This window comes from Beta vulgaris, chromosome 4, assembly GCF_026745355.1.
Source record: "Beta vulgaris subsp. vulgaris cultivar EL10 chromosome 4, EL10.2, whole genome shotgun sequence".
NCBI lineage: Eukaryota > Viridiplantae > Streptophyta > Magnoliopsida > Caryophyllales > Amaranthaceae > Beta > Beta vulgaris.
The window spans coordinates 64,569,795-64,713,973 of record NC_079205.1 but is presented as its reverse complement, the minus strand read 5'-3'; the positions used below and the strand labels follow the sequence as shown (position 1 = coordinate 64,713,973).

The 144,179-nt window shown below is 33.3% G+C and overlaps 9 protein-coding genes and 1 long non-coding RNA gene across 13 annotated transcripts; 2 read left to right on the top strand and 8 right to left on the bottom strand.

Annotated features, from left to right (window-relative positions):
- Positions 1-5,673: 5,673 nt before the first annotated feature.
- On the bottom strand, positions 5,674-7,370 carry LOC104889955 (serine/threonine-protein kinase UCNL). The gene has a single exon (XM_010675297.4). The coding sequence runs from the start codon at positions 7,151-7,153 to the stop codon at positions 5,930-5,932; it is 1,224 nt and encodes a 407-aa protein (XP_010673599.1). The 5' UTR covers positions 7,154-7,370; the 3' UTR covers positions 5,674-5,929.
- Positions 7,371-40,026: 32,656 nt separating this feature from the next.
- Positions 40,027-41,180, bottom strand: LOC130591317 (zinc finger A20 and AN1 domain-containing stress-associated protein 5). Its single transcript, XM_057394566.1, has one exon. The coding sequence runs from the start codon at positions 40,898-40,900 to the stop codon at positions 40,394-40,396; it is 507 nt and encodes a 168-aa protein (XP_057250549.1). The 5' UTR covers positions 40,901-41,180; the 3' UTR covers positions 40,027-40,393.
- A 17,074-nt stretch (positions 41,181-58,254) lies between these two features.
- Positions 58,255-62,860, bottom strand: LOC104889956 (AP2-like ethylene-responsive transcription factor PLT2). Its single transcript, XM_048643827.2, has 9 exons — positions 62,727-62,860; positions 62,153-62,400; positions 61,175-61,655; positions 60,760-60,842; positions 60,492-60,500; positions 60,098-60,186; positions 59,910-59,983; positions 59,358-59,485; positions 58,255-59,242 (listed from the first exon to the last, which is right to left on the bottom strand). The coding sequence occupies exons 2-9, from the start codon at positions 62,310-62,312 to the stop codon at positions 58,449-58,451; spliced, it is 1,818 nt and encodes a 605-aa protein (XP_048499784.2). The 5' UTR covers positions 62,313-62,400; positions 62,727-62,860; the 3' UTR covers positions 58,255-58,448.
- Positions 62,861-77,104: 14,244 nt separating this feature from the next.
- On the bottom strand, positions 77,105-80,803 carry LOC130589340 (uncharacterized). Its single transcript, XM_057394564.1, has 2 exons — positions 77,718-80,803; positions 77,105-77,388 (listed from the first exon to the last, which is right to left on the bottom strand). Exons 1-2 carry the CDS (start codon positions 78,835-78,837, stop codon positions 77,378-77,380), a joined length of 1,131 nt encoding a protein of 376 aa, XP_057250547.1. The 5' UTR covers positions 78,838-80,803; the 3' UTR covers positions 77,105-77,377.
- Positions 80,804-83,023: 2,220 nt separating this feature from the next.
- On the bottom strand, positions 83,024-85,580 carry LOC125497127 (uncharacterized). 3 transcript variants are annotated; one of them, XR_008969211.1, is made up of 3 exons: positions 85,432-85,580; positions 83,842-83,958; positions 83,024-83,723 (listed from the first exon to the last, which is right to left on the bottom strand). It is a non-coding gene; the product is annotated as an uncharacterized LOC125497127 (long non-coding RNA). The 3 variants fall into 3 exon arrangements; XR_008969210.1 differs by lacking the exon at positions 85,432-85,580 and having other exon boundaries at positions 83,842-85,420; XR_007273757.2 differs by lacking the exon at positions 85,432-85,580 and having other exon boundaries at positions 83,024-83,680; positions 83,842-85,420.
- Positions 85,581-86,734: 1,154 nt separating this feature from the next.
- LOC104889957 (uncharacterized) lies at positions 86,735-89,285 on the top strand. Its single transcript, XM_010675299.4, has 2 exons — positions 86,735-86,925; positions 88,514-89,285. The coding sequence occupies exon 2, from the start codon at positions 88,527-88,529 to the stop codon at positions 89,082-89,084; it is 558 nt and encodes a 185-aa protein (XP_010673601.1). The 5' UTR covers positions 86,735-86,925; positions 88,514-88,526; the 3' UTR covers positions 89,085-89,285.
- Positions 89,286-91,103: 1,818 nt separating this feature from the next.
- Positions 91,104-93,486, bottom strand: LOC104889958 (zinc finger A20 and AN1 domain-containing stress-associated protein 8). 2 transcript variants are annotated; one of them, XM_010675300.4, is made up of 2 exons: positions 93,324-93,486; positions 91,104-92,000 (listed from the first exon to the last, which is right to left on the bottom strand). In XM_010675300.4, exon 2 carries the CDS (start codon positions 91,988-91,990, stop codon positions 91,466-91,468), a length of 525 nt encoding a protein of 174 aa, XP_010673602.3. In that variant the 5' UTR covers positions 91,991-92,000; positions 93,324-93,486; the 3' UTR covers positions 91,104-91,465. The 2 variants fall into 2 exon arrangements, with proteins under 2 accessions (XP_010673602.3, XP_048499781.2); XM_048643824.2 differs by lacking the exon at positions 93,324-93,486 and adding an exon at positions 92,598-92,621.
- A 3,506-nt stretch (positions 93,487-96,992) lies between these two features.
- On the bottom strand, positions 96,993-101,651 carry LOC104889959 (serine/threonine-protein kinase Nek6). Its single transcript, XM_010675302.4, has 13 exons — positions 101,499-101,651; positions 101,060-101,206; positions 100,904-100,970; positions 100,740-100,805; positions 99,921-99,967; positions 99,562-99,607; positions 99,376-99,456; positions 99,238-99,280; positions 98,895-98,944; positions 98,668-98,799; positions 98,515-98,588; positions 98,354-98,405; positions 96,993-97,944 (listed from the first exon to the last, which is right to left on the bottom strand). The coding sequence occupies exons 2-13, from the start codon at positions 101,188-101,190 to the stop codon at positions 97,156-97,158; spliced, it is 1,578 nt and encodes a 525-aa protein (XP_010673604.3). The 5' UTR covers positions 101,191-101,206; positions 101,499-101,651; the 3' UTR covers positions 96,993-97,155.
- Positions 101,652-106,863: 5,212 nt separating this feature from the next.
- LOC104889960 (zinc transporter ZTP29) lies at positions 106,864-116,082 on the top strand. Its single transcript, XM_010675303.4, has 12 exons — positions 106,864-107,307; positions 108,552-108,610; positions 108,848-108,940; positions 109,044-109,133; positions 109,253-109,337; positions 109,861-109,916; positions 111,963-112,019; positions 112,177-112,217; positions 112,811-112,878; positions 112,999-113,055; positions 113,138-113,255; positions 115,753-116,082. Exons 1-12 carry the CDS (start codon positions 107,244-107,246, stop codon positions 115,796-115,798), a joined length of 834 nt encoding a protein of 277 aa, XP_010673605.1. The 5' UTR covers positions 106,864-107,243; the 3' UTR covers positions 115,799-116,082.
- Positions 116,083-123,175: 7,093 nt separating this feature from the next.
- On the bottom strand, positions 123,176-128,324 carry LOC104889961 (zinc finger protein WIP2). Its single transcript, XM_010675304.4, has 2 exons — positions 127,209-128,324; positions 123,176-123,893 (listed from the first exon to the last, which is right to left on the bottom strand). Exons 1-2 carry the CDS (start codon positions 128,124-128,126, stop codon positions 123,450-123,452), a joined length of 1,362 nt encoding a protein of 453 aa, XP_010673606.4. The 5' UTR covers positions 128,127-128,324; the 3' UTR covers positions 123,176-123,449.
- Between the last annotated feature and the right edge of the window lie 15,855 nt (positions 128,325-144,179).

Sequence of the window (144,179 nt, the reverse complement as noted above, 5' to 3'; positions counted from 1 at the left end):
TTCAAAATAGTTGCACCATTTGGCATTTGACCACACTATTCATGAACCAACTTTAACAAGCCTTCCTTCACCATTCTATAAGAAAAAACATAATCAAGTGGGATCTGGTTGAATTCGACTCAATACGAGGATTTTAAATATCAACTTTTATATTTTTTACTTATACACAATTAAAAATATTAACGTTCAAAAGAGCGTCTTAGCAAACGCAAACAGTGCAGCTATTTTGAAACGGATGAAGTATATTATAATACTTCAAACAAGACTTTGTCTATTTTGTTAAAAGATGTACAAAAATAGATAAGCATTAGAGTCGCTTAGCAGCTTGTCCATATATATGCTAGAAATGGGAGCATTGTAAGTTTTGGTTATGCACATATCACATGGGATGGTTTAAAGCATGGTGGTGGTTAGCACCACAAGCTAATGAAGGGAATAGCCATGGCGGGCTCCATGCATGACAAGGAGTTGAAAGAGTCTTAGTCATAAATTGTTAGGTTACAAACAAATTAAAAAGAGAAAAGGAAAGTTATAATAGAACCATGGTCATTGTTTCCACTGTACTAAACCCTATGATTGATGGGACCCTTATATTTATGGGGTATGATCTAAGATGTTAGATCTAGAGTTAGAAATGAAAATGACTAAATTCTTGATTTTATGAAATCAATTAATTTGGAGCCATTTGTGGTCTCTCTCTACTCCTACAATGCTGAAATTTTGGGGCTCGTTCGATATTATTGTGGTGTTCTGTTTTTGGTTTTTTGATTTTCAATGTCATATGATATAATATATATGTCTTATAATGAATAAAAAAATTAATCAGATTTATTGGGAACATGATGATTTTGAAAACTCACAACTAAAAAGTGAAAACCACTTTATCTGGTTTCCTATTTTTGGTTTTCAGTTTAAAAAAAAAAACTGAAAAATGAAAAAAAAAACGATAACGAACGGACCCTTAGTAGTTGCATTCATTGCACCAAATTTAATTATGAATAATATTTCCTTCGTTTAAAATTAATTATGATTTTTTAACATTGGTGAAACAATTATATGATTATTACTAGTCAATTATGAATACTCCCATTGTCTGAGCTTAGTTGTCATATATAGCAATACTGTTTAAAAGTGTGTGGAAAAAATGCTACATTTAAAATAGTAATGAATTATATAGTAGTAATTGTCATAGTGAGTATTATTCAGAAATAATTGGTAAGTAATTTCATTTATTGCGAGGTAGCTAGAGTTGTTGGAATCTTATATAATGAATTTTAATTTGTTTTCCTTTTCATAAAGTTAAATATATCTATAAACATAGAATATCATAAAGATTTCGACAAAAAAAAAAAGCTTCTACACATGAGTAGGGGTGGCACCATGGCAATGATGCGAGACGAGTTCGAGTTCGAGTTCGAGCTAGCTTGACTCGTTAGCCTTTCGAGGTGAGTTTCAGTTGAGTCGAGCTCACTCGAGTCAAGTTTTGACCAGGTTTTTTCCGAGCTTTGACTGAGTCGAGCTTTGATTGAGTAGATTTCGAGTAGCTTGCAAGTGTCTCATGTTAAAAGCAACAATAAGGTACAAAAATGTTGAATTAAAGTATTTTGCTATTAATAATTGGGTATTCGAGTTTCTCACGAGTTTTTGAGTCGAGTATCAAGTTGCTCAATTCGTCTTACCAACATCTCGAGTCGAGCTCGAGTTCGATTCGAGCTCACACGAGTCGAGTATCGAGTTGCTCAATTCGACGTACCAACATCTCGAGTCGAGTTTTAACCAAGTCGATCTCGAATTGCTCGCGAGTTGTCTCGTCTCACTCCTCCTATTTATGGCGGTCCCAAACCAAAGGAAAACCACATCACCAAGTCCAAATTAAAGTAACCTAAGCCATTTGTAATTACCTATGTTATGTATTACTAAATCCTTGTTTGCCATTATTTCAATTTTGGCTAAATTTCTAAAACATATTATAAATACATCATTCCATACCCCCCAAAATATGAAGAAAAAAAAACAAGATTTACATTCCAAAGTTGCAAGCAAAAAGGAACAATTTCCTATACTTTCTTCCTCTAGTCCTCTTGGAAGAAGATTATAAGGATATTTGACATGTCCCAACTGAATAAAAATTAAACAAAAAGGTGACCTCATTTGTATCATATTATGACATAATAACCCATATAATACCATTCCACATTATAAAATAGTATTTCCCTGCCTAAAAAGTAGTAAAAAAAATCTTTATGAGCAAATTTGTTGCCCTAGGAATCTAAGTAGTAAGTACAAAGCGTAGTTGGAACTATGAATGGTCACTAACACACACACCCCAAAAAACACTAAAATTATAAACAAATTAACAAAAGAAAAGACAAATTAAGCAGAAAACAAAATTGGGTGAATTTTGATAAAGAAAGAGACAGTTCCTTTGAAAAAAATAAAATAATAGTAGTACTAGTTTATGAAAATATATGTGGATGTATTTACCCTCACATTGCCGTAAAAGCTAGGTAACATAAAAACACTATATTATCTTCTCTTTTTTAAAAAAGAACAGAATTTGTTTTGCACGAGGCAAGTATATGTGGAATTTATTATATTCAATAATACATCTATTTGTGCTAGAGAAAGCCTTGGTAACCAACTGTTTGAGTCCAAAAAAGACTCAAACACTCAAAAAGTTACACATTGGTACCATTATAACCTGGTATTGGTATCACATTGTTATCAGGATTGGTACCAAGCAACCTTACTTTACTTTGGTATCAAAATTTTCGGACAATGGTACCAATCTAACCTAGCATTGGTACTAAACAACACGCGCGTGAAATTTCCAAGGCTTAAAATGAAATTTCCTAAGAGACTCAAACGGTTGGTTGCCTAGACAAACTCATTTGTGCTACGTATACAAATGATAGATAAATGAGGATTTATGGCCGTCGAATGTTTCATCACATCCTAGGCTAGCTAGCATAAAGTTGTTAATACTTCACCGCCAACCTATAACACTTAGGATTTCAGCTTTCAATCGTACTATATTGTACTAGCCTACTAGGGTTTTGGATTTTTTGAAAAGATTTTCTAGTATAAATATATTTCTTCTTTGAGAGAAGGGTTTTTTGATTTTTCTTATAATTTTCCAAAAAAAAAATGTTGTGCATATTAATGAGCTATTTTTTTAAAAAAAAACTACTTATTAGGACTTGTTCTTTTCGACATAAAACAACTGAAATAAATAGTGATATATGAAAGTAAAAGTATTATATAGAGCTAAACTGAACTGAATTGAACTGAAAATAAGTTGGGGAGAACAGACCCTTATTACAAAAATAAATAATATTAAAAGAGATGGTCTAATTTTAATATAAAAATAGACCTAAATAGATTAAATTTAGTTACTGAAAGAAATTAACCTAGTCATGCTCATTATTCTCTTTTTAATATTGGGCTTACCATTGCCTAATTTTAATTTAAAAGTAGGTAATTTCGTACAAGACAAACTCTTACAAATAAATATGACACTTAATTTTTAGGTCTATATTTGTGTGTCTTGTACCTTTCATACATACGTATAACTATGAATTAGTGAAATTCAAAATCTATATTTTGAAGTTATCTGTTGACACAAATTTAACTAACTTTTACGTGATAATGTTTATTTTAGTTTATACACCAATTAATATTAATCAAAACTTATATACTAACATATATTTCGATTTTGTAGATAGGCATAAAAGAATTAAAGGTGCAGCATTTTTTAATTTCTTCGGAAGAGAAGAATATTTTAGGGGGACCATGCCTATTCTATTGCACCCCCTTAATTTTCGAAGCCCCCTAAATATTTTGTCCTGCAATCTTGTGGGATTTTCGTACTGAACTTTTGCATGGAAGCAGCCATATTATGCGAGGGACCATTATAGAAATACAAATTAAAATCTAGTGAAATTAAAAAAGAAAAACATCTTATGCTTGTAAGATTTGAGCCGTCTATAAATAGTTAGTTGTTGGGTCCGAGCAATATCCCGAGTTATTTAACAAAACTCTATGATATAATGGTTTGGCTTTGGGTTAGCAATTGGCATTTTGTTACAAGTAGGATTTGTCTCTTGATGGATAATGACTTGCAAACCTCTTACAAATATTACGTTTTGTCACAAGCATGGAAAAAATAAAGTATGGGACAACGACGATTAAAGTATTATACTTCCTCCGTTTCAAAATAAGTGCAACATTTGCATAGTGTTTACTATTCACAGTTTAAAATTTAATTAGCTTTGGTGATTTACATTTTAGGAAAAACATAGTCATGTGGGATCTTGTTAGATTCGTCTGAATGTGAATTTTTTTAATATCAACTTTTTATAATATTTTACTTATTGATAATTGAAGATATTAACGGTTAAAATAATGCATTGGCAAACGTGAAAACAAGAAGTGTTGCACTTATTTAGAAACAGAGGAAGTATATCTTTTGTCATAAGAGGAATAAAGCACAGTGAATACTTGTTTATAATTAGAATATAGTCTGAAATAGTAAATGGAGTTACTTGTTCATGAAACAAAGTAAAATCTAGCTAATGTAGCTCATTTGGCGGGATTTAAATTTATAGAAAGAGTATATGAGAGATAACTGTAAAGAAATTGAATGAAGCAAAACAAATGCGAAATTTATAGATTGAACTGAAATGAAAACAAGTAAGATATGTTGTGCTATTAGTAAGTTTTTTTTTTACTGTTTTTCTAGCTCTAACATATACGTACGAGTAATAAAATACATTATTGTTTCGAATGATGGCCTTTGAATATCTTTTTCTATTTTGAATGATACTTTACTACTCCTTTGTGTAAAAGGAGAACCAAAACCCCCAAAGCAAGGTGACTTTAGCCTTGTAACTACAACAATCTTAAAGTTGATTACCTTGACTTGAAAGCTAAAATCAACCAAGACCAGTACTACCAATAAAAGTTGAGTTACTATTAGAGTTGAAAATTTACTCTTACCTTAGTTAACATCAAAACAATAACCTTCTTTTAATTTTTTTGGGAAGGGTTGTTTTAGTTCATTTTAAACCCAAGGCCATGCAACATTCATCTAGATAAGAAAATCAACTAACCCTCAAAATTTCCTGCTCACATAATGGATTGAACATGGCAAACTAAAAGAAACTCAACCTAAATACAAAAGGTGAGTCACTAGGGTTCTGAATCCGAATATGTAATTGTTTTTAGAAAATTTATTTTATTGTTCAAAATTATCAGGTTTCTTTATCAGTCCTATAATAATCATGTCCAATAATGATTCTATCTTATAAAACCATGTCCAATAAAAGTTCTTTAAATTTAACCCGGCCTAACCCTTTAATCATTGTCGCAAAGTGTAATAGTTCAATTTTCAAGATATAGACGAGATCTAATCCATTCATGTCTTACTAGCCAATATTTACACGCTCGGCTACAAATTCTTTTAAAACTGTAATTGATTCTTACATTTGAATAATTTGTGCCTCACTTGAGAAAATACTAAAATGCCCACAATTGAAATCAAAGAACACCATAATTTGTCCTAAACCTTCATGATGACTTAACACGAGGGATATCTCAAAAGAAGAGTAGTATAATTAACAACAATTATTCTACTCCATTTTTTTGAACCAAATTACCACTGATTCTCATCAATGCCCAACTAAAAAAGGGCAAATTAAAATTCTTTTGTTGCCTCATAATCATATTCCATGAGATAGAAAAAGATAATGGTATGTGCACCTCACGTGACAAAGAACCCATTAACAAAATTACTATATACCCCTTAATATTATCAACACCTATCATTACAATCCCTAAACTACCCCTACTCTTATTTTTTTCTAATCCTATATACACTAAAAACTCCCTAGAAAAACAAAAAAAAATTAACTAACTCTGACAAATTTAATCAGAATTCCGTTAATGAGACGTCCACGTCATCTTCCGACGACGACATCGACCGCCCGGGCGAAGGCGGCAATGACGGCGGTGCCCTTAATTTAAGAAAAAATTCCCTAACATCAAACGTTACGCCCGTTACAAAATCAACGTCCACGGATGGTGGTACTATTGGCGGACGTTCAACTTCTGTTAATAGGTCCCACCTCAACCCATTAAAAAATACATGTTCTTTAATTTCCTCCGCTCCTTTAAAATGACCCAATCTCTTATTTGGATCCTTCTCTAATAACCGTTCGATTAAATCAATCAAGTCGGTCCGTGACCCGACGAACTCGGGCCGTTTCATTAACACATTTCGAAACGTTTCTTTTCGATTCTTCCCACGAAACGGTGTCCTACCATACAACATCTCATACGCTAAAATCCCAAGAGCCCACCAATCCACACCAAATTCATGACCTTCCCCTCTAACAACCTCAGGCGAAACGTATTCCTCCGTCCCAACAAACGAATTCGAACGTTTCCCACAAGCGAAACTCGCTCTCCGTGGCGAAACGCGTGCCGATTTAGTCTTCCTCAACCCCGTTTCGAAACCCGACCCGTATGTCAAAATACGGGTCAAGTTATTCCTCCTAGGTGGTGGCGGAGGTGGTGGAGGTTTAAGTTCACGAAACGTTGCATCCGTTTCGAAACTCCCATGTTTTTTTTTACGAAACGCGAGTTTTCTAGAAAGATCAAAGTCCGTGAGAGTCACGTGACCTGACCCTTGAATAAGAACATTCTCAGGTTTTAAATCACGATAAGCAATACCCATACTATGAAGATGAGCTAAAGCACAAACAATTTGAGCCAAATAAAATTTAATAGCAGAGTAGCTAAAAACGCGGTCGTTTTGATTGTAACGAAGAACATTAAGATCACCACCGGAGCAAAAAGGTACGGCCCAGCCCAATAAATCATGGGTTTCAAATGAGCCCAATAAAGTAGGGAGAAAAGGGTGGTTGTTAATGGAGGCTAAAACTGACATTTCCCAACGTGCACGACGTTCAGCGTCGTTGCGTTTAAGGTGAAGGAGAGATTTCTCGATTACTTTGAGGGCAAAAGGGTAATTTCCTTCTGGGTCGGAAATATGATTATGGGCTAAAAATACGGTGCCCATTGCACCCTTTCCGAGGACTTTTAGAGCACGTAGGTGTTCTATGTGGAGTTTTTTTGGGTTGTGTTCTTCCATTTATATATTATTTTGTTTGGTGGTGTTTTTGGTGGAGAGAGAAAGAAAGAGATGAAGATGGAGAGAGAAAATGAAGGAGAGAGAATTATGAGGAGGGAAGAAGATGATGATGAGATATAAATAGTATGGATGTTTTTTTTTTTTTGTTTTTTTTTTTTGTATGAAAGAAAGATAAAATGTGGTCATGTTGTGCGTGAGTATGTGAGACTGTAAGTTTGTTATACTGTGATGTATCATGTGTGAGAATTGAAGATGTGTATTTTTTATTTTTGAAGGGGAGATGTTCCTTATCTCAACAAAAAAAAAAAAAAGAAGGGAGATGTTGATTATTTTTGGATCTGGGTAAGGTTGGTAAATGGGTCTTGTCGTGTTAAATTTGTATCGGTTTTATTGATAAAGGGGTTTAATACACTTAATTTTACCCCGATTTGGTTATTACATGGGCTAGTAACTTTACTTTTTTTATTAAACCGGTCATGTGCGGTCAACCCTTGACCTAATCCTGTTATTTTTTGTGTCCGATTCAAGACGAATTAACTATGTTGTCTATTTTTGTCACCTCTAGTTGGGTGGGATATTGATACATTTAATTGAATTTAATGGTTATTATCTATAGTTGGTTTTATATATAAGGTATTTCCTCCACCTTTTTTTTTACTAGCTAGTTACATTTTTTAAATGGGTGTTTTTTTATTTGCTGCATTTTCATATTTGAAAACTCTGAGTCTATGACTGACTTTAAAATGCTAATATTTCTCTTTAATTTGTCTTATTCCTACCTATATTTTCTAAATATTTGTTAGTTTATTCTCTTCAAAATTCTTGTGCAAAAACAAACGTAGCAAGTAGTATGCACAACACCACAGAGGGAGTATTTATGATATGTTATATGTATATATAAGGTGGAGTTTAAATTACCGACGGAAATTGAGACCACCTAAGTCGAGAAAACTCGCAAGAAGATCAGACATGGGTGCGTGTTTTGAGTTGGCTATTTGTGTTCTGTTAAATTCTGCAGCGTGTTTTGGTAAGAAGAATGAATTTGAGAATGTAGGCCGGATTTGTTCAATTATATTGGAATTTGAACCAAGTAACCTAAAAGCTTTATTTAGAAGAGCATTGGCTGCTTTAGAGTTAGGGAGGAGCATTTGGGCATATTGGGATTTGTTATTGGCAGTCGAGGTTGACCCTAACAATCGAGAGGTTGCCTCTAAGCTTGAAGAGGTTAAAAGCTCTTTGCGCAAGGAAAAATCAATAAAACGCTCACAAAGTGTTGGTCCCATTAGGTTTAGGATCAAGCCTTTCTCCTCCACGAAAGAATACAAAAGGGAGTCTAAAGCAGGAGGCTGGAATTGAACACAAAGATATGCAAAGGAAGGTTTCTTCTTCAGGTGCGACTGATAAGCGCAATCATGATGGCCTACTAGCATAGTGGACTCAGGACCAAAAGGATGTTCAAGTTTAAAGGGTGAAAAGACTCTAAACGAGATAAAGAAGACGGTGAACGGAAAGAATGAAGTTAAGAAATCTAATCTGATGGAGCCCAAGTATCGGTTTGCTAACCGACGAAGGTCGGGCTCCTTGATGTCCATTTCGAAGAAAGATTATAATCTGCTATCTACGGGAAAATCTATTCAGTGCATGAAGCTGGGTTATTTGATGACTGTAAGAGTAGTGATGGGTACAAAAGAAGGTATAAAGAGAAAGGATGTATCTCAAGAAGAGATTATGGTTGCATCTTCCGATTCTGGTCAACCAAATCGCATTGGTGTAATAGGAGATACCATTATGGAGTTGGAAGATCAAACGACATGGAGTGTAACTCAGATTCCCGTCGAGTCGCAAAAGGGAGATGAGTACAAAGAGGAAGTGAAGATAATGAAGCTAAAAAAAGTGTTAAAGATAACAAGTATCATAAGGACACACTCATGTCTGAGGTTGGATCATTTTCCAGTCTGTCACGAGGTTCAAGTGGGAAGAGAAGGTTTTCTCCTACAACAAAAAGAATGAAGACAGTGAGAAGTGGTTTAAGGAAGATACGCACAAAGGGTAAGGACATTTCTTATTCAATATCTAATTGTTCCTCTGAATGCAGGTTAAGCGTTGGTAGGAAAAGGAAAGATCGGATACCCCCTTCCTCATGTTTCTGCAACCCTCCAAGCAAAAGGCGCCACTGTATTACTGGTTTTGGATCGGATAATAGCTATGCTAATATTGGTTCTCTTTGTCAAATTTGCAGTGCTTCTAATAATGTAGCTCGTGAGATGATGTATGTTGATAGTCAGGTTAAGGGTGCCCATGAACTGACAACTGTTGTCAGCGAAATGTCTGGGTCCTTTAGCTTCTCCTAAGATTTTCTATGTATGTTTGTTCTTGTCGCCAAAAAAAAAAAAAAAAAAAAATTAAAAAAAATAAGGTGGAGTTTAATTGGCTTATATTAGGTAGATTTGTAATGATAGCTATCTCATCAAGTTGGCTTAGCTAGGCTAGGCTCTAGGAGTAGTGGTTGATGTTTGAGCTGTGGTTGACGGAGAAGTGGTGATTGAGGAAGTCAAAGTGGTGGTGTTGGATCAAGGGTGCTAGAAGAGGGGGTTAAAGCGATAATAAGGGTAATAGGATGACAATATGTTTTTTTATCTATATGAGTGAAAAGTCACAAAGGCAATACAAAGTACAAAGGAGGGGAGGGAGATTCGAACCTCTAATCTATCGTTCTCAACACCTCAATCTTAACCACTAGGCCAAAACATCCTCGATATAGGATGACAAAATGTTAACTACCTCTTCCATTTGTCTTGTCATTTGAGACAAAATGCCAAGGCCCAAGCCAATATGAATTTAAGGAATAATAGGGATAAAAATAAAAGTAACTGCCAAAAATTGAAGCCATAATAAAAGATAATAGGACGACATATAACAATCTATATATCCCATTTGCCTTGTCAGTTGTCCCTCGAGACAAGGTGCTAAGCCCTAATTTACTCTAGGATGGATCAAAGAGCTTGTTCCCTCCATTTTATTTTTGTTTAATACTCCCTCCGTCCCATAATATAAGTCCTATTTCCTTATAAGGTGTCCCAAAATATAAGTCTTATTTCTATTTTCAATCAATAATTATTCCCAAAATACCCTCATGAAAATAGTTTAATTCCCAAAATGTCATCATAATTTCAGCTTCCAATGCACCATTATTAATGACAAAATGGAATTTTTTACCCATTGAACTCCTCTACACATTAAACCATGCAACATTAAATGACAGCTTTTATTTTTTGTTAAAAAGAAAAAAAACAATGCAAGTGTTTCTCAATAAAAATAATTTTTTTATTCAAATAAAACAAGATTCCATTTAACCTTAATTCCCGCGTAAAAACAGAATCAGGACTTATATTATGGGACGGAGGGAGTAGTTAATTACCAAATTTCAGTTAAGTTGATATTATATGGAATTTTTTAAACTTCGGGTAGTACTCAAAGTTTGGTGAAATTTCACGATCATGTTCACATAATTTCATTTTTGGGTATTTAAAGTTTGAACTTACTATCTAAAGTTTGGTGAAATTCCATTTTTGGCACCTCAAATTTACATATTTCCCTCTAGAGATACCCTAGGGCTTGAACTTGATTCCATTTTTGGGTACTCAAAGTTTGAAAATTATCTACTTAAATACCAAATATTGCTTCATTTCTCTCTCCTACTTTACCTACCCCATACCCCACATAAATGGATCCTCCTTAGTATCTGTAGGAACAATAAATAACAAGGAAGATCTTTAGGTTCGGATGGAGTATTTGATATTTATTTTTACCAACGTAGCAAAATTGTATTTATTAAACTAATATTAACCTACTCAATTACATTACTATATAAACAACAATTAAATTCTTGCAAAAAAGAGATGTTCAACATCAAAAGAAAAATCTCGATCAAGTGCAAAATTTGTCGAATGCATGAAAGGTAAAACGCACTGATTCCCCATCATCATATATTTGTAACAGATTTGTTTTCTTAAATCATATGCCAATTTCAACCATAAAATTCAAGTATACATTCAACAAAAGTTCAAAAACCATTATTTGAACCAATTATTTTAATAGTCGAAGGTATGTAATGTTTAATGGGTTTTTGAACACATCATGTTTGCCTTATGATCTAGAATAGTGAAAACATAAATAATTTGATCTAGAATAGTGGCACATATATAAATATATAAAAATCAATAACATAATGCGATTTGCTAATTATATAAGAATCCGTCGGAAAAAACTTCATACACCTAGTGGGTCAACAACCCGCTACCAAATAGTAGAATCCGACTCATCACTTTTAATATTTTTTAATTTTCTATTTTTATTACGTTAACTACTCACTAGGTAGATGTAACATTGTCCGAACCTGTCAGGCCGTACTCGTGTGTGAGTTGGATCAGAGGCTTTGGAGTTAGCACATACTGTTAAGACTCATTGGTTTTGAAAGACGACAATATACAATAAAGTCACACGTGTAGTCATTTATGAGACTTAATCCAATTATTAATAGCCTATTGGCCTATCCATATTGCATCTATATATATTAATATTATTGCAACAAATTGAAATTAACTAACCGAATTACTTGAAATACAAAAAAAAAATGTGGAAAAATCCAGTTAAAGAATTTCACTTTTCCCTGTTACTGTCCTAGGTGAATAGTTATAATACATTACTACTATTTTATTTTATTATATGTTTTACCATGAATACGAAGGATGTGAAATTCTTTACCTATTGCATGGTATCTTTAAATAATTTGTTGACGCTGTTATATTTTTTAGTTTTACCTTGGAGAATTCTCTTGAATATCTTCTCTTTTTCCCCTACTAGATAAATGTATTATTTTTAGAGTATGTTCTTTTCAGTATAAAACAATTGAACTAAAATGAATAGTGATGTGTAAGAGTAAAAAGTATTATTAAGAGCTGAACTGAACTGAAAATAAGTTGGGAAGAACATTTATACCTTAATTACTGATGTGTAGAAGATACTACTCGTATATAGCCACACTTAATTAAATACTGAGAATATATATAATAATGCTCAATAAACAGATCACCTTTGATATATCAAAATTATGTGGTTTAACACGTTAGAGAAAATGTGAATCGGATATGAGTTGGTCAAGGACAAGTAGGAAATAATGTGTCTAAAAGATTAATTAGTTTTAGTATTACCTTTCATGCTTTTAAACTGGCTTTCACCCTCACCCTCAAACAGATATTTCCTACCAGCTTTTCATATAAGATACCGGTGAAACTTGCCTTATATATCAAAAAAATATATAAAAGGAAGTAAGGTAATCAATACTTTCTATTACTAACCATTAATAATTTACCAATGCATTTTAAAAGAAGTATTTCGTTTTTGATGAAAATGTTCAAATCAATAATTTTTGATATTAAATTGAAATTGTTCGACATTTTAATTTTGGAAAATGATAAATACAATCCTAAGGGTTGCACTTAAGAACCTAAGAGTGTTGTTAATGGTCAACAAAAAGTTCACCAAATTTCCCTCCTTACTCATGTTATGTTCATTTCATGAACAAAAATATCACCTCCATTCCACTCATGAACAAATAAATCATCACAATACCTCATTTCATTTTTTTAAAAAAATTCCGAAATATGTTAATATGGGTATCATTTTATAGAGGGAAATAAATTATGAATTTTGGTATTTTTTTTTTGATAAAGGAATTTTTCGGGAAATTCCATGGAAATGTCCACAAAATTTTTCAAAGTTACCCAGAACATGTGGCAACTTGTCATTAGCTTATTTTGTGTAGTTTAGGATGAACAATTTGTTCATGTCATAAACAAATTATTATCACCAATGGGAGGTGTTTTTTTGTTCACTCAAAAAAATTGCAATTTCATGAACAATTATCACCATTGGCATTGCTCTAAAAGCGGAATTCTAAGTAATATTCAAATATTAATTACATTGATTGACGCGTGATTCTGACATAAATTCACAACTTAATATAATACCATTTTAAGAAATGTATTTGATGCTTATATACAACCCTAAAGGTTGTATGTATCATGTACCTTCGTCAGGAAAAAAGAGTTTCTATAGCTTTTTTAGAGAAATTCATTAACTTTATTTATAATATATAATTGATCGATATTATGCTAATTGTTAAATCTAAATTATTGGTAACATGCAACTAAAGAACCAATTAATTGAGTATATTAACTTTGTAATTAAAATATAAGACTGTACGGTTAGACCACATGGGGAGTACGAAGAGGTATCTCATGATCGTAGGGGGTACACGAGCGTGCCTCTTGGCATGTATAAATACCAGAGCTTCTGTTGGAATGTTGTTTCCATGTCATTGCTTCTCTTATCTTATCTCTTTCTTTTATAATTTATCTATTTTTTCTTTATTAATATTAATATTATTTATATTTTCCTAGGTTTTTTTTAAAGGACAATAAATAATTGTTGAGGATATTATTAATTGAAATTTCTCTTCATGTAACTAAGGTCTTTTTGTTTAATAAGGATACTTATACAATAACCATAATGATTTGCAATAATGGAGATAATTGGCATCTATTGATTATGCCAGTGTAATAAAAGCATAAATCTGAGCTATGTAAGGTCTTGATCCAGCAAAACTTTTATCACTTGATTTAATTTCTACTTTGTTTAATGTTTGGTTGTTGACGATGAATGATAAAGTTATTATAATACCATTCCAAATTTTGGGTCAAAAAATATGTATTATAAAAAGAAATCAAACTATCGAATATAATAATAATAATAATAATAATAATAATAATAATAATAATAATAATAATAATAATAATAATAATAATAATAATAATAATAATAATAATAATAATAATAATAATAATAATAATGTTATGTGCATAGCAAAGTAGAATGAGGAAGGTATTATATGAGATGGAGTAGCTCTATATATGTATAGAAGAATTTCTATGGTTTTTCTTGATATATGATTGGAAAAAGACAATAATATACACTAGCTACTTAAATTGTCATCACCAAATAATTAATATCATATGTCATTTCACAACAATAGGTCACTATTGAAATTGAACAAATTAGACCTGAACTTTTCCCTATCATTTTTACTCCTAAGTTAAATGTCGCGTATATTGATATTAGTTGTCGCATTTCATTCTATTATTTCATTCCATATATTATATTCTACTATGACTTTTCTTTGACAAGATTGTCTACAAGAATAAGCTTATAGTATTAATTTTATCTCTTACAAATTACTCAAAATTTTTAATAAATTCAAAATAAAATGAAGAGAAATTTCAATATAAGGAACTTTAATTTGTCCGAATATATTTTCAGGAGAAGTTAACTTGAGTATCCATCATATATAGAATTAATTTTGTCTCAAATAAATATTATTATCTTTATGCAAACCAATCTATCAACTTTAATTAGTATTTTTTTTTTAAAGCCAAGGTTAATCAACAACGTATATTAGCCTAAGAAACTATGAAAAAAAAAAAAAAAATAGCCTAAGAAACTATGAGACACCGAAGAATTTGATTATTTTTCATAATTTTTTATTTTTAAACTCATGCATGTGGGTAAGAAAAGATATTTGCATGAAGATATCTAATCTACGCATATGGCTTCATGCCTTCATGTTAGTTAAAGGACAATATTTATTTATATGAAGTACTACAAACGTATTTGATTATTATGTCCTTTCCAACTGCCTAAAATAGCATAGATAATATTGCTTCATGCCAAAAAGTCTAGAATCTAAGTGGTGGTTTAGGCTGGATTATTTTGGTATAGTTGTATAATTTTTTTTAGTGGGATTAGTTTAGAGTAGAAAAACAGTTAGAATGTGAAAATATAGATACTATATAAAAGCAAATTAAGGTGATTTGCATGCTTCATGCACTTAAGTTAGGTGAACAAATCGATATCAATAACAACGATGGTGGTTTTGCTGAGACCTACTCAGTTTCGGGTTTTGTACTAAGACGTGAAAAGACTCAAGACGGAGGAGCGGTGAATTGGTGACCTTCTCTAAACTTGGGACCCCTTCATATATTCCTATACTTGACGTGGTTCCATACTACATCAAAATTCCATTAGATTTTGACTTCTTTTGTATCTATTAACTTTCACTTAAGTAATTTACTTTTGATCCAGATCAAAAAGTTAGCGACGGATTGAATTACCAATAATAAAAGTTGCTACACCTTAACATAATGGAGTATTAAAAAAAGTTTGAGTTGATGTATAATTGCATTCATATAATATTTTTTCACTTGATAGAGAAGCTTCAGTTTGTGAATGGTTGTTGATCAACATGCATGTAACGTTTTTGAGTTTTAACAATTTTCATGGAAATGAAAGTTCACCAAATCTTTCAATGGCTAGTCATTTTATGTTGTAAGTTGCAACTACTTCTAAAACGATAACATGTATCTTCCAGCCAAAAGTCAGCTTTTTTGATTTGTACATCTTCGGTATGCATGTAGTATTGTTTTTGCAATTTAGCTTTTGATAAGCGACCAAACATGCCTAACTTGATACTTCTATTATAGTAACTTCAATATATGTGTACAAAGTTACTATAGCATGCTAACTTGATATTATAACTTTTTGTATTAATCTTTCAATCACCTAGTACCATTATTTGTTTATATATAAAGATATTCATTTAGATCGATTGATGAAGTCATTTAATGTATAAATTCAATGATGATCAAAGCCAAAAAAAAGTGCTCCAATAAAATTTCGATTTTTATTGGTAATTGAGATATGTTTTATGACCAATAAAAAGTATTCATACATTTGAATATTTGATAAATAACAATGAAATGGTTGTATTAGAGTAACATTATATGTATAAGGATAGTATATATGGTCTTTTACTAATTTATCTCGTAGGCCTGTATTGTAAACCTTATATATATGTTGAATGTTAGGGTTAACCTAATCAAGTTAACACAATTATTCTCCATACTTAATCAAGTTAACACAATTATTCTCCACACTTGTACAGATTTCCACGTCTTTCACCTATGAGATAGATATTTTTCAGGATATACTTAAGAAATAAAAGGTTTAGCTTTTACATGCCTAACTTTATTCTTCTCTAGGTAATCTTTTAAAAATATCAAAAGATCGTAAAAAAAAAGGATGACAATGCAGGGAAATTATGATAAAAGAGGACCATCAACTTATACAAACCTTTGAAATCATAATTCACAAATCTGGTAAACATCAACAAAGGTGACTAATTGAGAATTATGACGGGAAAAAAGCAAAAGAAAGAGTCTACGGAAGAAAAACAAAAGATAGATTAAAGTTTAATTTGTAAGAATGTTCTTTATACTTTGTTTTAGCTATCATCTAAAGCACCCCCTAGTCAAATAGATAATAGTCTTTTAGTATTTTATCATAGGTAACCTTTTTTTATGTCTGTATTTTATGTGACAAGGTTCCTTAAGAAAATGTTCATCAACCAATTTTCCTTTTTAACTTTTTATATATTTTAAATAGGTAAATTTATTCATCAATTAATTAACCCTACCTTAACTAAACCAATATGGTAGTCACGTGCTCTTAGTTTTTATATATCAAAGTATAATTATTACTTCAATTGGTTGATTATACTCTAAACTCTCAAAACAAGATTCAAACTAACTTGTGTGGACCCGGTTCACGTTAACATTAAAGTGCACCAGGCAAAACAAATACTGAATAATCCACTATATTATGCGAAAACCCGCTATATTATGCAGATTTCCAGTACTACTATATCATTCAAACCCACATTATATCATGCAGAAACTCACTATATATATGATTGAGACACACTTACTATATCATTCAAACACACATACTACATCATACATAATATCATTCAGACACACACTATATCATACAAAAACTCACTATATAATTCAGAAACACACTATATCATGCAGAAACTCATTATATCATTCAAACACACACTATATCAAGCAGAAATTCACTATATCCTTCAAATATATACTCATTATATCATGGAGAAACTAAATCATTCCATATGTTAGAACATGTATCATGATATATATTACGCAACTTAGATCTTCCTGTATGTTAAAACATTTTAATTAATTCCTCTATTGTATTGCATGCATATAATTTCACATTATGTTTTTCATTAATAAAATATACTATATTGTATATAAGTTTACTATATCTCTGTAGAATTCACTACATGAAATTAATATCTTACCAACCCGGTGCACACTAAGTTAGTATACGTACATACACCGGGTACATTTGAGTTTTTTAATCAAGATTTATGCAATCTATGGTTACATATTTTTTAGTTTTTCTATGAGGCATATATTTGTTTGTTGAAAATCTACATATTAGATTTTACTATCACATTGTGAACTCTCCACTCTATAAACTTTTATTTTAGCAGTAGGGTTTCATTAATATCCCTAAAAACGCTTAATTTAACTTACTTTTCCGTTAATAATTCTACACGTCAATTTTCGTTAATTTTTTCCAATTTTTTTGTAAAATTTAGATTTTATGAATGCCTTTCCGATCTAGCTTAGAACGTGAATACAATTTATTAGCAAGATTTCATCTCATGATTTAGGACTTAATTAACTAGGTCATATATATATATGTGCTATATCTAGCTTATGGAAATGGAAACTGGATTGATTAGTCTTCAATGAAAAGTAGATTACAATACATTCACTAAGCATGTTCGTATTAGGAAACAATTATACACTTTCCTATAACGATATAGATAAACAATTAACATGCAATAAAAATCTAGCTAATAACCTAAGCTCGCTTAATGGTAAGTGTAATTAAGTTACCAAGTACACTATCTTGATACGATAACTCGATCGTATCCCCAATAATTACTAACGACTATATATAAACTACAAAGAGTTTCTTAGAAATATACTCTATCCTTCATTATAAACAATTACGACAGTAATTCGATGATTAATTCGAATAAAGGGTGCTTAACATGTAGTAGTACTATCTATACAAATATATTAAAAGACGTGTGTGATAATGTATACACATCACGTGTCACCTTCGTGACTCCATTAGAATTGTCCAATGTGTACAAAAGTGATAAGTCATGTCGATTAACAAAGGTAAAATTAGCTTGCAACAAGATTTGAACCCGTGACCTCTTGCTATTATAACATGACATAATTACCATCTCAACAAACTTTTAATCATGCTTTAAGTGTCCACAATAAAAATTTAAATTACCATCTACGAAAAGACATAATACAATAAGAAACCACCAGAAAATCAACCCTCTTGATAAAAATAAACCCGGAGGCCATCGCTTTACATTATGAAAAAAAGAAAACCTCACTTACAGAACTAGAAAAGTGGAAGTAAGGATGTGTAAATCAATAAATATTAAAAAAAATCTAAAAATCTATTTAGCATGGAAACTCTCATGATGATCATGTTTTCCATTTTCGAAACTCGAGAGGACAAAATTTCTTTGAAAGACCAGCGAGTTTTCTGCCTCAATGATCTTCAGTGAAAAAAATGGTATTTTCCCAACTAAGAATCTCTTAGCTAACTGCATAGTCTATGCCCTATTATATACATCTTTTGTCGGTAATAAAAAAAACTACAAATGATTTATATGCAACAATAGTTATTTAATCCTAAATTTTGGGTTTCACAAGAAATGAACAAATGGGGTGCTTAGAGGCTTTTTCGAGGCAACACGAATGTGCCAAGCACCCGCGCAATGTTACAAGTCACATCGGCTTTCATAGGAATGTTTCGGCAGAAATATGACCAGGCCCGGAGAAGTACATAAAATGTCCCAAAAACAGCCAAAGTTGAAGGTTATAATACACGCTTTCGAATTTTCTTATTAGGGTTCGAACTCCGAACGCCACGGGATGCCTCATAGGGTCATTGGAGGTCATTGGAAAGGAGTCATGTGGCTTGGAACGAATATGTGGATGCATTTACGTTCATTTCGAGGCAAATTTGGGTTTCACGAGAAATGAACAATTAGGGTGTTCATAGGATTTTCAAGGCAATGCGAATGGTCCCAAGCCCCCGCGCAACATTACAAGTCACGTCGGCACTCCTATGAACGTTTACGGAGAAAATAAGACCAGGCCCGAAAAAGTCCAAAATGTCCCAAAAACAGCCAAAATTGAAGGTTATATTGATACACGCTTTCGGACTTTTTCGGGGCCCGAGCTCCGAACGCCGCAGGATGCCTCCTAGGGCCATGGGAGGTCGTTGGAAAGGAGTCATGTGGCTCAGAACGAATATATGGATGCATTTACGTTCATTTCGAAACAATTTTAGGTTTCACGAGATTTGAACAAATGGGGTGTTTAAAGGGTTTTTGAAGCAACACAAATGGTGCCAAGCACCCACGCAACATTGCAAGTCACGACGGCCTTCCTAGGAACGTTTTGGGAGAATATATGACCAGGGTCGGAAAAGTCCAAAAATGTCCTTAAAAACAACAAAATTGAAGGTTATAATACACGCTTTCGGACTTTCTCGGGGTCCGAGTTCCGAAAGCCACGACATTCCTCCTAGGGACATGGTAGGTCATTGGAAATGAGTCATGTGGCTAGGACCGGATATGTGGATGCATTTACGTTCCTTTCGAGTCAATTTGATTTTCACAGGAAATGAACAAATGGGGTGTTAGAGTCATTTTCGTGGTGGTGCAAATTGTGCCAAGGACCCGCGCAACGTTACAACTCACGTTGGAACTCGTAGGAATATTGGGGAAGAAAATATGACCATGCCCGGAGAAATCAAAAAATGTCCCAAAAACAGCCGAAATTGAAGGTTATAATACAGGCTTTCGGACTTTTCCGGGGCCCGAGCTCCAAACGGCACGGGATCCCTCCTAGGGCTATGGGAGGTCATTGGAAAGGAGTCATGTGGCTTTGAACAAATATGTGGATTCTTTTACGTTCATCTCGAGCCATATTGGGTTTCACGATAAATGAACAATTAGGGTGTTCATAGGATTTTCAAGGCAATGCAAATGGTCCCAAGCCCCCGCGCAACGTTACAAGTCACGTTGGCACTCCTATGAATGTTTAAGGAGAATATATGAACAGGCCTGGAGAAGTCCAAAATGTCCCAAAAACAGCCAAAATTGAAGGTTATAATACACGCTTTCGGACTTTTCCGGGGCCCGAGCTCCGAAGGCCATGGGATGCCTCCTAAGGTCATGGAAGGTCATTGGAAAAGAGTTATGTGGCTCGGAACGAATATATGGATGCATTTACATTCATTTCAAGACAATTTTAGGTTTCACGAGATTTGAAAAGATGGGGTGTATGTGTAAAGGCTTTTTGAAGCAACCACAAATGGTGCCAAGCACCCACACAACGTTGCAAGTCATGGTGGTCTTCCTATGAACGTTTCGGGAGAAAATATGACCAGACCCGTAAAAGTCTAAAAATATCCAAAAACAGCCAAAATTGAAGTTTACTCCCTCCGTCTTTTATTAGTTTACCCCTTTTGACTTTTGACATACACTATTCACATACATGACTTTGACTATATCTTGTGATTTGTATTTAAGGAAAAATATAATCATGTGAGATCTTGTTGGATTCGTCTCAATGTGTATTATCCAAATATCAACTTTTTGTAATTTTTGCTTATCGAAAATTAGAGATATTAAGGTTCAAATTAGTATTTCGGCAAATGTGCCCCAAAGAAAGGGGTAAACTAATAGAGGACGGAGGGAGTATAACACACACTTTCGGACTTTTTCGACTCCCGAGCTCCGAACGCCACGGGATGTATGTCTCCTAGGGCCATGGGAGGTTATTGGAAAGGAGTCACGTTTCTTGTATGGAATATATGAATGCATTTACATTCATTTCGAGACAATTTTAGGTTTCACGAGATTTGAACAAATGGGGTGTTCAGAGGATTTTCAAGGCAATAAAAATGGTCCCAAGCCCTCGCGCAACATTACAAGTCACGTCGACACTCTTAATTAAGATTGTTTCCGAAGAAAATATGACCATGGTCGAAAAAGTCCAAAAATGTCCCAAAAAAGGCAAAATTGAAGGTTATAATACATGCTTTTGGACTTTCCCGAGGCTGGAGTTCCGAACATCACAGGATGCCTCCTAGGGACATGGGAGGTCATTGGAAAGGAGTCATGTGGCTTGGAACGAATATGCTGATATCTTTATGTTCATTTCGAGACATTTTTTGGTTTCACGAGAAATGAACAAATGAGGTATTTAGAGGCTTTTTCAGACAACACAAATGGTGTCAAGCACCTACGCAACGCTATAAGTCACGTAGGCTTTTCTTGGAACGTTTTGGAAGAAAATGTGACCAGATCCGGAGAAGTCCGAAAATGTTCCAAAAACAACCAAAATTGAAGGTTATAATACACGCTTTCGTACTTTCCCTGGGCTCGAGATACGGACGCCACGGGATGCCTCCTAGGGACATGTGAGGTCATTGGAAAGGAGTCATGTGGCTTGGCGCGAATATGTGGATGCCTTTACGTTCCTTTCGAGGTAAATTTGGGTTTCAGGAGAAATGAACAAATGCGGTGTTTAGAGACTATTCGAGACAATGCAAATGATGTCAAGCACCCCCGCAACATTACAAGTCACGTCTGCACTCCTACGAATGTTTCGGGAGAAAATATGACCAGTCCCGGAGAAGGTAAAAAATGTCCCAAAAACAACCAAAATTGAAGATTAAGAAGTGAACATACCAATTTTCGAATTGAATACAGTGTATAGTTTAAGATATGTCGATTAACAAAAGTAAAATTAGCTTACAACAAGATTTAAACTCGTGAATAAGATGACACAATTACCATTTCAACCAACTTTTAATCATACTTTAAGTGTCCACATTATTATATTTGTATCTTTTAAATGTTGAGTTTCCTTAATATATTTTAGTGGGAACAGAAAAAATGCATATCAAATTCGAAAATACAATATCAACCCGTCCCCAAATACTAGCTATTTCAATAAAAAGTTATTCTACATGCTCATTATTGATGAATTTATGGATCTGATGTTTTTAGTACTCCACTCCCTTTGATAATTAGTCATGATTCTACTCTATACGTAAATCATACACACCAGCAACAGTTGGATAATTACATGCATGAGTCATGACCATCTAATTAAGTTGGTAAGGTGAGAACTTCAATCACTACACTTTATAAGTTTGCTGAGATTTCTTGGCCTAAAAGGCCTTCCAATAATCATCGAGCATATCCACCTTCATTTAATTTACTATCATTGCATCATCTACCGTAACCTACTTACCTTCCACATGTGGTATACCAATGTGACATTCTACTTACTTGAATAATTATGCATTAATTTAAAAACTACATTTATATAATTTTATTTTAAGGGTGTCGACATTTGTATAATTAAGTTCCTAACCATTTCTATGTTAGTAGTAGTGGTGTTAATTATTATTTCTTTTCTTTTTCTTTCTTTTTGGTGCATAGTATTGTTAATTTGTTAATTAAGAAAAGGGAAAATTTCATAAAGTTATCTTTTATAATTAATTTTTTTTCAAAAACTAATTTTTTTTAAAAATCTTTCAAAAAACTACCTTACATAGTTATTATATAACAAATTTATTTCAATATAGTACCATTTTACCATAAATGGAGTTTAATCACTAATAATTGAGTCATCGTAAATTGTTATTCTTTCCTCACCAATTGTTTCTCTCTTCTTTTCTCGTCACTCCATCGACAACAACACATAGGACGATTGTCCTTTGTTGATTAGTATTAAATATAAACTTAACATGTTAGTATGTTAAAAAGAATATGTTATATAGAGTAGTTTTTTGAAAGAAAAATTTTAAAAGATATTTTTTTTTGAAAAAAATTGATTATAAAAGATAGTTTTCTTAAGAAAATAAAGATATCACCATTTTCTCAACAGAAAAAAAAGGAATATTCCATTTGGTACCATTGTACTTTTGGCTTTTTCATTTGGTACCACTATTTTTCAGATATTCTACATGGTACCACTATAATTTGAATTTATTCTCTATTGTAGTATTCAATTAAGTAATGTGTTAATTTAAGTTAGAATAGGCTAGAGTTTTACTTCGATTTACATGTTTTAATTTGTGTTAAGGTTTTAGTAATTGTTTTAGTCGTTAAGGTCAAAGTTGAGGTCATATTTGACAATAAAAAGACATAGAATATTATGATCATTTTTATGAAAATTTTGACTAAAAAATAGAGCTTTTAAGGGTTAAAACGACACCCTAAAATCTTAATTTATTAAATTTTTGCAACTGCAAATAGAAACATGCAAACTCAAACAAAATCGTATTCTTATTCAACCATTAACTAACAATTTACTTAAAAAAATGGTATGATAAAGATTAATATTAAATTAGAGTGGTATCATGTGGAAGTTTAAAATAACAGTGGTACCAAATAAAATAGCCAAAAATTCAATGGTACCAAATGGAATATCCCAAAAAAAAACTTCAAGTAGCTTACTATTAATTAGCTACCACCCTTAGCACTAGATCACCTAACTTTGACTTGAAATAGACACATTTCAACATTAGCTTCAATTTCAGGAATGTGTGGGCCGAGAGTGTTTGAGTTTTTTTAAATTCTTATAATTAAATCTAGTATTTGTTAATTCAGAACAATTAGAATGACTAGATTCATGTACTAATTTACTATACAAGGACAGTTTCAATATGGATAAAAATATCTTGATTTAAAGTTTTAATTTCTTATATACCACTCTTTAATTAGCTCCCAAAACATATACATGATCATATATTAGGAATATAAATAAAACCCATAAGATTGATCCTTTTCCTCAATCTTTAAGAAAAATTTCACTCAAATTTTAAAGCCCGGGTCGATCAAGTGGTGGAATATAATAGAAACAATGCAGTTTTTTTCGGTTGCCCGTAGAAATTAGTATTTTCTAGGAAATAGTATTTTTCTTGAAATTTCATTTCTAGGAAAGTGATAAAAGTTGTTTGGTTGCATGAGAAGAAAAACTTTCCATAAAAAGTTCTACTTACTCCTAAATATTTACTTATATTTTGTAATTTCGGTGAAGTAATTATCAAGTGGTGAAATGTAGAAATCTCCTTGCATGAACAAATTTTGAGTAAACTCTAGCGGTATTATTAAATTATACTTCTTCTGTTCTGAAATAAGTGAAACACTTCTTTTAAAAAACCCTCACATAAAAGAGAGAACACTTATTTTAGAACGGAAAAAGTATTAATTATAAGGGATATTCCATTTGGTACCATTGAATTTTTGGCTTTTCCATTTGGTACCACTGTTATTTTAAACTTCCACATGATACCACTCTAATTTAATATTAATCTTTATCATACCTTTTTTTAAGTAAATTGTTAGTTAATGGTTGAATAAGAATACGATTTTGTTTGAGTTTGCATGTTTCTATTTGCAGTTGCAAAAATTTAATAAATTAAGATTTTAGGGTGTCGTTTTAACCCTTAAAAGCTCTATTTTTTAGTCAAAATTTTCATAAAAATGATCATAATATTCTATGTCTTTTTATTGTCAAATATGACCTCAACTTTGACCTTAACGACTAAAACAATTACTAAAACCTTAACACAAATTAAAACATGTAAATCGAAGTAAAACTCTAGCCTATTCTAACTTAAATTAACACTTTACTTAGTTGAATACTACAATAGAGAATAAATTCAAATTATAGTGGTACCATGTAGAATATCTGAAAAATAGTGGTACCAAATGGAAAAGCCAAAAATACAATGGTACCAAATGGAATATCCCTAATTATAAAAACGTTTTTATTATTCAAGGTTGTGATAATTAACTTTAATCGTGGGAAATCAATGCTGAAGGGATTCTTGACAGGGTGATCCACATGTTTGTGTGTTGGATCATCTCTATGGATTTTTAGTACGATTCGGCTAATTTTTCATCCTATCACCATTACTTTTACTCTGGCAACTTTTTCTTGTGTTAATTTTATAAAAACTACGTGCACATACAATTAAAATACATCTAATGATCTAATCACTACAACGAGTATTATTAATTTTCGTTGCATTGATACAACTAGTAACGCCAAAAAGTTGAATATGCCAACCAACTTTGTAAATTACCTTTTTTGTTGGACATGTGACATTGTCCATAAAACCTTGTGTTTCATTGCCATCTTCGTACTTCTTCAAATTTTTAATGACATTTTTATAAGTTTTCTCAAAATAAAAAAATGAAGTACTACTCTATTTATTTATTTATTATTACTATGGGCAGCAAAAGTATTGCTAGATTGCTAGTTTAATTTCATGCTAAATTTAATGAGCATCATCGAAAGATTTTTATATACCTTTCTAGGAAAGTTGGAATTTATTTTATAAATGTAACTCTATACTACTTTTTTCATTTTTTAATTAAATTATAATAGTTTGACTTTTGCATTATTTAGATACTTTGTTTTAATTATAAATGAATTTTTTTCTTAGTCTATATTTCATCCTTTTTATTGTTTTTTTTTTACTTGAATGAACTAGGGTTCGTTTGATTCAACTTATTTTATCTTATCTGATCTGATTTTATTTTATTTTTTCTTTTCTTTTCTTTTCTTTTCTTTTCTTATCTTATCTTATATAAGATGGTTTGTTGTGTGTGCCTAACATCTTATTTTATCAGATCTTATCTTATCTCTATTTTTTCTGAAATAAGTTAAAATAAGCTGATGGTTGGAGTCCCAGGAATAGTTCTATAATCTATTATGTCCCCTCATGCGAGAGCGGAGTATGAATGCAGCACATACCTCTCTCATACCTGACGCTAAATATTCCATTTAGAAATGAGGGGTGAATGAGATTTGAACCCGTGACCTTTATGTCACGCTAGCTCTAATACCATGTCAAAGAATCAACTGATCAACCAAAAACTTAAACTAATGGTTGAAGGCACGGAAATAATTTTATACTCTATCAATTTTAAGTTACCTTAGCTTATACCTAGGGTTAATTAACATTATGGATGATGTATATTTGTTTATAAATGATAGTTTTCTTAATGAGCTAGCTACCTACAAGTGAAAATTGTTTGATGAATGGGTCATTAAATCATTTATTAGAATGCCAAACCTTTTTAAGAGTCATTAATTATATACTAGTATTACTTATTCCGATCCAGAAGAAGCTAAATCTCACATGAAAATTAGTAATATTTATTGTCCCCCAACTTAGAATCACATACATTTTGTGGACTATATCTAATTGCCACTTTTGCACGCACATTAGATACCCATCAAATCTTGTGAGAGTTAAACCAATGAGATTAGTAGTTCATAACCTATATGCATGTAAACAAAAGCCTTTGAACAATTATTTTGTAACTTCTTTGGCTAGAGTTCTAATGAGTAGAGATAATCACTTGCACAGTTGCATTAACACCCGACTTAAGCCTACTACACAAGCCATAATCCGATGTAAGTTTGATTACATGCATACAAGTTCAGTGAGGTTTCATGCTATATATAATTAATTGACAATATATATAGGTGGAGTACTCCATTCTGCTTATACTTCCTCCGTTTCATAATACTCGCTACACTTTTTATTGTGAGAAGTTTTACATTACTTGCTACACTTCCTTTTTGGGCAATAAACTCTCTCTATCTCTCTATTCTCATATGAGTTCCTTCTTGTTTTTACTCTCTACCCCTTTCTTCTCCAAAAATTGCGTAGGACGGAATCCGTAAATTGAGAAGTGTAGCGAGTAATATGAAACGAAAGAAGTATATTAATTAATTATTATCTTCTCTTTCTTAATTTTCGCATAATGTAGGACAATGAATTCCAACTCATATATGCGGGTTCTCTTTGCTGCTATCAAACACAACTATCCTTCCAGCGTTCCAGGGATTTTTCTTAACTACTCCCTCCGTTTCATTTTAATCTACACACTTATACTTTTCACGCATGTCAATGGAAAACTTTTTGATGACATATATCTTTAGTTTTGTATTTGTAAAAATTATAAAAAGTACATTAATAAAATACATGTTAGGATGAATCTAACAAGATCCCACATGACTATATTTTCATCCGCGTATAAATCACAAATGATGGTCAAAGTAAAATTTGTGAATACTATAAAATATCAAAATGTGGAGATTAAAATGAAACGGAGGGAGTAAAACACTGCGAACTGTTATTAGAAGGTGTTTTCTTAAACCCTAAATAACGGTTCTCTTAAACTGAAATTGTAGTAGTGGATCAATAACAGAACTACTACTCTCAAAATATTCCAAGTCATTCCTAGTCTTCAAAATTATTTCCCCATCAATAATTCCAAGGGCTAATATTGATAATAAGTCAACCTAGATTTTTATCGATGGTAAGATTTGGCAATATACATAAAATCATACATCCACAATGTTAGTAATAGATTGCTTCCAAGACTTGTAAGGTTTGCCCCCTAGCTCATACAAAGGGCTTTAATTCTGATGCATAATCCATATTTTATCTTCATAAAAAGTAAAAAGAATATGAAAGTATGATATTGACCATGCATAATCAGAAAAATATTTAAAACGTATTTACAATAAAGATAAAGCTAATTTTCAATTCTTCAAAAATTATTAAAAGAAACGGTCTAATCTTAATACAAAAGTAGACCTAGTCACTAAATGGATTAAATTAGTCACCGAAAGAAATTAACCTAGTCATTATTGGACTAATTCTCTTTTTATATTATTGGACTCACCATTACCTAATTTTAATTTAAAAGTAGATGATCTCTTACCAGATAAATTCTTAATTCTATATTTAAAATTTATTATTTCTACTTAAAAAAATTGTTTGTCACATTACACGTTTGTGTGTTCTCTTTTTAGTCCTCTTGTGTGCTTAGTATAAGTTGGAAACATCATAGTCCCACGAGGTAACACTTTCTAAAGGTCCCCTCACAAAAGAATTGAATTTTTACTCAATTCAAACTTTCATAAATTGCGTTCCTGTCGGCCATCATTTTGTTGGAGAAAATGTAAGCTTCCACCTGAGTTAAAACTTTGAAAATAAATATTATATGAGAAAGAGGGAGCGCAGGCAAGAAGTGATTAATTTTTTTTAACTAGATCCATTGTTATCAATATATTTTTTTAAGTAATAAAATAATGGTTAGTATATACAGAAAAAAAATTATTCTTTTATCTCAAATTCCGAGTACCATTCCTAGAATAGTAATATAGCTAACATTAATATACGATATCTTATTTAACGGATTATAAGACTATGTTTATCAGTTTAATTTAAGCCGATTGCTCTAATTGTTCACCAAAAAATACTTATTTTATTTGTTTTGTTATCATTTATTTTTTTGTACATATATTTATGTGGATATTAGCTTTAAATGGTAATCCTCATTGTGCAATGTTAGTATATTTGGAAAATTATTTTTGTAAAAAAAAGTTGTAACTATGATTATGGGATAAGACAATTGACAAATTTAAAATTCATTAACTCTTTGAGTCATTAAGTTAGTTTTAAATTTACCAAATAGAAAAATATGGTAAATCAAAACCACCAAATGTCAAAAAAAAATTATAGGTCCAAATGGCAAAGTTTGAGACATTAAGTACTTTAAGAAAAAGCTATGCATAGTTTTATGATTCCTTTGTCGGCCATATATCCCTCCTATCAAAAGAAATCCCTTGTTTTTCCAATTACCAAATTGTTTTTTTGTGGCTATGTCTATCTAATCACTGAAAATGTGGAAGATTAATTTATACTAATATTTATATAGGGGTCATTAGCTCAAAAGTGGCTTGGTTAGATTAGACCCTTATCTTGATAATTAAGTTGCTTTAAATCCACAAATCAACTCCATTTAGTGTATTACTTCTTACGTAAGCAAAGAGAATAAATTACATATATGCACCACTTTCGTTCTAACAAAGCTAATGGTGTCACAGTTTTGTTTAGGAAAACTAGTATTTAGGTCCGGACAATGTCTCGGGTTTTCTCTGTGCTACAATTTAGTAGTAGTTAAACAAGTCATTTCATACTCATTTGAAAAAGTCATTTCATTCATTTTATGGATTTCAAAAGTTTTTCATTCATATTTCATCATTAATTTTGATTGAAAAAAGCAATAATGGTATGGTGGAGTAATGGTTGGATCTCTTTCTTTCATACTTGAGGTTGCGAGTATATGAGAAAGACTTGGATATAATGTTATTAAATGAGGGATGGTAGAGTAATGGTTGAATCTCTTTCACACATGACACATATACGTTCTTAGGAACACCTTTTAATATATTCATATAGATTATCAATTTAGATTCTTGTAATATATATCACATTAAAATCCGTTATTATGGAATATGTCCTTGACTTAAATATTTTATGCGTTTGATCTCACATGTTAATTGGTAAACAATTCGATAGTATAAATATTCTGAGATGATACATACCAAATTAAAAAAAATGTTGAATTAAAATACTTTCTAAGGAGATTGTAATTTATTTTAAAAGTACTACTTCCATTAACCTTTTTTTTATATACTTTGATACTTATAGTCCTGCTATATAAAAGGATGCTTACATTTTAAAATGGTCATAATTGGTATAATATTCCTCCATTTTCCACTATATAATTGTAATCAAAAGGAATAACACGGAAAATTAGGTACTAGGTTATTCAGAGACATATTAAAAATATTATAATTACATGTGAGAAGAATACCTTTTAAACTCCAAAAAAAAAAAGTACAACTATTTGACTCAAAACGATTTACTCCTACTAACGTCTACTTCGTTTGATTTGATAATGATGCATAAAAGAGTGTGGAATAATATCAGAATTACACACACATTCATGACGAGAACATATGTAAACATCTATTAAAATTAAGAGCTTAAAACTAAGATAATACTTTTTGCACGATGATCAGCTAATCACCTCAATTTAATTAAGCTATGAGCAAACTCCAAAATAATGTGTGAGTAACTTTTTTGTTGGCCTAACTAATCCTCATTTCCAACTAATAAATCATTATTAGGGTGTGAATGAAGGGTACATGACTTTGCATGGCCATATAGGGGTTAATTAATAAGAAGTACGTTAGACTCCCCATTTGCATAGAAGGTCATATGCCTTCCCACTCCATGTACGAGTCCTATGCTAATATGCTATGACTCATATAGTCATATATCCTTTCTCTTGTAAAGCCACTCACAAGTCACAACATAGAAAAGCAGCCTTCTCCTTTCTCAAGCACACGCGTGACTGAGTGGGAAAACGCACAACACCACAATATCGTCAATCTGTCATACATATCCTCATATACTTCTTCCATTCTATTCTATAATTATTGCAACATATATTTCATTGGTACATAACAAGTAAAGTTAGCTCAAGTGGTGAGTTTTTCCATCTTCCCTAGCGAGGTTTAGGGTTCAATTCCTACCCCAAGCATTTGCTTGGGATCTAAGGGGGAAGTGGGGTTGGGGGTGTCTGGCTTGTAATGGGCCTTTGGGTGGGGGCTCTGTGCGGGACAACCCAGAGGAATTTTTCTTACCAATTTTTTAAAAGAATTCATTGGTACATATTTTTTTCGAAAGAAACATTGGTAAGATATTGTTTCGAAGTTCATTTAAAAATTTGATATTTAGATGATATCTTTTTGAAAATTTGGTAAGATAAATTGCCCTATCGAACCGGAACTTCACACAAATCAAACCCAACTCAGGTTAGCAGGCTAGACACTCTAAAAATAGGAGGTGGTAGGGGAAATCCCTACACTCAAAGTATCCTTTGTGGAAATTGAACCCCCAACCTCGAAGTTGAAAGGCGCAATTCCAATCAATAGGTCAAGTTTAGCTTGGTCATTTAAATGATATATTTAATCAACCTGCTGTGGTAGTACATAGATTAAGGTTCCTCTTCTTCTACTAACTCATTATAATGGATAAAAGATGAAGAGAGTATAAATTCTTTAACCATATAACAAGTCAAATTTCAATAATACAATAAGTCACCACAAAAACAAATAGGGGTACTGAAATCAAGGTACCTTCAATCATGCAAATTTTTTCCTTTTACTAACAACATACTTTTGAATAAAATAAATAACAATCTCCTTAATTAGAAGGATAATATATGGACTCTTTGACTTAATTGTGTTTGCATAATATAATAGAAGTATACTCTAGTAACACTTGCTTATTGTTGTAGACAAAATCGCTGTATATCACTGAAATTAGCACGTAAATGACAGGACTACAGGACTATTATTTCCAATTTATATTGACTGATTCGTTGAGAATGACTCTTTTTTTCTCTCTTTGATAAGTCGTTGAGAATGACTTGTTCTGGTTTACGCGGAGATTCCTCGAGTTTTTGGCAAGTTATTCCAAAGAATTTAGGTACACCTCTTTTTCAATTATCATTAATATTAATTTCTAATGTTAATGAATAACAGGAGGAAGAAGACTTAGGTCATGGTTTTTTGCACTAAAATTCGCTTGTTTAAGGTGAACTGAATTAAACTAAATTACTATAACGAAAATTTAGAAACCAAAAACAGTAACAGTAACAGTAACAATAACAATGACAATTATAATAACAATAGTAATGACGACAACTTAGCTAGAGGACTTGCTTGCAATTTAATTAGAAGGAATATATACGGTTGTAGAAATGAAATTTGTATAATATGCACGACATAAGATTTTATTGTTTACGTATCCTCTTAATTTATCTACACAAGTATTTTACATTCATATTCTAATGAGGGGGTGTTTGCTTCATACTTGTATAGTGGTATGGGTTGGAATCAGGAATAAAACCAACGTGGTGTAGGTTTGGAACTTGATACCTGATACCATGTGTTAGGTTTTATTTGGGAATGAATTTTTTTTCTTCTATTTAAACATAGAGATCGATACCGATATGAGCTAGCCAAACCCACCTTCCCCCTTGAGTCTTAAACCCCGGCCCATACCTTATGGGTTTGAGGTATGTGTTTTAAATCTATCAAATTATTAAACAAACATTAGGTATGGGTTTTGTTTATTCTAAACTCATACCTCATATCAAAATCATATGAACCAAACGTTCACTTAGTATAGAGATTATGGACATCCTTCTAGTTCTAGCTAGGTTGTTATTAGAACAAAATTTGAGTTGATGAACCCACTAAAATTCCTGACAAAAAGAGAAAAGGTTCTAGCTTCATTATATATATGTTGTATAGTCTTAATTTGATTGATTTGATAACAGTTGTATTGATATTTCATAGTTATGCTTTTTCTTGTGTATTCTCTTATGTATCTAGTAATTGTAAACCATCGTTGTTGATGAATAAATCTGCCAAGATATCGGTGTTGCGCATCTTATGATTGATATCTTTCAAAGGAAAAACAAAAGGTTGATATGTCTATGAAGTGACCACTAGCCCATTTTGGGGCATCTAATTCTGGAGAATTAAATTCTTCATTGTGCTCCACACTTTAAGCTACTCAATGCTTCGTATAGTGGAATTGAAGGTGAAGGTATTGATTACATACACTATTTTTTTCATTTAGATGGATATGAATTTTTATAATTTACAATGAGGTATATATTTTAATGGGAAATTCTCATTGGTAACCCTTTACTATTGAAAATTATATTTGGTAACCAATCTCAAAAGTTTATTCAAAACGTGACCTCTTAGTTAGTATATTGTTACCAGACGTGACATTAATGAGGTTTTCCGTTAAATGTCATCTTTAAACACAAATTTTTTTTCTCACTCCACCCTCACCCCGCCAACCCTCTGCATCCCACCATCCCCCACAACCCCCCCTGCAACCCCCACACACCCCACCCTGCAACCCCCTACAACAACCCACCTTGCAACCCCCCTACAACAACCCACCCTTCAAACCCCCTACAACAACCCACCCTTGAAACCCCCCAACACAAGCCCTTTGCAGTTCCCCCCACCCCATTTCCCGCAAGCCGCCAGCCCCCCTTCGCATACCCCCTAACACCAGCCTCCCCCGCCTCCCTCTAGAAGCGTCGAGTTTCTGCAACCCCACTACAACAAACCACCCTTGCAACCCCCCCGGCCCTTTGCAGTTCCCCCACCCATTTCCCGTAAGCCGCCAGCCCCCTTCGCATACCCCCTAACACCAGCTCCCCCCCCCCGCCTCCCTCAGAAGTGTCGAGTTTATCGACGTCAATGTAGGTAGTAAAGAGTTCATTCTCGGCTCCGATCTCTTTAGTGGAGGATCCATTGAATGAATCCAAGGAGAGATCCATGTCGTCGGAGAAGCGAAAAGCCGAAAACTAACCTCGAAATGTGCGTGACGATGGTGCGGGCCGCGGAACGGGCTTGGGCTTGGGCTCGGAGAAGGAGTGAAGAGCGTGGAATTCGCAGAGGTGATGGTAGGATTCCATTGGAAGAAGGTTTGATAGGATTGCCATTAATGTCGGGATTAGCGATTGAGGTTGGTGGTGGTGGATCTCGCTTCATTTCCATGGTGAGAGTGGTGTCTGATTTGGAACGTTGAAAAAAGAAAGAAGGAAAAAGAGCCACCGTAAGCAGCACCGATTGTGCGGTAGTAGCAGAGGTGGCCAATAACGAAGAGAGAGAAAGACCAAGCAACCAGATCTATTTAACGGAAAATTTAACCAAAAACGTCATTAATGTCACGCCTGCTTATAAAATAGAACTATAAGGTCACTTTTTGAATAAAAATTTAAAAATGGTTACCAAATGTAATTTTCCATAGCACAAGGTTACCAATGAGAATATCCCTATTTTAATTAGACCGTCTAATAGAATCTTTTAGACGACTCATGTAAGAGGACTCCTACATGGTATTATGGTTTATAATAATCAGGGATAAGTGGACCAATTCATATGTAAGGATGAGGGTTGAGAATTGGGATTTCATATAAGCGCACTTGAGTTGGCCGCGTAATCAATAAGATGCGAGAAATAAACCTTATTAGTAGTTTGAGAAGTTATCATTTTTATTGTTCATGTCATAAGGTGTGCTTAGCATTTATTAACCCTTTTCGAGTGATAAAATTCTCTTTAATTATATTATGAAACGTGCTGATATTGTGAACCTATTATTACATATTTACAACGGTACAAGACATTCAAAATTTTGATACTACCCTCCTTTTTTTTAGTAGCAAACTCAAGGATTAGATAATTTTTTTTTATTAATTAGCATAATTTCTATTTTCAAAAAACAAAATAGCATAATTACTAATAATTTGTTTTAGGAACATATAGTCCTAATCAAATAAGGTCACATGATTTATTATAAGACATCAAAAGTGTCTTAAAAAGTCATTCTTTTAGAGAGAAAAAGCCATGACAATTTATAGTATTGTCAAAGAATAGGATAAAACTATATGCATTACACATACTTTTTTTTTCTTCTTCCTCAAAAATGTGGCTAACTTTTACTTTTTTCAGTGCTTTTTTTTCCTTTCCTCCACAAAAGTACTGCATTTTATTCTTTCTATAGTTTTTGGTTTTAATAATTATTACAGATCAATGAAGTTGCCTTATGTACTCATAGCACTTTCAGACTTCAAGTATTAGTATGATTGCAAAGGGATCCCATTATCCTTAGTAAGGCAATAGTTACTGTTATCCCACACGTACACTTATCATATTGATAATGCAATTATTTTTACTTGAGTTGTAAATTATAATGTCATCAAATTTTAAACATAGTCAAGGCAAGGATGTCTTAATCATTAACCTTGTTATAATTATTCTGTTATGTAGTATTAATTAATATGAACAACAAAGCTACTCTATGTGCTATATTTCAATTTGGTAGAGTGAATCAATGAAATTATTTTGATTTAGGGTAGTCCACTCGAATGCTAATGTTTCTTCTAATAAGTGGAGAGAATATTTATAGTACACCTGGGTGTACCATGCTCATGGTACACCCAAGACTATTTTCTCCAAATGAGCAAAATGAGCAAATGAGCAAATGAGCAAAATGAACAAATGAGCAAACATTTCTACCCATATAAGAAAATGAGCAAACATTTTTATTACAAAATGAGCAAAATACCCATATGAGCAAATTTGGTGTCAAATGAGCACCTGAAATTCTAATTTATTACTAAAATACCCCTGGGTGTACCATGCTCATGCTACACCCGGGTGTACCATTCTCATGCTACACCCGGGCGTACCATGAGTGAACTCATAAGTTTATATGTATGATATATGAAATTGTTATCACGCACAAGGATAATGCTTCAGAAATATCTCAAGCAATGTTAGAGTTGGATTTAATTAACCTATTCAAATGTGTCGATGTGTGATTGATTACATAGGAAACGGGAACTAAACATTGTCATGTCAAGTATTGTACGAATTAATGTACATGAGACTATCTGGTCACATACTTCTCCATAAAAGAATATAAAATACACGAGAGAATGGTAGCTCGATTGGGCTTTGCAACCAAGCCCTAGGCTAGCTCGATTGGTGTTATCCATTATTATGGTTGGACATCCCACACTCGTAAGAGGATTGTCTTTCAAAGTCATCGTGATGTTTCTTGGGCTTTAAAAAGAGGAAGACATGCATACACTATATATTATAGGCTCCACATATAATTTTGTAACTCTTTCTTTTTAGGCCCTCTTTCGTAAATTTCGTGGGAAAAAGAATTCTTGAGCTGTCCTTGTACAAGGTCACTCATCCCGAGATCCAACAAGCCCCAAATCTAGGCTTGTCCTTCCATAGAGATGACAATTATTTGTTACTATTCCTCAACTTTTTTATTACGTTCTATATTCGATCTCATGAGTTTGAATCAAACACGCACATAATATAGAAACTAAAAGGTTAGTCTTGTCCTTCCATAGACATTGCATGATCAAGTAAGGAAGGGAATAACCTAACTATAAACAACCTTTGTAACTAAATTTTTTCTAATGATACTACACAAATTTACATTGGCTTAGAAAAGGGTAGTTTAGTACTCCAATCATAGACTTCATCCGTTTTTTATTACTTGTATCGTTTCCTTTTGCACAAGGACCAAACTGAGGAAAGAGATAGAAAAAAGAAACCCTTATGCTAGGAGAGAGAAAGAAAGAATATAAGTTGTCAAAAACAGAAAATAATACAAGTAATAGAAAACGGAAGAAGTATATATGCATCTCTTTACCGGTATCTTATGGCTTGTTGGCTCGTTTCAAGAGATCTAAAAATTGTATATGTTGATTAACCAAGACACCAAATCTGGAGAAGTTTCGGCCCAAAACATAATGTGGTCATATTTATACAAATGAGCTCTTTATAGTTGTGGCCCAAATTACAGTAATCCACAAATTCGACGTAGAAAGCAAAGTCCAGCCCAAATAGCCCATCTGTCAAATGTAGTTGGGTCAATGTAACTTGTGCAATGTGCTGTTGTGCATTACCCATATCAATACTTGGCTTTCATGACTTTCGTTTTTGGATGAGCTCATCGAAAGAGATAGCCCCAACTTCAATTATTCGATTGTATCTTTTGTGCTTTCAACCTTTTCAACTTTTTTTTTTTTTTTTTTAATAAAAATATTACATTGGCTTTTAAATAATAAGCCACATTTATGTTTATAATTATTGTCCGGGAATATTCGACCATTGTTTATATTACTTCCTCTGTATTTTAATAGATTTTTCATTTTTAATTTGGACATTAAGTTAAATCTTAAATTACTTCATGAAATATTACTCTTACTAGTATCCTTGATCATAAGTCCAGCTTTAAAATAAAAAATACAGTATTTTGTGAAAATATAAAAATTTTAACAGTGAGAGAAAAATTAATAGTTGTTTTCACTCATTTTCTTGAATATTTAGTATACTATTTTGGGACGGATGTAAAACTTTCGTGAAATTCTTGCTATATTATATCCAAACTTGTTATAAGCTGAAATTTGTTGTAAAAAGCACGTGTCATGCTTAATATTGTATATTTTTATTAATTTCATTTATACATAACCCTTAGGACATATTTAGTGAAAAAATAAATTTGACATCTACATGGACTTAATAATTAAATCGACTCTTTTAAAGCAGGCAACATGAATACGTAATAACATCTCATCTTCAAAAATCCCTTTATTAAAATTTGATCTCATTGTTATCTTAGTAACTTATCTTAAACCTTTTTTTTTTGGTAAGAAGAAGGCTCGTCCAAGAAAGACGAAAATAAGAACGAAATCCCTCCAAGAACGAACTTGTTGAAATTTAATCTCTAACCTACCACTTAAAAATCGAAAAGCTAATCAACTACTCTACCCTCCATCACAACTTACCTTAAACAACATACAATGATACAAAGACTTAGAATGTGGGAAACATGAGATACGAAAGAGATACGACACACTAAAGTGGGTAAAGCTCCTAACATCCCACCTCCTTCTCACTCTTGGATCCCCCCACCTCCAAACTATATCAAAATAAACACTGATGCAGCTTTTGTTATTTCTTCTAAAGAGGCTTTCCTTGCGGCAGTGTGCAGGGATAATATGGGTTCTTGGATAGAGGGTCTCCAACTCTCTACCTATGCGTTAAATGCTCATGAGGCAGAACTTAGAGCGATAAAAATGACCCTCAAAAGGTTATCTAATAATCGATGGGAGAATACAATTATCTCCACTGATAGCTTGAATGCGTGTAATGAATTAAATGGGGGTCAAGCCCCGAATGCTAATATGGAATGGATTGTGAATGAGTGCAGGCTGTTGCTCCAAGGATTGCCAAACGCCACGCTAATACATGAATGCAGGGAATCAAACAAGCTTGCGGATGCTCTTGCTAAGGAAGCAAAAGGGAGAACGGATGGCTTTAATGTCGTTTGTATTTTGGATAACCCTCCCCCGGATTGTATTAATGTTTTTCTTCATGACAAACCTGGAAATTTGAACTTATGTAGCTTGCTAACACATGAGGCTACTGGTACTCATGTTATGTCTGTAACCGTACTTTAATTTTATTTATTGTCCTTCTTTCCCAAAAAAAAAAGAGATACGACACATTCAATATATATGATTAAATTATTACTTTACGACACCGTTTACAGAGGAATTAAAGGCTTTTACTACTATGTCATGAAGTTTTCCCTTTACTTCAATGTGTTTTAAATTTGAGTATTCTTTTCTTCTTTTCTTTATTTTTTTCCTCCTTTATTCTTCATCTTTTTTGTGCCGCTCGACATCCAACTACCCCATTACGATGTTGGGTTCCATTTTCCATCAAACTAATCTTAATTATTTATTTATTGTTAGGTTTCAATTTCCTCCAAAACTGCATTTTTAATAAGTTAATTTTCTCCATATACGCCAATTTCGTCCCTTTTACAAAGATTTAGATGTCATTGTTATAAGTTAGTTTATAATATACACCACCTAATTATGATAATTCATACATATCATTCATTAATAAGAATGGCATACATGATACCATCATACTAGAGATAAGAGAATTTGTCAAAAGAGAGTTGTTACCATAGAGAAAGTCTCGAATATTTTATTTTCATCTCGTTGTTTTATTTTTGTGACATCAATATAGATATTAATAACATTATGTTTTCACGTATTTTCTTATTGAGTAATTTTATATATGTTAAATGTTTTTAGTATGAGCTCTTACAAATATTCCGACGCTTTAGCTGAATATTACGTATTTTTAGATGAAGTATTTCATGTTATAGAGGGGGAAAAATATAAATTCATATATTGAAGGATTAGAATCTCATTGTAAGTCTCTCAAAAAAAAAAGAATCTCATTGTAAGTGAAAAGTTGGATAAATTGGCGAGATTGCTCCCTATTATGCCAACAAATCAATGTTAATTTAGTAGCATATCATAGAATCTATACTTCCGATTTTAAGTTTGTTGTTACAACCTCAAGCCTCTCCATTACTTTTTAGGTATTTGAATCGCATGCAAACTTGCACACTTGCAAGTCATGGTGGATTGATCATTTCTAAGGCCAAAATTGATTGCACGTAATCCTTCCTCTATTCCCATCTAAGGCGTAATTCGAATTTTATTTTATGCTCTTAATATGGATCTCTTTTTTAATCAAAACTTCATCACTTTTCTCTAATATCATTTACATCAAGATTCGAGATCGATTATACATTTTTCTAAATCCCTCTCTTTGCGACAAACACGTGTTAGCTTAACAACTATATCGATCATAGCCTCCCTCTCTTTACGACAAACACGTGTTAGCTTAACGACTTCCTTGATCATAGCCTCCCTCTCTATCCTCCTCCAACCTCGGTCTCACGACATTCATCATGTCTAGTCTCTACCTAATCAACGAGGCTAAACATCGTGGTGTTGCCAATACCATCAATCATCACAAAAAAACATTTCTCAATCTTCACTACCCTCCTATGGACTATAGTCTATAGTGACATAGTCCCCACTTTCGCAATCCAGTCATAAGGCTAAATAACACATCAATTACGTCAAACTTGATGTCCATTTGGTCCATATAAGTGGCTTATCTTATTAGTCCTCTCTTACAAGAAATCATTTGAGATTCATTCATATTCACAAATCTCAAACAAATCTAAATACATATAGAAATGATCTCATAAAAATTGGTAATCTCATATCTTCAACTTGGTTTGGTAATTGTTACGCAAAAATTGTCTTTTTCCATTTCGTTTTAAATACAATAAAAGGATATTTATTTTGTAGATATAAAATATTCATTTATTGCATTTAAAACGAAACGACGTATATATAATCAAATGGTGGAATAATAACCAAGTGAGGCACTCAATAATTTAATCATCTTTTTTTTTTTCAAATTACAATATAACAAACAATACTAATTAACCCATTGAGTTGATGGTTAAACAAAACCTACTATAGAAAAATTATTTTTTTCTCTTTTTTTTTTCTTCTTTAAAACAAAAACAAACAAATAATAATAAGAGTACAAAATAAAAGTCACAACACATTTTTGTAAAATGATAATAATACCCCTCACCATCTCAACCCATCATCCACCCACTTCACCCCAACCACCCAACCACCAACCCACCAAAACCCACCTTATCCAGCCCAAACCCGGAAAAAAACCCATCTCTAGTTTTTCTCTCTCCTTTGACTTAAACTTTGACCGATTAAAAATCCTAAACCTTCAAGATCTTAGCAGCTCTAACAACAGGATTTTCTCTAGCAATTGCTTCTCTTCCTGCAGTTTTATAATCATAACTGCAATCATGACGATCTGAATACCTGTGATCTGCACAAAACAGATCTCCACATCTACACCGAAACCCGGTCAGCCCGACCCGTTTACCGCAGCCCGAACACCTGTTGACCGCTTTTTTAACTGGGTTTGTTGAAACGGATGATAATAATAAATCAGAAGACGCTGCGTTTTGTTGGGTATCCTTCAACAACGACGTCGTTTCGTGGTGTTCTTGTTGTTGTTGATGGTCTTCTCTTTCGGATCTGGGTCGGGCTGGCTCTGAGCTGACCGGATCTATACGGGCCATGTCGGGCCGGGTGGTATTTGAGGTAGAAGATGATGAAGATGTGATTTTTTTGCAATTATCCGGGCAGGAGAGAGAAAGGGGTGTTTCAGCTGGAACTTTGAGCTCTAAAGTTTCATCTTTCTCTCTCTTCTGTGCCATAATAGTAGTTTTTTTTTCTGGGTTTGATTTTTTTTTGCAAAAATGAAGAAGATGAAGATGATGATGATGAAAACAAAAACTAATTTCTGGGTTTTGGAGAGAGAAGATGGAGAAATGGTGGGTATTTTTTCTTTTTTTGTGAAGAGCAAAAGATAGATGGAGAAATGGGATTGGAATTTTTAAGGTGTGGGTTTGTGAGGGTGTAAAATAATCAAAGGTCGGCAATTGGTAAAGGCAAAGAAAAAATTATTAATAATACCTCTTTCTCTCTCCTCTTTTTTTTAAAAAAAATTATAATTTTGTTTTTTTAAAATTATTTTTTGGAGTTTGGTTTTTTTCATTGGAAAGAGGAACACCACATTTTAGCCCATTATTTAGACCATAATGGTTATATGACTTCATTTTAATGACTCATGTATCACTTTTCCCGTTTCATATTATTCGCTATACTATTCAATTCACGGACTTTTAAACAATTTTTTAGAAAAGAGAGAGGTATAAAGTAAAAAAGAAAAGGAACTTATGTGGGAGTAAAGGGATAGAGAGAGTTTATTGCTTAAAAAAAATGTAATAAATAATGTAAAACTTCCCACAATGAAAAATATAGCGAGTATCATGAAACGGATGAATTACAAAGTGTACAATAAGCTTTTCCTTCATGTGTGGGGTTTCTCTTTTGGTAAAAGGGTGAAAAGTATAAGGGTATTTTTGGAAATTCAAGTTGGGATGTTGTGATTTTCCAACACATTCTACCAACTTGATTGGCCTTGTATATTTGAAGAAGATTAAGATAATTTATTTCCTATTATTATAATGTTGTTTTTTTTTAATAGGGAGGACTAATAGTATTTTGTTTTTCCTTTTATGAAAAGGATGGATGGTAGTATAGCTCAAAGAGATGTGGACCACAAGAGAATGGAGATGACATATAATTTTAAATAATATATTCCCAATTATACCCCTTTTTATATAAGGGGCCTTTGGCGTGCTAGTGCTCCCTGGAATCCTATATCCACATTTATTGGGAAATTTTGGTTGGCATATGATTTTCCAATCCATTTCCTCTTTTTGGGTAATTATCCATATGATGCGGTTACATTTCGTGATCTTGTAAATATAGAAGTTACCCTAAGTAAGTCGAGGTGAATGTATTTCCCTTTTTGATACGAGGGATGTGATGAGTATTGTTGAGGTGAACGTATTTCCTTTCTTGATATGAGGGATGTAGATGAGTATCGTTGAGGTGAATCGACTGCTGCTATATTTATGTTTGAACTCATTTAATTGATTAAGATATTACACTTCATGATCTTTCAAATATAGAAGTCACACTGAGTAAGTCGAGGTAAACATATTTCCCTTCTTGATACGAGGGATGTAGATGAGTATTGTTGAGGTGAATCGACTGTTACCATATTTATGTTTGAACTCATCTAATTATTTAAGCTATTACACTTCATGATCTTTCAAATATAGAAGTCACACTGAGTAAGTCGAGGTGATCAAACATATTTCCCCTCTTGATACGAGGGATGTAGATGAATATTGCTGAGGCGAATCAAATGCTACCATATTTATGTTTGAACTCATGATTTAATTACTTGAATTTGACTTTAAGGTCTATGTAATATTAAAAAGTTGTTATGTTTAAAGATAAATTATGCTTGTGTAATTGTGTTAGACTCGTCTTGATCTCCTTTTATTAATCGAGCAAAGTTCTTAAATGAGTTTTTAATTTCAAACAATATTTTTTGTTTCCATCGCTCGTTTAGCATAAAATGTTTGACAATACATGATCAAAATAAACAAAAACACACACAATAAACAGCTTGTGAAATTAATGTCAACACTAGCCATTATATTTTTTTTTTTAAAAAGAACAAAAACAAGCTTCTTCATGATCATAAATAAATAAGTATTGTTGTGTCCATGTTCATACTCGATTACAAAACGAGCATCAAAGTTTGTTTAAATTTAGACCATATCTTAAACAAAGCGTATAAAATGAGTTTGATTGAGCTCAAGCTCGAATTATTTACTGAGAGTTTCAACTCACGTACACTCATATAAAATATACATTAAATGATTTATGGCTGGAAAATTTTGAACGAATCTTTTATCCTTGAATAAATGCTTCTTTATGATATCTTTTAATTATTACAAGAATTAAGGAAAGAATGTGACGCAGTCGGAAATTATGGAGAAAAGCAAGCCCTAATCTTGATTAAGAACATACAGATTTACAAGCGATAAATCTGTAAAAACTCCAGAATCCACCAGAAAAGAGTATGAACTCTGTGATATTATTAAAAGTCAAAAACTGTCTCGAAACATTGACCTAATAATGTTTAAATACGTAAAACAAAACCCTAATACGAAATTAAGGAAACAATAAAATTCGGAAATAATTAAAAGGCTATTTCGAGTCTTAAACGAACTTGGATGGCTTAAAAAGTCTATAGGTCACAGCATAGCAGTGAGTTTGACTCGTTGGGCCGTTCCGCTTCCGAAAAGGTATCACAATAAGCAATCGGACTCCGTCGACTCGATTAGTGCAAATCATTTCAGGCTTTTTGTCACACTTCCTTATCGAACTTATCCGCCAACCTTCCTACGTCGGAATGATATATGCTAAGAACTCTTAATATCCTTAAACCCTCTAATATTACATGTATATATTATGACGATGTGTATTAGCTTAGTTGATCAAGTCTTGTAAAGGTGCGTGGTACACAAAACTTATATCGAACATCTTTAATTTGTATCATTTAACTTCTGTGATATTTCGTTAATTCTTGCTTCCATCGAAACTCAAGCAATTTTGAGAGAAAATACAGTGAACTAGCGGCATAGTTAAAGATAAACCAACACCATTATCTTCTAATTAAAAGCAGTAGCTGATGGCTTGATGTCATCATCAATGACTTCATGGAGATCATAACATGCATCTAATGCATTTGCTAATTCTTTCAATTCCAAAAAGGTATATGACGTTTTCATCACTCTGATTATCTTATTAAGCTGGTAAAGAACAAGGCACTAATAACTAAGTGCAATATATATAAAAATGAGTTTATAATAGTAATAAGATTTTTATGAATATGCTTAAGTAGTTCAACCAATATACTTCCTTTGTTTAGAAATAATTGCACCGTTTCATGTTCACTTTTGTCAATGCATGGTTTCAGACGTTAATATCTTCAATTACTAATGAGTAAAAAATATAAATGTTAATGTTACAAAATATACATTGAGACGAATCTATATGACTATGTTTTTCCTAAAATATAAATCACTAAAGATAATGAAAGGGTAAGATGTGATGAATAGTAAATACTATGCAAATGGTGCAACTATTGCTAAACGAAAAAAGTATATGGGTGGAGGAGTTACTAGTGTGGTATACTTCTATATCAACATATGTAACTACCAAATAGAGCGAACTTCATATTTACAACTCTCTTATGATTAAAAGAAAAAAAACTCAAACAACATGCATGTAGGGGGTTCGTTTGGGGTGCTTTGGATGTAACCCAACCCAAACCGCAAATAAACGGTTTGGCATTTTCCCAACCCAAACTGCACTTTTCCCCAAAACCAACCCGAGCGCGGTTTGGTGCGGTTTGTTTTGCGGTTTAACCATTTTTTCCTCGCGACATTAATTTTTTTAATCTAAGAGTAAAAAAAAAATGTTAATAAATATAAAGAGTCCAAATAAATAGGAAGTTGACTTCATAATTAAACATAAATAACAATTTATCAAAAGTATCCAAGTTATTTACCTCAAACTTTCTTTTTTTTTAGTTGTATGCCACCTTGTCAAATGTATTTTAAAAAAATAAAAATAGATAAATTTTTTTAAAAAAAAATCATATAAGATTGCGGTTTATGGTGCGGTTTCGGTTTACAAAAATTAAAACCCAACCCAAACTGCAAACCGCGGTTTGCTTGAAGTCATAACCCAAACCGCAATTTTGAAACCGCAAACCAACCCAAACCGCGAAAAAACGGTTTGGGTTGCGGTTTAGTGCGGTCCAGACCGCACTATGAACAGCCCTACATGCATGCATGATAAATTTAAGTATGCGACATCTTGCCATGAGACTATACGTAAGCCAAGAACTCATATATGAAAACCTATCCTTTAGAACGATGAATGTTGAAAATATACACACAAATTATGCACAACTTAAGTATACGGATTTCCATGGATCATTAGACGAGTACATTGCACATGCCATACGTATAGGCATCACATGAGTGGCATGTGTTGTGATATACACGCTATGTTGCATGCTTTGTACACACAGTAATTAATTATATACAAGTAAGATTTATAAGAATAATCATATAAATGATTATAACTCTTTCTAATACGGATGACAAAATATCTACAAAGAGTTTGACGAAACAACTACATAATATGTATTTACAAGGAGTTTGACGAAACAACCACATAATATGTGTTGGAGTACAAGGTGACACTCAAGAATAAAATTGAATTGAGTGACAAAAACTAATCAATTTTTACAAAAACACTCATTCCTTCAACAATCGAAATGCACAGCAACAACATTAGCATATCAACTTGTTTAAAAGTAGGTAAGAGCCCTGAGAGAGAATGTCTAGAGAGAGAGAGAGAGAGAAAAACGAAACAGAGCAAGAATACCAATGGACTACTGTAAACAGGAAGAAACCCAAACCCCATCAACCAAAAGCTTCTCGCACCTGCTTTCTTAATCATCTCCCTTCTACCTCCACCATCTCAACCATAGCCAAAATCTTCAGAAGCCACGGAGCCATAGCAAACATTCACATACCCCAAAACCAGAAAAACCCAAACCACATTTATGCCTTCGTACAATTTTACCACCCACAATCCCTCATCACTGCCATTAGAGACGAAAATGGTAGAATAATCGAAGGTAACCGAATCTCAGTTCATCCTGCAAAACATGACAAACAAATACCCCATATCCCAAGACCACTCAACCACAAAAAACCGGACATCTCAAAAACTACCCAGAAAACACCCACGCCATATTACCCAAATATGCGAGGCCCTAAATCCTACAAAGAAATCACCAAACCATCACCTAAACCAACATTAACCCACCCCAATCCAACAACACACAGAGTAATGAGTTCTAGAATGCTTGGTGAAGAAACGGAAAACATTCGTAAATCTTTGGGAGCTATCGAAATAAATGAAGACTATGATGCGGCCTTAAAAGGAACCACATGTGACGAAAACATTGAAATGTTGCAGAGGAGTGCAATAGCAATAGCGTCATCCTCACAATCATCAGAATTGATTCTAAATCATATACTCTCTGAGGGAGTTAATTGTCTTACCATAAAACCAATGGGAGGGATGCAACACCTCATCATCTTTGACACATTTGAAGACAAAAAAGCCATCATGGAAAGTAAGTGGCTCCAAAGATGGTTTACAAAGATCATCAATGTCAATAACAAAAGTGCAACATTGTGGAGAGAAACATGGCTCAATATTTATGGGGTACCCCTCGTAGCGTGGGGTTACAAAAAAATTTTCGACATTGGATGTATCTTTGGCCGTGTGATATCAGTGAATTATAAAAACTATGATCAGGCACAGATACTGGTATTCACTGACTGTCTTTTTGAAATCAATTCAAAAATATCATTTGAAGTAGATGGTGAAAAATATGATGTACATGTCTCTGAAACCAGACAAACATGAAGCCAAAATCAGGCATTACCCACTGATGCAGGAACACAAAATCAGAAAGGCTCACAATCATCCCCCTCATCATCTGGTAAGTCTCCCTCCAATGATTATAATTTTCCATGCAATGATGTGAATATCAACCTCGAACTTGAATGTGAAGAAGACCTAGCCAATGTCACCAATCCTGGAGCTCCTCAAACCAGTCCAATCACACCATCTGCCCAGAAAATCCACGTAAACAATGTCACTTCACCTCCCATCATTAACTCTACACCTCGTGAAACCAACCATCACCCTACAAAAGAATTAAAAACCTCAACCACTTCAACTCCATTGGCAGCACAAATACCAATGACCCCACCTAGACCCCCAATTACCAAGGAAATCTTTAAACACACCAGCCCCACTTCACAAATAAAAAAAGGCCAAATCCCCACGTGCAATCCTGCATCACCAGCAGAATGCTCTGCCACCTCCCCTCTCCAAATCTGCCAAGTCAGCCCGCCAAAAAAAACGGCGCAAAACCTTCCTTTATGCACATCTCCACTGCCAACAGAGAAAATGACTTCCCCATTACCTTTACAAAACAAATACGCTCCTCTCAGAAAGCCCAAAGCCAACTCCATCTCCTCCACATCTATCTCTGGACCCTTGTTTCCTCCCGGGTTCGAAAACCTAATCCCATCCCCAACCAAAAAAGCATTCACCAAAAAAAGAGAAAAAAAACACCAAAAGAAAAAAGAAAAAACAAAATCAAAATCATCCCCTCCTCTTCTCCCTTCCACCCGTCAATTTCCAATCTCGGCCTTGGAAGTACTTCAATTTGCAGATGAAGTGGGTCTGATGTTTGACGGACCTCGATATGAACTTGAAAATAGGATCAAACAAATCCTCAGTCGTCACAAGGCTGAGTAGATCCCCCCTGGACACTAATCAAAACCTCACATCCCCCCATCTCACACCCACACATAAAGATGATTATTTTGTCCTGGAATATCAGAGGACTCGGAGCTCGAGTCAAAAAATCCCTCCTCAGAAAACTCATCCGAACACACGAACCTTTCTTAGTCTTCATTCAGGAATCAAACACCGAAAACTGCACTCAAAAACTCATCAATTCCTTTTGGAATGACCCCAAAATCAGCTGGGCTGCAAGTCCATCCACTGGGCTATCCGGTGGCATTATTTCATTATGGAATAACTCCCACTTCAGCTCCAAAGAAGTCAAAATACAAAAGAACTGGGTAGCCTTAAAGGGTTTTATCAAGAACAACACGTGGGAATGCACCTTAATAAACATATACGGGCCCTGTAATGTAGAAGGTAGAAAAGAAGTATGGATGGACATAATCAACTTTGTCAACAACGAGTCGATTCCAATCCTAATCATGGGGGATTTCAATGAGACCATATCCCCCCAAGACAGAGGCAGTAAATGGATTAACACCCAGGGTTCAGCAGAATTCATAGAATTCATAAATATTCTTGGTCTGTTGGAGATCCCAGCATCAAACGGAACCTTCACTTGGTTCCACGGACAATCTAGAAGCAAGCTTGATAGGCTTCTCTTATCCACTGAATGGCTAACCCTCTTCCCCGATTTCAAAGTCTCTCTCCTCAATAGGACTCTCTCGGATCACAAGCCACTATTGGCATCATCCTTTGAACAAGACTGGGGCCCTAGACCTTTTAAGTCCATTAACTGTTGGTTCTCTCATTCCGGATGTTTACCTACAATCCGAAAATCATGGTCCGATTCAAAAAACCTCGCTCCTCATGATAGGCTCAAAAAGCTAAGATCAGACCTGTGCAAATGGAATATTGATGAATTTGGGCACATTGACACTATCATCTCGGACCTGGAGTCCAAAATCGCTGATCTTGACAATAAGGCTGAAGTGCAACAATTGGACGAATCGGAAATTCTTGAAAGAAAGAACCATCAAGTGAATCTCTGGAGATGGCTCAAAAATAAAGAATCTCTATGGGCTCAAAAATCACGAATTCAATGGCTAAAGGAGGGGGATAAGAACACCTGCTTTTTCATGCAGTTGCATCAATTCGAAAAAGGAAAAACAATTTCTCTTCTTTATTATCAAAAGAAACTAACCTTGTTTCCCCTGCAGATGTGAAAAAAGAAGCAGTTCTATTTTACAGTGAATTATTTAAAGAAGACCACAAAATCCGCCCCACATTTGATCACCTTGATTTCAACAAGCTCCTACCTTGTCAAGCTGAAAAACTTATTGAGCCCATATCTCACGAAGAATCGATTTGGCAGTGGCCTCTTGTGATAGTCAGAAATCTCCGGGGCCGGACGGTTTCAATTTCTTTTTCATAAAAAAAGCCTGGGAGATTATAAAGGGCGATATATATGAGATGGTGAAGATTTTCTGGAAATCAGGAAAATTGCCGCATGGATGCAACACTGCCCTAGTGGCACTCATCGCAAAAGTACAATCTCCCGCAAGTTTCAAAGATTATAGGCCAATCAGTATGATTGGTTGCCTATACAAGATCATATCTAAAGTTCTTGCTCGTCGACTACAATCGGTCATGAATCACCTCATTGGTCCGTTTCAATCTTCCTTTATTGAAGGTCGACAAATACTGGATGGTGCACTCATAGCATGTGAATTGCTTGATTCTCTCAAACGCTCAAATCAAAAGGCAGTGATCCTCAAACTGGATTTCCACAAGGCCTTCGATAGCGTAGCATGGAGTTTCATTGACTGGATTTTATCACAAATGAATTTTCCACCGAAATGGAGGAAGTGGATTTCAACTTGTATCTCAACAGCATCCGTTTCTATCCTCGTGAATGGCTCTCCAACAACTCCTATTAAAATGCAAAGGGGTCTCCGACAGGGGGACCCCCTCTCACCTTTCTTATTCAATCTAGTGGTAGAAGGCCTCAACTTGGTGATTAAAAAAGCAATAAGCAAGAACCTGTGGAGCGGCATTAAAATAGGAGCGGATGAAATCATGATCTCACATCTTCAATACGCGGATGATACCATACTCTTCTGTCCGCCAAGCCTGGATTATTTACTAAACATCCAAAAAGCTCTCATATTATTTCATCTAGCATCAGGACTCCATGTGAATTTTTTCAAAAGCTCGATTATGGGCGTCAATGTCCCAGATGAATGGATCAAAAACTCGGCGGAAATCTTGATGTGCCGACAAGGAAATATTCCTTTTACATATTTGGGACTTCCCATTGGAGGCTCATCTCATAAACTTGCATCTTGGGAACCGATTTTGGAAAGGCTCCGCAAAAAACTAGCAATTTGGAAAGGAAAAATTCTATCTTTGGGCGGTAGAATCACGCTAATTAAAGCATCCTTATCAAACCTACCACTCTATTTCATGTCACTCTTCCCAGTTCCCAAGGGCATTGCAGAAAAGATCAACCAGATACAACGGAATTTCCTATGGAGCGGGTCAGAAAATCGAAAATCAATGCCGCTAGTCTCGTGGCAACATCTCTGCCTTCCAAGAAAATTGGGAGGCTTGGGCCTGGGCAACCTACTTCATCGAAATATTGCTCTCCTTATGAAGTGGATCTGGAGATATTTTCAAACCCCTTCTCAGCTTTGGCGAAAAGTGATACAATCCAAGTATAAATACCCGGATTCGCTTACCATTCTTGATATCCAGCCCCCGTCAAAAGGCGGGCCTTGGCGCAACATCTGTAAGTTGATTTGTTCTAATCAGACTGCAAAAAACTTCCCTCATGATAAGATGCGGAAAAGAATCGGGAACGGTGCCTCAACCCAATTCTGGCATGAAATTTGGTTAGGATCTGATCCTCTAAAATCTATATTCCCCCGCTTGTTTACCATTGCCTCCACCCCTAATGCATCCATTGAATCCGTGGGCTTTTGGGATGGCCATAAGTGGCAATGGTCCCTAAGTTGGACTCGCTCCTTCAGGTCGAGAGACGCTGTCGAATTCTCGAAGCTCCTAATCATGCTCGAAGATGTGTCCCTCACTCCATTCAACGACGACCATCTAATCTGGACCCCCGAAAAAAGCGGACTCTTCTCGGTAAAATCGGCAACCTTTGAATTGGATAAACATAACTGTCCCATAAACATTCCTCTCATCAAGAATTTGTGGAGTGGGCTAGTCCCGCATCGAATTGAAGTCTTCACTTGGATGGCTCTCATTGGCAAAATAAACTCAAAAGAAAAGCTGGCTCGCATGGGGATCATTCCTTTATCAGAAGCATCATGCATATTCTGTCACATGGAAATTGAATCAATCAATCATCTATTTCTTCATTGTTTCTTTGCGAGACAATTATGGTCCTGGTGGATTGAATTGTGGAATCTCAAATGGATTTTTCCCTTCAATTTAAAAGATGCTTTCTCTCAATGGAGTTTTCACTGTCATGGCCCCTTCGTCAAAAAAATCTGGTGTGCAATGTTCTTCATCCTCTCTTGGTCCATATGGAAGGGAAGAAATGCGAGAATATTCTCAAACAAACATGCCTCAATCAATGAGATTCGAGATCTAGCCCTTCTTAGGCTTGGATGGTGGATTAAGGGTTGGAATGACCCCTTCCCCTACAACGCTGCCGACATTGTTCGTAACCCCCTATGCCTGAATTGGTCGCCCCTCATTCCCAAAGCTGTCTCCCTCTCATCTCTTTCATGGCAAGACCCTCCTCCTGGGTGGATTAAGTGGAATGTAGATGCTTCTTTCGACGAAAAGTTAGATCATGCTGCTGTGGGTGGGGTCCTCAGAAATGACAAGGGGCTCTTCATGGCGCTCTTCTCAAGTCCCATCCCAAAAATGGAAATAAATTCGGCTGAAGTGTATGCTATTATGCGTGCAATCAAGATCTCTCTAGGATGTGATAAAACAAAGAATGAAAGGATAATCATCGAATCAGATTCGATGAATGCGGTAAAATGGTGCCTTGATGATGTGGGTGGGCCGTGGAACATCTCCTTCCCCCTCAATTTTATCCGGAATGCTCGAAAGATGTGGCTCAATCTCAGCATCACCCATAGAGGGAGAGAATCTAACCATGTCGCAGATTGTATGGCAAAGCAAGGTCTTCGAAGAGATGCGGAGTTCCTGGCTTGGCTCTAATCCCCTCCATCCCATCCATGATGGTTGCATTTTAATTGTCAGCTTCATTCTCATTACTCTTTTTGCGGGAAGTAGGTGATTTGTAATAAGATGTAATGCATTTTAATGCGGCCTAAATCGCCTATGTATTCGAGACTAGATTGTAACAACTATATGATGAAGGTCTCCTCCTTGTTGGGTGTGCTTTGCACTATTAAAACTTCGCCCACCTAGTGGGGGGATGCCTCACTTGGAGTTTAGAGGCCGTCATCATTTTATCATCAATAAAAAGGTCTCGCAAATTATCAAAAAAATTTTTTTACAAAAACACTCTACAACATAGTGCAATGTTCGATTGCTATTAGTGACGTACTGACGTAGTTGCTATTGATTTAAGTTTGGCATCTTAATAAAGCTTCTATGGCCTTAGGCCTTTCCTCCTAGAAAAAACTATAAAAAGACAGATTCATATTGGTAAAAGAAAAGAGAATCGATTAATTAAATAAGACAATGTTCTATTTCATTTGAAACTTTCTAAAATAAAAATCACTACTGTTACTCCGAAATTTCCTAAAAACTCAAACTAAACGCGTTCCTAAATAAGTTATACCTACATTTTTCACACATGCAGATGCAATACTTGAATCTTTATGTCTCTAATTTTGTATTTGCAATGATTATAAAAAGTTGATTTTGTAAAAGTAATCGAGCCAAATTAAACAAGCCCCACATGACTATATTTTCCCTTACCCATAAATCACAAAAAATAGTCAAATTGAAATTTGTAAATAATGTCAAAAGTTAAAGTGTAACAATTATTTAGGAACGAAGATAATATAATTCATGATTTAACAAATATCCACACCAACCAAATATCCATCTATAATTACTATACACACAGTTTTAACTATACTTTATGAAGACATAAAAGCTAAGGTGCCCTTCTTTTTTCAAATAAAAAAATTATTTACTCAAATTAAACTAGTCAACCATCTACCAATGCAAGCCAAGGTGCAAAATGTGTTACGTATTACTACCTCCGATCTTTATTAGTTTACCCGTATTCTTTTTTGGACGATGTCCCTTATTAGTTTATTTACTCATTTCTTTTGTTTCTATTTTTGGAATGGGACCATTAACTTTCCATCATACATACATTCAACTTTAACATAAAATAATAGTTTCTCTTTCCTTCTATGTCCCACAACATTATTTCTCCTAAAACTTTGTACAAAAGAAACGAGTAACCTAATAAAGGCCGAAAGGATTACTATAGATTACATAACGGGTAAACTAATAAAGGCGATAGGGATTACTATAAATTACGAAATAGCAAAGCCTTCTCTTTGAAGGCAAATTGTACTTCATATTAAAGTTTCTTACACACCACGAGAAAAATAGCCTGTTTTACAACTAGTTCCATCTTGCATTAGCCACTAGCTAGTTCTAGTTGGTTATGTTGTTGGGCAACATGCATGTAACGCAATTTGCCATTAATCGACTTGTGGTAAATCAAGTAATCAAATATATTCTGTTCCTTAGCAAATTGCAGCCGATCTAAAGCGGCTATAAAATGGTCAAATTATTTGATTTGTAAAAATGACACCACTAAATGCCAAGTTGATACGTTCAATTCAAACTTCCTACTTGCTAGATATTTTTGCTTAAAATTGTTTACTTTACATGAAAGAAAGGGTGATATTTTACTGGATCTTGATATTAGTATTTTATAAACATGCTATGTTCTAGAGATATGTATGCTGATGTTGGAACTGCATAACACAATAATAATCTTAATTATAAGAGACAAACATAGAGTAACTTATATTATATGACTCAAAAGTAATTCGTAAAATAATATTAGGTCACTGTCTAAGAGTATTTTGATGAAATCATTCTTACATTAGTGTATAACAGATGAATAGTACAATCAAGAATAATTTTTGATCGTTTACTTATTGTAACTCTTCTTTTTAGTATATTGTTTATTTGGATAATTTCAGATGAGTAATAAGCAAAACAATAATGTTGGTTGTACCATGCTCATTTGCTCACTGAATAGTGAATACTCAGATGTATGATATATTCCTTCCGGTCTTTATTAGTTTATCCGTTTCTTTTGCACAAAGTTTGAGGAGAAACAATGTTGTGGGACATAGAAGGAAATAGAAACTATTATTTTATGTTAAAGTTGAATGTATGCGTGAAGGAAAGTTAGTGGTCCCATTCCAAAAATAGAAACTAAAGACCTGGGTAAACTAATAAGGAATATCCCGTAAAGGAGTACATATAAACTAATAAAGACCGGGTGTAGTAATTTGTAATAGTTATTGATATCATAATAAAGTAATTTGAGTCTGTCTCATATAAATTTTGACTATTGTGATTGTCGATATAAAAAAGGATGATGCATGACTTCTTTAAATGGTCATTAACAAATATGATCATGAAAATATAATGATTTACAATAACCAATATTATTGTTATTCTAAATCATTAAATTTCTCATGATGATATTTAGTACGACCATGTTAGAAATTTCATGGAAAAATGCATAAAACAGAAGTTTACACGTCTGGGATATTTCGTAGGAAACCCAAATTTTATCATTTTAAGGCCACCAAAATAACGCGCTTTCTACAAAGATTACTATCGGGTTATTAGCCAAGTTTGGGCCCAACCCACTAGCAAACGGACAGCACGGCCTGTGGACTGCGTTTTTTGTTTTTTTTTCAAACTCATGTTGGGACTCGGGAGTAACCAAACAACAATGAAAGATATGGGGGGAACTTGCCATTTCTCTTTTTATGTATATATATATATATATATATATATATACTATCTCTGATTTTTATTAATTCAAAAATTATTAAAACAACGGTCTAATTTTAATATAAAAGCAAACCTACTAACTAAATGAATTAAACTAATCACCGAAAGAAATTAACCTACTCATTATTGGACTAATTCTCTTTTTAATTTAATATTAGGTTTACCATTGCCTTATTTTAATTTAAAAGTAGACGGTCTCTTACAAGATAAACTCAATAATATTGTGTGACACAGAAAGAAACAAAGTTCAATGTATGTGACCCTAGAAATGTCGAGGACGATAAAATTCGTTGGGCCCAAAGAAGACAAAAATGGCTCAAAAACGAGCAAAAGTGTGGATTATAGTCCACGGCTATGGGATCCCACAAGCCATAGGGCCCGAACATCGATGCCTGTGGGGTGCACCCTAGGGATATGGGAGGCCCTGTGGAAGCAAACTCGTGCCTTGGAAGGGAAATGTGATGCCATCCGAAGCCCCTTTAGAGCCTAACGAGGGTTGTGCCAAAGGAGCTAAGGGAACGAGATGTGGGAACATAAAGAAGGTCTAAGGCACTTGGAGAAATCCTGAGGCACCTCGGGAAGCTACGGGACTATCAAAAGTTGATACGTCTGGAGAAGTCGAAAATGGCCCGAATACGGAAAAAGTGTAGATTATAGTCCACGGTTCCAGATATCCACGTGGCCCAGAGAAAGGTCCCTGTGGGTTGTACCCCAGGCGTGGAGACTTTTTGGAGGCACACTCGTGCCTAAAAAGGGGAATGAGATGCCATTTGAAAGCCTTTAGGGGCTAGCGAGGGCAGTGCCAAGCGAGTTAAGTGAAGGAAAAAGTGGGTAACGAAGGTATGAGGCACCCAGGAGCATCCTTACGCACCTCGAGGGTCCTAGGAACGTCCACACGAAAAAGTCGTAGGGCCCAGAGAAGCTGAAAAATGGTCTAAAAATGGAAAAAGTGTGTATGATAGTCCCCGTGGGATGCACCCTTGGGGCGTGGGACACCCTTTGGAAGCACATTCATGCCTTGGAAGGGGCACGCATTGCTTTCCGAAGGCCCTTTGGAGCCTAGCGAAGGTTGTGCCCAGCGAGCCAAGGGAATGTAAATGTGGGCAATAAAGTAAGGTCTGAGGCACCAGGGGGCTTCCTTAGGCACCAAGGGGCTTCCTTAGGTACCTCGGGAAGGCATAGGACGAAAAAAGTCATTTGGCTCAGAGAAGAATGTCTCGAAAACGAGGAAAAGTGTGGATTATAGTCCACGATCGCGGGAACCCATGAGGCCCGAGTACTGGTTCTTGTTGGGTACACTCCAGGGCCGTGGAGGCCCTCAGGAGGCACACTCATACCTCGAAAAGGGAATGAGATGCCATTCGAAGTCCCTTTAGAGGCTAGCGAGGATGGTGCCTAGCGAGATAAGGGAAGGCAAAAGTAGGCAGTGAAAGAAGGTTTGGAGCACCAGGGGGAATCCTTAAACACCACGGGGATCCTAGGAAGGTTCAGTATGAAACAATTCACAGGTCTCGGTGAAGTAAAAAATGGCTCGAAAACGGAAAAAAGTGTGGATTATAGTCCATGGAACCTAGCGCCCATGGGTTCGGGCACCGGTACTTGTGGGGTGAACCCTATGGACGTGGGAGGCCATTTGGAGACAAACTCGTGCTTCAGAAGGGACATGCGATGCCATCCGAAGGCCTTTGTGAGCCTAGTAAGGACAGTGCTGAGCGAGCTAAGGGAATGCATATATGGACAATGAAGGAGGGTCCGAGGCACCTCGGGAATGCTTAGACTCCTCGGGGCCCTTGAAACTTTTTTCACCCGAAATATTATTCCATTTTTTTTCCTTTTTTTACTAATTTAAATTGATGTTTTATTTGTAAAACCAAATAATACCAAATTAAGTATGTCATATAAAACCGATTCATGCAAAAAAAACTTGACACTATTATATTTTTTCAAAAATTATGGCCCATTATTATGTTATTGCAAAGAATCTATTTATTGCGCATATAAGCTTACTCAAGTAGTCAAGTTTAAGCCCATGTTTGGTTGGTGAAAAAATAGGCCCGGAAACGGATTGGGTTAAATGAATCCATTTCACATTGTTTGGTTGGGCCGGAATGGAAACCCAATCCGTTTCTTTTGTTAACCCATTCCCCTCATTTGTTACCAGTCATTTATTTGGAGTAACAAAAGAGGAAACATAACCCTAACCTAAAAAACTCAAAGCCGACCTTCTCTCTCATCTCTCCACACTCGTAACTTCAAATTCTCTTTGAAAATCAATTATTTCATTTCTAATTTTGATCTAAATCGCTCACCTCAGTCAAATAAAGTCACATAAATCATATCATTCCAAAATTATCACAATCCAAATGAGATCACTCCGATCTTTACAAAATTACATCAATTTATCATATTCGAAGCTATAAAATAGCCGTCATTTCAGACAATTTTTTTTAAAAGAAGCAGATTCGAACGAATCAAATCAAAATTCAAAGGAAGAAATGCAGAAAACAAAAATTTACAAGAAAAACGTACGTTTACCACCACCGAGAACCTTGTGAACCGGCTTATCTCTGCCAAAAAGACGATAAATCTTGGATTTCAAAGAAGAAGGTGCAGGTTTATCATCATCGGAATCAGAAGAAGAATCATCATGTTGGAGTAATATTATGTTTTATCATGGCTGATTTTTTAGTTTTACTATTATCCTTGTTATATTACAGAATTACAGTGAACCAAACAAGGGAATGGAATGGGTTAAGTTGAATCCATTCCCCTACTTTAATGGATTCCTTTCCATTTCCTTTCCTTTACTCCAACCAAACATGGGCTAAGCCTCTTTAGGAGGAAACGCAAATTGGTGATGCATGATGCTTAGTGGTGCATGATGCTTGATGCTTGATGCTTGGTGGTGCTTCTCGAAATCATTTTCAATAATCAATAGTGCAAGCAGTAAATCAAATTCAAGCAACATACTCATAGATTCAAACAAAACTTAGCTTGTTCAGTATTCAAGCTTTGTCACCTTTTTCTTTATATGCATCCAAATACACTTTCTAACTTGAACTGATGCTCATATGTAGCACCATATCTCAAGTTTAGGTTGGCATTTATACGTGTCACCTTCAACGTTTATATCAGACATGTCACTCTAATATTGTAGAGTTGAATCAAAGGATCGAACTATCATACATAATAGTGTTCCCGTACTATTATCAAAACAATAATTCAACCCGTCAATATATTTTGTCTCAATTTATTAGACTAAAAAGGATTATGTGTACAACAAACTATTTAAATTAAATATTTTTCCAACACATTATGATTACTTATTGGTGTATCGTTAATTAACGGTTACACAAAGGTTCTAAGAACAAAAGGTTTAAAGTACGTTTTTCCAAATTTAGAAAGCGGAATATTATTTTGGGATAATCTTAGATTAAAATATGATTTTTTAACTACGCGAAGAAAAGTTAGGTCATTCTTCTATATAATTAAAATACGATATAGTAGTATATATATTATTATAGGGAGAAATTAACTCGTTATCTTATTCAAGATCATCCGCCAATACAACAATTTGGACATTTCCAATATAAAAAAATCTATGTAAAGTGCTTTAGCATACTTATTATCTCTTAGAAGTAAAGGTAAGAAAGAGTAAAATGAAAGATCATATGTTGAGAGACGTTCAATTATCGAAGTAATTTATGAGTTGCAAAATTGACAATTGAACCATAATCCCTCACTTAACTTTCCCATTTAGAATGAACCTATTGATCATCCTCTTAATTCCAAGTTTAAAAACAAAAAGAAAAAGTAAAATAAAGCAACTAATTAAAGATGTAGTAATAACTCTAACTCCTTTGATATTTTCCCCTCAATCTCATGCAAAAACATCTTTTAACATGATCATTAATATAATTAGTCATTCCACATTGTAAAAACCCCATTATTAGGTCCTTGAACCGTCTCAGTTGACCACCCCTCATAACTTCCTCCACCACCACCAGCAGAAGGCATATCATAGTCCACCTTCACCAATGCAAGTGGCTCCGGTTCACCGGAAACCACCGCATTGCTCGTTGTCGAGGCGGCACCCATGGCATTGATCCCAGCCCCACCACCAAGGTACCCTCCACCACTATAACTCCCACTTGAACTTCCATTAGTATTGTTAGTATCAATAACACCACAAGAGTTTGAGCCCATGTTCATGAACCCATGAAGCAAACTAGGGTTAGTTTGGAGGTAATTGTTGTACATGCTACTAGGGTTTGAGTAACTTGATTGTTGGTACAACTGAAGGAATTGAGCCTCTTGAGAGTAATGTGATAGGGAAATATTGCTTTCTTGACCATGGTTATTTTGTAGGGTTAGCAAAGGTTGTGGTTGATGGTCTTGATGGTGGTATGGTAACAAAGGGTATGCATGATTTGTTGCTTGTTGATGGGCTCCATATCGAGTCGAGCTCGAGCTACTAGCTCCATATGGGTAGCTACTATTGCTTAGGGCAAGCATTTCTTCCCTCTTCCTAGAGGATTCTATAGCTTGAGCTTCCTTAAGGCGCTTCGCCGCCCCTCCTCCTATGGGAAGAGTGTTGCTCTCTAGGATGGCTTTAACATCATACCGGCTCATGTCAAAATTTGTCACAGCATTAAGGCCTCTAAACTTGATAGCCGCGATATCATAAGCTTCTGCAGCCTCTTCCTCTGTGCCTATGGGGCACATACCAGTTAGCTTAATTGGTAAAGTCTGATAAATATTCGTGTGCATGCATGGAAATACAATAAGTTACAAAGCAAGTTGTGGCGTTTTAAGTTATTTACTTACTAAATGTTCCTAAGTAGAGATCCTTGTTTCCTGCCACCCTTCCAATTCTTGCTTGCCATCTCCCATGTTGATGGTGTCTTGTTACACCACGATAAATTGATGCACCTCTAGAGAATCCACTACTCTTCCTAAAACAACAATAAAGTATATATATAGATAATCAATATTGAGGAAAGTTGAGTAAATGTATAATATCCAAAAGAATCAATAAAGAGAAACCTTGATAAAACAAATACTTCCTCTGTTTCGAATTAAATGCAAATTTCACTTTTTCACTATTCACACTTTTCACTTTGACTAAGATTTGTGATTTATACATAATGAAAAACATAATCAAGTGGTATCTTGTTAAATTCGTCTCGTGACGTACTTTCATAAAACGTAATTTTTATAATTTTAACTTACGTGTAATTATAGATATTTCTGGTCACAATAATGTATTGGCATGCGTAAAAGTGAATTTGTTGCATTTAATTCGGAACGGAGGAAGTATATTGAGTTTTTTTTTTTCTTTTTAAAGCAAAAAATCATAAATTTGACTACTTTACATACCTTCTAATAGCTGCTACAAATTCTTGTCTAGTCATGTGTTTCATGTCTTCTATTTCTTTCTCATAGTTGCTTATCTATATGATCCATACATATTATTGATCAACAAAGAAAAATAAAGCTTGAGTTTTCATGCCTGCATTAATCCATAATAGCAAGAATTAACAATCAATGAAAGTTATAAACTCAACTGGAAAATTTGTAGTAGTTGAAGTTCCCCAATACTTGATTGCAGCTAAATCATAAGACCTAGCGGCCTTCTCTTCCTTATCATACCCTCCTGTAACAATCACGACCTAACGTTATTATACATCAATTAATTTGTAGTAAAGATACAATGAAAAAAAGGCGAAAAAAATACTACATCCGTTTCAAATTATTTGCAACGATTTGACATAAAGTGTGAGTAAAAAATGTCTAATAGTTGCAAATAATATGAAACGGAGGTAGTAATATCAAACTTTGAAAAAAAGATAGCATAATATTAACTCTTGATAATTCCGTCCAAAATACTAGTTCACGTTAAACTATATTATTGGACGAAGAGAGTAGTTCATTACTTCATTATATGCAATATCTACTTACCAAGATACACTGTAGGAATGTCAAAGATGAGACAGATCAAAAATAGCCCGGCATGCATGGTGTTTCCGACATGAAAACATACGTAAAGAAGGGAGTTAGTAACAATCTATTATTAATGTTTAACACTAATAACTAAGAACACTTTAAATTTGAGTAAAAATCAATACATTATTAACCATTTGTACTTAAAAAAATCCGGATTAAGACAATAAAAACTTGTAATGAAGGCATAATACAACTTAAAAGAAACACTAAGAAGAAAAATCACCTTGACGACCCTTCCTTGACTGTCCTTCCCTTCTACAACTATTATCCCAAAGATGAGCTTCATATCTTCCTGTCCACCTATGCCTACACCACCATTGTTATACTACTCAATCCTCAACATCAATTATACTACAAAAACACAAAAATATAACAAAACAAGTACGTATATAATATAAGCATTCGTTATGTTTACTTTACATTACACTGACTTGGATAACACCTACCTCAAAACTGTTATGTAAAGTCGTATTTAACAGTTATGTTTACCCTTTTTTATAGTAGTGAAGAAGCTCTCACATAAAATACAGAAGCGTTTCATATATTTCAGAACAGATGGAAGTACTATAACTATAGACCAATACAAAAGATAGTGTACGTACGTGTATGTAATGATAATAAGGGATGTATAAATTTACCTTGTAACACCTCTATAAATAGAAGTCCTTTGGCCAAAAGTATCCAAGGTTCTCCTAGGGGTGGCTTCAACCACAGGAGTAATCGCGGTGGTGACAGTGGCGGCAGTAGAGGCGGCGACACTAGCGGTGCTATTATTGTCACCACTAGTCTCACAATTATTAGTGCTTGAAGGTGGTTGTTGCTGTTGTTGAGGCTGTTGTCCACTACTTCCCATTGATAGAGTCAAAGATTGCAAGCAATTATTAGAGTTCTCTTGGTATTGATCATATTGGCTACTATTAGTAGCTGCTGCTACGGTGTTTTGCACCGCCATTAAGCCGCCGCCGTTGCCGGAGAAAAGATAATCTGATTCACCACCTTGGCTCATGTCACTGAACGCTGTAAGGTCTGGTGAATGATGAGTTTCTGAATTCCCTACTCCTAAGAAATCTGCTATTTTGGGTACTTCATTTGGCCCTTGTGGATTGAGCAAGTTCCATTCTGAGATTATATGCATACATAGAGTTAGTTAGTGAATAAACATTGAGATTCAATCAAAAATAATTGTCATTTTTAGCAAATTTAAACATGTTTGTAAAGATGGTATAGTGGATTTTGTATGTGAAAACTTATACTTTCTTTGATTTGTATCATTTTCTACATTTTGTGCTTTATCATTTACTATATGAAGAAAATTAGCATCTTGTTAGATTCGCTTCACACTGTATTTTGAAAATATTTAATTTTCTTTGATTAATTATACATTGAAGACTATGCAAATAACACAAAGTAATATAAAAAAAATTAGAGGGAGTTTGTAATAGAAGTAACCATGAAAAGCTCAAATAATTCTAAAGAAATTTGAGAAACTGGTAACTGATTATTTTGAAACAGAGGAAGTATAATACAAAACATATGATAGAAATTATGCTCAATATAACATACTTGAGCTGATTAGTTAAAGTATTACAAGTAAAAAAAAACGAAGGAAGTATTACCTTGCGCTTGACCAAAGGGGTTGTCAATGTGGTCAGATACAAGACCCAAGGAGAATTGTTGATGAGGTTGTGAATCATTGGTTTGAAGATGTGATTGAAGTGAAGGATGTGTAGGAGAAAGAGGAAAAGACAACCAATTGTTTGAATTCATTGAGCCCATATATTTCTTCTCCACTACAATAAAGATTATACTATGTAATAAACTGATTTCTTGAGCTCACTCATCAGCAAAATAAACTAAAACCCACCTGCATCACAAATCAACAAAGTCACATAAAATGTAAAAAAAATAAAATTACAATCATAATATATGTATATGAGTTTCAAAGATTAATTATCAAAAAAATGAAAAAAAAGAAATTAGGGTTTGCACCTCTCCACTAACTCACTTTCTCTCTCTAGATTAGTGAGCTAATTAAGAGAGAGAAAGAGGTTAGGAGAGGAGAAAAAGAGAAGTAATGAAAGAGATGCATGCTACTAAATATGCTTAAGAAAGAGAGAGACCAACACATAAATCCATGGATGATCTAATTAAAGTGTTGATAAGTTTCAAGAACAAAAAGGGTTTTATTACCAATAACAATATATTTGTATTAGCTACAACTAGCTTGTAATCCTCAAAATTTTTGCCCTTTTTTTGGTGGTCTAAGTAGTTCTGGATACTCCACATTCCAAAGTTTTGATCTTTCTTTCTTTCTCTCTCTTAAGAAGATGGGTAGTAGTGTGATCTTAAAACTGATGCATATATATATATATAGTATATAGTATATCTCCAATGGATTTAGTAGAAAGTAATTAAAAATTAAAACACACTCGTGTCTTGCTACTGATCAACGTTTAGGTCCACCTCAAACCTTTTTTTTTTTGGTGTTAAGACAAAACCTGCTATTCCAACTGCAAAACTCCAACTTCCTCTATGTAAACTTCTACTTGTATTTATCTTAAGATACTTGAATATTTTATTTGTATTTCTTTTTACGTGATAATATTACCTTATAAGTAAAGATATCTACCTCAGCACTAGGTGTCAAAGGACCAACTCAACCAAAAGTTTAAGCTGATGGTTGAGGTCTAGGAATAGATTTATACTCTATCACGCCTCTTCACGCAAGAGCGCTTTGGGCTTGAACTGTGGATGCAGCACATGCTGTCCTTATACCTGGCGTTAAATATTCCACTGAGAAAGGAGGGGTGGATGAGATTCAAACATGTGACCTTTTTACCACGCTGGCTCTTGATACTATGTCAAAGGACCAACTCAACCAAAAGCCTAAGCTGATGGTTGAGGCCCCGGGATTAGAACTATACTCTATCAAGTCTAGTGGTTGTATTAGCGTATCTTCGATCTTAGAAGTTATGGGATTGAGTCTCAATCTTTGTAAGAGGGATCCTCGATTCCCTCCTCCTCTACATGCAAAGGACTTCAACTTAGCTGTCCAAAAAAGTGAAGATATCTTATACTCCGGCCCGTCCGTTTCATAATTTATTCTTACACTTTGTATTTTGAAATTGTGAAATTTCACCACTTAAGACTATCATTTGTATTTCATACATAAGGAAAAATATGATCACGTGTAATGTTATTTGATTCGTCTTAATATATAGCGTTCAAAATATCAATTTTTATAATTTTTACATGTACATTGTTAGATATATTAATGCTTAAAGTGTCACATAACAAAAATAAAAAGTACACGTGAGTAAATCTTTGCGAAAAAGAAAAAGTATTATCTATAAGTGGCCATTTGATTGAACATAAGAAATTTATAAGAGTACAAATTATCATGTGAAGTTATAATATTTATTCCTCTACTTCATAGGAAGTAGAACTCCACAAGAAGCATCACTTCGTGTCTTTTTTTCTATTGTTAAATAAGTGACACTGTGTTTTTATTTATGTTCACCAAATATCAATTTTTTTTATATTTTCTACTTATATAACTAGAGATATTAACGTTAAAAAAACGTCTTGGCAAACATGAAAATGCAAACGGTGTAATTATGTTGATACGAAGGAGGTATATTTAGGCTAAATCATAGAAAGATTAAGAAAAAATATCTAATAACATATGCATATAATCTTATTGTCTTGTTTTTTTTGTTCTAATAACCTTTCTCCCATGATAGATTAGTAATAGTACTACTTAGTAGTAGTAGTAGTAAAGTAGTAGTAGTCTATTAGTAGTGGTAAGAATGAAGAAGCCACTTGATCAAGTGTTGGAACTCTCGACCTCGTAGTGTGTAATAAATGACACCCCAAAGCCCAGCATTCCCCACTCTCTGCAAATCCTCTCTCTCTCTTCTTAAGCCCTATCTCAACAACTGTCTACGCAAAGTAACCGACTTTCTCTCCCAAAAGATCTAGCAAATTTTGTTATTATCATTCTTGTTATTTTTTTTTTTGTTTTGCCTTCTTCTATCTATCCTCTAAATTCATTGGGCAAATGCAAGACGAAAAAGTATACTTATTACCTTTTTAATGTTCCATTAAGCTAGTGTTCATTACAACTTATTTGGGGAAAAAAGAACATCACAAAAAATAAATAACAAGGTTTAATAATCTTAAATCATAAAAAAGAATCTCGAGAAATAATGGGGATCCTTACTTGCCTATTGTGAGAATCGATCCCAAGATCTCTTAAAATCAGAATGAAAACTCTAACCACGTGCACTAGGCTATCTTTCACTCTCAAGAAATGATTATACTATAAACCTGATACATAAGACCTATTGATACGTACGTATTCATTGATTGTAAGCATATTTTAGACTTCTTAGCTTGCACATTTTTTTCATAAACAATTTCAATTTTGAGAAATTATAGAAATTATAAGTACTACTTAGTACTTAGAAACAAATATAGTTTTATCGGAGTGATCAATTCATTTCGTTTGATATTAATGCAACAAATATATTGATATATATTATTTACTTAGTATTTTAAATTACACACAACGATCATTATATATATACATATACATACTCACATAGTCACATTATGACAAAATCACTTCACACACATATTCATACTAAGATCTACACATCATGATAGTTCCCTAGCTAATCCGTATTAGTAATTGCTAAATTCAAAAGAGGATAGCGCGCGATGTGGATACAAGATTTGATCTCCAAATTTGGTTACTATCTCATAAAAATTTATCGACTAAGTTAGCTGACAGCCACAAATAATCAGATAATATATTATGGCGAAAGCAAACAAGCAATGCAAAACACAAAATTTAGTTAAAACAACATGCATTAATGAAGAGAAGAAATCGGGTTTATAAGCTAGGTAGAATGTTAATAAATACTTTAGACTAAATAGCCATTAGGAGATCTCTTAATAGGCACCCACACCAAAGGCCAAAATTGTAGATCCCCGAGTTCTTTGCATGGGTTAAAGATGTGTGCGTACGGACGTAATATATTTATAAACAAAATTTTAAAAAAAGTCCCGACATATTAAATATTGAAAGAACTGCAAAAAAAGGAGTAAGATTTACTCTTATTTAAAACAACACAGCCATGCATTGTTCCCCTCTTTAGGAAAAATGATTTGAAAAAATTAATTAAGATTATAATTAAAAGTACTAAATAATTAGATTAAAAAAAGAAAGATATTAAGAAAGTTCAAAGGATTTCATTTTTTGTTTCCCAAGTAGGAAATCTGTTGACTGCTTAATCGAAATCCGCGATCGTCAAAGGTGAAAAACTTGATTAATTTAATCTAGTTAAGTTATAAGTACTTAATTTAAGAATATTATTATGTTAATTAATTATTATTACTAAGAATCCAATGCATGCATGTCTCCTACAAACTATAAACTCTTCCATAACCTCTTACCACGCCTTAGAGACAATGTACAATAACTGTATCATATGTCATTGCCTCATTGTCTCACTATCCTAATGTAGATACTAGCTATATCCATTGTTTTTCAAAATTAAATATGCAAATTATATGAGTATATCAAAAATACTATGTCAATTATTTAATGTTTGTCATGGTTTGATTTATTTGATTATATATTATAAATAATTCAAATCAATCTAATGTTTAGAATATTAATAATATAAAGAATAATATATCAAAAGAGTAGAAAATTCAGTATATAATCAATTAAATACAAGTTTTCTTTACTAGATCGAAACGAGCACCAATAACAACAAAGTTAGGGAAATCAGCATTCCAGACAGTCTCACCCACCTCCGACGAATAAGCTTTATGAGCTAATTCATGAGCTACCTTATTGCCTCTACGGTTAACATAAGACCACACAACATTATCAAAAGCAATAACTAAACACCAGTGATACAAGTTTCTTTGTTAGGAAAGAAAAGATAAACATCTTGTGTATGATTTGAGTCAATATGTTCACAACTAAACATCCTACCACTTTCAGTAAACACTAATTGGTCGGTTATTCTACGCCTCAATCCATCTAATTAATATGACTCCTTCCTCTCATCAATATATTGATCTAAATGAGTGTACCTGCCAGTGGTCTAAATCTAAGTTCTAAGATGATCTTTATTTGTGGATCTCATGCATGGAGAAAATATCATGTCACCTTCATGGGCTATATGTGCGTGTGTCAAAACAATATGCTAGTTTAGTTTTTGTAAACCTTATATGTATATCAACTCTAGATAGCAACTATAGCTATTAAATGGTCATATTTAGAAAAGTATACTAGCTAGTTAAAATCCATTTACTTTTATCTTCACCTATTACATGCAAGTCAAAGTTAAAGTCGAATGTGACCTACGATTATGAAAAGGGATACTACTATATATATACTCAGTGTATTATTATACAGTCTCAGATTATTGTTAAGTCTCAAAATGGTAGAATATAATACAAGGTAAGTATTTAGAGAAATCAATAACGAAAATTATTTATTACTTTCTCCTTTTCATGATAGTTTACATAATTTATTATATTAATAATAGACTCATACGTATATATTTTTTATTATAACTTACTTTACCTTTTGGATTATTGACTATCTTACTTCACATCAATTTATCATAAAAATTACTATATAAATACTTCACTATCTCATATCACATATAGTTGTCTATTAGAATAACCTAGATAACCTAGATAACCTGACAAAAACTTATTTCTTAAGTGTGTTTTTATTTTAGTAAGTGTTCAAGTTAATGTAGTGTAGAGTGAAAACTAATTTAGCTACAAAGTATTTTACTAATTATTATTTTTCTCGAGCTAAGATCAATAACCTGATGTAAATTAAATATGGAAGTCAAATTTATACACAACCTTATAAAGCACTTATATTTGCATGTGTTAGAGATATGAGATATAATCAGTATCGGAAAATATATCTCTAACACCATGAGATACACATCCCTAATAAATTATATATGGAGTACTAATTGCACTATATGACAGTGCAACACTGTACCATTTATTACATATAAAGTATCAATTAACATTTTGCTAATTAATTATTTGATGCTTTTTTATCCTTTATTTTATATGTAGCACTTTTTCTTATTCTGATCTTCTGATCAAACTGATAATAATGTTCTTTCCCTAAGTAGAATTCCTAGCTATCGGCGTGGAAGCTTTGTATAGAGTACTTGTATACTTAATTACCTAGCTATATAATAGATATGTTTATATACTAGCTTTCTTAATTAATTCTTAAACCACACTTTTTATCAGAACATTACATGCATCATGCATGCAACAATAACATGCAACATACTTCCTCTGTTTTATATTACTCGTTATACTTCTCAATTCACAAATTCTTAGGCAATTTTTGAAGAAGAGAGAGGTAGAGAGTAAAAAAAAGGGGACTAAGGTGAGAGGAGAGAGATACAGAGAGTTTATTGCCCAAAAAGAAAATGTAGGAAGTAATGTGAACTTTTCCACAATGAAAAATGTAGCGAGTATTATGAAACGGAGAAAGTATAATTATTAACCTATAAATAAGTATAAGTATAAACACTGTCTTTATAAGCTGCCGCAAATTGAACAAAGAAAAAGAACCCATAATTTTAGGGTCGTAATGGTATACTGATTCTGAAAATTCGTGTCAGAAATCTGACATAATTCTAAGAATTGCCTTATTTTACTATCCCATGATGCATGAATCTGCTGTTATTCTACTTATAAGTTATAAGTAATGTTGTAAAGTTCATAGTTACTAACAAATTCATTTAGAATAGATGCATCAGAATAAACATTTGACAAAACCATGCAAGCAAAATAACGAAAGCAATTCTTATTTGGTAATATCAACTTACATAGACTACTTCTATTCATTTACTATTACCAATCATTTGTGGATGTCATTAATTTAGTTAGTAATGTGGATAGTACTTGGAATCTAATGATAAATCTCGTCTACCTCATTGTACTTACTCATTTTTAAAAAAAAACTATATTAACCATTAATTTTTAGTATATTTACGTGAAAGAAAATATAAATATAAATATAAACGTATGCATTTTGCTCTGTAAATTCAAAGATATTTCTTCCCATGTAAATGAAACAACAAAAAAAAAAGCAATGAATATAATATTTAATTTTAGTGTGAGAAACACATAATATTCCCAAAAACATAATAGATTAGTTACTTAATTACTTCCCTCTCTCAATCATATATATCTTTTATAATATCCATCTTCTCTCATTATAAAGAAATTTATATTATATTATATTCAAAGAAAAAAACATTTGAATTTCCTAATTAAGTAAATAAGATATAAAAATTATACTTCCTCCGTTTTTAAAATTAATAAAACACTTTCCAAAAAAGCTCTGATATAAAAAAGAGAGAAGTGTTACATGTATTTTAAAACGGAAGAAATATTACTAAAATCATCATCATGGATTCATGTTAATATTTTTTTATATATATTAAGTAAGAAGAAGGTGTCATAATCAGATCAAAACCTCGCACAGGTTATTAGGTTAACCCGACTCGAGTTTGCATATCTTACTCTATTATACTATTGTAGATGCAGGAGTATAAAAAGGAAGAATAAAAGAGGAAAAATTGACCTGGTGCCAGCTTCTCTGCTCTGAAATGCACAGATATCACCAAAATCTTGCAGGAAGAAACTATAAGCATGTATAATTGTTGTAAGTCGTAATACTTTTACTTGTATTAAAATAAAAAAAGTTTAAGGCTTGTTTGACTGATTTGCACCTCTTTAGGGAGGCAACATTCCTCCTCTTTCGCTCTCTTCTTTCTCTCTCTACTTCATTTTTTTACCTTTCAAATTATTAACCCTAAAAAAATTCAATATTTTCACATTGTTAGTCATACTTAAGCTTAATTAAAAAGCCATATTTAGTACTAATATTAAGTATCATTAAGTAACTAATTAAAATTCTCCTCTCTCTCTGTAATTCTCTGGTTTTGGGAAATTGTGTAGAGATAAAATTTCAGTCTAGTTAAATAAATTCACTTTACTTGGTCATTTGACTATTTTTTTCTTAAATTTTAATTACTTTATAAAATTAAAAAGGGGATTAACCTAATATTTTGTTGTTTTTAGGAGAAGAAAAATTATAATCATGAAATTGGGTGACACGTGTCAGGCAATTTAGAAGAGTTTGGTTTTCTGCAACCTATCCAAGCCAATAAGGAGTGTCTGCTATGATTTCTGTCAAAGGATACAAGAAACTAAAGTTTGACTACTACTTTAGCATGTTTCATGCAATTTGCAAGGCACGTCCAATGTCTTATGATCAGTTCTTTTTTTTAGTAAGATGAATAGTTATATTAGATTGGAATCTTTCGTAGGTTAATTCAGTTTAGGATTTTAGTGGAAGATACTTTGAAAATAGGGCATCGGAACAATAAGGGGATTCCTTCTCCCGAAGTGTTCTTAATGCAAATAGAACTCCAACCTCGAAGTATTGGAAGATTCTTTCATTACCACTAAAGCCTAGACAACCTTAACTTGGTTTATGATTAGCTTCTTATAATTAGGAAAGAATATGATAAGAAATTACATACAAGGTATATTAATTAGAAAGGATAATGTAGGTTAAGATTATTGCGTTTTATGTGGAATCGGTAATAATAAGCTGCCATTTTGATTGAAAAAACGTCCATATCCAATCTCATATTAGTTTTAAACTATTTCGTGATCTCATGCAACATATGATTTTATGATTTATTGATTTATATGTACTTCTTTCATCCATAATATAGTGTTCACCTCCTATTTTTCTCAAGAATTAAGAAAATTTGGAAAGAGTTTTAAAATTTCCCAAAAACATATATTTTCTCCTTTCTGTTTTAAATCAATATTGGCTGAAATGACACTATTCATCGATCAATTCTGACTCCAATTTATCGCCATTATATAAAAATAACATACATAGTTAGGTATTTTGTTAGATTCGTCTCGATGCATATTATCAAATCATAACTTTTTTATATTTTTTATGTGTGCACAACTAAAAATATTAATGATTAAAGAAGCGTGTTGGATTAGTACAAAAGCAAACGTTTCATTTAAAACAGAACTGAGGAAGTATTTAAGTAATTGTTGGGTACTTTTGTCTTGGAACTAGCTTTTTTTTTCTTCTTCATTTTCCTTTAAAATAAAATGAAAGAGCAATTAATGTTACTTGGAATGGTGCAAAACAATAAATAGGAGCATATATTTTTAAAAAAAGGTAGGGATATTGTGAAAAATTATGTAGAAATGAAGGATAATTTAGTTCCAAACAAATTGATAAAAAAAAAAGAAAAAGCTAAATGCAGCCCTAAGGACTGCATATAAGAAGCTAAAAATGGAAAAAAAAACAAGCATTAACTAATCATTTATTACATAGATTAATGCAAATTTTTGTCATAAATTTACAAATAAATTCTATTTTAAGTAATGTATTTATGTCTTATATACAGCCCTAAGGGCTGCGTATAGCATAACCCATAGGCACAATATTTTAAAATACCCAAAAAGAAATGCAGACACTATATTATGGGACAGAAGGAGTTACATAAGTTTTTATCGGTGAGCATCTACCATTTTAAATCTTATGCTTAACAATTACTCATTTCTATGAAATTTATTGTTTAGTGAAAATCATAAGTATGTTATTTGGTTGGTGGTTAGATGTAAAACATTTTATAAATATATTACAACTTACAAGTTGAGGGCTTAAGTCTTTTAATGAGCATTTCATATATAACTTGCAATGTTTTATTAAATTAACTTATGAAAGAAGTGGAGGCATGTATGCATCAACCTCAAATTGATTACACAAAAACATCAAATATCAGAATATCATTTCTTTATGAAGCAAACTGAAATTAAAGGCTCTAATAGTCATCAATGATCTCCACAAAAGATCAGATGGAAGATTAAGTCGTATATTAGGATTAGAAGTTGATAAACCTATTACTTTTCTCCATGCATGCTAATTAATACGTATAAACACAATATACATTTTGTATCTGTGGTGTTGTTTCTTTGAGATTTTTGAGATGGCATGCATCATGATTATTGATGAATGTTTTAAATCTCGATGTTATAAGCCACTCAACATAAAAATCTACCTTCTAACTTTCAGAAAGTATAATTTGGTGCAAAAATCAAACTTATTCTTGGCGCAAACTTTACAAAGTTCAAATATTAATGCACCATAAAGTAAGATTAAGGATTTTTTAAACGAAAAATTACTAGTTATAGTGTTTTAACTTTATAGCTTATATATGGGAACTTGGTGCAATGGGATGGACAAACTTTGAATATATGCTCAACATATGACTAATATGAGGGCATCATGGAAATTAAAGAAATATCATTACGATAATCCAGAGGAGAGAGAAGGAAGGTTTATGGGTGGGAGGAAACGCAAGGGATTTTTATTTTTTTCGCTTTCTTTTGAGAACTTGTGGTAAGATAAATTTCTTTTGGATTGCTCTCGCATAAGGTCATCACGATAATCCAGAGGAGAGAGAAGGAAGGTTTCTAAAACGTAATAGTTTATGAAGAAACTATGTCTCTACTTGGTAAGAATTTAGACTTAGAAATTGAATTCTATTTTCATACCTATTTTTAAGGTTAGGATAAGGCTAGGTTAATTCTATACGGCAAGATAAATTCCTAACTAAAAACATTTCATTTGTAGGAGTGCAAGTCTAAACACCATAAGATACTTAAAATAAAACACTTAATATTAAGGCATTTACCATTATCACCATTTACGACATCTAATCAAACGGGTAGTTAGGAATTCAGACTAACTAAATAAGATGTGGACAGGAAGTCCTTTAAAAAGGTAAAGTTATCTTAAGATTTGATAGGTAGTACATGCTAGAGTTACAAGGTTATATAGGTTAGGATATGATATTTACTTTCTTTATAAGTTTATGGGTAAATGTTTTAGTAATACCTATTCTTAAGGTTACTATTTGTCTATTATATGCTCGGATGTCTTTAGAATTAGAGACCAAAAGACTATGTTCTTTTAAGATTCCATGGGTGTTACAGTCTTACTTTCACGTTTGGGTGTCCTTAGAATTAGAGGTCAAACGACAATGTCCTAGTTTAGTGTACAATACTTACATAAGGAGTTAGATTATCTTTTACATATCATCCCAAACTTATCACTCCCTAGTATATGATAAATTGGCCTCAACACCCTAAGCTATAACTCGAGTGCACCCAACACCACCAATTACGACTAGTAACCTAAACGCCACCAATTATCAGTGGGATGCATTCCGTAACGTAAATGAGGCCGGAAGCCTAATTTGTTGCCGAAGATGGTGGATTTTTATGGTACAGAGTACATACTGCACTCCACCCGTAGTTGGTGGTACAGACTGCACCCCACTTTGTAGTTGGTAGTTTTTAGGCTACTAGTCATAGTTGGTGGTGTTAGATGCACCCAAGTTATAATTTAGGATATTGAGACCAATGCCAAAACAAATTGTTACTCCTCAGCATCTGCGACAATGAATGTAAGACAAGAAAAAAAATAGAGGACCCTCGTATAGGGATAGCAATGGGTCCTGGACCCGACCCAGACCCGCCAGGACCCGACCCATTTATAAGGGCCTCGTATTATGCCGCAAAGTAGTAACTAAAATCATGGCATCAAATATGGCAATATGCTACTGCTGTTTCAAGAATCAAGAGACAAGCATAGCAACATATATACTCCCACATAGCCTTTATCTGATGGCAAGACTGACAGAGCCGTAAACCAACTGCTGAACCTGTCAACTGAACTTTCAAACTAACAAAACATAGTAAATTCCTGCTGAAAAAGAGAACAAAAGATAATATGCATCAGTATTACATATGCATTATGCTCATCATGTTTCTGTGGTCTGTGTTTCATAGCAGCCTAGCAGGTCACATTTTTAACAGGCCAATCGGAGCCGATCCATAGATATAGCGGGTCAATAACGGGTTGGCCAAAAACCTGCTCAATAACTAGATCTAATCAGTCAAGATATAACTTGAAGCTTAATCATATTTTAAAAACAAGCTGGGAAAAAGAAAAACAAGAAGGTTAGAAATTCTGTGCAGCACTAGAATGAATAAATAAGGACATTCAGGAGATCAGCTAGGAGTAAGTGTCTGCAATGATTAATCGATCAGATTGGGAGAAATTAAAGCAATTCTCAGTGAGTAACCTATGGATTTCTACAAAATTCCAGGTTGAGAAAGATCTGTATTCTACAACATACAATGGCCATGTGCAAGAAGCATATATCATATATTACCAAAAGATGAAGCAACCATTTCGGCGTCTTGATTACTGGTCAAGAATTGTGGTTTCTCTACTATCAAGCATAATGTCGAGCAGCACGTGAGCTGCTCGTGTCTAGTAGCGCAGCCACGTCATTGGTTGAAGTACAGATATGCACAGATTTCAAGACGTAACACAGCAACTTAGAAAAAACGATAGGTCATTATATTAGCATTAGCAATGTAGCACATATGAAGAAAATAATGAACTTTCTGTAACAAACACAAGAAAATTTGTGTCTTGGGTTTTAACTTCCCAAGTTTTCTCTCTATTTCAATGAAAGGCTGCGCCCCTTACTTTCTTACCTCTATCTCTTTACAGCTCTATCTATATATATCTATACATCTTACAAAAGACCTAGAGAATAACGGCTATACATGACTTCACTAACAGACAAAGTATTATTACAGCTGTCTAAAGTTGGTCCATGATCCCAGGTGGATCAGTATCAGTGTGCTCATGATTTGGATGAGCTGTGAGTGGTTGAGGTGTACAGCTCCCATAGGCTGTATATTTCTTTACCCCCCCTTCAAGTTGGACTTGGTGAGCAGAAACAAGTCCCAACTTGACACAGAGAAGGTGATGTTGTTGAGCAGATAAAGACTTAGTCATGATATCTGCAATTTGAGAAGCAGATCTGATGTAAGCAGTAGACAAGAACCCTGCATCAAGGTGCTCCCTTACATAGTGACAGTCAACTTTGAGGTGTTTAGTCCTCTCATGGAATACAGGATTGTGAGCAAGATAATGAGCAGAGATGTTATCACAATATAAGGGAATAGGCTTAGGTATATGACATAAAAGGTCCTCAAGGACCCCATCCATCCATACCAACTCAGATGTGGTCTGAGACATACATCTGTACTCAGATTCTGTAGAAGACTTTGATACTGTCTTCTGTTTCTTGGTTTTCCAAGAAACCAAGCAATTAGCTAGGAATATACACCAGCCTGTGAGTGATCTGGCACTAAAAGAGCAAGCACCCCAGTCTGCATCACAGTAAGCTGTAAGCTTACATTCTCCACTGGAGGGATAGAAAAGACCCCAATCTTTAGTACCTTTAAGATACCTTATAACATGAACAGCAGCATTCCAGTGAGCAACTCTAGGTTGTCCCATGAATTGGCTAAGTTGTTGAACAGAATATGAGATGTCAGGTCTGCTCATATTGAGGTACAAGAGTTTGCCAATGACTCTTCTATATGTCTCTGGATCTTGCATAAGTTCTCCTTCATCTGTGGAAAGCTTCACATGTTGGGGAAAAGGTGAAGACCATTCTTTGCAAGTCTCCATACCTGTATCTCTCACTAGTTCAGTGATGTATTTCCTTTGATTCAATAAGGTCCCTTGACCAGATCTGCATACTTCAAGACCAAGGAAGAATCTCATCTCTCCCAGGTCTTTGGTGGTGAATTCAAGATTCAAGGCTTCCTTCAAGGCATCAATGCCTAGTATATCATCACCTGTGATGAGTAAGTCATCCACATACACAAGTATGATACAGATTTTTCCATCTGTATTCTTGCAGAACAGGGAGTAATCTCTCTTGGATTGATGAAAACCCTTCCCTTTTAGAAACTTAGTAAGCTCAAGATTCCACTGTCTTGAAGCTTGCTTAAGACCATAAAGGCTTTTCTTAAGCTTGCAAACCATCCCTTCAGGGACATCCTTACAACCCTGAGGAGGTTTCATGTAAAGATCTTCCTCAATGAACCCATGCAGAAAAGCATTGTTGATATCCAGTTGGTGCAACTTCCAGTTCCTAAGAGTGGCTAGGGCTACTAACATTCTCACAGTGGTGAACTTTGCCACAGGTGAGAAAGTGTGCTTGTAGTCCTTTCCTTTCTCTTGTTTGTCACCTCTGGCTACCAATCTAGCCTTCAATCTCTCAACTCCTCCATCTTTGTTGAGCTTTACTTTATAAACCCATTTGCTATCTATAGCTTTCTTACCTGCAGGTAACTCTTTCCATTCCCAGGTTTCATTCTTCTGTAAGGCACTCAACTCTTCCTCCATAGCCTTTCTCCACTCTTCATAATGAGAAGCCTGCTTATAGCTACAAGGTTCTGTTACTTGCATTGCAGCATTAAGAGAAGTAACATACTCAGGAGTATAATATTGCATATCACACAATTTATGCTCATTAAGGGAAGAATTGAGAGCAGCACTCCCTGGAAGTTGATAATCAAATTCCTTCAACCTGGAAGATACCTGCCTTTCCCTGGTAGATCTCCTCACACTTTGAGGTTCTGCTACCTCAACTGTTGCTTCTCTTGCATCATGTTGCACAGGAGCAGGTACATTGACAGCTCCTTCATTAGATGCTAACTCTTCACATTGTTCAGCATCATAGTCATGTGTAGGCATCCCTGTGGTGTCAGTGTCTTGAATCAAAGGAATTTGATTCATTAGAAGTTTCAGGCCATTTTCTTCCCCTTCCTTCATCAAGAAAGGAAACACATTTTCTTTGAAAACCACATCCCTGCATACATAAAGCTGTCGTTTTTGCAAATCATATAACTTATACCCTTTTTGAGCATAAGGGTATCCAACAAGAACACTTCTTATTCCCTTTCCTTCAAATTTATCACCTGTTTTGCTATTGTTTCTTCCATAGCAAAGACAACCTATAATTCTTAGGTTGTCATAGGTTGGCTCTTTCTTCATTAGTCTTTCATAAGGAGTTTGCCAACCTATAACCTTACTTGGCAATAAATTTATCAAGTGTGTTGCAGCAAGGATGCACTCTCCCCATAGAAATTGAGGGAGCCCTGCATGAATTTTGAGTGCCCTAGCTGTCTCCAAGAGAAATCTATGTTTTCTCTCTACTCTTGCATTTTGTTGTGGCACCCCAGGAACACTCTTTTGATGTATGATCCCTAATTTACCAAAAAGAGCTTCACATTCTTCCTTCACTATTTCAGTCCCATTGTCACTCCTCACTATTTTCACTTTACTGTCAAACTGAGTTTGTGAGTGAGCTAGAAACTTAGCTATCAAGTCTTTGACCTTATCCTTGCTTTTCAACAAGTGAGTCCAGGTCACCCTACTATAGTCATCTACTATAGTAAGAAAGTACCTGTCTCCTGAAATATTAGCCACCCTGTATGGCCCCCAAAGATCTATATGGATTAACTCAAAAATCTTTCCTGCCATGCTATCACTGATAGGGAAGGGAAGTCTATGATGTTTTGCTATGCAACAAGTATCACAATCAAAAGCTTTAACATTCTTGCAATTACAAAATTTCAAGTGTTGTAATTTTGACAAAGATCCATGTCCTAGCCTTGCATGAATAACATTTAAGTTAACATTACTACTAGTTGCATTACATCCAACTTTATTATCTAAAACTGGATGTCTCTTCTTCTCTTCTTCATCCTCTTGTTCCTCCTTTCTTCCCTTCAAACACAACTTGTAAAGACCATTGAGTTTCCTTCCATATGCAACTACCTCTTTACTAGTAGGGTCCTGTAACACACACCCATGTTCATCAAAAACAATCCTGACCCTACTATGTTCAATTAACTTACTGAGAGACAGTAAATTATGCTGAAATTCAGGGATGTATAAGACATTCACAAGTCTTATTCTAGGTGATATCTGAATTACACCTATTTTCTTCACAATTCTGGTACTTCCATCAGGAAGTCCTACATTTATGGACTGTTTCAAGTCCTTAATCTCATCAAATAATTTCACATTACCTGCCATGTGATCACTTGCCCCTGAATCAATGATCCAAGATCCTGAATCAAATATTTTACTGTTAAAAGCAACATTTGAAGCTGAGATTATACCTGCAAAGTTACTTGATTGACCTCCACAACTCTCATTCATGGCCTTCATTACCTGCTGGACTATTGCAGATATGAGTGTAGGGTCCTGCTTCCTTGCTTCTTCTTTTCCTTCATCAAAGGGTGTGTCCTGATACATGTTTCCTTCATCATCTTGTTTTCCTACATTTGCAACATACTTCATGTTACCCTTCTCTCTTGGTTTCTTGTTCCAATCAGCTGGATATCCAATCAGCTTGTAACATTCCTCTTGAAGATGCCCCTTCATTCCACAATACTCACATTTCTTTCCCAGTTTCTCCATTCTTATCTTCTTGTAATCTTTCTTCTGAAAGTTGATAAGAGGCCCCAGACTCTTACTATGTCTATTCACAGCAAGAGCACTTGTCTCAGAACTGGGTTGAAAACAATCTGTCATTTGCTTCTGCAGTTCAATCTGTTGAACCAAGTGATATGCCCTGTTGACACTTGGTAAGGGGTCCATACCAAGAATGTTTCCTCTCATGTTTTCATATTTTCCATTCAGACCCATGAGAAAATCATTCAGCCTTCCTCTTTCTTGCATCTGTAACAATTTCTTTTCAATGTCACAAGAACACTTCAACAAGGCACCACAATTGCATTCTGGGATTCCTTCCAGGTCATCCAGCTGATCCCAGTAGGATTTCAGCTTACAATAGTAATCACACACACTCATTTCATCTTGTTCAAGGTCATTAAGTTCCTTTTTCAGTTGATAAATCTGTGGTGCATTACTTTGAGCATACCTTTCAGCTATTTCATCCCATAGATCCTTAGCTGACTTCATGTTCATTAAACTACCAGCAATATTTTCTTTTAGAGACTTTAGAATCCAACATCTCACCATGTTATCATTCCTATCCCATTTAAAATATTCTGGTGCATCAGCTTTAGGTCTGGGTAATTTTCCATTAATATACCCCAGTTTGTTTTTAGATGCAAGACCCATTTTTGCACTTCTACTCCAGTTAAGATAGTTACCTCCATTGAAGATCATAGCTCCAACTTGCATGGTGTGGTTGTCTGCAGTAGATAAGTAGTATGGATCTTGATATCCTATCACCTCCTTCTGTTTCTCCCCTTCCTTTCCAGCTTCTGCCATTCTCAGAATTTAATCTAGAAAAGAAAGTTTTGAACTTGGATGATGAAAAAGAAAAACTCGAGACAAGATTCTCTCAACCTTGCTCTGATACCATGAAGAAAATAATGAACTTTCTGTAACAAACACAAGAAAATTTGTGTCTTGGGTTTTAACTTCCCAAGTTTTCTCTCTATTTCAATGAAAGGCTGCGCCCCTTACTTTCTTACCTCTATCTCTTTACAGCTCTATCTATATATATCTATACATCTTACAAAAGACCTAGAGAATAACGGCTATACATGACTTCACTAACAGACAAAGTATTATTACAGCTGTCTAAAGTTGGTCCATGATCCCAGGTGGATCAGTATCAGTGTGCTCATGAATTGTGGTTTCTCTACTATCAAGCATAATGTCGAGCAGCACGTGAGCTGCTCGTGTCTAGTAGCGCAGCCACGTCATTGGTTGAAGTACAGATATGCACAGATTTCAAGACGTAACACAGCAACTTAGAAAAAACGATAGGTCATTATATTAGCATTAGCAATGTAGCACATACAAGATGGTAGTTTAGATTTGAATGTGGGCATCAGTAGTAATTACTAGTCCACAAACAGGTTGATGATGCTTAAACAAATGCTTCCTTCATCGACAATCCCATGAAAATGGTAGGAGCTTCTCAATTTCGATACAACATATGGGAAACAGAGACTTAAAGTATTGGTTACTAAACAAGTAGAATATATGCAGATTGCAGGGCATGTGCATAGCATTGTCTTGTTTCAAGTAATGCACAAATTTTATATATCACATACCACACTATTAACTATCAGGAGTATCTAAAACCACATAAGTAACACCAAGGTCTAGGAGGAAAGGACCTCCTTAAAATTTAACTTCATCCAACAGATGAAGCATTGACATCTTGTGCTCATGTTTACTTGTAATTCAATATTTCCCAACTTAAGGAGCTGTTTCGTCGTAATAGATGTCGTAAACAATTAAGCTTCACAATCACTAATTGAATATATACTTCCTCCGTGTTCAATTACTTTATCCATTTTTTTAGATTGCCTCAAATATTCTACTTACAAAACGCTCTTTTCTAATAATATCTTATCTTATCTTGCTTTTAAATCCACTATCTGCTTAGTGGCCCACACTAAACTCGCTCCTTAAACTTTGTGCTGAACCAAATGAGCAAAGTGATTGATGATGGGTGGAGTACTTCTGATAATCTCTTCATGGTTTTAAGTTTTAACTATACTCTACATCATGAAATGATTCTCAATATTCCACCAACCTACGTTACTTAAACTCTTCATTTCCCCTCAAGTCTTCCATTTGGATCTCTCGATACTCCGACATAGACACATTACCCATGTTTGACATGAGAACTTGAGACCAAAGCAACTTAATAAACATCTAACTTTATGATCACTTAGCAAATAGTAAAAGCTGGAACCTCAGCTCTGCCACCAAGATAAAATCAGAAAAAAAAAAATCGGCACAAACATGAAGTTATTACAGTTAATGGTAACCGTATCAGCAGATTTGTTTCAACTAATCTGAACTATGGAATGTTAACTTACGCTTAATAGTATAGGCAAGGTTAACTTAATAAATAACTGTCAGAAGCTTGCTTTCTGATATCCCGCAGGGCACGGCATCCAAGTTCTAAGTTAACTAGTTTCTTATTAATTCAGAAACAGAAAGTTCGTTTTTTCATCACAAATATTGAACAATTCTATTTATTATCACCAGCACCGCTGAATTAAAAATATTTAACCTATAGTTCTGTACAGGTTACTTCATTACCACATAGTGCTGCTTCCCAGCAAGATGTAGACGACTATGTTACTCCGACACCTTCATTTACCTCAAAAATGGGTGTCGTGTCGTGTCCGACATGACACTTTACTCGGATACTTCATTTTAAACTAAAATTTGTCTTTTTTTTACAAAATAGCCAAGTCAGACACTTGGACACTCGTATCCGAGTAGACACTCAATCCGTGTATGAGCAACATAGGTAGACCATAAATGAGTAACATGTCAAGAATGGTATTGTACAATTAAAAATTGAACCAACCTTTCCCTTGTAAATCCTCAATGGACCAACCTTAATTCTGCAGAAATTTCTTCACTCAAAAAAGAATTTGGTAGATTTAATCAGTCGAAGATTCCTTCATTAGGATTTATTACCTTAAGCATATAATATAACCAGAAGTCCCTGACGTGACACGATCACTCATGCTGTCAGATAAGAGAGAAGCATTAAAAAGCATCTAGTACATGCAGTCATGGACTGGAACAAACAAAATAGACTAGATAATGATTAGAACAGACGAAGTTTATGTTATTTGAAGTCTTCATTTGATCTCAACAACCGGAGTTAAATCTTCAACAGTTCAATGTAAACACTTGACACTTCATTTTGGACCTTTTTTTTTCTTTTTGTGAATCATGTGTTGACACTTAGATAAGTACCTGTATCCATCATGAGTACCCGTCGCAAATAACATAGGCGACAAATATCGAACTTAAGTACTTAACTGACAGAACATGTACAAGAGAGGACAGATGAATTCAGTAGATACGATTCTGATAAATTTTACTACTACAAAATATGGATAGAGCTGAAAATAGTTGTTGCCTTATTGTTTTACCAGCAAATCAAAACTCATGTTCAATTATAAGATGTCTAAAATGAGAGGGCTTTCTAGAAATGAAAAGTGAAATCATGAGAATAAGTGAAAACAAAGCATAAATTTACATGTGACCTATAGTTTTAACCCAATAATCTCCATTTTTACGTGCCTGGAAAGTTTGGGGGATATTTAGAAAGGCTTCGTAGCAGCTTATGAGTAGTTTTTCTCATTTCTCATTCTAGTCGTTCCCTAATAAAAATTAAACAGGGTTAGCACAGTAAACCGCTGATTACGATTATATCATGTAGAAACAGCATTTATTCAGAAAATTCTTACTTTCAGAATCAGCAGTTGATCAAGTTAAAGGTAGCAGCCATGAAATTACTAAATACTGACATCAGAAGTCGAATACCAAGAACTCAAGAAAGGGAACATCATTTGTGGCCAGGAATTACACAATCTTTTCAAGAAGCTTCCACGTATACTGACTTATGAAGCTCAGAAAGCAGTTTGACAGAGTAAACTAACAGCAACCCCGGATGCAGAATATAGTCATACATAAACATATAAACATGTGAACTTGTGTCTTGCTGTGCATAAGTTGACAAACTTGGAGGTCAAACATCATAAAATTCTCGTCTCATAAGAACAAAAACCACTGACGAAAGATGTAATCTGATAATACCTTCAAGTTCAAGAGACTTTCCCTGCTGTAACCTGCACATACTCTTCCATTATTAGGACACCTGCCGCGATGCCATCACTTGCACAGCAAATGCTATTAAGTATAAACCCCTGGACACTACAAGTAAGTAATCTTGGGCTACTAAAGAAGTTTAAGATCATTGATTAATACTGAGCATCATACAGAGTGTTGAAAAAAGGTTGACATCAAATGGAAAAAAGGAAACTCTAAAGCAACACAAAGTTTCATAAATGCTGGCGAAACAAGTTGTCAAATAAAGATTTCCAATCACAATGACAAACAATAAACAGTCTAGGCGGCATTTCTAGCTTTAAATTTCATCATCATCTAGGCCAGGCAAGTTGAAGGTATGACTACATAGAGATGAACCCTCCCCAATGCCGGAATTAATTCTAGGCTGTTATTATACTCGTGAATCCGTACCAACATTCATCTCTTGAGCTCTGAAAGAAGTGGATATGGAAAGAAAGAGAGCCTAACAATAACTAAAGATCAAAAAGGAAGAGAGATAACTTGACAAGAATAGTTATATTCTCTTAATAGAAGCAACAAAAAACACCAAAAACCTACTCCAACAGAATCAAGAATTTTGACATTGGAGTGGCATCAACCGTTATATAATGGTAATAAAGAGCCCCAACAACTTCAGTAACAAGCAATTGACACCAACAGGCAACATTATACCATTAACAAAATCTCACGAAATTGTGCACTAAATCAACAAATTCAATCAATTAACATAATAATACAAAAAAAATAAGAATTAAATTTATATAGATCATATGACTCAATTACTAAAACATAAGCCATATAGTCTCACATAATGACCTTTTCACAAAAGAATTAGGAATTTATAAGGAATAAGTGGTTAATACTTAATATATCATGAAATTGCAGGACAAATACACCATTGTAAGGCATAGCATACCCTTTCACTTTGATAGCACATGTACGTCGGTTGATATCTAGAAGCTTAGCATTCTAGGTCTACTTTCACTCAGAATCCTAGCTCAGCTAATTCAGAAATCTCGAAGTCAGCCACTCGCTGCTTGTTTTATACTATACTTTGCATCAATTTGCTAGCACTTGCACACCATATGCACCATTCCCTTAAGACTGAAATGTCTTCATTAAGAATGCATTGCTGTAACAGGAGAATGGTCCCATCATTTGCTCTCGCTTCTGTTTGTACATCCTTCCATACAAGCAATCTGCAGCAATGTCTCTTCGAGAGCCTTGAGTGCACACACCTTTGATGACCTGATAGTTACCTTGAATCTCGCCCATATTATGGTTTTCCTGTTTGATGATGGTATTGATCTCAAGGACAAGGACAGAAGAAGAGATGAAAGCATCTCCAAGAGGCCCCTTTGATACCAATGAATCCACACCTTCTTCAGTATAAACAACCACTGAACTACCATGTGCACATGCATCCCTTGAAATAGTGAATGAATATCCGAGGACTTCAATGGAAGGAGGGACTGCGGGGAGACCATACATTCTCCTAGTGTAACATTAAACAGCTTTGACATCATTTTTAAATATGCCTAGAAAATATGAAGCAGATTTGGAACTAATATTAATCTCCTTCAGCCACTCATTCATAATTTCAGGGATATACACAAAAGGAAAGCTTGCTCTTCAATAAAAAAAAAATATGTTTACCTTCAGTATCTCCCAGATTATGGCCACCATTTGAACATATTATTTGATGCAGGAAATGAGATTCCTTGAAACATTTTCTTGAAAGTAACTTTAGCCAATCTTCTCCAAAGCCAACTGCTAGAGATGTTGAAAAAGAACACAAATTAAACTATAAGCATGTAAATATAAAGAATTTTGAATGAAAAATAAAGTCATTCTGAGGCTGTCCAGATAGTTCCCACCATAATAGCCAATTCTGGATTTCTACAAAGCTCAGAACACAAGTATAAATAATCACACAAGGATCACATCTTTCCCTCTTGTGAATTCTAGCAAATTTAAGAAACAACCAGACATAATCTGGCTCTCTATTGCACACATTACTTCTCCCGGCCAGTGAAGCATCTCTTACCACCTCTAAGAATGTAAGAATGTATGTGTAGTTGCCTATATGCACATTCTGAATCATCAGAATCAAACCCCACAGCATTGATTGCACTTGAAATGACACTGGTAGCACTATGTTCAACGAACAAGTTCTGTATTACTAACTCTTATACGCAAAGGTTTTTAAAAAAGTCCAAGAGACAGACATTGCTGATTTATCAGAGAGTGACTGTAATACATCTCTGAGTATATGCTAGGATGCAATATCTGATGAACTCGAAACCTTCACCAAAGGCCGCAGGATACCTTCTGGAACGTATAGTTCCTACAATAGTGCAGCAGCCATTTGCTACACCCTCAAAACATACAATACTCAACTTTTCCTGAATCAGCTAAAAAAACCAATTGAGTATGAGAAAGGGGCGGGGGCACAAATAAAGCAACCGGAATCGTTCAATACAATGAGATTTTACATATTTAGTACTACCCCCCTAAATTAAAGAAAAAAAACAATCAAGATATAAAATTTGTAAGCAGGCAATGTTCCTCAAATATAAAAATTCTACAATTCATGTGATAGATAAATGATAACAAAGATTTGATGCCCAATTTAGCACTACGCAAAAGAAAGCAAACGATCAAACATTTCTCTAGACAATCGAAACCCTAAATTATGCTTGAAGAGAGTGGAACTAATTGGAAATTTTGATATGATACAAATGCACGGATCCGGAACTACTCATCACCTCTTACCATTGTTAAAGAATTGTAACAAATTAGCTTCAATAATAATCATGCACCAAGCTCAATGTCCACTATAAGTTTAAAAACTTTCTCCGTTTTTTTATATGCAACATTTGCCTTTCTGGTGAATAAATTATAATAATCAAACGTTGCAACTAAAAAAAAACAGAGGTAGTATATCTACTGCATGTGCTAAAGCAATGATCAATATATATTCTAGACAAAATAGAGGAAATCAACCAAATAATTCCTCGCCAAAAGATAACTTGTATAGAAAACCCTAATTCATCGATTCAATCATTCAATAGAACAAATATAACACTTACTAAGGTGGAATTGCAAGATTTTGAAGTTAATCCATATGATAACTTCTTAGATTGAGAATTTGACAATAAAAATGGTAATAAATTCATCATACGATTTTGAACAGAACGATGAATAAAACTTGACAAAAATTAAAGACTAAAATAGAATATTGACCTTACAAACTAGCAATGGAAAGAGTATAGAAAGTTCGATGAAGCTCCATTTGATTTCTCTCTTCAAGTTAGTTTTCCATGGCTTCGAATTTTCGATCATTGTTTTTCTGCTTCTGTTTGGGGTTCCCGCCAAGAGACAACGAGATGAATCAAAAACGGTTGGCGATAAGTCAAAATGTTTATTGACATAAATTATTACCAGTTTTACCTGCACACCATGCGTGCGAAGTCAAAAGATAAGTGATAATTGTTTTGCAGTTTGTTAAATCACTTTTTTCCTTATATGTTTTTAAACTAATAAAGTGATCGCTGCTATGATTTTCTTTACTAGTTAGGTGTATATTGGTCAAAAAGAGTGGACGTAAAAGTCTTTAAGAGTTCGCATATATAATAGGGATAGGATCCAACTATAATCTAGGTTGTACGGACACTTTATGGGAGTCATGTGTTCAGAGATCGGAACGATACACAATGTTTCGTATATTGGAGTTCTCAGCGAGGATTTTACATAGACATCCCCACATTGGCATATCATTGTAAATCACCCATTTTTCATATATTCGTTTTGCAACTGTTTTTCGTTTCCGTACAACATAAACTACGATCAATTATGTGTACCATCAAGGAGTGGAACACAAATTAGAAGATTTTAACACAAGAGTGGCTTAATTTGGTTACGTAGACTTAAGATGGTGAACGGTGGCAAGTAAGGAGGAGGTAGTTCGAGGATATAGAAAGGCTGAGGGAGAAATATCTAGTTACTTGCAGTTTATGAGCAAGTTAGGGTCCGTTTGATTTAACTTATTTTGTTTTATCTTATCTAATTTTATTTTATCTGAACATATCTTATCTTATGTTATCTTATTTTCTGAACTTATCTAAACTTATCTTATAAAATCTTAAGTTAAAATAAGTGTAACAAAACAAGACCTTAATGTTGAAAAGTTAACTTAATTATCTCACCAAAGAATGGTTTGAGTTGTCTTGTGTAATAATCTTGATCACCGCCCCTCAAAAAAAAAAAAAAAAAAAAAATCTTGATCACCTCATTTTAGCCGCAGGCCGAGCCAAAAAATCTGCGTCAAAGCTCGGTATTTCGGACCGAGCCGAAATTTGGCATATTTTTTAATCTAGGTTATCCGTAGATCAGATTGTTTGCCCAAAAATTTCGACGTGCCCATAACTCGCTTAAAATTGACCCGGACTAATCTTGATCACCTCTAGAAATTAGAATGTTTTATCCGTGTTGCCATATATAGCGGAGAATCTGGAGATCAATGGGTCACGTCTCACTAAAGATGTGCCACGTTGTAGCAAAAATAAAAACAAGAATATAGAAAAGTAAGAAATTAGTATTACTGCTCAAGAAAAAAATAATGGTTTTCTTTTGTTCTGGGTTTGTTGCGCAGAAATTAACACCGCAGTGCGAAAACACACACCCTTAATTTCTCTCAATTTAATCTCTTTCTCTCTCGATCTCTTCATTTTTCCCAAGGTTAGTTTTAATTATCTATATTTCTAATGAATACTTATATATTGTCGTATACATTATATAACAATGTCATTTTCTTGTATATAGATCTTCTTTTGTTCGATTTACCTAAACATTTGATATTTACGTAATTTCTGGGTTTATTTTGGAGCTTGATCTGTGAGAAATTATGGTTTAATTCGTCGTTGTAATTGATTATTGGGTAAAGATTCCAAATTAGGGTTTTTTTATTTATTGGGTCGTCTAGCTAATAGATAGATTAGGGTTTTTCTGGAAATTTGAAGATTATATTAAGGCTGGAGATTGTTTATCGGAGATTTAAATTTGATACTTTTTTTTGATAATTGACTTGTTTTGTTGATATTTTGTGTTGTATTTGGCTGGGTATTTTAGTTGATTTTGGAGTAAAACTAATATGAGAAGTTTAATGAGCTTATGAAATTGGAAATTTTAGAAAAGGGGAATGAGAAGAAAATTGGAATTGGGCTTTGCCTTATTGACTACTCATTAACTAAGCTGAGCGAATTGAGCCGAGTTCGAGCTTATATATTTGAGCTGAAGCTCAAGATAGTTAGGGTTCGATCAGCTCGGTTGCATCTACGTCTGTATTTCACTTAAAGGAGATAGTTGAGTTAGGAGCGAAGATGAAAGCATTTATAGGATTGTTTTTTTGCCTTGTGTGTTCAGTTTAAGAGGATTTAAGGTGTTTGCTCTATAATTCCTCAATTTTAGCTAGGTGGAAGAATTATCCTTTTGGTAATCTGTGGCATGTAATTGATACTACTGAGTTAATAGTAGTATTATACATTTATACTATTATGTGTGTTTGTATTGTCTGATGGGTTTCATCAAATGGGCTGTCGATTAATTCTCGAGTGTATGTTCATATGAATGATTTATTGCTATATGCTTCTGTGATTCGTTTGATAAACCCTGATATTCTTGTATCTTGGGGTTCACGTTAGACAAAGTTGTCCATTTAATCTCATTGTGATATTGTTGTCACCTAAACAGAACTTGTGAGTTTCACCCACAATTTGTAAAAATGAGGAAATAACTATGGGTTAATTGAAACCTGAATCTGCTTGTATTGTGGCCTGCCCGTCTAGACCACCATTAAGGTCTACATTTGAGGAGCAGCAAGAAGGGCAAAATGAAAAACTGACAGTTAATTTAGCTTTGGGATTTGACAAGTTTGAGAATGTTAGAATACGGAAAGTGCTAGTAGAAAGACATCTAGATATTATGGTGGTTTCCTCCTTTGCATTGGGAGTTATGCTGCCACTCAAATGCTTTGGAAAGTAGTTACATTTGCTTTCAATAATACAAGTCCTCTGTCTATCTCTTCTAACTTCGTCTTTTTTCTCAATTAACCTTTTTTCTTCTAGTTCTGCAGATCTTTGTTAACACACTTGCTTGAGCTGATTTTATTGCATGTCTACCCTATTTTTTGTTTTTTGTTTTTGATAGACTCTCTCCAAATTTTGTTTCCGATGAATTATTCTCTTCTTGCAGTCACCTCGATTGTTTAAAGAGTAATATGAAGAAACTTATCTTATTGTTTCTTATATTCGTTTTCACCTGTGCACAGGGGTCTGAGCGTGATGGGGAAAGCCTACAAACAAGAGCATGTTTACAAGCATCCATGGGAGAGAGTGACATCAGCATCTTGGCGCAAATTTGCTGACCCAGAGAATAAACGGACTCTCTCACACATTCTGGAAGTTGACACACTGAATAGGAAGCTTGAACCTGAGACAGGGAAGCTATACACCACTAGGGCAATCACAATCCATGCTCCAGGACCATGGTTTGTTCGCAAGATCGTTGGGCAGGATATCTGTCACTGTGTTGAATCTACAGTTGTTGATGGTCAATCACGTTCAATGCAACTTACCACTCGAAATGTTAGTCTGAAGAAGTTTGTTGAGGTTGAGGAGAAGATACGGTATGATCCACACCCCGAGAATCCATCTGCATGGACACTCTGCAGACAGGAAACTAGCATCAAGATAAAGCCATTATCAGCCCTTGCTTCAATGGCCGAGAAGGTAGAACAGCGATGTGTTGAGAAGTTCTTGCAGAACAGTGCCAAAGGCAGAGAGGTTATGGAGAGAATTTGTAAGTATCTTGAAGCTGAATCTAGTGGAATATCTATCTGATTCTGCTTTTTCTCTCTTTTAAATTAAAGCTTTGCTAGAACAAGGTTCTAATGCGGACCTGTATTGAGAAATCAGTGATAGAATGTACTAATAATGTATAAGCATGAGCTTAGATACTTGAAGTCTCTTTGGACTTGCCACAATTTTGAAACCAATATACTTTCCCCGACAATCTAACTTCTGTTGGTATTCACCAGTTAATACTTTTCTGAATATGGAGTTGGCAAGGCATTGTTGTATTTTACTTCATGTAAAAGATTTTGTGTTTTTCTTGTTGATTTAAATATATTGTCAAACCATTAGCAAGATGTTCTACTTATACGTTTGTTTCTGTACTTCGCTATGCGTATTGCAGGGTGTTGTTAGTGCTAAGCAATTCTGTTGATACATCGTTTGTTTTTGTTCTCGCTTCTCATCTTTTTAAAACTAAAAACAGAACTATAGAAGCAAGGAAACTGTTTTAGTTTTCATAATTTTTCTTTGATACTTTATTTGTGATTCTATGTTAACCAAAACTATGATATTTCGACTTTCGTTAGTCATTTTTCCATGCAGTTAATGACTAGATGAGTAGAAAACACTTCTTAGTTCTTGCCCATGCAACATGGTATGGCCAAAATCATACCCCCCATATTCACTTGATGCATGCACATGGTATGTTGAAGAAGAATGCATAACAATTGTAGCTGTCAATCTTCCAACAGTTCAATTCTAGGGAACGAAGAGATTTTATGGTCTAGATATCATTGCACAACTATAAAAATAAAAGTGAAAAATCCAACAACAACCTGACAATTGTGTGACTAAACAACCTGTATAGACCATAATCCAGTGAGATGCATAAAGAGGTAACCAGCACAAAGACAGTCACCAAGAGCACCCACAGGCTACAAGTAGGGATGGCAATTCGATAACCGGTTCGCTTCTAGATCTGTTAATTATCTCAATTTCAGGTTGTTCTGAATACATATCAGATGAGAAGATTGAAGTATAAGATATTTAAGGTTGAATTTAATTGGTTGACGCTCGTGTTTAGTCCGAGATTAAGATAATTACGTAATTAACAAAAGAGTTAAATCAATGATGTTGTATTCATATCATCATGTTGATACAAGTTTTGCCCATTGTGGATCGTATTGGATTTGGATGTCAATCTAGACCTCATAGGCGCAACCAGCCATGTGCTTGTCATGCCATGCAGTTATTTTAGTAGTACAAAATATTGTATGAGAAAATGCAAACAACCCGTTTTACTTTGATATAGATTTATTTGTTTATGTACTAATCACTAAAAGTCATATTAGTATGTTATTTAAAAAGTTTCAAATATGTCTAATGTTGTGTCGTGTTTTTGGAACTTAAGCCTAGATTCTGCCTAGGGGTGAAAGTTTAGTGTACTGTTTTGATTAGGGTCTAATTCAATTCGGTCCAAACAAAATATCCATTTCAACTATTCAATCTGAATCCAAACCAATTGGAGTTTGAGTCCGATTCAATCCAGTCCGATTTTTTAGACTCTATTCATTATATTGAATTTTTGAATCCAATTACACCCAATCCAATTCGATCCCAAAATTCAATTTTTCACAAAATCTCAATCCGAATCTAAACAGTACTCAATTCAAATCCGACCCGAATTACTAGTTTGGATTAGATTGGATTAGATTGGATTAGATTGGATTTTGATTTTTATTCGAATAACTTTCACCCTTATTTTGCACATGGCTGGCACACAAAGCATGACCCATGCCTTAACTCATGTCATACTTCATGCTCGCCTAGCCTACTTCCTTCCATTGACAAACTTTGGTTGCAAGTTATATGATGTAAATGGATTAAGCCGATGTCAATTACAGTTCAATTTAACTTTAATCATCCTTAACAAGATTGTTCAATCGTTTTCTTTGTCTGTGTAGAATTGAACTAATCCGAATTCGGACAAAATTGTCATGTGATTATGAACATTAATTTTGAAATTGCCTATGGTAGTATTACCATCGTTGATACGCTTGCCGAATGTACAGAGGAAACAAGCAGAAATATGAACATAATTGAATAGCACAAATTCTTCACATAAAACTACTCATAATGCCATTTTTTTAGCCAGAAGGGACACATTATAACGCTAATTTAAGACATTGTCCATCAAACCAGCACATGTAGAAGAGATAGATAATTGGAGCCAACAACATTTAAGGCAATCACAAACAGAGAATAACTTGAAGCTGCAAAGATGTCCTAAATCGCCATTTCTTCAAGCAAACATATCAATTTTGTATAGGACACCTTCCTGATTATATGCAGCCAACTCTAAGAGAAGTCTCATGGAAGAAAAGGATGCATCATATCTTTTAAATGCTCGAAACTTCACACCTTAAATCTTAGATTTTATCGAGTTTTTCAGCCTTGATGACAGGGTTAGCTTTAGCTATGGCATCACGAGCGGCAGTGCGGTAGTCGAAGGGGCACTCGTGTTTGTCCGAGTAGCGATGTGTGGCACAGAAAAGATTACCACACCGGCAATTGAATCCCGTCAAGCCTACTCTTTTCTTGCAAGTGGTGCAACGGCTTGGCCCTTGTTTCGGCTTGGCATCTCCACCCTCCCCCAAACTCGATGGTACACTTGACTCTGGTATAGTTATGGCTTTCGGTGCTATGAGTTTGACTTGCATATCCATTGTTGTGCCAATAACAACTGGTTCCTTGCCATTGCCATTTGATGATCCGTTCACTATATTTTCGATCGATGATGCAGCGAGTTTAGCTTGCTCCTGCTTGAGAACTGCATCTTTGTAGCACTTGGAGCACATGTTCATTGTTGCCACACTCCCGAAGAATCCACAATTATTCACACACAAGATTGGACCTTCGGGAGGTGCTTGGCATCCGGTCTCATCATGATCCATTTCCTAAGCTCTGTAGCAAAAACAAGCAAGAAAAAAGATAAACCATCAACCAACAGTTGCATAACTAAATTAATCATAATTCATATACGCATCCCCCCTTCTTTAAACCACAAAAGGCATTCATCGGATGCAGACAGGTTTTTCAACCTGGGTTTCCAATAGCCCCCGAAGAAGATATACCACTTAAACAAGCAGCATCAGCAACACGTATTTATATACGCATTCACACAAACCAGAAATCTACAAACATGACCATTTGATCACAAACACATGCCACAAAATGCATAACAACAAACCATCAAACACACACATACAAGAGCCAAGGCACATCATATAGACTAGAAATTCAAAGTCATTCCAACTTCGACGCAAAAGAGACAACCAAAACATAAGCATTATAAGTTCACAAACAAAAACTGAATGTTTGAGGAATTCTCCAGCCCTCCAACCCCATTAACATGATACCACAAAAACCCTTCCTCCTCAAACCGCTCGACACGCAACAGAATGAACCTAAAAAACACAAAATTAACCATTCAAAGCGCAAAGACACAAGCATAAAAGGCTAAATATTTGCTTCTAAGATACTATATAAACCCCACAAAACCTCGAAATTCTTCGCTATCCCACAAAAATACGAGCTTCTTCAATTCTACACAGCAATAACACATTTCAGCATATAAAATACCTCATTACAATCTACAAAACCAAGTTCAAGTATTGCCATTTTACAGAAACAGCAAAATACAAAGCCTCATAACCTAAAGTAACAAACAGACAAAGATAAAACACAAGTCTCACCAAATGAAAACAATATACAACCAAAAAAGTATCAATTTCATATGCCAAATTAAAACCCCCAAAAAAAATGCACCTAATTTAACAGCAAAAAATGGAAATGTAAAAAGGACGCATGTATATTTCAAAACCCCCAATATTATTCAACGATAAAGTTCTAGTCTTTCCTCAATAATTAAAAAAAAAACACCATAATAACTGATAATTTCCAACTTCTGAACCTAAATCTACCACACCCATATAGAAAAAGTTGCGCAGAAACCCTAATTCAACCCTCAACATCAAAAAAAACCCAAAATTAAAAACCCTAACCTGCAAATTCAATCAAAATACTAACAAAATTATACCTTAAATCACCAAATTCAACCCCTCAAACACCCAATAAACTCATCGAAATCCTCCACATAAACGATCAAACAAAAAATTTATTTTTTCAAAAAAAAAACCACAACAAACAAAAAAATGAGATTTAGATTTAATTAACCCACAAAAAAAAGAGGGTGAATTTAAAAAAAAAAAAAAAAAAAAAACTAACCTTGAGAAAAGCGAAGAGATCGCAAAATAGAGGAGAGAGAAAATTGGGAAGTTGTTGATTTTAGAGACTTTCCTTTCTCTCTCTCTTCTCCTTCTTTTGTGTCTTCCTAATAAAGAGACGTTCTCTCTCCGCCAACGAACGCCTAATTACTGATTGGAAAAGTATCCTCTTTTTATTCCTATTTTGCCCTTTTTTGCAGATGTGTTACTACATTTTTGCCATTTTTTGTTGTCCAAAATCTTATGTTTACTCTCTTTTGGGGGACGTGTCTTGCACGGATTGTCTTCTTTGTAATTTTGTTTTTTGAAATTATGATGGTCCCAAATGACTAAGTAGACATGGATTTGACATGGGTCGGGTTGGGCAGGTTCTGGAAGGTTTTAAGCTCGATCGGTTTAACTAGTCGTAAAAGTAAATTGGACTGGTTAGATGAGTAGTCTAGTTTGGTTTATGGATGGGTTTCCTCAAATCTAAACTAGTTCGGCCCTGGTTCAGGGGTCGGGTTGGGCTAGGCTAGAGTGCTTAATCGATTTAGTGTTTTTTTTTCTTGTGCGTAAATTAAAATGAGTTTGAAATATTGTCCACATACTGGGCCGACTGCCGAGGATTAACTACTTTTATACATTTTCTCGGCCGACTTAACGGGCCAACTCAGGATTGAGCTAGCATGATTCACAATCCAGTTCAGGGGCTGAGTGTAGTTCAAGTCTAGTCCAAGGCTTGGGTCGTGCTAGTGTCCTTACCCATCAATTCGGCCCACGAGAACCTATTTGCTTGCCTATTTCAGGCTCGGATCATCTGGTGGTTCGGGTAGGTCATTCTTCTTGCAGATCGGTTTAGGTCTAAGTCCAGTTAGGTCAGTCTAATAGCCGCATCTATGTCCCATTGCTCTGTTCATGTTAATTTTACCTCATCCTCGGGTTTGAAAATACTCGCTCATTTTACAAATAATTGTTAAACATCACTTTTAGGAAAAACTAAGACAATTATGGAAAAAACATAAGAGAAGTACAACAAAATTATATTTGATTTTAAGGAATGTAAAAGAAATATTAAATTATTGGAGGAGAGATAAAAGTATGGGGTAGAAAAGGTTTTCGGTTGGATTAATAAAATGGATGGTGGAATATATATGAGGTAGTTTAGTGTATAAAATCGATATGACATAATGTTATTACCATTTAAGGATAAAGGGAAAGTGGAACAATTGGATAAAAACGATTTAAAAGGGAAAGCATAATAATTATTTGTAAACAAAGGTAGTATCGACTTCTATGTAATTTATACAATTATAATTATACATAATTATACATAATTGAATAAATCAATCATTAAAGTTATGCATTGGTATTTGGTAGTGGTATAATATGACTTATTAGTATCAAGAAATTAAATATATATTGATTTCTTACTTATCTATTCATTTTATGTCACTTGTGGACTTAATCTTTACACTATACACTATAATATGTTGGTTCGAATTTTGAATATATAATTACGCGATACTGTATGATACCTATTTATATCAAACGTTTCTCTTGTGTATGAACTATTAAGGCAATCAATATAATTTTGAAAACATAGAGTTATAAAACTATCAAACACTATTTGAATAAGCGAAAGAGAGTTTTGTAGCCTAGGCCATATCAGATATCAAATTAAGTAGTTCATGATACTCTACCAAATTCTTTTAATTGTTACACTTGTTTCTATTTTTTACTGTGTCTAATTTCTAATGTTATACTTATTTCTATTTTATACTGTGTTTAGTTCCGAATGTACAACTATCCATAAGCATGATGAAGGCTATAATATATAAGAACAAATTTAACAAAAAGAATCCATCCCCCTCCCCTTCAACAAAAGGAAAACAAACATTTGTTGTAACATGCACGATAAGATAGGAATCACATAAACTAAAATGGTTGTGATTTGTGAAGCTTCATATTCCATGAAGATATTCTCTTACTTTCTTTCTTGGGATGAAAGATGATGCAATTTATACCAGAATATAAGGAATCAAAAGTTGGTGACTCATTCATAATTTAAACTAATACTTTGGTTTTAGAATTTTCTTGACTTGTTGCTTTGCTTGCACTTTTGGTTGGTACGTAACTGAATTTATGCATGTACTTATATACTATCTCCGTTTCTTTTTAATTGTTACACTTTGCTTTTCATTAGAATCAAGGCAAAAGGTGAAAAGTAGGAGAGAGGGGGCTAAAAATTCTGAAAAGTAGGAAGAGACAAGTACAAAAGAACAATAGAAAATTATGGAGGAGAGAGAAATAATCAGATAGTTTTGGGGAAAAAGTAATCAACTAACAATTAAAGTAGGAGAGAGGGTAAAGAAACAAGGGGACCAATAGTGGATTAGTGGGTAACAATGATTGCAAACTTACCTTATGTAGAAAAAGTAAGAGTGTAACAATTAAAAAGAAACGGTCTAAAAAGGAAACCGTAACAATTAAAAAGAAACGGAGGTAGTATATATTAATAAGCTTATTCGAGTATTTACTCATAATAAACATAATTAAGTTGGTCAGAATAATAATCATATAATTTTAAAGGCTGAAGTTATTATGAAAATTGTTAGATTTGCAACATAACATGAGCATTACATGAGGTTATGTATTTGTCATGCAATTATTGTCGTTTTGACTCAGATTTCAAGCACAAAAATCATTTCTTTCTTTCTAGGCATGCAATTCCTCAACCCAATTGGGGTAAACGTAATACTATTACAGAGTTGAAAAGTAGCATAATTTTTTAGATTCTCCCAGTTGATTCCATTAATTTTTGTTATAGCTCTATATTCTTATACAATATCTTTATTTTAAAGAGTCTAATTTGACATTTTTGAGGACGTCATCTCACAGCAATGAAATATAACATTCAAACGAGTCGAATAGAGCGGATTTATCACAATAACTTATTGTGCATCAGTTGATGTAGTCAATTTTCATTTGATACAGTTAGATTTTATATGATATAGTTAGTTTTTATGTGATAAGTCGGTTATAATATAGTGAGTTTTATATGAGAAAGTCCGTTTAAGTGCACAATAAATTATTATGAATCTGGTCCATTCAAGACGTTTTGATTAATTAAGAAACAAAACGCATCTCAAATTTACCCTTTTTAATGAATTCGAAGTTATGCTAACCAAAAATTATGTTCTTGGAAAACCTCCTTTTTTGTTTCACTAGCCCTTAGGAACCCATCTCTTTTTCTTGTTCTTCCCCTTTTTTCTACACTGTAGAACATATTCTTCTTCTTCATTATAATTTATATTGAGAGTTATTCTTATTTTTCGTGGTATTTCATTGGACCAATTGTTGTGGACTTATGCTTTAGTTCTAGCATAGTCCATTAGGGAAAAGGAAACCATAACTCTTTTTTGATAAGAATTTTGGCATAAAATTTGATGTGATAGTTTAGCTTCAAATCTTGAAACTTCCCATAAGATTTATTTCACATCCTTTGCCAAACTTTAGTTATTCATCACCTCAAAAATTCTCAAATCTTCAATTTTTTCTCCCCCTTCTCTCACATATGTTGTGCGCTATACAACATAGCTTCAACAATATCCCATGAAAAGTTACTTTTTCGACCCATTTGACACATGACTCCTATTTGTTGACAACTCTATCCAAAAGAATCACAGCATCAACAAAAAATTATATATACTGGAAAATCAATGTTACAAATACACAAGACATAGGTTTATCATTTGGTTAACTTGCAAAATCAATAGAGAAAGTGGAAGATGATCACAGTCAAGACTATCAAGATTACAAATTGGAAAACATCAAAAAAAAAATCTGTATGGCTAACATCCCATATCTTGTTTTCCAGTATTCATCAACCCTTTGGTGAGCCAAATAGCAGTTTCTCTAGACGAAACTGGTTCTTCACCAAATGGCTTTAGTATCCCTGCAAGTTCATCAAACCTTTCTTGCTTATATAGACGAGCACAAAGCTCTAGGAGTGATTCTAGAGCTTCTGCTCGTTGTTCGACGTGTGTACTTGTATCAATCTTCATTCCTTCCTCTTGTAAAATAGTTAAACAACTCTCTCTTAGAGTTAGTTCTTTATCTTCTTCAGTTTTACCAGAATTTCCCTGAAGTTTTTCTAGTATTTGAGTAAGATATTCAACAGCAAGTTTTTCAGTCTCAGAATGATGATCATCAGGCTTATGATATGAATTTAACATGTTGAAGAAACTCTTAGATAATTCAGCATCCTTGATTTGTTCAATGTAATTGGTTATAACTCTTAGGCCTTCCTCGGCTTTAGATATTCGCTCTGAACAACTTGTTGGATCGACTCTTTTGGTCTCGACTTTTGTTTCTTGTGAATCAGAAGAGGATGCTGCAGCACCCTTAAGTCCTACCGGCTTCTTGGGTAGTCGAGGAGCAACTTTAGGGATATCATTAGGAGGTTTTGCCTTCCCAACCTTTCTAATATTGGATATGTTATTACTGGACTTGTTGATGAACCGAGGAACATTTGGCTTCGTTTTGTTAGTAACTTCAGATTTCACTGGTAAGAACATAGGAGATGTGTGGCATTGAGCTAGGTATGGCTGTAAGTGAGGATCCCTTAGCAACTCTGCTGCCTATCAATAAGAAAAAATATCATGGAAATTATCCTTATGTCGAATATGATCAAGATTGTAGTACAACAATTCCATTTTTTAGGTCCAAATTCACAGAGGTGATCCAGGGTTGGGCCAGGTTTTTCCCCAAAGATTGTCCATTTTGGACCAAGCCTAACTGTCAGGCTGGAACTCTGTGCCCAAACCCGGGGAAACTGGACCAGGCTAGGTCGGGCTACTTCAAGTAATGAGATCATGGAATTTCTGGGTTGAAACAAAACTCAAGCCGAAAATTTCTGCCCAAACTGGGGTTTTTGAGCTGAGCTTAAATTGATTAGCTATAGTCCAAAAATGAAGTGTATATAAGTGTTTGAGATGAAAAAGAGATTGAAGAGTATGAGTAACATAGGTCTTAAAGATCAGTACTTACTGTTGGTCTATGTTCGGGATTCTTCCTTAGCATGGTTTTGATCAAACGTTTCCTGCATATAAGTGATTAATCCAATCTGCATTTAGCACTAAATATGCTGCAAAAAACATGGAATTTTGGTTTATCTTGATTAAGATCATGTTGAATAAAATCTCACTTACAGCACTGGAGTATAGATAGTTGGAAGCGGGGAAATAGTGGACCGGTTTATTTTGTTCACTAGCCCTGCCATATCCTGTTTACAAGTTCCAATTTTAAAGGGGGAAAGTGAGTAATGATAAAATGCAGATTAATTGAGATGAAGTGCATATTACTGGTGCGCGAAATGCAGGTTGGTGTGCTGCTATTTCAAACATGCAGCAGCCTAGGGACCATATATCAGACTTGTAGCCATAAGGTAATTCAGCAAGAAGTTCAGGGCACATGTAATTTGGACTTCCCACAATCTGCAAGTTAGGGAAGTAATAATCAATTTTAGACTTTTATCAGTTGAAGTATAGTTCTATCTTAAGCAAAACATCTACTATGTCTATGAGTATACCGAATTTGCAAGATCATCTTTGCTTAGCAGTTTCGCAAGGCCAAAGTCACCTGTGTTGAATTTCACACCATAAGCAGAGATATGTGTTAGAGAATAGCTTAGAAGCAATAATATTCAACTTTCTCGTAACTTGGTTAGCCCAACCCGACCCTTTTCATATTGGCTTGACCCCTCTTCTTTATTGTGACGAAGATTCAAAATAGAAGTTTCAGGCATGACCATCTTATGAAATTTAGCAAGATTTTGGTCCAAAGTGAACCCATGTTTGAATGTCGAGTATACAACATGGGTACTTGAGATGAAATATACAATCGAGTCATATAAAAGTTATAGCATGATCTACCTAGCCGAATATCATGCTCCTTGGTAAGAAAAATGTTGGAACACTGAAAATGAAGATTAGAAAAGGGCGTTAGGTTGATTTACACGATAGAACTCAAGAAATATATGCAATCAGAAACTTCAAGAGGCGTGATTTGACCTTTATATCCCTGTGTAAGACGCGGTTGGAGTGAAGGTAGTCCAAGGCTAAGAGTAGCTGAGCTAGCCATTTGCAGAGTTTCTGTTGAAGGGTACAGCAGAATATATCTTAGGTTCCTACATCTCAACATTGAGAATTAATATGATCCTGAATCATGCAACAAACATAGATTTTTTAACATTTTACCTCCTCTGGAAAATATGTTCCTCTAGACTTCTTTATCATCTCAGTCCTGAAATATCAATGAGTCTGGAACTTCATTTTTTTGAGCTCTTGAGTTGTATATACTGTTGTCGAGCCAAATTATTGTCTGACCCAATCAAACCACTAACACTTTATGTAATTTGCGTAGTTTTAAAGTACATTGTAATTTTTAGTTAACTTTTAAGGTATTTTGTATAACTTTTCATAGACTATATTTTAATTTATTTTCAGTAACTTTTACTGTTTTTCTTGCAACTCATAGTGGTATGACTGGGTCAAACTGTCCCGATATAAGAAAATGTGGTACTATAATATGATCCGAAAATTCATATCCAACTTACATGTCTCCTCCTTCACAGTAGCTTGTCACTATACACACATAACAATTCTGCATGAAGATCATAAAACCTTCTTACTAGCTCATGAGTAAATGGAACACAAATTATGCAAACTCAAATAAACTCCAAAAGTAATTACAACCCTTCTTTATCCCACATTTGATCAAATTCTGTTTTATTTCTCTGGCTAAAAACAAAGATACCTGATTCACATCACAAAAATAGATACGAGAACATAATTTGCTACCTAATCTTGTTAAATTAGCCCAAAGTGATAGAATATAAATATATTTAGGATATATTTTGTTCCTAGAGATATACTTTGTATAGGTTTCTTAATCATAATAGGAATATAAGATTATACTAGGATGTAACACTATAAATATTGATTAGAGGTGATCATGGGGCGGGGCGGGTTCGGGCTGCGGCCAAAAAAAATTGACCATAGGTTGGGTTGGGCCTAAAATTGGGCCGAACTTTTGTGTCCAGAGCCCACTATTTTGGGCCTAAATTAGCGGGATTTTGCGGGCCAAAACAGGCTGGGCCAAAAAATTGACTAAAAAGTCGTTTTTGGCTAGCCCAAAGCCAAAAAAATACGGGGGGGGGGGGAGGCCCGGCCCGGCCCAGCTTGCGGGCCGAAAAATTCTGCCCAAAAACGGGTTGGGCCGGGCCAAAATGATCACCTCTAATATTGATCAATGGTAATCACTCCAGTTTTCCCAAATCTAGCATAAAGTAATGGTCTTTCTCGTATTGCGATCCACGAGGTTAACGAATTAGGTAACACTGACTAAAAATAGACAAATGGCTAGAACTTTTTACCTTTTCCACCCATGCATCCTTATATTCCACTACATAAGGGTTGTTCAACTTTGCTATTAAGTTCATCTACATAAGAAAATAAACAATCTTAACAATAGAGATTAATGAACTAATTACTATAATATAGTAATAACAATGCATAACAATATCAGAAAAGTTTTAACCTCCTGGTGAGCAGTTCTCTTAAATCTCTCAGTCTGCTTGGCCAATTTGATCTTTTTCAACACATACCTGCAAATCCAAGAACATGAACAATTTTATCCTACAAAAACTATGAACATCATAAAAATGGAAAAAAAGAACAAAAAAAAAAATCTTACTTTTTCTTATTTTCATATTTATGGTTAACAAGATAAGCAGTTCCAAAAGCACCTCTACCAATTTGCTCTAATATTTCATAATCTTCCATTTTTGAGATAACTCCATCAGCATTATTACTCACATTCTCCATTGCCCAGATCAAAACTCTTCAAATTATCATCAACCCATAAATCAAAATACTCCAACTTTCATTATAATTTATATAAAAAATTAATACCCTTTTCAAATTTATAACTGTAAATAGAATTTTGAATATAAAAAATAAAAAGAGAATCACAGTGAATATGTGGGTGGAGCTGAAAATTTATCATGAAGAAGGTTCATGTGAGAAACATGAGTAGAAAAAAGAGTGCATTACAAATTATGATTAAAATGGGATAAAATAGTACTTAAACAACAAGAAAAGATCTTTTATAAAAAGAAATAAAAAACACTTACATTACATTAATTGATTAATCAAGTGTAGATATGCTTAAAAATGTACTTAATTTAGGGAGTAATTATTAGAGAAAGTGAATGAAAGAGAGGATTTATTTGAAGCAAAAGCAAAGTAGTAGTATTAGTTAGTGTGTTTGAGCAAAAAGTTGGCATATGTAAAAGGTGTGTGCCAAAAGGTTAAAATAAGGTAAAGAAGAGAACTTTGCTTGTATACCCAGATACATGGGGGATAAATCATTATACCCCAAGTGGTTGGTATGTCATCATCCCTCAACAGAATACCTTGATTTTTTTTTTCTTTTTGGTAGAATTTTGATCATAAAATGAAGGGGAGTAATTAAGGAAATATAGAACTTATGTTATCGGATTGTTGTATATCTGCGGGTTATTACACTATTTAATTTCTATTTGAACGAGGCGTTTTTACCAAAAAAAGGTAATAATTAAAGAAATATATGGTTATTAACAGTCTTAGGAGCTTATGATTTGATTTTTCTATGTGAGTGTACTTGAATTAGGTGATAAAGAGAGGATTTAAGAATAGATATTGTAAAGGATATTTTATGTAAGATCATATTATATCTTAATTATGAGAGACTAACTATATATTGAGGGAGTATGAATTGTTGCTTTCAACTCAATGTTTTTAATATGATTAGTTGAATGGGTTTTTTGTGGTTAGTGAGACCGGTACCTTGTTATAGAGGCAAGAAATACAAAAAGGAAATCAACGAATAAAAAACAAATTAATTTGATCAGGTTTACTCTGTTCCAAACAAAATAACACAATTTATTAACAATGTGATAGTTACGTCCATCAGGTAAGATCTCATGTATAGTAACCTCGTAGCACTAGATTTTCATTTAAGCTAAGGTATCTCAATAGACTTCTTATGATCAACCAAGAGTTAGAGGCAAAGTGATCAATCCCCCTAGAATTAAAAAAATAATACATTTTGAACAAAAATGTGATTATAGTGCTAATAAATTTATAAAAGTAATTGGTAATCATCAAATATTCTAAAAATTCGACCATCTATTTACTTCTAAACACAAATTACAGCTCCTTACTTGTAGGCAATACTTTGTTCGGATAGGAAAAAGGAAGGAAAACAAATTTCCTTGTTTGAATAAGAATTTGGTGAAAGAAATGGGAGGGAGAGCAAAGGAATTCATTTTCTCTCCCTCTTTAATAAACATTATGTCTTTATCCTTCCCGAATTGGATAAATTGAAGGAAAATGGAGCTTTATCTTCCCTACTCTCCTTTCCTCCATCCCTCCCTTCTTTTCGATCATATATCGGTATCCAAACAAAGTGTTTTAGTCCAAACTATTTTTGTTGACGACTAGTCCATATTTCTATACTCTTATGACTTTATAGCGAGAAAAATAGATCATTACTTAGGGAGAGTCAATCCTCTATGGATTAGATATTATTTACAATATTTTGGGGGAAAACATTTCCATTATTTTCACATACACATTTTCAAAAATCGAGCATAAAATTTATTTATCATAGTGTAGTATAAAGGTTGTCCTCTACTAGATGTACGGCTAGTAGTTAGGTACTGATGGAGCCTGGTGCATTCATTATCCACATTAGTTGCACGAGCATAAATTTACCAACTTTCTGGATTGTTTTTACTTACAATTTATTGCCTCTTGCAAAATATTTGGATTTTGTACTAGTAATTGATTTTGTGAGCATCAATTCATCTACCTATCAAAGAATGAAGGTACTGCTGACATAAATGAAGAAAAACTTAGTAAGAGTTTTCATTTGAAAGTAATTAGTAAATCCCTCTTTGACGTACTGATTGATCTGCTACACATTTAGGCTCCGTCTGATTGGGTGTGAAATATTTTCAGTATGAAATGATTCTCATGGAAAACACAATTTTAAAATTAGTTTTGCATTGTTTGGTTCAATGTAAGAAAAATTATGAAATTAAAGGAAAATAAGGAAGTAGCGGGAGGAGTATACAAGAGTAATAAAGAAAAGGAAGGAAAACAATTTTCCTTTCATTTTGAAGGGAACATGGTTTTCTATTGTTGGAAGAGCAATTTTATTCTTAGGGAAAATGATTTGACACTTCTTTGCAAACTAAAGAATGTAAAATTGAAAATAGAGAAAAATATTTTTTTAGGAAATTTTTTTACTCTCCTACCAAACATAGCCTTACTCATTTAAGTTCAGGTTTGTTTCAAATGTTCGTTCAAATAAATTCTAATTAATTAAGTTTAGGGTTATAAATGTTATCGTAATTTGATATTACTAATACTACTCCATCCGTCCCATAATATAGTGTTTGTTTGTCTCTCTTGAGGTTAAACTTTAAAATCTTTGACCAAACATTCTCATTTGTATATATCAAAAAAACAGATTCATGTGGGATTTTGTTAGATTCATCTTAATGTTTAATTTCATACTATTAACTTTTTATTAATAAGAAATTGAAGATATTGAAGATCAAATATTTATATTGGAGATTGTGTAAAAAAGAAACAGATACTATATTATGAGATGGATATAGTATAAGTTTTTAAAAGTTGCAGGTTTATGAAAAAGTTCAATAAAATTCGGATAAATTACAATAAGTTTGTAAGCACTTAACTACTAATCAATTCAGTTAAATTTAGGTGACATAATTGCACACTTAAATACTAGTCAATTCAGTAAGAAGGGAACACACTGGTGTTACACAACCTTAAGATTGGGCCTACGAAGGTTATAGTATTTAACAATTTATAGCTTGGGCCACTTATCCAACCAGCTACCATCTCGATTACTCCCTCCGTCCCAAAATATAGTTCCCATTTCCATTTTGGGTGTCCCAAAATATAGTTCCCATTTTCATATTTAGTTCCACATTTTTTCGTAGTTTGTCTAGAAAAACCGTGTCTCATCATTTATTTGCTTCTTGAATTTTGTTTTTTGCTTTGTTTATTCAACCCAAGTGTTACAATTAATGCTCTTTCACCAATTATTCTCCATTCTCTCTCATAAAATCATCTTTTCCCATACAACATTTATTTAAATAAACAAGAATTTTTTACTATCCCTCTCAGATTCTACTTGCATAAATTACCATGAAAAAAGGGAAATGGAAACTATATTTTGGGACGGAGGGAATAGCAATTTAGCAGAGAGGTGTCAAAAACTGGGTTGACTCACGTGTGAATCCACATGTGATCCAGATCCAACCTGTATCGAGCTGAGAGTGATATGTTGGAAAGCTGTCCCATTTTGACCCAACGTCCACCCGTTCCTAGTTAAACCCGTGTAATTGATAACCCAACCTGAACCGCTGGCCCGACTTATGATTGAACTCGTACCCAATTGCACTTGTCAACAACGACCCAAACCCATAACTAATCCACACCGAATTTCAACCCGACACAATTATCACCCGACCCAGCTAACCCAACCCAAATTCATTACGACCCAATACAACTCAACCCGACATCTTTCCGACCTAACCTTACCCTATCCAACCATAACATGTTATCTTTATTTTATATAGTACATTAATAATTATATACTAGAATTACACTTTTTTTTCCGATGACTCATCCTTTATGTTTTTTAAATTGAGTTTTGACTTATGACTTTTGATAACACACAAATTGTAAATTATAATGCCAACTTGTGTGATGTATCGCAGTGCAAATATGTGTTGTTTTCATAATGAAGATAAGTTTATGCAACATGATCGGTAGAGTAACTTGATTATATTTAAAGTTGTAATAATTCATCCTTCATAATTTTGTTAATTAACTTATGATAAGAGAGCTTTAATGAAAATGAAAACAGAAAAATAACAAAATACAATTGGGCAGTAATGCAAAGCTGGGAAGTTAGGTATAATTAAGAATCAGGGTGTCATAGATGATGAAATTACTCAACTACTACTCGTATGACAACATAATTTCATAATGCATGAAGAATGCTTCATGACCAAAAAGGGAATTAATTTAGTCTTCCATCCCCTTACATGGCAAGAATATCTCTATAAAGTGATGGTTTCACATTTGATCTTCGAATACTCGTACATTAATAAACAACAAGAGCATCTTTTGATTAATCTTCTAGACCATGCTATTTTTACACATTTGATGCTTGTATCATAGATGTACAAATGTACATAAAAAAAAAAAATATCGTAAAAGTGTGTTATCATAACTTATCTTCTTCGATAGTTAGATGATTAAAGTAAGGATATGTTCTATTTTACTTTAAAATCATAACAAATTTTGGAAAATTCGATTTCATAATTTACATACAAAATATAAGATCATCAGACGAAAATAGAATGAACTATTATTTCAACCTTCAAATAATAGAAACACTTAAGTAAATAAATAAAAAATTAAAGAAAATAAAAATTGAACTATATATAGTAAAAAATAAATAATTTAAATGATCTTAACGTTTGAAATTTAATCATTTAAATCACTAATAAAATAGAACTTCATAATGCTGATGGAAAGGTTTACTTGAAAATGTCGTTTAACATTAAAGGTGGCCATGGGCCGGGCTGGCCCGCGGGCTGCCCGAGCCCGCTATGGGCCCGGCCCGGCCCGCTGGCCATAACATGGGCCGTGGGCCTTGCACGTTTGGAGATTTTAGATTTCGGCCCGGGCCCGGCACGAGCCCGTGGGCCTTGCAATTTTTTGTTTTTCAAAAACTGTGATTTTTGGACCAGGCCCGCGGTGAGCACGAGCCCGGCCCGTCAGGCCCGGCCGGGCCATGGACAAGTTTCCCACAATTTCAGCCCGGCCGGGCACGAGTTTGATGGGCCAGGGCCTGGCCCGACCCGTATTCCACTTCAGCCCGCGGGCCTGGCCCGTGGTCAGGCCCAGCACGGCCCGTGGCCAGCTCTATTTAACATTATGGTGCATTAAATGCTTCAAATTTCATCTTCAACATACTATCTAATTTTGTAAGCATATCCACAGTTCAAGTACTCTTTGTACATCTCCTTAATTCAATCTACTTTTGTTTGATTATCGATAATTTAGATTATTCTTGTCAAATCTTCTCAATTTCTCATTTCATGTAATGTAATCCACTTTTAGAAAAAACATTTTTGAAAGACTAACACCAAATAACAAAAACTCAATTAATTATATCTTCTTTTCTAACCCATTTTTTTATTTTTTATTTTTTATTTTTTATTTTTCTACTTTACATAATCTTCATGCTAATATAAGTGATTGTTTGATTTTGATGCATATACTCATAACTTTTCAATAATATTTTAAGTGATTCTTTGATGACTTTAACTTTTCAATAAAAAATGTAACTTTATTTAAAAAATTGAGTCTTTCCTTGTCAACATGAAAATTCTTCCCTTCAATTTATCCACTTCATTATATTATCTTGGACCACCTAATCAAACCATCTCTTTCCTTCCTTCTACATAATCTCTCTATTTGATTCCTCCTAAAAATTTGCCTTTTTGTAAACCTATGATTCACTATTATTCAGTTACTTTTATGTGTTTTTCCACCCTTTATAACATCTTCCTCTCTTATCACAGGGTTTTTGGGGTTTTAACGTTCATCCCTCTTTCTAAAATTCATACCCACTTCTTAATTTCCTCTTAAATCAATCTAATTTTTAAGGGTAACTGAAATTAATTGTGCAAACTAAAAATTAGTTTCTGGGTAATCTGCAAAATTGGGTTTTTATTGTTGAAACAAAACTTGTTGTTGTTGTTGTTGTTGCTGTTGCTTTAGCTATGGATTCTCAAGTGTTGGTTGCTCTAGCGCTCTCACTTGTTGGTGGGTTGAGCACATCTTTAGGTATGAATTGGTCAAAATTGAATCTTTTTTATAAATTTATTGCATTTATTTATTGTGTTTTATTGTTCATTTTCTTAATCTATAGTAGTGTATTATTAATTTGTGGAGTTGGTATTTCTGTTGTTATTATAATTGAATAATAATGTAGTTCATTTTTGGCATTTTTGTTTTGCGCTTTTTAGCTTGCTGATAGTGTAATGGTTAAGGGTTTAAGGTTAATGTAAGAACGTGGGTGTTAAAATAATGGGGTCATATTTTTTTATGTTAGCTGGAAGATTATATTTTTGTGAAGTTAAGTTTTCAGTGTATAGTTGTAGACTATTATCTCACGTGTGAGATGTGTTTTGCTGATGGCGGCGGCGGCGGAAGATTGTTCGGGTTTGGTGTGTGGTTGTGGGGATTTTTGAACAGATTTTTCATGGGAATTATCTGTCTCATTAAGGGGAATGTTTGAAACATTGTATTAATCCTAACAACTTTGAAATGGGAGTGAATGTCAATGGTTTGATTAAGATGAGTCTAGCACTTATGATTGGCAAATTTGCTAAAAGTAATAATAATTTGAAAAGAATTTGGATATGAATAATGTGGTTACACGGGTCGTGGAGATCATAGGAGAGGCAATTCAATGCGGAACATGGCTTACTAAACACCTTATGTCAGTAAGCTGACTTGCTGCATATGGTTTAATATTGATTTCAATTTGCAGATAGAGATTTCAACCTATATAATGCGACTATTCAAAACTTCCAGTTTGTGCTCTTTTTTCATTTGTGCTATGTTACTTGTACTCGAGTAATCATGTCAGATATAGCCATATAGGTATGTGTCTGAGTGTTCGACTTGAACATTTTACGAAAACTTTCCATGATTATGACCCAAAATGATGAGTTGAAGTGTCCATATCTGTGTTGAAATGTTGAGGATATGACACATGTACTTTGAGGTAAACTGAAGAGTTCGGATAACGTAGCGTTGGTGCCAGAGTTGCTTGCTACTAAATTCATACGAAGTAGAAATTTCTGACAGAGCATGCTATTGCACTTATTTGGTTCTTGTTCCAAAAACTGATTTCATTCACTAAATTTACTTTGTTGGCGTAAATCTCTGTCTGTTTGAACTGTGGATCCTTATCTATTTTTCTTTTGTAAACAGTATGCAATATCCTAATGGAGGATGAATTCCTGATTTTAGACTAGTTTTGTATGGAGAAAGCTTACTTTGTTTCATGGGATGTCAAACAGGTGCACTTTTTGTGGTCCTTAGTGATGCGCCAAACTTGAAGATGCTCGGGCTTTTACAGGTGCATAACCTTGTTATCTATTTAAGCAAGATAGTTAGAGGATCTAGACCCCATATTGGCTACTTCTAATCTTTGCTGCTTATGAACTCGGACTTTTGCCTGGGTCCAATATCTTTGTAAATTACATGCTTTGAAGGCTTGTCTAGGATATGACCTTGTGCTAGCAACAAAATATTGGTCATTCTGCATCTCTGTTAAAGAAATTATAATTCCTGAAGCTTCTGTTAAATCATGTAGGGCTTCGCTGCGGGTCTTATGCTTAGCATATCATTTCTAGATCTGGCTCACAATGCCATAAATGCTATTGGCTTCTTGAAAGGAAACATATGGGTAAGCTACCTTCATTCACTTCATCTTGTCGAAGAAGTTTGTTGAAATGATACATTCATTCACTATCTAAGTATTCACTTCCTTAGCTGTCTACACTCTACAGTTCTTTGCAGGTGTTATCTTCTTTGCACTTATTTCCAACTTCATTCCAGAACCAACGCTCGCTCCTACTCCAAATGTTAAAAGCAAAAAGGTTAGTGTAATTTGCTCCTAGTTCACTTTTCTTCGTGAACTTCTATATAGTAATCTATATTGGGACTTCCAAGCTGGACTAATCACCTAAAAGTTTGTTGAATTTCTTCTGGAGGTTAGCGGACTAATGGAGAAAATAAGCAAAAGGACCTAATGAAGAAGCATCGGCGCCAAGTTTTGTACAGTGGCATAATAACAGCCGTAGGTCTGTAGATTCTCGTTTCTACTCTACTCCAGGAGCATGTCAAATTCAGCTGTTTAAAAATTTATTTGCCTCTTTAGTTGCCAGCGGACCGGATATTGTGAATTTATATTATTCAATCAATAGGCTTATTTAATTATGTTCTCTCTATGTGTGGAAAAATGGAAGCTCTTGTTGAATTTTCAGAAGCTTGTGATAATGCTATAAGATGCTATTTAAAATACTGTTTTCTTTTCTAAGGACCAGGAAATTATACTTTTAATTAACTTTCCGTTCAAGGGCTCTTCCTAGTTCCCGCTGCTGTGGATCTTCTTGCATTAATTAATCATTATGTTTGCATATAACTCTTCTATACATAATTCACTGCGGTAGACTTGTTACAACGGGGGGAGGGATGTGACGAGTACTATTTTTGATGGCTGGATGGCAACTTGAAGTGCTTTTCAGAAATCTGTAACATTCATGGCTCGAATTATATGCTAAAATTAGTTTGAACTTCGAACTGATAAGAATTTTTATTTCTCAGGTATAAGCTTACACAATTTTCCAGAGGGAATGGCAGTTTTTCTTGGATCGATAAAGGTACAATTAGATTCAATGTTTGTTTTCTTTTTCCTTTTTATCTTGGGACTAGCCTTTAAGGCTTAGTCTTCTGTTATAATTGAGCTCTTGGATTTTGCTTTTCTGTTTGGGAAATGTGATCTTTATCTATAAAACTCTATACAATGTCTACGGTGAAAGATGTATCTGAGTGACAGATTGACAAGTGTAAATATTAATGTAAATTTTGTTAAGGAAACAATGTACTAACAACATATTTGAGCATGACTACACTAGTGTGATGTTAATGTTGCCGCAGAACAATTTTTGCTAAATTTTCGTCATTCTACCAGGTAATTTTTTTTTACCAACCAGTGGTACAATTGAGTATAAGATAATACAAATTATATAATATGGTAGGTCACATAAATATTGAAATCTCCCAAATTCTCATATTAGAAAACCCTAGAAGTCCTTAATATGTTTTGGTCTTTTGGATAAAAGTATTGGAGAAAGGATAAAAGATATGTAAAGGGAGAAGAGGAGAGGGGAAGAATACATTTTCCTTCCATATATAGAACATGGAAGGATTTAACTGGCTAAACGAAGGAAAATTAATCTGTCCTGTTTTTTTTTTTTTTTTTTTTTTTCTCGCCTTCCCAATCTACCATTCAAACGAGGGGAGATTAATCACTTACTCTCCCTCAAATTAACTAATGGCAGAACCTAAAGAAAATAAATTTTGGGTTTAAGTGGAAAGGAAGAGAGAGAGGATGTTGAAAGTCTGGAATTTTGATATCCACAATGCCTAGTTACTTGAGGCAGTAGATACATCCTGCATCAGGTGCTTGAATTTCCCTTTGCTTCCATCAAAGGGTCTGATAGTTCTCAAATATTAATTCATCTGTATTCAGGGCTTAGCTGGTTTCATCACTCTCCTAGTATAGTCTATTACCAAAACCATGTTTTCCAGTAATGATCTTGTCTAGCAAAGAGCAAAAGGTCATTGTCTCTATTACTATTGATTCAGCCTTTTTCCCTGATCTTGTTCTTCCAAAAAGCACATTTGATGCTACTAACAGAAGTAAGATCGGCTGGAGCATAAATATTGATTCTTAGTTCAGTAGTGGAAGGCTGCTAAGTGTTGGAGATAAGATGAGATTTCTCTTTTTGTAGATGGATAACCTTAGAAGCTGATTTTAAGACTGCTTAAAGACAGTAAAATTGAAGAATGCACACTCTACTTGTAGTTAGTTCTATGAATATGTGAATAGAATGAATTGTAATCCATCGAATTAAAATATAACCAGGCAAAGCAGAGCTATAGCCTGGAGGTCAATCATCCAGGTAAAAATTGAAGCGAAAATCTCTCATGGAAGTGAAATAGAATCCAGTCTACTAGCACAAAGCAGAATTTCCTTTTATTCATAATTCTCTCCCTGGACTGCATTTCCTTGTTTCTCAACTTTTTGACTCTTCTCAGGAGGGAATTTTCCGAAAGCAGTCATCGCTGAGGCTTGATGGACTTTCCACTTTTATCTGTTCAAATAATTAATTTGAATCATCATTTATATTATTTTTAGGACTCCAGATTTAGGATAGGCTTCTTAAACAAGCAGTACAAACTTTCTTTTTATTTGACAAGTAATTTATTTTCCTTTTTCTTTCATCTGGAAAAGGCTTATGACATTCATAAGAGAACAAATCAACAATCATATTTTTCATCTTATGTTTTACGTAATGTATGTGTGTCTTAGTCTCCAGAACTGGAAAATGTAGTCCTCACAGTTCATGGGACGGAAAATGTCTACTATATGCATATTGCTGCTGGTTGTACCTTCCTTTCACTTTCAGACCTTCTGTGGAAATTCTTTCTTGATGAATTCCTATGAGATGTAACTTCAACATGGTTCTATAAACCACCTTGACCAGCAGGAATTCTTGTATCTTATTCTTATTTTTTCTGCCTGGTCTTATGCTATCATATATGTGCAAGATGAGGAGTTATAGCTCAGGCAGGAAGGGTAGCTACCTTTGTGCTCCAATAACTCTACTTAAATACCTCGCTATGTTTCTGTTTGTTTCCAGGGCCTTCGGGTGGGACTTAATCTGGCTTTGGCTATTGCTTTGCACAACATTCCTGAGGTATAGTTGTCCACCCTCTTCAAATTATGAGAGCATCTTTCTCTCCCTTCAAGTTCCAACTATTTGTTGCATATTATGCCAATGCCAATGCCAATGCCATAATGAAGATAATCTGATTTGTGCTTTAGCTAAAATTTACACCTAATGTCTTTAACAGGGTGTTGCTGTTGCTCTTCCAGTTTACTTTGCTACACAAAGGTAGGAAATTGTGTCAGATCATTCTTCAGATAGTTTTAGGTGATACTGCTGTTGGAAATGTGTGTTACATGATATAACTTGGATGGTTTCTTCCAATTAAAGAAGTTCTTGTATTATAATTGTTTTCTGGACTGCTGCTATTGGACGCCTTTATTTGACTGCCTCTATGTGTATGACAGCATAACTGGTGCAATGTTTATATTTTCTCAACTTTTTGTTTTTGGTTGTAGAGAGAGAGAGAGAGAGAGGAGAGAGAGAGAGGGAGGGGGGGGGGGAGACAGGTAGGGGGTTGGGGGACTTGTTTCCTATCTATGTAATATGTAGACTTTAATCAACTTGCCATGCCATGGAGGTCAACAAAGTCTTTTCAATATCGATGTATGTCTTTTGCTTCAAATGGTGGTATCTAAGATCTATATGTAGTTCCTTGGTATGAGTTCCATCTTATAATGAGCTTATCGGTAGGAAGCGGTACGTTATACTTCAGTTAGTTCTAACTGGAGAACACACTTTTCCAAGTGATTGCATGCTCATGTGCAACAATCTATCTCTATTTGCTTTGCGAATCTCATCTGGTCTCTAATGTTCTGCAGCAAGTGGCAAGCATTTAAGATAGCATCGCTCTCTGGTCTTGCGGAGCCCTTGGGTGTTATTATTGTAGGTATGACACCACATCATACTAAAATCTGGGCACATTCCCAAGTTTTTGGTTTCAATGCTTTCTGCAATGTTATTATTTTTATATAAATGAATATTGTAGCTCAGATTTTCTTTGATGCAGCTTATCTATTCCCAAGCAGTTTAAATCCTGAGATTCTTGAGGGCCTTCTAGGAGCAGGTAAAACTTGCGGCATCAAAGTTGTTTGAAAAGGTTGGGCATTTACTTTACATTTCTCTAATGAATCTTTGGCTTCTGGCAGTTGGTGGAGTGATGGCTTTCCTAACCTTACATGAGATGTTGCCTTTGGCGTTTGATTATGCTGGTCAGAAACAAGCTGTCAAGGCTGTTTTCCTCGGCATGGCCTTTATGTCAGCAAGGTAATAAATATTGAAGTGGCTTATATAAGTATATAAAAGGTTTTGTGGATGACTTGAATAAAGATGTGGTCTAGGCCATGGCCTCCTATTTGCTCCTTTTGTGATACCACCCTTTCGTCCCAGATAGAGAGAAGGGTTGGGGTGGGGATGACTATAGGGAGGAACATACTAATATGAACTAGTTTGATGGATCACCAAGTTACGGTGAAAGGACAAGAGGTAAGGGAGAGGAAGGCTAATTAGAGAGTACAATAAACAAAATGCACTTGCAAAAGTAAGGAGGAATTAATGCAGTGGCATCTCCCTTCCCCCACCCCAACCCCCACCCTCTCAAAGAAAAAAAAAGAACCCTGAAGGATAAAGTTGGTTCGTCATATACTTCTCCGTTTCTTTTTAAGTGAGTCACTTTTCTTTCTAGGAAATGTCACAATAAGTGCGACACTACTTAAAATGGCAAAAAAAATTCTTTGTAATTACAAAATTGCCATTACTAATTTTATTTACCAACCTAATTGATCACTCACCTAACACTTTAACCTTGATTTAATTAATTCACCCCCTCCCTCTCCTCAACCCTTCCCCCACCCAAATCCCAATAGCCCCTCTGTCTCTCTCTCCTCTGTACCTCGTAACCACCCTTCCCCCTCCCCATAACCCACCTTTTGTTCCACCCTTCTTCTTCCTAATTGCCCAATCTCTTGTTTCTCTTCCCTAAATCGCAGCGACCGTACGGCCGGTAGTGGTGGCATTGGGTCCATGTCAGGAGGGGGGTTGAGGAGAGATGGGGTGGTGGGTTGAGGAGAGAGAAGAGATGGTTGGAGGTGGGTTGAGCAGAGATGGGGTTGGTGGTGGGGAGGATTGAGGAGAGAGAGGGAGGTGTGTTGAGGAGATGGTGGTGGTTTACTTGGATGGTCCTCCAACCATCTCTTCACTCTCCTTAACCCACTAATGCCATCGGAAGTTCGAAGAAGAAAAAAGGACGCCGGAGGAGTGGAGGGGTTGATGGAAGAGGGGCTAGCAAAATTACTGCCGACAATAGAAGTTTTGTGAGATTTGGTTGTACTGCCACTGAAGTTATAGTCGGTGTTGTGGTGAGTTGTGGTACGTAGATGGCAAGTGGTAGGGAAGGGGGAGATAAATTTCTGGTTAAGGTGTATGTGGTTGGTGGATGATTAGTCAAGTTATTATTTAATTAAATTGCATAATCTCTCTTGTATGTGGTCCTCAACTTTCTCTCTCTAAAGTCATTGGTTGGTGTGTCACTTCTCTATGTTCCACTTAAAAAGAATCGGAGGAAGTAATAAACAAAAAGTTCACATTTTTGAGGTATTGCAGTAGGCTTGCAGCTCCTTTTCCATGATTATGAATTTATGATATTCCTTGGAATCTCATTTTTTTGGTCGGGTTGGCACCCAAATGTTGCAGCCTGGACTAAAGGAATATGTAGGGCACTATGAGCTATTAAGAGTTGTGGGTTAGCATGATTCTTTGTGTACAGTATTATAGACAGGAAACCTCAATTGATAAGAACATAAGGGAATGTTATGAGAATTTGTTGGAACGCTTTTCATTAGAAGTCATAACCAAGGTAACACATTTTCCTAGCTAGCGTTTGCATTTGTCTAGTAATTCTCATTACCACTCATTAACATGTTCACAGATTTTGGGTATCTGTGCAAATGTAAAACTAATGAAGAAAACGAATATCTTCCTGTGGAAGTTCATTATCTTGAACATTCAAATGGGACATCTTATGTGAAATTACACTAAATTGCATTACCATTCCTCTAGTCTCATTATGTTATTCCAGTTGAATTGTTGGTCTTTGCGAATTGGGTTTTTAAAGTGCCTACATATCCAGATATCAGGCTTGCCATCGAGCAGGTATTTAATTTGGAACACCCCATCTGAGTTGCCTTCCAACGAGGTGGGGAAGCAACAATGTTGGTAGCCTAGTCTCAGAATCGTACAAAGTTTATTACGCTTGTAACCTAGGTTTCACTTAGGGGTGCTTTGTCAAGGGTCCGCTGCAGCGCTGCCACTCCAGTCTGCTGGCCGGTCATGGGTACCTCAGTAGGGCCTCCTAGTTCCCTCTATACCAACCCCCCTCCTAGTCAACAAACTTAAATTTTTTCTCTTTTAGTTGTGTATAGTGAGCCACAAAGGTCAGTGATGTAGACGAAATTTGATCCAATGCTTCGGGTATCACCTCTACAAAACTTTACCAACTAAGTTAGCTGTCAATTGTCATCCACAGGTTTCCTTTTACTATATGTAGTGTAGTTATATCGAGACCTTTGTGTTTACAACCTAATTTGCAGTTGCATGCTCTGCTTGCTAGACTATCAATTGTCATCGACACAGGTTTACTTTTACTATATGTAGTGTAGTTATATCGAGGCCTTTGTGTTTACAACCTAATATGTGGTTGCATGCTCTGCTTGATAGACTTTCACCAACTAAACTAGTCTAAATTCTGCTGTTTTGCGATTCGCAGCCTGTATTTTTTGGAAATCAGCTTGCCAGCAGAGATGAGTTTATAGCTGAAGCATTCACTTGGGTAGATGAGAACATAGCAACAGTTGTACATTGCTCTGCACAGTTTCTCTCTCTCTATGTCTCTCTCATCAGTCGAGGACCACCGTCATCTTCAAACTTCCGTCTTCACCACCCGTTACATTACATGAAGTGAAGTCTGCAACCTTCGGAATCCATGGAAATGTATCTAATCAAACTTAGAAGAAAAAAAAAGGGAATGTGAATAATTGTTGTTAGGTTGTAACAATTGAACATTATTGGAAAAACTTATTATCCTCTTGAAAGTTGATATCTGGTGTTTGTGGTTGATTTTTGATGTGTCATGCATACTTCTAGTTCTGGACTTCTGGTAATGTCTGGTACTCCATACAAATCCAGTGCCAAAATTTGATAATTCCTTATTTTTCACAAAGAACCAATTGTTTTTAAAATTGAAATGTGAATTTATAATCAAGAAATTCCGTCCGTTTATTAGTTCAGCCTTCAAGCTTATTTCTCTAACAGCAAATTCTTGCTAATGAAAAGAATTACTATTTCCTCTTTTCTAATATATAACTTTGACCGTATTTGTAAAAATATACAAAAACTTATATTATTATACGTCAGTACGTGTAAAATATTATATCTATCTCATTATAGTTTTAAACTTTTACTAAGTTAGTAATAAAGGGTTAGGTTTGTTGAAGTATAATGATAGAGATGGTAAAATAGGGAGAAGTGGTAGTTCAGTGGAGTGCATGTCTCGAATTTTAGGGCATTGTCTAGGGTTCGAATCCTTATCGAATAATATGTTGGGTATTTAATTCTGGACTTTTTAGTTTTGTACATAGCTTTTGAGCTGGTGTGTTCTACAGGCTAGTAACCTAGCAGATATTGGTCTTCGGACAATCTTAACATTATCATAGTATAGATTTTCAAAGTTTTGACTTCACAAATGTCTTATATTAAGAAATCAAAGAATTAGAGTGGAGGGTTTTGGAGCGTGTATAATAATAGAAATTTGTTGGTAACAATGAGAAATAATAATTATTCAGCCAAAGTCTACCATAGAAAAAGGTTTAGTAATCCACTTAAGGATCATAAGTGAAATTTACTCGAATGAAATGATTAGTGGAAAACGAATCCTACAAAGTGATTCACAACTATAAGTTGTCTGGCTCTTTATTTTTTTGTGTACCATGAAATAGAATGATGATTTTGGGAACTAGGGAAACTAAAAAGATATAGACCAAAAAAACATGTAGCTATTCTATAAAAAGAAAAACTACAAAAGAAAGGTACAAAAAAGTTTTACTATAGGTGAAAAACCATGTGATATCTTTGTTTAATTTTTCTAGTTTACGTATAATTAAATGATTTGATCAATCTCAAATCTTCTTAAATATCATAAATAACAAAACTTTACCAATTACGCTACGTGATATCTATAAATATTTTTATTCAAAAATTACTCATGATTCATTTTAATATAAACTTAAATATATATTGTTGATTGGAGAAGTTAATTTGTTGGAATTAGATCAATTGCAATCAAAATATATGAAGTGATGGAAGTTTGTCTTGTAAGATACCACCTACGTTTAAATTAAAATTAGACAATGGTAAGTCCAATATTAAAATGAAAATTAACCCAATAGTGACTAGGTTTCTTTCGGTGACTAGTTTAATGCATTTAGTGACCACGTCTAATTTTATATTAGCTAGATTAGATAGTCTCTTTTAATAATTTTTGTTTTTAATAAGTTTTCGCAGCATGAAGTATACCACTCATTAACCAAATGCATGTGTTCATTAGAAACTCGTCACACACAAATTTTAAGAGCTAATACGGATTACTATTTTTGTCTCACTTTCGAAAAAATTAAAGTTGTAAATAATTTCCATTGTAAATTATTTTCCATGAAAATCATTGTACATTGAAAATGTTTTACGTCCAACTATACGGAGCCTTAGTTTGTATGGACAATGATAGGATACCAATGCTATGTATGCATGACTATATCTATGCATGATATATTGATATTGGTACATCATTATAGTTCATATTCTCATCTTTTGCTTGAATTTCTGATAGTTCTTATAGGGGTATTGATTCATCTGACTTCTTTAATTTTGTTTTATAATTTAGTATGAAATAATTTATTATAGAGTATGTAGAGAGACATAAAGATAGTGATATAGACGCGATTCGATTTCATATATTTGATACAATCTCATAAGACTTCTAATAATTATGACCATTCTAGTATATTGATCTCTATTAAAATATGTTTACTTCACTATTTGTCATGAACATTTTTCTGGTTTTACTCATGTTAACCTTGTTTATTGGATATATTAGAATGTATTATGTATATTTTATCAATTACCATGCATGCATGCTAATTTCTATTTGTGCAAATTAGATAAGATGGGAAGGCTAATCTAGAATAACATCATTTACCTTGGTATATTACTGATTATGAGACTGTGGCTAGACAACTAGAACATGGTGGTTCAACCCAGCGTGTTCTATAAAATTTGAACCCAATCTTATTTTGGTTTCTTGAAGCTAGTCGAAATGGACCATTATGGTGGATTAGTTTTGTGCACATTAATTAGCACTTACGGCTCGTTTGGTAGTCGTTAATAAATTGCGGTAATGGGGATGAATTTTAAGTGTAATTTTATTAGGAAGCACCCTTAAAATCTCCACGGGGAGACATTTTTTCTCCATGGGCAAGCAATCTCACTCCTAAACTTGTGTTTTTGTCTCCAAAGGGAAGCAATTTTCATTACCACTCATTACCACCTATAAGGTGGTATTGGATGGGAACGAAAATTCAAGAAGGAAAGTGGACACTTTATGATAAATTAGCATTACCATGGGAATGGACAATGATATTTTTCACAAATTTACACACAAATTCATTCCCATTACCATCATTTATGACCAACCACCAAACGGGCCGTTAGGGTTTGTTCTCTTCGGTATAAAACAGTTGAGTTGAACCGTACCAAACTAAATTGAACTAAACTGAATTGAACTGAATTGAAATAATTAGTGATATATATGCGAGAGTAAAAGTATTGTCCAGTGCTGAACTGTGCAGAACTGAATTGAACTGAACTAAAATTAAGTTGGAGAGAACAGACCCTTAGTTTGTAACTTTTCTTCAAAAGTTGACTTTCTCGTATTTGTCCCTCTTTATCATTTTGTCTAACCTAACAATCAAATCTAACCAAACCGAATAATGAGCCGGGCCAACGCGACCGAATGATGAGCCGGGCCAACCCGACCCTACTACTGTTTTGTCCAATGCAACTTGATCACACTGTATGAGTATATATGTTTATAGTACTTTTAGAATTAACTTCATGACCTCATATCCAAGAGTTTTTAACCACCCTAGCTACTTGTTTCAGAAATCAGAAACTATATCATTTGCCTAAACAGGTAAACAGTGTATTATATTTCATCAGTGGGCAACTCTGTGAGTATATTTCTTCTTCGACATGACATTTCAAAGCAAATAATCCAAAGTTAAACTGGTCACAAACAACTTTGAAAAAAGCTGCCACCAAGATCTTTTACATCTCTTCTTGCCTAATTAATGATGATAAATTATCACCCCAAAAAGAAAGAAAAATATTACTCCCTCCGTCTTTTTTTATTTGCTACAAACACTTTTTCACAAAGACCAAGGAGGGAGTGGGGACCATTGACATAAATGGAATTAACAAAAAACAAATAGGTAAATTGTGGGACCTATGTATTATATATGGAAACATTTACAAAATCAAGAAGGTAGTGATGACAAATTTGTAAATAAAGTGTGGGACCTATGTACTATATATGGAAATATTTGCAAATGTAGCAAATAAATTGAGACACTCCTAAATGGCAAAATGTAGCAAATAAAAAAAGACGGAGGGAGTATTTTTTTTCACACAAAAAAAAAAAAATCTTTTTTCTTTCTTCTGTCTACTTTATCATTCTCTCTTTCTAATCATTTGATTGGAGCCTAAACATAGTATAGCATTTTCTTCCAATCAGTCAAACCAGATCCAACTAATTAACCAAAGGTAAAAATTGCATTTTTTTTGTTTTTGTCACAGGTTGAAAAGCCCTTTCATACTCAGTAAAATCTTTGTCAAAGTTTATATAATACTTTATCTAGCTATAAATATTTACTTTTTGTAAAAAAACTACTACTGAGTTATCACAATCCATAGCTAGTATAATGTTCACTATATTCAGCTGTAAAACTTCTTCTGTTGCAGTAAAAATACCTAATGATATAGTTGTAGAGATTTTCTAAGATTAATAAAGTAAATGGGGGTTTGAATAATCTGAATTATTATAAAATGATGTTTTCTTAGCTTTATCATGCAAGAGTACCATTGTACCAAATCCATTATTGGGTAACATTTATTTCCTCGAAAATTATATAATTAAGTACATTTTTTAGATCTATACGCACTTTTTTATTGCTACGTCTATTTTTTATTCACATGTTATTTAGCTAAGAAAGTAAAGAAAAAAGAAACCAGTAAGGAGAAATAAAAACGATTAATTAGAGTGGGACTCAGTTAGAAAACAATTACGTCAAAATCATACTCCAATATATGCAACTAAAAAACGCAATAAATTAAATAAACAGATCAAATGCCGAGTACTATTAAATAATTGATATTAAATCAGAAAATTATAGGTCAATAATCAATCAAAGCTAGAGGATATACTGAAATAATTAAACAAAAAAATTGTACTATGAGACCTTGCAAAAAAAAAAAAAAGGGGGGTGAGAAGAACAACAAACAAACGAAGTATATATATGAACATGTAACAGAAGGACTCACCAATCAAGCAATCTTTCGTCTGCTAGACGAGTGCTAGTTGATCTGAATTTTTCATGGACACTCATTTACTACAGTTGGTCCAAGTTGTACTTAGACAATATGGAAGTTAGAGGTCATTTAATATGACTGAATATATCAACAACATTATTTACTACTATGCATGATTACTAACATATATATGCATTAATTCTTCATGCACTATCATTTTAGAGCTTCTTCCTCACTATATAAGATATATGCATAGACAGAATGTTTGTAACTTTCGTACATATTAGATTTCTGAAAGAGAGGAATATAATGCACTTTTTTAAAAAAAAAAAGATATATATGCAAATGTATTAAAAAGAACAAAGTATATATTGGGAATTATTTTAACATTTGCTTGCTCTTTTCGCCCAAATTTGTTACGTATGAAACGGTACCGTTTAAGTTATGTTCTATGCATGTATAACTTATCTTCGATCTAAACTTATAATTTATTTGGAAATAACGGTTTTGACTTTTTTATTAGAACTCACTGAAACTTATTATTATGACTTACTAAAACTTGTTAGAATTCATTTTTCAAATAAGTCACATATGCTACAAATGAGTGTGAACAAAGAAATAGCAGCAAGGACAAAGTTATTATGTACTTAAGAAAAATTTCTCTATCATGAGAAGGCAATAATGCTAATATGGTCTTATATTAAGAAAATCATCTTATAGGACTGATTTTCTTAACTTCTTCTATTTTATAAAAAAGAATCATAACATTTCTCATAATTTAGGAAAATCTGATATTGTAAGAAATGATCATTGGTATTATTGTTGTAACATAAAAAAAAAAAAAAGGGTTTAAAACCTTATAATTATAACTAGATATTAAGTTATCAAGACTTTTATATATGTTTATGGATGATGTTTAATTAATTTCTAAATATCATCAAACAATTTGAGTTTCTAAATGAAACAAAAGATCTACTCCTATGTGACCATATCATATGCAGATCATTGGGACCCATCAAGTCATCAAAACATGCCTATGGATCCCAACTTATTGAATCACATTGCACGGTTACATATTTCTGTATGATGGCTTTGAAACAAAAGTTTTCTGTGAATTACTACTATGGAACAGTATATATTGACCCAAATAATAGATTATTAATTAGGTCCCATCTAAATTTTAGAGTAAAAAGAAAACTACAGTATAACATGCACATGAAATATTTACTTTTAAAAAGTAGGGATCATTAGCTATATATGTATCATTAACTTAGATCAATTCTTATAAAAAAAATTTATATTAGATAATAAGTAATTTATCATAAATCTTCTTTATAAGACATGATGAAAGCATTTTTAGGAGACAAAAAAATATTGTTGGATTTATCACTTTTTTCCACTCTTACATTTTAATCATACCATAACATGTATTATGTCTGCATAAATTGTACTCCCTCTGTTTCAATTTAGGGTGCATTCTGTTCAACTTAAAAAATTAAGTTTCAGGTCCAATAAGTTCAGATAAGTTCAGATAAGTTCAGATAAGTTGCAATAAGGTCTAATAAGTGCAATAAATTCCAATAAGGCTAATAAGGTCCAATAAGTTCCAATCAGGTGCAATAAGTTCCAATCAGGTGCAATAAGTTCCAATCAGGTCTAATAAGGTCCAATAAGTTCCAATCAGGTCTAATAAGGTCCAATAAGGTCCAAATAGTCAATGTTTAATAAACATTTGTATTATTGTCCACTATTTTGTTATTCATAATTTCATATCACTATTAGCGGATTATGTTATTATTGGAATTTTAATTAAAGTACCACAATGATTATATAGTATTATACTTGTATTAGTGTCTATTATTTTATTATTTATTTGTATTATGTCTATTATTTCATTATTTATTTGTATTATGTCAATTATTTTATTATTCATATTACTATTAGCTGATTATGTTATTATTAGAATTTTTATTAAAGTACCACAATGTATAGTATTATACTTGTATTATTGTCTATTATTTGATTATTCATATTGCTATTGAATAATATTATAATCATGGTCAAATAATTAAGGTTCAATAAGGTCTAATAAGTTTCAATCAGGTCTAATAAGGTCTAATAAGTTTCAATCAGGGTCAATAAGTTCCAATAAGGTCCAATAAGGTCAATCAGGTCCAATAAGTTGAATCAGGTCCAATCAGGTTTAATAAGTTCCAATAAGTTCAGTTCAGATAAGTTCCAATAAGTTCAGGTCCAATAAGTTGAATAGAACGCACCCTTAATCTGCACACTTTGAGATTTTACACTATTCACAAATTTCACTTTGACCATTATTTCTGATTTATACGCGGATGAAAATATAGTCATGTGTGATTCATCATAACATATATTTTATTAATATATAATTTTTATAATTTTTACAAATACAAAACTAAAGATATATGTCCTCAAAATTTTGCATTAACATACGTGAAAAGTGTAAGTGTGTAGATTAATTAAAATGAAACAGAAGAAGTATATAACCCTCAAAATTCAAGAACTAAAAGTAATACTTCCACATGAAATCATGAACTATGCATTTCATACCTTGAGTTGTTTACATACATAGCTAAAAAAGAGACAAGAATTAAATTAAACCTAGCTAGTTCACTAATAACAAAAAAAAAAAAGATATACTATAAGCTAGACATACATAAATTATACTCTAATATTATGATCATCCTTGTTATGATAGTCCCAATATCAAAATCGTTTCTATTTCAGAAACTCCAACTGATTTTTGTGCTTAATTCATACCTTGCAATAATGTTGCATACAATCTTTTCCTTATTGATTCGATTCGATTTCGTTATCTTGTTCAATCTCAGAAGCTGGTTCATCTTCTTCGTCGAAGCAATCGATCCCATAAGGTGCATGACCGTGCCCAAATGACTTAATATGGTCCTTAAGAGATCTTTTGTGCTTAAAATCTGAACCACAAGTGCAATACCATAACTTACCACAATTTTTTTCATGTGTCCTCCAATCACCTCTTACAGCAAAAGGTTTACCACATTTCCTACATGCAAAAGGTTTAATTCCATGCTTTCTTTTGTAATGGGTCTGGAGGGTCCGGAAGTCCTTTAAGGGTTTCGCCCGTGGGTGGTCGATGTTGTTTCGACAACCTGGTGCACAACAGTAGCATGGAAGCCTTAGCATGGCTGTTGGTTGTGTGCCTCTTAGGGATTCTGGACCTTTCCTGTATTGTGATCCATGCCCCCACATATGCATCTGAAGAAAACAAATTTTAATATTTAGAGGATACGAATACTCTGTCCGTCTAAAACAACTATTAGTAATACGTAATTTGAAGTAATAAATGTGGATGCCAGCTAGATTAGCTGGTAACGTACATTTTATGTATGGTACTGAAGACTCGAGATTGAACCTCGTGTATCACTATCCAATATGGCTTAGCTTAAAGCTTATGCATAGTGCATATGGCTTGTTAAAAGAAAGTTATCATTACTTATCTACACTAGAGAGTAAAATTTTGGTTAGATGATGTTTCAATTCATGTATACTACTACATTGACTAAAATATATAGGGCCAATGAAAAAATATGACTCTTTGAACAAATTTTGAAGGTGCTAAAATTTTGGTCAACAGGTTACTTCATAGGGGGCAAGCTTTTAATTTGCTCGAAAATAAGAGGATCTCTTAGAAATTAATTCTGATGGCATTTAATGTGGTGTGTATGTTTTCAGTCTCCAAGGAAGCCTATTAGATACCTAGTTTCATTACAAGATATTAATTGAAGCTAAATGTTGTTCCAAAATCTAAATACATAGTACCATACCACTCCAAAACTCGATATGTTTTATGTTAAAAAAGTAGATTTAAATTGAAAACATGAATCTAATCCCATGCATGACTGCATGAACTTTTCATGCATGTTTGATCTCTAAAAACTTTAATTTATTCACCATGCATGCATGTTTTCATATCTAAATGCAAACCTAGACTAATTTTACCTACATTTGAAGCAACAAAGTATAGAAGGGTTATATTACTCCATGAGTCTATTAGTATATTACCTAGAATTATAATGGTTTATGATTGTTTTTGATATCTCGCTATCTAAAATAAAAATCTAAAAGATATAATTATTATTGTAAATTTCCTTTCATAATATTTTTTTTATGTGCTGTTATATATATATATATATATATAATATATATATATATATATATATATATATTATATATATATATATATATATATAATATATATATATATATATATATATATATATATATATATATATATATATATTATATATATATATATATATATATATATTAGTCAGAAAGATAGAAACTAAGGAGGAACTTAATTAACAGACCATCTTATATGTGCTGTTATATATAATAATGTGACAAATATTCCGGAGCATTGAAGGTTTGAAGTTATCTCTTTCATTTTTCTAATAGGAACATGATAAGTGATTAAAAGAAGAAAGTACAAGGAATAAATGTTAGATAAAATTCAAGTACTCTAGCTAGGCCAATTGAGGAAGGGAGAAGTACTGAAAAATAATTAACGAGCACAATTAGTTCTGTTACCCTAGTTAATAAGGACCATCCCCTATATGCTATATATGTACGTGTGATGTTCTATGTTGTCATAAATTGTGTTTAAGGGACCACATTTTGTTGTCTGTTAGCTCTCAAGTAATTTCTAAAACTTGTCAATAATTTGCATTTTAAATAAAAAGTTCTTGATACTATTCTTAATACTAGATAATGTATCCTACAAATCACTAATCAAAACCCGAGTTAATAAGAATAACAATCATTCTACATTAGATGTTAAATCAAGTTAATTTTATTGCAACTTGAATACTATTTCTAGAAATTTTAATTAGTCGGCAAAACATAAAAAAGAACACTATTGTTGCGAAAAGTTATTATCAAATCAAACAGTCCATGGCTAAAATCAATTCTAATGACAAGAAACAATCTTATGTAGTATGAAGACTTTCATAATCCGAACAAATTCAAGTTTTAGAGGTTTTTTCTATTTATGACGAGTAACTAATAATTATAATCTTCATTAGCAACGAAAAATACTAAACATTATATTGTCATAAATCTAAACGAAAAATAGAAAACACAACGAGTTTCACATCTTATGACATCTATTCCTTCCGTCCAAAAATATAGTTACCATTTTCCTTTTTCACTAAATATGAAAATGAAAACTGTATTTTTGAACACCCAAAATAAAAACAAAAACTATATATTTTAGAACGGAAGGAGTATAAAATAACATACGCGTAAACTCATATTCCAAAATTTACATATCAATCAATCAAATAGTCCATTCTCCTAACCAAATAGGCCAAAAAGAAATTTGATTTAGTTATATTGCACACATGTCAATGACTATGAGACACAACACAAACTTCAAGGATTCAATAGAGGAAAAGGAAGAACATAAAACCAAAAAAAGAAAAATAAAAAAGGTGCATATTACCCACCTTGTCTCGTTCAATCAACATAAAGGAGAGAGACAGAGAGAAAGTGAGAGAGAGAAAGAAAGAAAGAGAAGATACAGTACAGTCGGACTACAGAAATTAAGCTACAGGAATAGTAAGATCATTTGTTTTCTAATCCCCATATAATCATACATCAATCTTACAATTTTTTAAGTAGGTGATATAAATAAAAATTGTAGTAATAGAAATATTTATTTAATTAAAACAAAAAGAATTAAAAAATGTGAAAATAAGAATGAAGTAAAAGGAAATTTTGTAATTTAAAAGAACAAGAAACCCTAATTGAGGACCTATTAACCTAATAAGTAAAGACTTCAAGATTGTGAAAAAGTACAAGTCAAAATGTAATTGAAATTTCAATTTATGAAGAATAATTATTGAGAAAAAAAAAGTTACTAACTTTGGATTTGAGATACACTCTAGAAAATTTGTTTTATCCGTATGAGTTATGAAAACAGTACAAAATACAAAGAAGGATAGACGAATTCGAACCTATGACCTATAGTTCACAGTATCTCGATTACTCTGGAAAGTTATTAAAAAACATTGGATTACAATTTTTTTGGTGGGTTGAATAAAGTGAGTTTGAAATCAAGTAACAAAAAAAGGAAGAAAATTGTAGCTCCAAAGCATATGAAAAGAGTAAAAGATTAAGTAGGGTATGAAATGAGATTCATTTTTTCTTCTCCTTTTCCTTTTTACCCAAGAAAACTGAAAAGGCAAAAATAACAACTACAACGACAACCACCATGGTTTTACCGCCACCGCCACCAAGTCTTATAAGGTTGAGATGTACGCAATCTTATCTCTAACCGACATAAAATACATGAATAAGGAAAAATCTTGACAAGTTGCGAGGAATAGAGGAGATCCCAACTTGTCAAAGGCGAAAATCGATCCCAGGACATACATCCTGGAATCGAGAGAGGTAAGTACTAACCACTCGACTATCACCTCAAATCAATCTTACCCTTAGACAAATTAAAAAAAAGAACCATTAGATAGTTAAACAAAGAGAGAGATTAAAAAGATGAACTTAATTTACCTGCATGTTGTTGTATCTATTGAAGGTTCTGAAGCAAAGAGGGCAAGAAAACTGAGTAGGACCAATCAAAATCTGAGCAGGAGTAGGGATCCAGTACTGCCCTTTATTAACTGTACCTATAGAGTTACAATAACCACCAATTAATGATGAATTATTATTATTATTATTATAACTTGAAGCTACTGTAACTTCTTCTGATCTGCTACTATCTTCATTATTCATCATCATCATCATCATCATGTTATTGTTCATGCACTTCTTGTTGTTGTTACTATGATTGTTGTTCATCATGTGATGATGATCTGAAGTAGTAGAAGAAGAAGACAAAGAAGCTGAGATCAGATCAGCTGCACTACAACTTGGAAGCCCTAAATGAAGAGCTACAGTTACACCCCCATCATCATCATCATCATCATCAATATCATCATGGAGATCATGAACATGATTATCATGTTCATCATCATCATGGATGGATGATGAAGCAAGGATCTTATTATTATTATCAACTTCCATAGGAGCACTTGTAGAGGAAAACTCTTCAAACTGATCTTCATTATTGTTGCAATAATCATCTTCATTAAGATTAATATGATAATTATTGTTATTATTTCTAACTGGGCTAGAACTAAATAAAGGAAGAACTTCTCTAAGAGGAGGAGAAGGTGGTGATTTTGAAGAAATATTGAAATCTTGAGAAGTATTATTATTATTGATGAAAGTATTAGAGAAGAAGAAATTATAATCATAAGGATTATTATTATTATTATTATTATTGTTTGATAAAGTAGAGAAGTTATTATTATTAGTAGTAGGAAAAAAGTGATTAAAACTTGGGTAATTAGAGGAGTTGAGAAAACCAGTTGTTGCATAGTGATGATGATGATGATGATGATGATTAAAGTATGGATTATCAGACATGATGAAAGATATAGATAGTAAATTTAGAGAGATAAAGTTGAAAGTAGAGAGAGAAAGAAAAAGGAAAGTTTTTTCTTTTTTAGAAAAGGTAGGAAAAGTAGAAGGGAGGGAGCATAATATCACCAAATTGAAAGAGAAAGAGAGAGAATTGGTGGAGATGCAAAGGAGGAAGATGATGATGTTGAAGGTAGGTTAAACAAAAAACTATGTGGGACTATTTATATAAAAGAACAAAAAAAAGGGTGGAAAAATAAAGTTATACTTATTGAGTAAAAAAAGTGAGACAAGATATCACTTGTGACTAGTGACTAAACTATTTTGCAAAAGAATTTGTGCAAATATAAGAATTTATTTGAATTTTTATTTTATTTTTATTATCATAATTAATTTATTTTTTAAACCTAAGACATTTAAGATTGAATATATGGTATGTAGAATAAGTTAAGCATATAAAGCCAAAGACAAGTTCAGAAAATTATGGTTGGAGGTTGTCCCCCTTTGATCTTCTACTATTTCCCACAAGCTAAGCTAATGTTTAGCATAATATAAACACTACGTCAAATTAAAAGAATATAGGAGATGAGACAAATTAATCACCTCTATTTATTTTTATGGTAAATAATTACATTTTGAGAAAAGAAATTTATGTTGAGAATATTGACATCTAAATATGCACGTTTGATTGTTAATATCTTGAAATGTGCGGAGTAAGTAATTATTTTTGAAAAAAACTATTAAAACAAATCTTCAAAAAATTTCACATAATAATGTGTCGAGTTCATATAAGAATTTGCAATTAAAAAATTCTAATAGTTATTATGAAATATAATCTTTAAAAAGAAATAGAGTAGAATAATAGCGATTAATTTTTATAATTTATTCAATAAAAAAAACTCATATATCAGGCGAGGTTATATAAATATCTCATCACGAACTCAAATATATGCATCTCTTAATTAGGGTTGTATATAAGCTTTATAACACGCTTCCTAGAATAATATTGATTTAGGAATTGATAACAAAAATACGCATTAAATAATATAATTAATGCTTATTCATTCTTTAATACTACTATTTTTATCTTTTTATAAATAATCCTTCAGGATTCCGTATATCATCATTTTCCTTATATAACGAATCTGATTATTTATTTATTTACAGTAACAAAAATACGGAAAAAACAATAATGTGTAGAAGGGAAGCTACTCTTAATATCTTAATAAAAGTTTATAAAACCCTAAAATATGATCAGCCATTATTAATTGATTTACCAAGGAAGATACTAAGGTTATTAATTTATTACTCCAATTCATTTGTAAAAAGAAAGAGAAAGAGTAAAGACAGTAAAAAAATAATAAGTGAAATCCTAGGGGAAACAAATTGGGGTGCAATGTTGCCCAGCAATTGCTTCGGTGGGTGAGTCACTGGTCGGCTCAGAGTTTGTGAGATTACAACAACAACAAAAAAAAAAAACTTACTCTCACTCTTAACTCTCACTCTTTTGTTTAGAGAGAGAAAGAGATTGTCTTCTGTCCCTACAAACTATAGTATATACACTGATCTTCTCTGTTCATACTCTCTCTGTTACATTCACATCAACTAACTGTTCACAGTTTCACACTTCCACAAATAAGTAGGTGGCAGACCTTATGACTTTGGAGTATTATCAAATAAAACCCACTGGATGATCATCACATTCATCAGATACAAAAACAAAAGGCTACAGCTTTAGCTAATGTTGTTTTCGACTTATTTTCAATTCAGTTCAGTTTAGATTTTCCGAAATTTAGGGGAGAAGCAAGATTAGGTTTAGGTGGAGGTTTCTATTATTATATTATGAAGGCTCACTTTACTAGAATTCCTAATTTTCATATATTTGGATCTCTTATATATTATAGGTATGATCGGGCTAGCAAGCGTCATGGTTCTCTTAGGCCCATTAATAGCCTCGCCCTTGCCAAAATCAAAAGAACGGGGTCTAAATTACTCGTAACGTTTTTCTTTGTACAAAGATTAAAGAGAGGAGAAAGATAGATAAAGAGAGATAAAAAAACTAACTCTGAGCCCTACAAGAGAAAGAGATTATATAATACATTGTCAAAATAGAAACGTTGTGAATAATAGAGGATTGGCAAAAATGAAAAACCTTGCGAGTTAAAAAATGGAGGAAATATTAACATATAATTCCTCCTTGCAGCAATTGAGTTTCACACTTTAATTACTTTTTTTAGTAACAATTCTAAAATTTGATATTTTGAAAATATATATCATACTATATATTGAGATGAATCTAACAACACCTCATATGATTGTATTTACGTAAAAATCACAATAAATAGTTAAAAGGATGGTGGGTGAATAGTGTAAAAATTTCATTATTGCAAGTGATTAACAAGTCATTCAGATTGAATCAAACAGCTAAGAATTTTAGTTATCCAAGTAATGAATAAAATTTTCGATATGTTTTTAAACCGGGCTCTAGCCGAGTCTATTACTAAGTACATATACATCAATAGCCAAATTAATATTTATTGTAATAGTTTATTACTTTAGAATACTTGAAATGAATAACCAAAAACTAAGGGCCCGTTCGAATTCATTTTTTGTTTTCAGGTTTCAGGTTTCAGGTTTTTTAAACACTAAAAATCATAAACAGAAAACTAGAAAAAGTGTTTTTCACTTTTTAGTTGTCAGTTTTCAAAATCATCATGTTCGCAATAAATTTGACTAATTTTTTATTCATTATAGGACACATATCATATAACTTTAAAAATCAAAAAGTCAAAAAAACAGAAAACTACAATAATATCGAACGGACCGTAAATGATCTGTTTCTATTTTTCTAAGTATAATTCAAACATGAGTGGATCGAACAGGTAATTCAGTTTGGTTAACTACTTAGTACTTAGTTGTTTGATGATACACTAAAGATGCACAGATAGGCATATAGCTATATATACATGATATATAGCATCATATTTATAGCATGTAATATTACTACAACATAACCTTGTTGTATCATCAATCAACAGTTATAGCATAAGTAACTGTAAATCTGTAATCATTAAAATTACTGCAACACTTTACTCTGACCATTTGGTTATAATTACATTTAAGGTTGATCCGTCAAGTTTGATTGACAAGGTTACAATTTTTTGACATGTTACAATTCAACTGTTTGATATTTATGATAAAAGTACTTATATTGCTGCGTGCTTTCTCGATCATTTCTTCTTTAATAAGCTCTTTTGGAGCCTACTACTGTATATTTTCTGCTCATTCTTTAAATGCCAACGAATTCCACCATTTACTTGTTTTCTATCCTACTGATTTCACTCATCTAAACTAATACGAGTAAAACTTTTTTCATGAATATTATATGAAACTTATGTTTTTATAAATATGTCCAAATAAATTGAATAGAATATCACCTAAAATTTTTTTGGGTGCTAATTAATTTACCCCCATATAACATGAATACATGATAGTACATGAGTAACAGTTATGGAAGGGAGAGGTGATAGCTCACTGGAGTATCACCTCGAATTTCAAGGTATTGCACACAAGGGTGGAACATCACTGGGATCGGCGGGAGCTGCAGTCCCGACCAAATTTTGAATTTTCCTAAAAATTAAGGTTGAAAATGTAAATTTTTTTTTTAAGAAAATAGCTTAATTTTTATATTTTGCCCCCTCTAAAAATACAAATTATATTTTTGGCCCCTTCAAAATATTTTTCTGGCTCCGCCGCTGATTGCACTGGGTTCGAATCCTTTATCCAAATAATATATTGGGGAATTACTTCTGGACTGTTTAGCCTTGTACTCCGTCTCTGATCTAATATGTCCTGCATGTCCTGCATGCTAGTAGCCTAGCAGAAGTTGATCTTCAAACCAATTATGTTACTTAATAAAAAAAAAAGTAAGTCATGGGATAAATTGTCCAATAATACAACAAAAGACAAAGAAATATTAATGAACTATCACATGTAAAATTGGTGAAAAGACTATGGGTCCCAATATGTTTTCATCTAGCATCTAGGGTTTTGTTGATTCCTCTAGAACTCAATGCAGCAGATATAATGTGCTTGAGAGTGTTATTTTTGGACTATGATGATTAACATGGATAATACTTACTTGAATTGTTTTGAGTTTGTGAGATATTTTCTCATATTTGATAATCCCTTCTGAACATGTTATTCGAACTATTATTTATTTAGTAATGACCATACCTTTTGTGTAAAACTTTTTGAAACATTCAACCAACACTTGATATTGTCATTTATTTTGACCAAAAAATATATTGCCAATTGAAAATTTTAAAATTTATTTTGTTTGTTAAAAATGTTATGGGATCACTAATGAGCCCATAATTAGTACTCAGTGCATGCTGTTGGAAACAAGTGTATAATTGTTATGCTATTTGTTTTCTTTGATCAAAATATATATATAATTAGGAGTATGATTTGACAATTTTTATGTAACTATATATTAATTCCAATATTGTTATTAGAATCATATTACTGATAAATATTTCACGAGAATTAATTAGGTAAGTAGAATCTAAGAAGTATAGTAAAGATTTTTGTTTATTTAAGTAAATATTGTATGGGAAAAGATGATTTTAGGAGAAAGAATGAAGAATAATTGGTGAAAGAGCATTAATTGTAACATTTAGGTTGAATATACAAAGCAAAAAACTAATTTCAAGAAGCAAATTACGGAAAAATGTAGACTTAAATATAGAAACAATCGGGAGAGAAACTAGAACCACTCGACTATCTCTCACTCACGCCATCATTTATGTTAACTGATGAAGGAAATACAAAATCAATATGGTAAATTCCTTCACGTACACACACTTTGTAGGTCATATTGACTGTAAGATCTTGACCTTTTATATCACTTTCACCATCGTACAAAAGTTCCTTTGCACCTTGCATTGTAATAAATATAATTAACGAATTATGAAATATAAGAAAAGACATATATATAATCAAGATATACTTCTACTATATACTTCACTTCATGAAAGTGAAAGAGAAGTAAAAAGAGAGGCAGAAAAGGTGATGAAGTGTACAAGTCATACAGCTGTACGTTATGGTTATAAGAAAACCTTATGCAATAGTTATGATGTTCAGACTGATAAAAGGAGAGAAAACAAGTTAAGTTTATATAAGGTGGTGAATTTTTAACAGAAGGAAATAAAGTACATAGTAAACCAATTAATACAGTTATACAGGAACGAAACATCTTTTACTGCGGTTCCACCACCATCTATATGTTCATATGTGCTCGTTAGTTCTACCTCTAAACATAACATGATGGTACTTATGACTTATGTAGCACAGTAACAACCATATCACTAACAGATGCTTAGATTAACTAGTAAGGGAGTTGTTCTAACTTAACCAGAGGTCTCGGGTTCGAGCTTTGGGAACACAGCAGAGTGTGTTGGGAGAGTTTTTCCCCCAATTGGGGACTGACCCAGCTCGAATCCGGATTAGTCGGATCCAAAAATGGATTTCGAAAACCGGGTATGGTTCAAAAAAAAACCATATCATCTTTGGAAATAAAAAATAATAATGTTATAGCGATAGCTAGCTGAAAACATGTTTCATGACGAGAGATTTTTGAGAGAAGTATTTCACTTATTTTTAGAACGGAGTAATTATGTTTTTGATAGAGCTTTATTACATAAAAAGGAAAGTCTTATGTTCCAAAATTTTGTATGCTTCCTTAACATGATATTGCATCATGCATGTACACTGTACAGTCTTCGTGACTTATATGGATCAAAAAATATATTTCATGCATCACCACTGTACCTTATCTCCTTATGTTTTTGGGAAGGGTCAAGGGGGTACTGTAGTATGTTTTGAACTTTTGTTGCTACAATCCATATTCCATGGTACCCATATCCTTTTTCTCTCCTTTTATCTCCTAGACAGAAAAAGGATAAGGTCGTACTGTAAAGAGTGAATAATTATTATTGTTTCAAATTGCAAATCAAATGGCAAGAAAAAAATTGTCAAATTATTGTATGAATTAGTTTTCATATTTAGTATTATCTTTGTTTCATGGTAAATTACATTTACTAGATAATCTTGTTTCGCGGTATACTAAAAAGAATAAGTAAACTAAAAATAATAGGCCGTCTTGACAATCATTACATTTCCATATATACCATATATGAAATTTCTCTTTTACTTTCCTTTTATACGGGACACTTTTTCCCGATCTATTTTTTTATATACAACTTTAATATTTGCTCTTTTTTGAAATAAATAAAACGCGTCTCTATTTTACGTGAGAGTTTTCTAAAGAAAACGGTTCATTATTTCAGTATGGAGGAGTATGAAGCCCATTATAAATAAAGAAATACAATACTTACGCCTCATTTGTTTTGGACTTATTTTCAGTTAGATTCAGTTTAATTTAATTTAGTTTAATTACTCTTTATATTTTAATTTCTCTTAATTTAGTTTCTCTCAATTTAAAAGAGCGAAACCTTTTTTTTCAATTAGATTCAGTTAGTTTAGTTCAGTTTAATTACTCTTTATATTTTAATTTCTCTTAATTTAGTTTCTCTCAATTTAAAAGAGTGAAACTTTATTTTTTTTTATTTTCAATTAGATTCAGTTTAGTTTAATTCAGTTTAATTACTCTTTATATTTTAATTTCTCTTAATTTATTTTCTCTTAATTTAAAAGAGCGAAATCTTATTTATTTATTTTTTTTTCAATTAGATTCAGTTTAGTTTAGTTCAGTTTAATTACTATTTATATTTCAATTTCTCTTAATTCAGTTTCTCTTAGTACGAAAGAACGATACCTGATTCTTTTATTTTCAAATCTTATTAATAGTTTTTTACCCTATATACTTCCTCCGTTTCTTTTTACTCGCTACACTTTCCATTATAGGAAGTTTCACATTACTTGCTACACTTCTTTATTGGGCAATAAACTCTCTCTATCTCTCTCATCCCACATGGGTCCCTTTTCTTTTTACTCTCTACCTCTCCCTTCTCCAAAAATTGCCTAGGAGTCCGTGAAATGAGAAGTGTAGCGAGTAAAAAGAAACGGAGGAAGTATCATTATTCCTAATAATTTCAAAGTTCTTGATATATAGTAGGACCCACATAGAAGACCCTGCTGACCCCTCCTCAAAGTAGGCTTTATGTGAATGTTGAATGTGATGGGTCTATGACAGGAAAGATAGAGTAAGTAGGATAGCTAGACTGGTAGGGGCATGGAGACAATATGGATGATTGACATTCCTTATGCAATTAGAGCCAGAAGAACAATTGTACCCTCTTTCCCCTTTCTCTCACCCAACCCAAATCAATGGAGCTCTGTATTAAACTCTCTCCTATTCCTTTTTTATGTGTCATCTGATCATACCACCTGCAATTTTGTTTACACCATTTATTCAATGCCTAACTTCATTCATCTGTTTCATATTATTCGCTACACTTTTCAATTCACGGACTCCTAAACAATTTTCGGAGAAGAAAGAGGTAGCTAGAGATCGAGTAAAAACAAAAGAGATCTATGTGAGGAGGAGAGATAGAGAGAGTTTAATGCCCAAAAAGAAAATGTAGCAAGTAACGTGAAACTTCCCACAATGAAAAGTCTTGCGAGTATTATGAAACGGAGGAAATCCTGCATCGAAAAGAACGTAGGAAATATATACATTATTCTGTTTCTTTATACTTACTACAAACTAGATTGATACATAGCTTAGAAAAGATGGTCTATTTGTATCACGAATTAGATTATGCATGCGAAAGTATATCGTGTATGATAATTCTTTTGAATTCACATACAGATTAGAGTAATTAGAAGAATATACACTTTTGTTTAAGAGAATACATACTTTTATTACGTTCATTCATAAAAGAACATACTCTTTATAGAAGAAAAAATACATAGCGAAATAAGATATTGAGTATTAATTAATAAAGAACACAGGGAGTATATATGATAAAAATAATATTATCCAAAATCATATTGCATATTATGCTACCGGGTGAATATTATAAGAATTATGTTGGTGTATAGGTAATTATAACTTCCTTTAAAAGTTATTATATACTTCTTTCAATTTTTAGTTGCACATTTGTTTTTTCGCGTACTACAACTCGCTTCTTTAGACATTAATATTTATAGTTACATATGAGTAAAAAAAATTATAAAAAATTAATATTTGAATTTTCATACATATGTAGGTAAATCAATAAGATCTCAATTTACTATATATGCCTTTTTGTTACATAATTGTTCAAATTAAAACGTGTCAAAACTATTTAATAAATATTGTTCAAATGTCAAATGTTGCCACTAAAAAAAAAACCAAGAAAATGATTTGATGAAAGTATTGCAAGTATTATATATGAAAAATACATATATATGTATTGTTCTTGTTTTCATCTATTCATTAATTGGTTATTCTCTTTAATTAAATTAAACTGCCCCTTTCATGAATATCCTCCTCTCTCTTCATTCATTATGTTGGTCACCCTCATGCATGTGCATAGTTTAGTAGTCCCACATGTATTTATGCATCAACTAGGTACCAAATTAAGCAATATATGGGGTAATACCCCAAATGATTGCTTCAAAAAAACTGGGTCCGAGTATGTTATGTATGAACTTTTAAAATTTTAGAACTTTTGTATTTTTCTCTGAAAATATTCACTAATAAGACATGTATAATATATTTACAGATTTATTTGAAAAAAAATATTACGTAAAGAGTTGTTGCACCATTTTATCTTGATCTTTATCTTATTGTGTTTTTCCAATACATACTTTTTAACTTCTTGCATTTCAATTATTGAAGGACATTATCAGTAAGATAGTAAGGATATACATCAGTCTCAAATGGGTTACTCTTATTATAGTAAAAAGTTTAGATTTATTGACAATGTAGCCACAAGGTTTGGCTCCATTGTACCCCTTTATTGTCACTTTAGAAAATTTAGTTTTTAAGAACTTCGTACGAGTTTAAATAAGTTCGTATAAGGTTAGATAAAAGTTAAGAAGTTTGTTTTCGGCTTAATAAGTTTATATAATATTACTAATTTTGATTTCTTGCTAACATAAGTACTCCATAGAGAAGTCCTTCTAGAAAAAAAAAATTAGGTATATTCTCCTCAACTTAAAATATAAGTTTCAGGTTCAAAATAAAATTTAGATCAAGTTTTATTAAATGTAATACAACTTTAAAAATAAGTTTCAATAAATTAAAGGTCGATCAGGTCAAATAAGTTCAGATCTTCTTAGGTAAAGAGAACGCAATCTAAAGTTTATGGCTCAATTTTAACATATATCTCTACATGATGATACTATTATGTTCCTCAAACTAGTAATGATAGTATTATGACAAATCAGAAGTCTATGCACTTTGCATTTAAGTTATACTCCCTCCGTTATTCAAAGTTCTTTTTGCTTTTACTCTATTTCGTTATATTTTGTATAGATTTCTTTTTCTCTTTTAGCATCCTATGTCCCATCACATATTCACATGAGATCACTTTCTCCATTAAAATACATTTATATCTCTAAATAATTTTCTCTCTCTTATCCAAAACTAATAAAAAAAACTATTCTTCTACATTATTCTTAGTTTTTGTAACATATCAAGTGGAAAGAACTATGAAAAATAAACAGATTTGATTACTACCTCCATTTCTTAATATATACACGATTTAGCACTTAGTGATGTTTCATAATACACGCACCCATTCTCCTATTTAGTAAAGTTCCACAAGATAATGATACTAATAAATAATACTACCCCTTCATTTCGATCTTATGGGTAAGGCTCCTCACCCTTGATTTTCGTGCCCAAAAGAATAGTGTATATAATAAAAAATGAATATAGTATGATATTCTTAGATCCTGTTCTTTCAGACTTATTTTCAGTTTAATTTCTCTCTGCAATTTCAGTTGCTTTCAGTTCAATCCAAAAGAACAAGACTTTAATCTGATGACAATATAAATTTAAGCTATAGGGCATATATGGATATGGCATTAGAAGTAAGAATCAAGCTTATAAAATGGACGTTAAAGACCTAGTTGAAAGAAAAGAAACACATGCATGATGCATGTAATTATGATTTATGAAATAGAGAGTAAAAAGTTGGGAATTGAGGAAGAAGCTAACTAGGGCAACAAAGGATGCATGCATGATTTGATGGTTTATATTGTTTTTAAATTTTCAGCTCTTACTAATGAAATGCTATTTTTCTTGGTATTTGTATATTACTATGATCCTAGAGAAAATCAGAGTCACTTCCAACAAGATTATAATATCCCACGTTTCTAGGGAACTTAAGTTGTGCGTGCAAAAAAGCAAAATTGTCAAATAGAAAGCCTTTTCATGTCTCCTTTTTTGTCCCATCAACCATTCCTCAATAAACCCAACATATAAATTTCAATAAGTCAATGCTTAAAACTTTCAAACCGACCAATGAGAAACAAAATAAAATTGACAAAAGAAAATTAGTCTAACAAGTTAAGGAGGGGTTTACTTGTTTAGGATCCAAAAAACATTAATTTGGCCTAATCAATTAGAGTACTTCCTCCGTCTCAAAATATAGTTACCATTTTCTTTTTTTCACGGTAATTTATGCAATTAGAATCTAAGAGGGATAGTAAAGATTTTTTTTGTTTATTTAAATAAATATTGTATGGGAAAAAATGATTTTAAGAGAGAAAATGGAGAATAATTGGTGAAAGAACATTAATTTTAACATTTTGGTTTAATAAATAAAGGAAAAAACAAAATTCAAGAAGCAAATAAAGGATGGGACACGATTTTTCCAAGACAAATTACGGAAATATGTGAAACTAAATATGAAAATGGAAACTATATTTTGGGACACCCAAAATAGAAATGGAAATGGAAACTATATTTTGGGACGGGGGAGTATAACCTTAATGTTTTCAAATATATTTTATTTTACATTGTGATTATCAACTTTTTTTCTATCTTAACCAAAATTATGTTTTAATCTATATATAGTAAAGGAAATTAGCTAGACTTATTTGAAAAAAATAAATGTATTAATAGGTACGTTAGATCCGCGGGTAATCCCACCCATTTATCAGGACGGATCATGAACAAGTAGTTAAGCCCGCATAAAAAGGTTTGAACTAGGCATATTAAGCCCGTCGGACAAAAAATTAAGATTAAATTTGACCCACAACCCGCCCAAACTCGCAAATGATGACTTATAGACTGGAACATCAATCTCTTTAAACATACGGACTACATTAGTGAGGAAAACATTAATCAAATGGAGTATTTCCCTTAGACAAAGGAATTGCAAAAAAAAGATGAAATGAAATTGCCTTTGGGGGCAAGCTTTTGGGGAAGAAAACCCTGCTTGTTTTGGATAAGACATGTTGAGTATTTAATAAATTTGAGAGCAGCCAAAACAGATAGTTAGGTCCAGAAAAGATTAGGAAAAATATTTTGGGGATTTGCAAATTCCTAAATCAAGTGCCAATTTCAATAAATAAAGAAATAAGGGGAAACGGGGGGACATTAAATACCTCTATATTTGCAAGGTGTTCTAACCAATATATTAGACACATAGAACCATGTAAACACTTACACTATTGTTTCATTCTTTTGTTTATTAGTACTTGCTTGATCACCTAAAAAGGAATTCCTGTCCTTATTTGAGACAAAACACTCCTTTGAGTTTTTCAACTTTCAAATTAAGAGTACTATATATTGACTAATAATTTTAATTACTTATTTTTTGAAATTATGTTAACTTTCAATTCAAAAATGATTAAAAAAGTCAGTCTGATTTTAATATAAAAGTAGATTTGGTAACTAAATGGATTAAACTAGTCATCGAAAAAAATTAACTTAATCACTATTGGGTTGATTTTCTTTTTAATATTGAGCTTACTATTGTCTGATTTTAATTTAAAAATAGTCGGTCTCTTATAAGACAAACTCCTACTAATTAATTAAGGCATTTTTCACCAAATTAGTTATTGTTGTAGGTGTTAGTTATTATAATTGTTGTTATAAAAATTTCTTAATGATTAGTTTTGATAAATTAGTTGTTGAATTAGTAAAAGAACAAAAAATAACCTTGCTTTGCCTTTAAAAATCTATTACAAAAACTATTATTGCTACTTAAATGCTAATTTATCAGCTTACCAAAATACTACTACTTCAACTATTAAAAACTTCCTTGAAACAATTTACCAAAGATAGTTGTTTTCATCTTTACTAGCGTTATAACTTTATAAGTTCAACCTCTAAATGCAGCTTAAATCATAAATGTAGAAAAGAATTGAGAAATAGAAAGGTGATGGCTAAAAGGAAAACTAAAGCGAAATTTTTGAAAGACAAAGAAACTTTTTTTATATATTTTTAATAGTTTAAGATAAAGAGACTGTTTTTATTGTGTCATTTCATTGCAAAATAGTAAATTCTAGCCTCCCATAACATATATTGATATCTTTAAAATAGATTGTTATTAAAAGACTTTCAATTACATATTATCATTTCTAAGCAAGCAAAATAGTTACTCCTAGGCTCTCATAACATACTCATTTGACTTTATAAGTTTTTTTTTTCAAGTGCGCGACCGATATAATTGTATTAAACTTTTGAATAAGGTTTTATCACCCAACCTCTTCTTTTAGTTAATATTTACTATAATCACATATAACATTTGTTTTAATTACCGATCATTTTAAACAAAGACACATCGTAGGCAACATAATACGAAATAATCCATTATTAATATTTACTATAACGGAAATTACTTTCATATAATTGTTTTCAACAAAATAATCTTCCCTCCGTTCCAAAATATAGTTCCCGTTTCCATTTTGGGTGTCCCAAAATATAGTTCCCATTTTCATATTTAGTTCCACATTTTTCCGTAATTTGTCTAGAAAAACCGTGTCCCATCACTTATTTGCTTCTTGAATTTTATTTTTTCTTTTGTTTATTCAACCAAAATAATGTTACAATTAATGCTCTTTCACTAATTATTTTCCATTCTCTCTCCTAAAATCATCTTTTCCCATACAATATTTATTTAAATAAACAAAAAATCTTTATTTTTTCTCTTAGATTCTACTTACATAAATTACCGTGAAAAAAGAAAAATGTGAACTATATTTTGAGACGGAGAGAGTATTTGATTATTCCATATATATATATATACACACACAAAACTCATTAACATCAACATCATTAACTTATTTCTTGACATTGTACACTATTAACAAGATAGTCCAATAAGGCAACAATCATATTATATATATATATAATATTATATATATATATATATATATATAATATATATATATATATATATATATATTATATATATATATATATTTAATTAATATATTATATATATATATATATGATGACAACAACCTTAATCAATAGTATGATTTCTTCTAATAAAAAACATATATAGTATGATTTCACAATGTAAAATAGTGATTAAAGATGAATTATGTTGAGTTCTCATTGTACATGAATTTCTCAGGGAAATGAAGGCCGCCAAACTAGACTAAGATGAAGGGTTGTCTTCCTCTAATCTCTCTACAATTTAATTTACTGAGTAATCAATAATTCAATGAAGCATGCATGAGGGAATCCTGCATGTGTTGGTGTTGCTTCTGCATTTTCTCGAATTTCAAGGTAACACGAATGTTGATTTCTTTAAGCCTTGACTGTATGTCCTATCTTTATTCTAATTGCCTTGTTCTTTATCAAATCTGATTTACATGTCGACCACTTATTTTATTTGGATTTTATATTTAACTAACATTTTGTCCATCTGATTAAAAATCGATCTACACATATGTAAACTTCATCCATCATTGCTTACTTAAATGGGTTGACCTAACCTAACCCGTTTAATTAAACGAGTTGGATCAGGCTGAAATTTTTCGACCTGATTTTAACCTGTTTAACCCATTTATGGAAATCACCTAAAAAACAAAGTTAATTCACATCTAAAAGAATTGGACTAGTTCATATAGAAAGTTAAAAAGTAAAAAAAAAAAAAAAAAAAAAACCTAACTCATTACCGTTAATGTTGAACAATTGATTATGGAGTTGTAATGGTGCTGATTTTGAACAATAGTTGGGTTGGGTTGATTTTGTTGATTTTGAACAATATCTAGCATATGATTATGCATGTAATGGCTTGATGCTAAGTCGTTGCCTAGTGTTGCTTTGTAACATAATTTTTGTTGTTTTACTTTTTCTTCTAGAAAAAACACGAAAAAATTAAACAAATCGACCTATTTATCATAAAGTTGGGTTGGGTTGTAATTCTCAACCCGTTTAAGTTAACAAGTAGGGTTGAGTCAAGGAGTTCTCAACTCGTTAACCCGCCAACCAACCTTGATATTGACCTAACCTAGCCCATTGCCAACCCTATGTACAGTTAAGAAGTGAATTGTGTTGGCAATATTGATATCCACGGACGACGGTACATCTGATGGCTACTTTATTTTGCATATATAGGGCCTGTTCAAAAGTAGTTGTTGGCTGTAAACTTTTTAGCTTTCAGTTGTGAGCTAGCTTATATTGAGGGGTTTTGATATATGTAACCTTTATGGTTACAATAAACATAAATACATGACATAAAATCGTATTATATGATGAACTTATTACACAGCCACACATCAATTGCTTATTTATTACTTATTATTTCCATTTTGAATTTTTTATATGCAACCCTAAAAGTTGTATGTATTATATACTCCATTTATTTTTGTTAAGAAATTAGAGTTTGGTGTGAGATACAACATATATAGATGATGTAATCATATACTCTATTTCTTACGATACAACAAAATACTTCATGTTATGAAGGGAAATATATTTTGACCGAAATGAGTTTATACTAATCATTTTATAATTAAAATAGATCAATAAAAATGTCAATGATCAAAATTGCAAATTCACAAAGTATTAAGAAACAAAGAAAATATATTATATCAAATTAGCTCGTTTCGTATATGAAAATGAGTAAAGGTTGAGACAACCTAAACTGAATATAAGCAAAGTAATTGAAGATAACAAATGCTACATTATGATGTCACAAGAAAAAATCTTGAACATAGGAAATGCTACATTATGATGTATCGAGGAAAAATTACCTTCTTTTATAAGATTTTTTTTACAATTTTCTTATAATCAAGTGACGAGAAGGAAGAGTTAATGCAATATTATAAGATAAGGTATTGTGTCAGACCGTCCGACCATAATCTTTGGTCGGACGACTTTTAGTTGGTTTCAATTTTTTTCAGTTGGTTTCATTTTTTGTTCAGTTGGTTTTAAATTTTTTTCAGTTGGATGTCTCTAAGTTCAGTTATTTATCTTATTGTTTCATTTACGTGTTTTATTCTAACTGAAAATAAAACTTAAGTAAATGAAATAAAATAAGTTCTAAATGAAAGTAAGTTACCTCTAAATGAAAGTAAGTTACCTCTAAATGAAAGTAACTTACCTCTAGATGAAAGTAACTTACCTCTAAATGAAAAAGAACCCCTCAAATGTAACTCTTCTGATTTGACATCAAACTCTTCTAAGAGCATCACCAATGGCTTGGTTGGTCTTGGTTGGTCTTGGAGCTTTTTTCTTTCTCTCTCCTTTCCTCCTTCTTACACCTCACATCCCACTAAAACTCCAACCAACTCATCTTTTTTTTGTCACAATGGCTTGGTTGGTCTTACTTGGTTTTTCTATTTCTCTTTCTTACTTTTACCAAACCCCACCCTATACTCTCTCTCCTACTTTTACCAAACCCCACCATATTCAATGTTTAATTTTTTTATATGAAATAGATGATTTAAATTAATAAAAGCTTATTGATTACGTTAAATTAATTACGAGCTAATTAGCTTACGTTAAATAATTACAGCTAATTAGCTTACGTTAAATTAATTACGATAATTAAATTACGTTACAAGTTAATTAGCTTACGTTAAATTAAATTAGCGTTAACTTGAGATTATAGTAAATATGTGTTAATTAGCTTACTT

Coding starts and splice junctions, on each gene's coding strand:
- LOC104889955 (XM_010675297.4), bottom strand. CDS start 7,153: ATGGAAGAACACAACCCAAAAAAACTCCACATAGAACACCTACGTGCT.
- LOC130591317 (XM_057394566.1), bottom strand. CDS start 40,900: ATGGCACAGAAGAGAGAGAAAGATGAAACTTTAGAGCTCAAAGTTCCA.
- LOC104889956 (XM_048643827.2), bottom strand. CDS start 62,312: ATGGGCTCAATGAATTCAAACAATTGGTTGTCTTTTCCTCTTTCTCCT. Junction 60,843..61,174: donor ATTTATAGAGGTGTTACAAG/GTAAATTTATAC, acceptor ATGGTGGTGTAG/GCATAGGTGGACAGGAAGAT. Junction 59,243..59,357: donor TCTCTACTTAGGAACATTTA/GTAAGTAAATAA, acceptor TGTGCCCCATAG/GCACAGAGGAAGAGGCTGCA.
- LOC130589340 (XM_057394564.1), bottom strand. CDS start 78,837: ATGGCAGAAGCTGGAAAGGAAGGGGAGAAACAGAAGGAGGTGATAGGA.
- LOC104889957 (XM_010675299.4), top strand. CDS start 88,527: ATGGGGAAAGCCTACAAACAAGAGCATGTTTACAAGCATCCATGGGAG.
- LOC104889958 (XM_010675300.4), bottom strand. CDS start 91,990: ATGGATCATGATGAGACCGGATGCCAAGCACCTCCCGAAGGTCCAATC.
- LOC104889959 (XM_010675302.4), bottom strand. CDS start 101,190: ATGGAGAATGTGAGTAATAATGCTGATGGAGTTATCTCAAAAATGGAA. Junction 98,800..98,894: donor AAGATGATCTTGCAAATTCG/GTATACTCATAG, acceptor CCTAACTTGCAG/ATTGTGGGAAGTCCAAATTA. Junction 98,589..98,667: donor AACCTGCATTTCGCGCACCA/GTAATATGCACT, acceptor ACTTGTAAACAG/GATATGGCAGGGCTAGTGAA.
- LOC104889960 (XM_010675303.4), top strand. CDS start 107,244: ATGGATTCTCAAGTGTTGGTTGCTCTAGCGCTCTCACTTGTTGGTGGG. Junction 109,917..111,962: donor TTTTTCTTGGATCGATAAAG/GTACAATTAGAT, acceptor GTTTGTTTCCAG/GGCCTTCGGGTGGGACTTAA. Junction 112,020..112,176: donor CTTTGCACAACATTCCTGAG/GTATAGTTGTCC, acceptor TGTCTTTAACAG/GGTGTTGCTGTTGCTCTTCC.
- LOC104889961 (XM_010675304.4), bottom strand. CDS start 128,126: ATGTCTGATAATCCATACTTTAATCATCATCATCATCATCATCATCAC. Junction 123,894..127,208: donor ATAGATACAACAACATGCAG/GTAAATTAAGTT, acceptor TGTTTTCTTCAG/ATGCATATGTGGGGGCATGG.